The sequence below is a fragment of the Periplaneta americana genome, chromosome 16 (assembly GCF_040183065.1).
Source record: "Periplaneta americana isolate PAMFEO1 chromosome 16, P.americana_PAMFEO1_priV1, whole genome shotgun sequence".
In the NCBI taxonomy this organism is placed as follows: domain Eukaryota; kingdom Metazoa; phylum Arthropoda; class Insecta; order Blattodea; family Blattidae; genus Periplaneta; species Periplaneta americana.
The window spans coordinates 186,010,071-186,140,047 of NC_091132.1; the positions used below are offsets into that span (position 1 = coordinate 186,010,071).

A 129,977-nucleotide genomic window follows, 5' to 3' on the forward strand; every position below is an offset into this window, starting at 1 on the left:
AATATTTTAAATACAATTTAAATTGAGTAACATATTAAACGATTTATCCTTCTATCAAACACGAATGTTCCCTGGATCAAATGTCCTATTTTAATTATGTAATTACTTTATATTTATTTCTAACGGGTGCAGCGGAGCGCACGGGTACGGCTAGTAAATAATAATATGGTGAGGAGTGCTTATGCAGTTCTCTCAAATTATGTGCATTTTTCTAGCGATAAATATCACATCTCGAGGCTCGACTTCATCCAGTCCCTTATTCGCATTGTGGAAACCTGATAACCTCACTTATACAATATCAACTTTCATGAATAATTGACTTTTGCTTTATGTATTCTGTTGTAATTTTATTACTGCACACTAAAAAACCAGCGTACTGAAAGGTCTGGGTTCCATTCCAAGGTCAGTGTTGATAATAATCACTCGTTAAGTGCTTTGTACACGTGCGCATGCGCGCTCTGCGATCGATATTGCTGTCAACACAGGAAGCTATCAATGCAGTATGCCTACGGCGGGTGTGTAGACATTTTCCGTCGATGTTAAGTTACGTATTGCACGGCTAATATCATCTCTTCAACACAGAGAACGAGGTAAGATTTTCTACGGATAGCTTAGGTTTTGATTGTGATTATTTTTTTTTATCATTGTGGTATGACGTAGTTGTAGTGTAACATTCAAGCAATGACAGATTATTGGGATTCCCCGAAAATCTCGCCTCCCATCTTATGGGTTCTTTGTCTCGCTGCGTCCAGTGTTGCCAACGGTAGCATTTCTATCGTATTAAGTTGAGAAGGTGACGGGAAAACATTTATATACCGTACTTTTAAGGAAATTAAAAAGTGAAGCATTTCTAAAATCCGAGGTGCATGATCATGAATTGGGTTAATGCCCAAGCTGCTAACAGTTTCTCGTCAAGGGGATTGGATTTTTACTGTAGAACCTGGCTTAGGGGGTGACCCGGAGTGAATTCCCCACGTCCCAGGATTCCAGGATGTCCCCTCGGGAGGTTTTATACTTTTTAAACTAAAAAACACAACACTCAATATTATAATATTTAAATTTGATATGGCTTTTCAGTAACTAAACTAAATTCTGTTACGGATATATTCAGGCAGTTGTTTTTTTATGTAAGGAATTGATTGGTTGAAATTTAAGGAAAGACGTAGTCTCAAATACACTGTTATATCTAATTAATCACTGATGCCACAATTTATGAGCTATCCATCTGAAATTTGGTACAGATATTTACAATGACTGACTCTATTATGACATTTAATTGCAATACCTTACCACGTCAGGAAGCCTAATTACGAACCCACCTAACCTAACCTGATATCACGAAATATAACGAACATTTTTTTCATTATCTATTAAAGACATGGTTCTGAAATTTTGTACACATTTGCTCTACACCAGCGTTTCTCAAACTATGGTCCGCGGATCACCTGTGGTCCTTCTTCATTCTGAAGTTCACTGGCTGTCACGAGAAAGGTACGACAAGAAAGTACTGTCATTTGTAAAAGAAATTAACGACGATTTTACATCATTTTTTGCTGATGAGATGTGGCTAAGTACATTGGCAAATCTTTCAGATGTATTCTCAAAACTAACCAAACTAAATCTCTCTCTACAAGGTCCCTTGACTGTTCTCAATGCGCATGAGAAAATAAATTGGTTGGAGAGGAAATTTGGTTTGTAGGTCAAGTGTGTAAAACAGAGAATTTTTTCACCATTTCCAACCCTAGAGTTTTTTTTGGTTGAAAATGATCTCCTTTTTGGAAAAGAATTATGCAATGACATATATTCGCATCTCGAAACTCTGAGGTCACAATTTGAAACTTATTTTCCAAGTAAGTATGACGAATTTTCATGGGTTCGTGATCCCTTTCATTGCGATATTGAAACTAACAAACTTTCATTGAGTGAAAGAGAACAGTTAATTGAACTCTCGAATGACACCGGACTTAAAAATTCCAAGCGGAAGATATGGCTGAATTCTGGACCTCATCACAAGTAAAAAGTTAATATAGTGTACTGTACAATGGTGCTTTAGAGATTATAATTCAGTTTGGTTCTGGTATCTGTGTGGGAAAGGGCTTTCATCACTAACTCTAATAAAAAAAGTACCGAAATCGACTCGATGTATGTGACGATCTCCGACTTAAGCTTACGAGCATACATTCAAATATAGAACAACTGTGCAAGAATCGGCAGGCTCATCCATCTCATTAATGTGAGTACTACAACATTTATTTATTTTTTTTAGTTAACAAGTTAAAAATGATCCAAACTCTAATAAGTTGAATTATAAGATTAATTAATTAATTAATTTTCTTCTATTAACATTAACTCAGTTAATACTCATATAAAATTAATTAAATTAAATTTAATGAATTAATTCTATTTTAAAATATAAATATACTGGTATTACTATATGCTACAAAAATGATAAATTTGCTTTCGAATGTAACAAGAGTAAGGTGGTCCGCGGAACTGTTTTGACTTTAAAAAGTGGTCCTCACTTCAAAAATGTTTGAGAAACGCTGCTCTACACTATATGTAACAAATTCCTGCATACAGAATTGTAAAAATTCAATTGTTTTTTTTTTCAAAATAAATAAAAAAATGCAGTAGTATTTTTTTTTTAATATCATTGCTTTGCCAGAATAAAGTTTTTTAAATATTCACCTAAAACAAATTTTTGGAAGGAAATCTGCATTATGCAAAAATAAAGGAGTGTGCAAAATGTTATTACTTTATGTCAAATAGTTTCTGAGAAATGTTCTTTCTTTATTGAAAATTGGGTACATCGGATAACAAATCGTAAAGTTTGAATATGCATGCCTTATAATGATTATTTTTTTTTTACCTCTTGTGACTCACAAGAACAACAAGAGACGCTGTTTATAGCACACGAAAGAATTGATAAATCTATTATTCTAAATCCTGAAGAAGAAACATTTTTACAATTATTTTCTAGTCCAAGTCCCTCTCCAATCTTTTTTATAGAACTGCTTTGTGGTTCTTCTTGATTGAAACCAATTTAGACTAACATTTTGACCGTAAAATTTGATTGAGAGATTCATAACACTGTGTAATATTTTTTTAGACTAGATTTTAAAAAATGTGATTTTTGGTCAGTTTGGACCTATGATTGGTGCATAAGTTCATAGTGTTTTTCTGTACTTTCTTTCATTTAATAATACCACAGTCTAGTATATACAGTCACGAAGCTCAATATGTAGGGAATATGCAACCATAGATAGTTGCTAACCACTAGGATCGCTACTATCGCCTCGTAACAGATAATGCGAAATAGTACCGGCACAGTCTATTGTTCCTAGTACCCTCACAACTCAAGCTTTGTGACTGTATATACTAGACTGACACAGCTACCATAATAACGAAAAACGCCACGAACTTATGCACCACCCAATACATTTCTCCTTAAATCGTCTGAAATTTCAGTCTTGATTATTATTATTACTAACTGAAGAAGTCAGGAATGCTGTTTTTTTATTAACGTAGTTTTCAGTGCAAGTTTTGTTTAGCAAATATAATAATTTTGTTTACTAAAATAGTTACAGCATATTCATAAATGTATAAATATTTCACGGTATGATGCCAAAACATCAGATATTGTTTACTTTTCTTAAAAAGAAAATACGTATTGAGTAGTCAATGAAAAGTGCTTAACGATAGGAAATTATGATTGGTTGTATTTAGATCGCACTCCGGGTGATTCATTTTGTAAACTGTGTGAAATGCATTTCGAAGTTTTCAAAAAACTAGGTGAGTGTTCATATTGGTGCCTTTAAAAATTTCATAAAATCTACTGCAAGAAGTCTTCGTCTAATTTAATAAGTGAGTAATTACTTCTTAATGGTCTGCTAAATTTAGGCGGTTTGTGTAAAAAAGAGTGGGTCTATTTAACACCGGGTTTATGGCAGTGGCGTAGCATGAAATTTTGAGCAGGGGAAGCTAACTGAAGTTGTCTTTCATGCAATACGAGAAAACGTATTACAAAAATACAGTCTTAAAATAAATAGTAGTCAATTTCAAGTCAGCAGTCGAAGATTGGTTGGAACATCGTAAGTAACACCAATAAGGCATGACCTCAAATGGTACGTAGTAAAATATGATTTCACGGTTTACACATATCTCTTAACAAATAGACACGTATACGTATAACATTAGCTCACTCCCTGTCATACTTAGAGAAATCACAATATTAGTATCATTACGTAAGTATGCGTCTGTCTTTTGGTTGTGTCCTTCATTGACAGCAAGGGAGTCGGTCATTTGTTTTTTAAATCACACTTTTGTTCGTAAGTCTGTCTTGATAATACAATTATCCTAAAACAATTCAAGTAAATTAGTGTCAGGAACTGTTATTTCGCTCATTATTTATTATATCAGCCAAGTGCACACTAACACTTTAACTGAACACAACTGACGAAAAGGGATAACTCGGAAACTACTTATTTTAAATGTTAAAGCTAGCTTCTTGCGAGCCTTGCGACTAGGGTAGTTTGGTTAGAAAGGGATGGAAAATCTGCGGGGTGTGTTACACAGAAGAAACCGGCCTGCTTGGAAGCTGGTGTGTGCAGGCTTCTTGTTTACTGCTGCATCACAAATCATCCTGAGCTGCCGCATCGCAATGTTTAACGCGTAAATATAAATTCTATTAAAATTAATAAATAATTTTGTCCATAAACTGCAGGTTTATTATGAAATTATTATTAACTGGGGAAGCTAAGCTTTTTAGCTTACATTGACGCTACGCCACTGGTTTATGGGACAGTTCATATTCACCATGTTTTACGCAATAATATTAACATTTTTAAGTTAATGTAGCCGATCAACAATGAACGTTTTCAAAAATGAATTTGAAAACAATGAGGATTTTATATTCCGTAGTTATGATTCTGAAAAATAGAATATTAGAACATTAAATCGGCTTCGCTAGGATGTAACCTTATATGGTTAACGCTTAGAAGACTGAAAAATGTGATAACATTCACCCCATGTTATGGTATTGTACTAACTATAGCTAGAAGTTTATCAAAATATTATTTTGGCAGAATATTGTACTAACTCTAACTCTAAATTTATCAAACTGTATTCTTTTCTTACGCAAAGCTATTCGCATGTTTGATATGCTATCTCTTACATCTAAGATAGCAAAACAATGTCTATGCACTCAATTTTGTTTGATTACAGATAACAGTAATTTATCTTTTGATAACATTATCGCGGTTTCCAAACTGTGTTCCGTGACTCTCAAATAATCCTTGAGTTGTTTACATACAAAATATCAATATTATAATTTACAACTTATACCTTACAGTATGATCCAATTTAGAAGGGGGGAATGTGAAAGAGATTTTTTCCAATACAAGGAACGTCTCTTCCCTCCGGAAACTTCAATCACCCTCACCGTTCAACCTTCAAAGTAGCCTATATGTTAACGCAGCAACCATTAGGCAATTTTTGCGTTGAAGAGTATTTTTCCTGGACCAAAAATGGTAGGCCTACTATATATAAATTTGTGAATAACAAACGAGTATTTCCCTTAGACCAAAAATACGATACAAATGGAGTAAAAATAAAATCAAGTACTAAGATATAGTGTGCCACTGTAATACTGTGAATAAAATACTTAAAGACGAGTATTTTCCCTGCACCAAAAAATAGTAGTCTTCTGTAAATCTGTTAATAAAAGGCGAGTATTTCCCGTGGACCAAAAATAGGATACAGTGGAGTAAAAATAAAATCAGTGGCTAAGCTATATTGTGCGACCGTAGTACTGTGAATAAAATATTAAAAGACGAGTATTCCCCTGCACCAAAAAATAGTAGGCCTACTGTAAATGTATGAATAAAAGACGAGTATTTCCCATGGACCAAAAGTACGATACAAATGGAGTAAAAATAAAATCAATGGCTAAGCTATAGTGTACTACCGTAGTACTATGAATCAAGTACTAAAAGACGAGTATTCCCCTGCAACAAAAAATAGTAGGCCTACTGTAAATGTATGAATAAAAGACGAGTATTTCCCGTGGACCAAAAATACGATACAAATGGTGTAAAAATAAAATCAGTGGCTAAGCTATAGTGTGCCATCGTTGTACTGTGAAACAAATACTAAAATACGAGAATTTCCCTGCACCAAAAATAGTAGGCCTACTGTAAATTTGTGAATAAAAAACAAGTATTTCCCGTGGACCAAAAATAGGATACAAATGGTGTAAAAATAAAATCAGTGGCTAAGCTATAGTGTGCCACCGTTGTACTGTGAAACAAATACTAAAATACGAGAATTCCCCTGTACCAAAAAATAGTAGGCCTACTGTAAATTTATGAATAAAAAACGAGTATTTCCCGTGGACCAAAAATAGGATACAAATGGAGTAAAAATAAAATCAGTGACTAAGCTATAGTTTACTACCGTAGTACTATGAATCAAGTACTAAAAGACGAGTATTCCCCTGCACCAAAAAATAGTAGGCCTACTGTAAATGTATGAATAAAAGACGAGTATTTCCCGTGGACCAAAAATACGATACAAATGGTGTAAAAATAAAATCAGTGGCTAAGGTATAGTGTGCCATAGTTGTACTGTGAAACAAATACTAAAATACGAGAATTTCCCTGCACCAAAAATAGTAGGCCTACTGTAAATTTGTGAATAAAAAACAAGTATTTCCCGTGGACCAAAAATAGGATACAAATGGTGTAAAAATAAAATCAGTGGCTAAGCTATAGTGTGCCATCGTTGTACTGTGAAACAAATACTAAAATACGAGAATTTCCCTGCACCAAAAATAGTAGGCCTATTGTAAATTTGTGAATAAAAACCGAGTATTTCCCGTGGACCAAAAATAGGATACAAATGGTGTAAAAATAAAATCAGTGGCTAAGCTATAGTGTGCCATCGTTGTACTGTGAAACAAATACTAAAATACGAGAATTTCCCTGCACCAAAAATAGTAGGCCTACTGTAAATTTGTGAATAAAAAACAAGTATTTCCCGTGGACCAAAAATAGGATACAAATGGTGTAAAAATAAAATCAGTGGCTAAGCTATAGTGTGCCACCGTTGTACTGTGAAACAAATACTAAAATACGAGAATTTCCCTGTACCAAAAAATAGTAGGCCTACTTTAAATTTGTGAATAAAAAACGAGTATTTCCCGTGGACCAAAAATAGGATACAAATGGTGTAAAAATAAAATCAGTGGCTAAGCTATAGTGTGTCACCATAGTACTATGAATCAAATACTAAAAGACGAATTTTTTCCCCGGACCAAAACATTGTAGGTCTTCTGTAAATCTGTTAATAAAAGACGAGTATTTCCCGTGGACTAAAAATACAATACAAATGGAGTAAAAATAAAATTGGTGGCTAAGCTACAGTGTGACTAAAAGACCAGTGTTTTCGTAAAGAACGATATTTCTCCTGGACCAAAAAACAATACAAATGGAGTAGAAATTAGATTGAATCTTCCACCTCGCCACGCACCAGATAAGCTATATTTGATTTTCGTTGCGCTTTTTAACTGATCAAATTAAACTAGAGATGGAATGGCTTCATAAATGCACACAAGACACAAGTAAATATGCAATTTTTAATACACCACATTTTTTATACAATTCCACTCAATAAACAACTCTCACATACATGATTATGTGTCTTCATATATTGGCCAATAGCACTAAAGATCCCTTAATAGTTCAGACTTATAAAAAGTGTAACAAAGAATATAAGTATGCCATTAGGAATGCTAAGTTGAATGCTAATGTCAGACTTATTGAAGCTTCTGATAATAAATGCAGAACGGCATGGTCCTTAATCAAATTGAAAGCCACTCAACGTAAAAATAATAAGGTTGTTGTTACGTGTAATGAAGTTAGTGAGTATCTGTCCAATCATCCTGAAATTATAAATGCTCAGTTGGAACTATCTGATTCTTCAGTGAGTGAATTATTATCTAAATTTAATAAGCCCAAGTTGGTTTTCAAATGGAAATTTATTTCTACAGATGATGTTTTAAAAATTGTTTCTTCCATGAAAAACACAAACAGTAAAGATTATTATGATATTTATAATAAGTTTATGAAACACATCATTCAATGTATTGTAGATCCATTGACTGTTTGTATTAATGATTGTCTTAGCACTGGTGTATTTGCTGATGTTTTAAAGATTTCAAAGATGATGCCCATTTTTAAAAAGGGCAACGAAACGGAACCCAGTAACCATAGGTCAATTTCGCTCATTCCTGTTTTTGCTAAAATATTTGAAACTGCAATAAAAAATCAAATTTGTGAGTACTTTGAATCTAATAACATGTTTTCTAATTCTCAATATGGATTCAGCTCTAATTCTAATACAACCAAAGCTGTTATAAGTTTTATTAGTTACATTTTAGAAGTTCTTGAGGACCACAAATTTGGCTCTGATACATTTTGTGATTTAAGTAAGGCTTTCGACTGTGTTTCGCATGACGTTATATAGGGACATCATTTCATTTTTACTAACATTTTTAATATTAACCTGTCTATACCTTTAGAGAACCGGAAACACCGCTTGCTCCCCCCTCCAAGACTGGAGTTCGATGATATTGGCGTAAAACACAAATCACTCTACTAGGTATAGGATGGAAGAAAAGTAGTTCATCCATTTACGTAAACTAGGAAATATCGCGATTTTGAGTTTGATAATTTTCATTAGGTTTTTCTTTAATCAAAGTACAGTACTGTATTAAGAATAAGTGTTTTTACTCACGAAGTGAGTTATCCATGCGAACGTATTCATTATGCAGTGTATATTATACTGTCTACAGCACATTAGCGTACAATATAGAGAAAGAAGTTAAATTGAAAAATAATCATAATATGAATATTTAAACACAATTTTGAAAATGGTGGCCGTTCATTTCGATACAGGCTTCAGTTCTTTTGTGCATATTATCGCACTATACACTATTGCATCTAATTCCAATTGCCAGTTTCGTCCTTCGTACTAGTAACTCATGTTGAAATAATTCTGTACCTACTCTACGTACTGTGAATTCAATCTTCACTACTGCCCGACCCGCACAGATAAAATTACTGAGACATGCTATCTACTGTCCGTCCAAGTGGTTATGCCGCATGATTGTAGAAAGGGAGGAAATCACGTGACAGTTAATTACTTAACGAGGCCCTTTTATTTAAGTTAAATCAAACAGCTGTATAATATTACGTAAACGTCCAATTCTTAAGAGAAATTAATGTTTTCAGAAAAGAGCTAAGACAGCCCAGCTTTTACAGAGGGGCGAGCAGAAGCAGGTGGGGGAAATCGGGATGCGACGTAGGCAAACGGACAGTACCTGTGCGAAAATATGATTCAATATTGAAAGCTCTTTCGTCACTGGAAAACGCGAACATATTTCTGGAACGTACTATACCCAGTAACTCAGTACTGCTTGCTATCTGCGGTCTTGGTTCTGTGTGGAGTTGGAACTTCCTTAGTAGAAGGGGTGGGAGTGAAGTACATTAAAAAACTCAGGTACAATAAAAATTGAAGTAAAAATAAAATGATGTCCCTGTATTAGAAAAATTACAATATTATGGTATTAGAGGTAATGAATTGAAATTATTTGTATCTTACTTCAGTAACCGTCAGCAGTGTGTCTTCATTGATGGCAATAAATCTAAGCTCATGAAAGTAAAATATGGTGTGCCTCAAGGATCAATGTTGGATCCTATTCTGTTTTTAATAATGTTTAAATATTTGAAGTGCAATATCTCTGCTTATTCTGTGGTATTCGCTGATGATGCCACTTTTTTGACAAGCTGTGGTGATATTGATTAATTGGAAACTCTTACTAATTCAGTTTTTGATGACTGCAAAAAATGGTTTAGTTTCAATAATTTTTTTAAATGAAAGTAAAACTGCACCTCTGTTATTTAGTAGTACAGTCATGGAAAATAATAACTTTAAACTTCTTGGTATTGCTGTGAAGGCACACTTACCTGGACAGACCATATTGATTTTGTTTGTAAAAAATTGTCAAGAGTAATATTTCTTCTGCGAAATTTGAAAATGTATGCAACATAGCACTGTAGTTCCAAACTCGGCCACTTAACTGTCATGTCCCATCTTTAAAAAAAAAAAACAAGTATAGTGCAATAGGAAGACATCACTGTCCGTTACTTACAGACTTACAGACTTGACAACTGACCTTTCGAACAAGCTGCAGTGTGTGCACAATATGTGTGTCAGATTCATCAGCAATGCTCACAAATTTGACCACATTACACTCTCGTTCAAATCTTTATCCTGGCTGCAACTTAGTAACCGTAGAACACTTCGTTCGCTGTCTCTTCTGTTTCGAGTTCTCCACACTTCTACTCCAAATTATTTTCGTTCCCGGTTTAACTACTTATCCTCCAATCACAATCTAAACACCAGGTCACAGGAGAGCCAAATCCTAGCAATTCCTGTCCATAGAACATCCCACTATTCATCCTCTTTTACTGTCTCAGTCCCCCGTGAATGGAATTCTCTACCTCAGAAGATTAGGGGCTGCCAGACAATAACCACTTTCAAGAAAAGGCTAAACGATTTCTTACGGGCGCAGTCAAATTGAAGTTATAATAAGTGATCGAGTTTAATAATTTAATTTAATTTAGGTATGACTATCATTATTATTATTATTATTATTATTATTATTATTACATAATTATTTTATTGGTGTTGTGAAGATGAAAAGAATTGTCATTGTATTATATTAATTGTGTATTATATTGTCTTGTATTGTAGTATAGTATTGCTTTGAATTGTATTGTATTGTATTAATTGTGTTATATTCATAGCAATGTAGTAATTTTCTATCATACTGGTTGAGTGGAAGAGAAGGCCGAATGGCCTTAACTCTGCCAGTTAAAATAAACCATTATTATTATAAACCATTATTACATACTGTCAGTTTTAATTGAGAGTATATCCAGCAGAGGGCTTCTGAGATGAGTGCTGCCAATATGTGGAAAGGAAAATAAGCGATCAATGACAGGTTAGGTTTGGTTTGTTCAGGATTTTAGATAGACAGGCAGACAGACAGACAGTTAGAGCAGGGCGGGTAGACAGACAGACAGATCCCTAATAATAACTGATCGGAACTACTTAATAATTCACGCGGAAGAACTTTTTCTTCGAAATCTTGTCAATGTGTGACCACGGCTCAGCCATCTTACTTCTGCGTGCTAAATTACATCACCATATTCACTAATATGAATTAATCATCCAGTGCAAAATCAGTCCAGGTTTCACTGAAAGACCTGTGGTCAAGAAATAAAGCTCTAAAATCGCTATTGATTTAAGATACAAATTTTTAATTTTTACAAGAACAAAGATGGGCGAATGTGGCCTGCGGGTCGTAGTTTGGGCGGCCATGATATAGAGTAAATATGACACAGCTACGTTAGTTCGCTTCCTTGCTTGCGGTGAAAATCACCGAAGTGTAACCATTCTACTGCTCATAACAGCTTATTCGTCACGGATGATAATGGCTCCTACAATACAATTTTTTTTAATATAGGGAAACATGACGGTTTATACTTTTACACAATGTATTATTTTGTCGCTTATTTCACGATGTTATATGCGAATACCCGAAGATTATGGAATTCATGAGAGCAAGGAGGTTGTATTGTTGAGATGAGTCAGGGATCCGCCACCGTTCGCCTTGTAATAGGGGAAAACCCTGGGAAAATACCGACCAGGTAACTTCCGAGCGGGAATTTGGATCCATGCCTAAAGGCTAAAGGCAGCCTCAGAACACGGCCCAGCAGTGATCCCAACATCGAGTGTCACGGACTCTTATTTCATTTTGGCGGACCTCCAACCGTCAACTGTTTTGTATAATTTAGGCTAGTAATCATGTTCCACTCGTTAAAGATTAATTTACGTAATGTAGTGAATGAAACATCCTCGATAAATTGACAATAAATATTTCAGTTTTAGCTTTTGCTTATATTAAAAATTGTCAGTGGGAAGAAAAAACACATTCATTCATTCTATGGCAGTGGTACATAGGAGATCGCGAATTCTTACATTTTCGAAAGAAAGAAATATAATTACATATAAGAGATTTTATTATTTGCTGTATCACTATTTAAGTTATTTAATAGGGCAAAAATCTGAAAATCGATAAATATATCACACTAGCTGAAAGCACCGGGCGTTGCCCGTGTTGTCTTTTTTTTTTTTTTTTTTTTAATTAAACTGGTTGTTAGACTTTTCGGAAATCTCAGAAACTCAACAACAGACAACCAAAACGAATTGTCTTTAAAAAGCTTTCCTCGTCCATCAACATGAATCTTTACTTTAGCGTCACTTACATGAATAATGAACTTCTTAGCCAAAATGCCTGAAAGGATTAACTCAATTTAAAACAACTGTAGATCAGGAAACGAAAGAAAACATTCATCACGTGCCTTACTTTAAAATGTTTTTTTTTTTTTTTTAATTTGTGTATAATAATAAGAAAGACACTCTTTCAGCTTTCCCAGTAACGGGACTGCCTCATTGGACTTACTTACTTACTTACTTACTTACTGGCTTTTAAGGAACCCGGAGGTTCATTGCCGTCCTCACATAAGCCCGCCATCGGTGCCTATCCTGAGCAACATTAATCCAGTCTCAAAAGTGTGATTTAGAAAACAAATGACCGACTCCCTTGCTGTCAATGATGGACACAACCAAAAGACAGACGCATACTTACGTAATTATACTAATACAGTATCTATTGACCGTTAATATTGTGATTTCTCTAAATATGCCAGGAAGTGAGTTAATGCAGTGTTCTGTAACCTTTTTATACTCACGGCATACTCTAGATGGGCCTAGACTCAACACGGCACAACAAAATATTAATCCCCTCAGAAACATATTATGTGACTGTGTTAATATAATTACGTAATGTAATTAAATGTATTATTATTATTATTACCATTTTAATATTATCCTCCCATCTACGTCTCGGCCTCCCCAAAGGTCTTTTTCCCTCCGGTCTCCCAACTAACACTCTATATGCATTTCTGGATTCGCCCATACGTGCTACATGCCCTGCCCATCACAAACGTCTGGATTTAATGTTCCTAATTATGTCAGGTGAAGAATACAATGCGTGCAGTTCTGCGTTGTGTAACTTTCTCCATTCTCCTGTAACTTCATCCCACTTAGCCCCAAATATTTTCCTAAGCACTTTATTCTCAAACACCCTTAACCTATGTTCCTCTCTCAGAGTGAGAGTCCAAGTTTCACAACCATACAAAAGAACCGGTAATATAACTGTTTTATAAATTCTAACTTTCAGATTTTTGGACAGCAGACTGGATGATAAGAGCTTCTCAACCGAATAATAACACGCATTTCCCATATTTATTCTGCGTTTAATTTCCTCCCGAGTGTCATTTATATTTGTTACTGTTGCTCCAAGATATTTGAATTTTTCCACCTCTTCGAAGGATAAATCTCCAATTTTTATATTCCCATTTCGTACAATATTCTGGTCACGAGACATAATCATATACTTTGTCTTTTCGGGATTTACTTCCAAACCGATCGCTTTACTTGCTTCAAGTAAAATTTCCGTGTTTTCCCTAATCGTTTGTGGATTTTCTCCTAACATATTCACGTCATCCGCATAGACAAGAAGCTGATGTAACCCGTTCAATTCCAAACCCTGCCTGTTATCCTGAACTTTCCTAATGGCATATTCTAAAGCGAAGTTAAAAAGTAAAGGTGATAGTGCATCTCCCTGCTTTAGCCCGCAGTGAATTGGAAAAGCATCAGATAGAAACTGACCTATACGGACTCTACTGTATGTTTCACTGAGACACATTTTAATTAATCGAACTAGTTTCTTGGGAATATCAAATTCAATAAGAATATCATATAATACTTCCCTCTTAACCGAGTCATATGCCTTTTTGAAATCTATGAATAACTGATGTACTGTACCCTTATACTCCCATTTTTTCTCCATTATCTGTCGAATACAAAAAATCTGATCAATAGTCGATCTATTACGCCGAAAACCGCACTGATGATCCCCAATAATTTCATCTACGTACGGAGTTAATCTTCTCAAAAGAATATTGGACAAAATTTTGTACGACGTCAACAAAAGTGATATTCCTCGAAAGTTACCACAGTTGTTTTTGTCCCCCTTTTTAAAAATAGGTACAATTATGGACTCCTTCCATTGTTCTGGTACAATTTCCTTTTCCCAAATAGCAAGTACAAGTTTATAAATTTCGCTATATAATGCACTTCCACCCTCTTGTATTAATTCTGCTGGAATTTGATCGATACCTGGGGACTTGTACTTTTTCAGATTTTCTATCACAATTTCGACTTCTGAAAGCGTGGGTTCGGATATAAATGGCTCAGCAGTTTGTATTTCAATTTCGTCCGATCATTTCTGTTTGGCCTATGTACATTTAGTAGTCGCGCAAAATAGTTTTTCCATCTGTTTAGGATTGATGGAGAGTCTGCAAGCAAGATTAAATGTATTATTATTATTATTATTATTATTATTATTATTATTATTATTATTATTATTATTATTGTCATAAAACAGAAATCGACTCTTGCATTTATTAAGAATTTATTAACTTTAAATTCACTGTATAAAATGCACATTTATATTACTAATATTAAAGTAAATAACTCTACTCACACCTTCAATGTGATACTTGGGCCTGCTTAGCTGCACACAGGAGGCTGATCTGTGGCGGAATCGTTAACAGTGCAAGCCTCATTTCTTCATCGATGGATTTGAGTCTCTCCCTCTTTGATGTTTTAATTTTCAGTTAACGTCGAGAAGCCTAGTTCACACATATATTATGTAGTTGAAAATGGTAATAACATATTAACTGCCAACTCGGAGATAGCCGGGTATTCACTCCTTATTGACAACCAAAATGTTTCCAAAGGCACTTCGAGAAGTTTTAATTTCAATATTCTGTCTGCTTTTAAATCTGCTAGTTCCTCTTGTACGAGTATATTATTCGGAAGATGTTTTGACTTCACAATGAATGAATCACGAACCCAGTAAAAATCTTGAACACCCTCTCCGAAATAATTCTTGAACTTCTGCTTGCAAGATTTCTAAATGTTCTTTAATTAAGTCCATCAACACTTTATTACCTCAGCAAGGGGCCATATAGTTGGGAACATCTCAAACGACCGATTTTCAGGCATTAACAACGTTTCAGCTATTATGTTTTTTTTTTTTACGATAAGTTCGGCTACCATATAGCTAGCTTCCTGTACTTTTTGTGAAACCTGTACCGACATCGTCATGAGAGTCACTTGTTTTTTTTTTATTTTGTTCCAACAACTGACGATAATAATATACATCTTCGTTTGACAGAAAGGAATGTTTTGTTACCAAATGTCGTTTCAATTTACTGAGAACCATAGCACTACTGAGATTTTCACCACACACAACACACTCGGGGATTGGGCATGTTTTGTCAACACACCATTTTAATTTAAATTAATTTTCGAGTCACACCTTTCACCTTGTGAAGGCACACCGGCTGCGGAACACTGAGCTAATGTTATACGTATATGTTAGAGATATGTGTAAACAATGAAATCATACTATACTATACTGTTTGGTAATGTAAACATAAGCACGTTGGTGTCATGCCCGTGATTGGCTCCCAGTCGAAACAATCACATGATGCAAGAAAATACTGTAAAGTTCGTATTTGGAAACCATAATCTTGTATTATTTGAAAATAAGAAATTGAATTCTAGTTGTTACATACGATGAAATATATAACTTCACTTTTATGTAAAACGCCATGTAAAAGAAAAGTTATTTTTATATTATGTTACGTACTATGAACGCGGAAGAATACCAACAGTAATACCGAGGTAGTCTGTTCTTGTAACAAGCTGGCGTCACTTGAGCTCGTAGTTGTTCACGTTAGCACGTGGTACTGAAGTATGGCTTCTGCATCCTCGGTGTGTGTGGTTATTAATCATAAGAGTGGAAACCCTCTCAAAAGCGGTGAAAAACAAATAGTCTTAAATGTATATAATAAGTTAAGTGAGGTTTAATTACAGTAATTATAAAGTAAATGTTTCCTAAGCAAACGAATGCATAGTAGTGAGGTTAGGCCTACTTGACGAGTAACGGGAAATGTTTAACATGAAACAGAATGTACAACATTAGGCGGGAACACGTACTGAGAATCTATGGCGCCAAACAGCGGCCAATGAAGCCTCACTTCAATCACGTGCTATTGTTTACATTAGGATTTTTCTTACAGCGAAAAGATTATACGTACCATTTGAGGTGATGCCTTATTGCTGTTACTTATGAGGTTCCAAGCAATCTTCGGACTGCTGACTTGACATTGAATACCACTCATTTTAAGACTATACTTTTGAAATATGTTTCCTCATATGTAATGGAAGACAACTTGAGTTAGCTTCCCCTGCTCAAAATTTTATGCTACACTACTGCCATTAGCTTTAATTTTGTTATGATCGCCTTCCTTTGGATTTAACACAGTTCCGAACATGTTTCCCATATCGATGTTGTGATTCAAATGCATAAGTTATATTTATTACGCATGTTGACTCGCACACATTTATTTATTCACTAATTCGTTGACGTACTGAATATTAACAGAATGACTAATTCATCCTCTTATCCAGCCCTGTCTATAAGTTTCTAAGTCAAGAAGTGTGTTGAATTATGGAAATTACAAAATGAAAATGAATTATTTCTTCAGATCAAAATTTCAAATTAAAACTTATGCAAAATGCTGACAAAACCATGTGACAAAATCATAGTTTCTCTTTAAAAAAAAACTAGAAATTACTTTGTTTTAGGTCTGATAGTTGATCTAGATTAACGTAAATGAGGTTTGAAAATATAGTGTTAATTAGATTATGAGAAATTGTTAAAGTGAAATTCTAAGAAATAATAAGATTCTAATACATAACATTCATCGTTTAGTGATATTCCATATGAAGAGTCCACTGCAAGAATGATGGATGTCACTTTCTTGTCGAAAATAAACCAAGACTGCCAATGCATAGCTTAAGACATACAGAATGTACATAGAGAGTTATATGGCATTAACACTGATAATCATTGTCCAGTAATGATCGGAAAATCACAGTTAAGCTTTGAGCGCTAAGCATTTCAAACTTTCAATTGCTTCTCCTGCAAAATGTATTGCAAATGACATCCATCATTCTTGCAGTGGACTCTTCACATAAAATGGGCAATGCAATTGGTCTAAGCATACACAAATAAATTTATGGATAATTTCTGCAAGATTGACATTTATTTATAATTCATTACACATCTCTAACAATAAAATGTCATTCTCGTTGTGATATGATGTGACATAGTAGTTCTCGAGATGTCACCCAGGAACACGGTGTTGAGTGATGTAGTAGTTCTCGAGATGTCACCCAGGAACTCGGTGTTGTCTGATGTAGTAGTTCTCGAGATGTCACCCAGGAACTCGGTGTTGTCTGATGTAGTAGTTCTCGAGATGTCACCCAGGAATTCGGTGTTGTCTGATGTAGTAGTTCTCGAGATGTCGCCCAGGAACTCGGTGTTGTCTGACGTAGTAGTTCTCGAGATGTCGCCCAGGAACTCGGTGTTGTCTGACGTAGTAGTTCTCGAGATGTCACCCAGGAACTCGGTGTTGTCTGATGTAGTAGTTCTCGAGATGTCGCCCAGGAACTCGGTGTTGTCTGATGTAGTAGTTCTCGAGATGTCGCCCAGGAACTCGGTGTTGTCTGATGTAATAGTTCTCGAGATGTCACCCAGGAACTCGGTGTTGTCTGATGTAGTAGTTCTCGAGATGTCACCCAGGAACTCGGTGTTGTCTGATGTAGTAGTTCTCGAGATGTCACCCAGGAACTCGGTGTTGTCTGACGTAGTAGTTCTCGAGATGTCGCCCAGGAACTCGGTGTTGTCTGATGTAATAGTTCTCGAGATGTCACCCAGGAACTCGGTGTTGTCTGATGTAGTAGTTCTTGAGATGTCGCCCAGGAACTCGGTGTTGTCTGATGTAGTAGTTCTCGAGATGTCACCCAGGGACTCGGTGTTGTCTGATGTAGTAGTTCTCGAGATGTCACCCAGGAACTCGGTGTTGTCTGATGTAGTAGTTCTCGAGATGTCACCCAGGGACTCGGTGTTGTCTGATGTAGTAGATCTCGAGATGTCAACCAGAAAATCGGTGTCGTCTGATGTAGTAGTTCTCGAGGTGTCACCCAGCAATTCGGTGTGAGGTCACCCAGAAACTCGCTGCGATGTGATGTAGTAGTTCTCGAGATGTCACCCAGCTTGTCGCTTTGGTCTGACATATTAGTTCTCGAGATGTCACCCAACTTGTCGCTTTGGTGTGACATAGTAGTTCTCGAGATGTCACCCAGCTTCTCACTATGATGTGATGTAGTTTTCGAAGTGTCACCCAGCAACTCGGTGTGAGGTCACCCAGCAACTCGCTGCGATGTGACGTAGTAGTTCTCGAGATGCCACCCAGCAACTCGGTGTGTTGTAATGTAGTACAGCTCCATATAATCTTCATTTCAGACGACATTACTGATGGTATTTTGTATTCATATTCTTCTAGGTTGTAATTGTAACAGTTTATAGTTTTTCACTGAAATTATGTTTAACATTTTGTGTCTATTTTTGTGTGTTAATTTGATGTAATTTTCTTATTAGAATGAAGATTTGTCAATCTTGGAAGACTCTTTGCAGAAGTTTTGACATTTTATGAATAACCTCTTTCTTCATTTGATGCTATCTTCACATAATATTCTTCTATGATGAATAGATGATTATTACAAGCTGATTTGTTGTTGATTGATGGAGGAGGATTGATTGAAGTAGGAGTAGTTAGTGATAAAGTGGGTTCGTTTCTCATGAGGGAAGAAGATGTGATTTATTTCCTTGGTTTTAGCGATTAGTGATTGTAGAAGGTATGGTCATCTTTTATAGGGTTTGGATTTCTTTTTCATTGAAGAAAGTGTGGCGATTTGAGAAGTTCGTTGTTATTTTGTCGATGAATAAAGTTTTCTTATGTAAAAATTTTACTTCAAATGAAGTATTGAAGTTGAGAGCAGGATATTTTTATTCAAGAGAAATTTTAAGATATTTCTATAATTCAGAGATGTGTTTTTTTTTCTCGTGTTAGTGATGTGATTTTTTATGAAGATGATTTTTTTGTGGATATGATTTTTTTTTTCACATGGTGGCGATGTGATTTTTTTTAAGCTGGATTTTATTTTCACGTGTTGGTTGAAATTTCTTTTAAAATTTGTGAATCATTTCTATATATTTGTTTTAAAATACATCGCATGCATTACAATTTGTAATACAGCGATTCGGTTTCCTTACTTCTGATGCTTATGTCTCACCAAAAGCAGTGTTTACAGAAAGCACAGAGGTAGGGCTCCATGCTTTCTGTATTGTTCCAAGAGAGACTGAACCACGCTTTATCATCTCGTTGCGCATGTTCAGTCCTCGGGTAGAGACACCCGGTGGCCATTCAGACTAGGCGGAGGCATAGAGAATGCCTGCATTTTGTAGCAGGGTTAATTTCTCTCCACTTCCAGTCAGTTGCCCTACCAACTGGTATCAGTCAGGTGTGATCTGTTAATATTAGTTTGGTTGTGCGCAGTTTACACTGCATTACATTTTACATGCTGGTTTTTGTTCATATAAGTAAAATAAATGTTCTCGATGAAATTATTGACAAAGATGTAATATGTGATTGTCTTTGCCTTTGCAATCACTGTTATTTTGGAATTTTGACACCGATCTATTCTTAGTTACTTTGGTGCGTATGTACCACCAAAAATTATGTTTACACAAAGCATAGATGTAGGGATCTATGCTTTCTGTACTCTTTGGAGCGAGATTCAGCCATAATTTATTATCTCGTTCCATTTATCCACTTCTGGGGTAGAAACACCCGGTAACCATTGAAACATGGCTGAACAACCCACAGCCGTTCATCTTTTTGTGGCAAAGTTAATTCCTCTCCTCATCTCGGAGGGAACTGATCTCAAGCCACCTTCCAGTCAGTTGCCCTACCAACTGATATTAGTCAGGTTTGAGCTGTTCTTAATAGTTCCATTGACTTCAGTTTCCATCACGGATTATATTGACGATAGTAGGCCTAACTTAATATAATTGCGTTGACTTTAGAAATAAACGGATGTGATGTGATTGTCACATTTCCGTTATGAAGTTTATTGCTTGATTTAATTTTCTGTAGATTGAATTACAAATTATAACACATTTGAGTGTATCTCGTTACGATTTAATTTCGTAACCTATTCCTCTATCGTGGGATGCAAGATTTTTAGTTAAATGTCTTCCGATAACTAAAACAGAAATCCTGTTTCATTCTGGTTGTTGCCGGGGCTCTATGCTTCCGCCTAATAATCATGAATTGCCTTCGATCAATTCGAACTTTTATTAACTGTACATAGGCTAAACCATATCTTTATATTTCATTTCATTTAATTTACGAAGTTATAAGAAGCAATTAAAACGAACCCCAGCAACGCGAAGAGAATTAAAATTTGGATTTTCATCCTCGCTGCTAAACAAATTCCTACCCCAGCCACCAACTTCCCAAACCCCAGCCACACCCCTACCCAGCCCCAGTCTCCACACCACCCGCAGTAGCCACTGGCGTAGCTCAGGCGGTAGCTTGTTTTCCTGCCGATCCGGAGGTGCAATCGAGCCTGGGTTCGACTCCGACTTGGGCTGATTACTTGGTTGAGTTTTTTGCGAGGTTTCCCCAACCGTATGGCGAATTTCAGGTAATTTCTTGACGAATCCTCGGTCTTGTCGCCAAAAACCATCGCACTGTCATAAGTTTAATGTTGGTAGTTGATACAGAGTCATTAAAAAAACCCCACCAAACACCCCAGTCCCCACCCTAAACCCGGTTCCCTACTCAATTCACCTCCAAACCCTTACCCACCCCCAGTTCCCACACTCCTACCCACCCACGCCAAGATCCCAACCCCTATCGACCCACCTCCACTTCCCATCCCTGCTCACCCACCCGCCAGTTCCCATCCTATCCACCCACCCCCAGTTCCCAAACCCCTACCTACCCCAATTCCCACACCCCTACCCACCCACCCCCAGTTCCCATCCCTACTTACCCACCCCCAGTTCCCATCCCTACTCACCCACCCCTAGTTCCAACCCTATCCACCCACCCACTCCCAGTTCAGTTCCCAAATCCCTATCCTCCGCAATTTCCCACAGCTCTACCCACCCACTCAATTCCCACACCCTACCCACCCAACCCACAGACCCCACATCCCATCCAACTAACCAGGCCCCTTCCCCAGTCCCCGTAATATCTACAAGGAGTTGTACCACCATCATCTACGGCGAATGCGATCCAGTAGTTCGGGAAGTGCGCCAGATGTTGTTCCACCACCATGAAAAGAAAGAAACGGTATGGTTAGTACACTATCTACCAAAAAGTAATTGGGCACCTAGGATTTTACGTGTTAGATGCCATGTTTCGGCGGCTACTATGCAGTGGTATGCAGACAATAATGTTCACCGGTTGGACTGGCCTGCACAGAGTCCTGATCTCAATCCCATTGAACACCTTTGAGACGAATTGGACCGGCGATTGAGGTTTCGGGAAATTCGGCCAACTTCCATTGTCCAACTGAGTGCCATGTTGCAAGAGGAATGGCGACGCATTCCAGTGGATATCCTACACAAACTAGTGGAGAGCATGCCTGACAGGGTGGCTGCTGTTACAGCAACAAGAGGTGGTACCACGAGGTTCCAAAGGGGCAAAAATCAGTGCCCAATTACTTTTTGGTAGATAGTATATATTGCCTGTAACCAACTAATTAACTAACTGTACCTACTTCATAAGAAATAAGTTCCATAAAACGAGTCGCCAAATAACGCCAACTATGACCATAAGTTAACTTGAGGGAGCCTTTGACATGTGCGGGCTGTATGGTGTTGTACCAGCGCCTTCTAAGGCGAGGACGTAGGGTTGCCTGTGTCTAACACAAACCACAGTGTTGGCATTCATGCAACTATGCCCTTTCTTGTACACTGACGATATCTGAGCCTACTAATTGATAGTGATCCATAATTGTTTTAGTAAGTGTGTCTTCTTTAGTTATTACGTATCTTAATAGATGGCGAAGACAATAGTCAGTGTTAGTCGTACATAAATATAGACCTACCCGTATTATAGAGTTAAATTTTTCATACCACTCTGTTGATTGAAAAAAACAACGCTGGGTTTAGCTCGAAACCGCTGATATTGTCAGTAATGAGATTAATTTATGGTTAATCCACATAATAATTTTCCCTGACACTTTTTGACCACACCAATAATGGTGCTACCTATTGAGAACTAGTGACTCTTTCAAAGTTTGTCCATTTTTTTTATATCTTTGGCTCTGACTTATCCCGTGGTTGGAAATTTCGCTTACATGATAGTAACTATTAATACACAAATTCATAATCTTAATAAAATTAAATCAAAAGGAATTAAATCACTACCAAATAAGTAACACAAATTACCTCAATAAAATGAACCAGATATAGAAAATATAAATAAAAAGCATAAAAAAATATTAATCGTAGATCAGATATCTTTGAACGCCAGTGTACATTCGCTGTAGCTGAAGCTCTTTTGGTTCTGTGTTCAAGTAGAGTACAGGAGTCGTGCTAGATCTCCTTCAGCTTGGTCGCACCAAGTGTAACCGACAGAACATATCGTAGATGAATAATGGGCACTTATGGCTCCATTTTTAAAGTAGGCGATAGAAGTCTTACTAGACATTCTTTATATTGGCCCAACTCGTACAACTAAGTACATTATACACATCATGTTCGCCGTTAAGTGGAGCTACTTGTGGCTAGAAGTGTTTACCAAGTGACAGGAATCTGACAAGATCTCCTTCACCATGGGCATTTCACTTGCGACCAAGTATTGCTCGTCCATAAACACATATACACACCCGCACATTGTCCCTGTTTTGTTATTTAGGAATTGAGCCACAATGTTAATCACGTAGAGTACAAAAGTCATGGTAGACCTCCTTCAGCCTTGTTGTAACCGTCTGAGCATATCCTAGACAATACTGAACCACTTATGGCACCTTATTGAACGTAGCTAATAGAAGTCTTACCAGACAACCTTTTTATAGCCAATACATGCATTATATACAGCATGTTCGACACGAATGTGGAGGTCTTTTGCCTCTGTGTTCACGTAGAGTACAGGAGTCGTGCTAGACCTCCTTCACCCTGGTCACTACAAGTGCAACCGACAGAACATATTGTAAATGAATAATGGGCACTTATGGTTCCATATTAAACGTAGGTGATAGCAGTCTGTTATGTGTCATGTTAAGTGGAGCTATTTGTGACTCCAAGTGTTTACTAAGTGACAGGAGCCCGACAAGATCTCCGTCAACATGGCCATTTCACGTGCAACTAATTACTTCTCATTCAAACACACACACACACACACACACACACACACACACACACACACATTGTCACTGAATTAAGCCATGTTAGTCGCAATTTTAGATATATTTTTTATTTTTCACTTTGTTTCAATTTAATATATTTTAATTTAATTTTTGTTGCTTGCTTTTCCTTTTATTAACTTCACATTAAAAGTTTAAAATTCATTATCTTCGTTTGTAGGCTTGCAAAACAGGAAGGTCTCCACTCAAGCATTTTATTTATAACGGTCATTGACTAGACACGCAAATAGAGCTGCGGTTCTTAATATCGCCCTCTGTATTAATTATTTACATGGTCTTGTGAAATGGCGTTGAAAATATAACACTTAAGATATATTTATTTGGTCGTGTTTCGGGAATAAGAAGAAATCTAGAAACAACTATTAATTGACGTCTTCCTTATCATTTCCTTCCTAATCATATTATGAACCATAACATTCGTAGTAGAAATCTTCCACTCGATGTTCCTCCGCCGTAAAGCCTAAGTCAGAGATGAAGGTGATAATGAGCGAGAGGTAACTGGAGATTTTGCATGACGGAGAAAGACGTCACTTAAAATTTAGTTATTACAAAGAATTTAATTATGGACATCTAATACTAAAATAAGAATAATAATATATGTAATGTATAAAAATATAAATAATAATAATATATACAGTATATACAATAAAACAACAACAGCAACAATAATAATAATAATAATAATAATAATAATAATAATAGTAATGAAACAGATTTGAGTCTTACCTTCTTTATTTTGGCGACAAGCCCTATGAGGACCGAAGCCGCGGAAAGTGTTCGCCTATTTCCGTCCGCCCCTTTTTTCCAGACTTCGCCCTCAGTTTTCTTTGAAGTACAAATATCTTTTCAGATTTTCCCAAACCGGGTCAGAGGCCCAAATTTCGTACAAAACTTCCAGTCGCTGTTCCTCCGCCGTCAGGCCTAAGTCAGAGTCGTCTCTGTCCGTACTGGACGGTCCAGCAGGCTGCGAGGCGCCCTCCGAGGGAGCCCTCCCCGCACCCGCACCCTGCTGGCTGTCGAGTCTGTCCGTACTGGACTCATCCTGCCGACTCGACTGGGGAGGACTATCGTCTGTACTCTGTGGGGGGGGGCAGTGTATGTGCCTTGGCCGCCCGCTGTAGAAGGTGACGCCTTCGCTTCCCCCTGAGGGTCCTCAGAAGGAAGGTCAAACGTCACTCTCGGGCGCGGACGGTCGGCCCCCTGTTCTTTCTGAGTACCCTTTTTGAGAATACCACGGGGGGAGGCGGGGGTGGTGGCGGATTGGATGAAGATGCAAACGCACGTCCTCCCTTCCTTCCGAGGTCCCCCAGTAAACGCTGGTCCTCGGTTCGCAACTCCTGGCGCAAACGCACGTCCTCCCTTCCTTCCGAGGTCCCCCAGTAAACGCTGGTCCTCGGTTCCCAACTCCTGGCGCAAACGCACGTCCTCCCTTCCGAGGTCCCCCAGTAAACGCTGGTCCTCGGTTCCCAACTCCTGGCGCAAACGCACGTCCTCCCTCCCTTCCGAGGTCCCCCAGTAAACGCTGGTCCTCGGTTCACAACTCCTGGCGCAAACGCACGTCCTCCCTTCCGAGGTCCCCCAGTAAACGCTGGTCCTCGGTTCCCAACTTCTGCCGCAAACCCACGTCCTCCCTTCGGCGGTCCCTCAGTAAACGCTGGTCCTTCGTTCCCTACTCCTGCCGCAAACCCACGTCCTCCTTTCGGCGGTCCCTCAGTAAACGCTGGTCCTTCGTTCCCTACTCCTGCCGCAAACCCACGTCCTCCCTTCGGCGGTCCCTCAGTAAACGCTGGTCCTTCGTTCCCTACTCCTGCCGCAAACCCACGTCCTCCCTTCGGCGGTCCCTCAGTAGACGCTGGTCCTTCGTTCCCTACTCCTGCCGCAAACCCACGTCCTCCCTTCGGCGGTCCCTCAGTAAACGCTGGTCCTCCGTTCCCTACTCCTGCCGCAAACCCACGTCCTCCCTTCGGCGGTCCCTCAGTAGACGCTGGTCCTTCGTTCCCTACTCCTGCCGCAAACCCACGTCCTCCCTTCGGCGGTCCCTCAGTAGACGCTGGTCCTCCGTTCCCTACTCCTGCCGCAAACCCACGTCCTCCCTTCGGCGGTCCCTCAGTAGACGCTGGTCCTCCGTTCCCTACTCCTGCCGCAAACCCACGTCCTCCGTTCCGAAGTCCTCCAATAACCGCTGGTTCTCGGTGGTGGGATGTTGATGACTGAGTAGGCGATGAAGGCGGAGGAACAGGCTCAGGGGGCGTGGAAGCATCACTCTTCTCCATGGACTACCGTTACTCCACAGGTAGTAGCCCCCAACCCCACCGTCCCAACAACCCCAACAATTTTTACCAAATCTGGCCTCCCAAACGAACAACGCGATCCGCCTTTCGCAAACGCAGGTCCTCCCTTCTTCGGTCCCCCGAGGTCCTACAGTAAACGCTTGTCCTCGGTTCCCAACTCCTGCCGCAAACTCACGTCCTCCGTTCCGAGGTCCTAAGGCAAACGCAGGGCCACAATTTCGAGCCCCTGCCACAAAGGCAGAGCCTCCAAGAATTAATTTACGCGCAGTTTGATATTTTCCGTAGATTCTCGTATAGAAATACAAACCATAGTATTTCCAAGGCAAGGATCCCTCTTGCCGTGTCTGTCGGTCATTGTTCATGACGTCGATACGACAATACCCAAGTGCGCGAGTAGGCCTGCGTTGAATTACCGATGCAATAATCAGCGCACACTGCTCATGGTCCAATGAATTGTCTGCGAAACTTGTTTCCTGGCCAGCAAGATCTCCTGACCTTACTGCAGATCATTACTTCATATAGGATTATCGCAACAAGCCTCGCACCAACATCCAGCTGAAACAAAACATAAGGAACGAAATTAGTGCCATCGAACCTGTTTTGTTCGGGCGAGTTATGCAGAACTCCATAGCAGATTACAGGAATGTATTCGTTGCCGTGGAGGCTACTTACGAAATGCAGTTTTTAAAAAGTAATCAGACATGAATAAATTGCACTATACTAGATTACTTCCAGCATATGTTTTTTTCTTTTAATTCGTCCTAAGTGTCCCACAACAGGGCTATAAATACGGTCATATATCACTACAGCACTCTATATATCTGATCTAGGCTGATAACGATCTACAGAGAGAGAGAGAGAGCCATAATGAATTGTTTAAAGCCCTGAAATGATATAAAAATTCCTTTGTTGCTAAGTTAGCGACTGAATATAAATTTAATGAAACTAGCACTGGCGTGTGCAACAAATGCTGCAAACTAAGTTCGTTAGACTTTCAAATAAAAAATTTTCAGATTTATTTTAAACTAGCCGTACTCGTGCGCTCCGCTGCACCCGTTAGAAATAAATATAAAGTAATTACATAATTAAAATAGGACGTTTGATCCAGGGAACAACTTTTACAACAGCGCAAGATAATCTGCTTCGCTCATTACCCAAATGTTTTTTTGCATTGCATTTATTGAATATATATTTTATGTATTTTAACACGCTTCAATTGAGCATAGTTGAAATTTGAATTATAGAATAATGGATTCCTAAGCTAACGTACTATTACTGCATACTAAATCAATACACTCTCGTTGTTCGTTAATTCTCAGAGATTAAAATGAGTGTACATAAATATTATTTTAAGAAATACAGAAAACGAATGTACAAAATAGCCTATCAAATTTTCTGTGCATAAGAAGCTATTTTAATCTTACCTGTCCTCAATTTACTCAGACGTTACTGTAATAACATTATAGCATTATGTCCATTTAAAGAAACTACACTTTCCAATGGTGAAGTAATAATTAACTATACAAATCGGTTAATTTAGCTTCTGATATTACTTCATACAAACACAGAAACATTCTCTGTAGGCTATGTTTAATAGCTTTCGATTGTTGATGTCCAAGGCCCCTTATAGACGAAGTCATTTGTTCTTAATTCATTGCACCGTCTTAGATGGCGTTATTTTAATTTTAAAACTGATTTATCTCATTAAATATCAGTCCTATCAAAATTTTGTAAAGAATAAAACGTATCGGAAATCAGTTTTAAATAAACTTTTGTTATGTAACATTTTTCATAAAAATCAATAATAAGCGAGATATTTCGATTTATTTAATTCAGGCCCCCTTATAACCCCCCTTTTAAATAATGTATTTTGAATGCCATATAGCCTAAAATCTAAGTTACAGCGAACTTAATTTATATTCCAATTTTCATCGAAATCCGTTCAGCCATTTATCGCGTGAAAAGGTAACAAACATACAGACGGACAGACAGACAGACATACAAACAAACATTTCAAAAAGGCGATTTTCGGTTTCAGGGTGGTTAATTATATGTGTTAGGACCAATTATTTTTGGAAAATCGAAAATTACCAGAAAAATTTCGGCTACAGATTTATTATTAGTATAGATGAAAAATACCATAGATTGTGAAAGTTATTTGAATAGATAATAATGAAACATACTCCCTCTGAATGGCTTTTTCATGTCAAATACTTTTTCTTGAACCTATCCACCTTCAGTTTTTGAATTTCAACGCGAAAACGCAAGTAACAATGTCAGGACGATCAGTGGGTTTTTTTATGTGGGAGTAAAGCAATAGATATTTCAGGTCATTGTTGATTGTAGGCGAAAGTTAAAAAAGTCAGGTTTGCTATGCTTTCGAACAATAGCCATAGCGTCTTGGTATAGCTGCTGCATGTAGAGCTTGATATGCAGAGGGTAAAATCATTTTATTCTGCTAAGAGATCTTACTGAAATGATCGGGACACTACAAAATTTTCTAGACCTCTTATTTTATCAGTAAGTAATATCGTCTTTCCTTAGGAACTGTAATTTTTGCGCTCTCTCGAGCCAATACTGAATCTACACTACACCGCCATTAAATATATATAAAAGACCCAACCCAACGTGATTAATAACTATACAAACATTTGAGTTTTAATAACAATATTATTATCTTACGCAAGTTTTGTAGTTTATATATTAACATAATGGCATTAACTATAATAATAATTAATTCTAATAGTAATAATGTCATCAAACTACCTCAAGTTTTGTAGATTTTAATATCCAACACACAGCTGTACTCAGAATATTACACACAGCAGAATCAGGTGATCAGACCTGTAAATTATTTTTGATAAGTCTTGAAGCTTTAATAGTCAACTGAATTTGAACTCTAAATATGTCAGAAATCCTGCAAGTCATAGCCTTCGTGTAATAGCCTATTTTTTTATTGTAGTGTGTTTTTGTTTTATTTTGGAATGCAAGTAGTTCTCAAAACTGACGAAAGATGGATTTTTGAAAATAGGAAAATTATGTAGGAAAACTGAAATTTCACTGAAAACTACTATTTTTCTGAAAAACTTTGGGTTCCAAGCTTCAAAATGAGGGGTCATTTATTAAAATCCGTTGAGCCGTTGTCCCGTAATTTCCATTACCAGTTCAAATTATATATATATATATATATATATATATATATATATATATATATATATATATATATATATACTAGTGGCTTGTGCAGCAAATGCTGCTGCAAACTAATTTCGTTAGACGTTCAAATAAAAATTTTTCAGATTTATTTTCAATGAAGAATACTTGTCTTTTTGATAGTTATTTGCTTCCATAATAATGAAACATACTCCCTCTGAATGGATTTTTTTTAGACCAAATACTTTTTCTTGAACCTATCCAACTTCAGTTTTTGAGTTTGAACGCGAAAACGTAAATATCAATGTCAGGACGATAGCAGTAGTTATTTCAGGTCATTGTAGATTCTAGGCAAAAGTTAAAAAAATGTCAGGTTTGCTAAGCTTTCGAACAATAGCATTTTCGTATAGGTGCTGCATGTAGAACTTGAAATGTAGAGCGTAAAATCATTTTATCCTACTAAGAGATCTTGCTGAAATGATCTGGGGACTACAAAATTTTCTAGACCTCAAGGCAATGACACATATCAATATCTACACTACACCCCCATTACTTACTCACTGGCTTTCAAGGAACCAGGAGGTTCATTGCCGCCCTCACATAAGTCCACCATTGGTCCCTATCCTGAGCTACACCGCCATATAAAAAAGACCCAACCCCACTGGTTTAATAAGTATAAAAATATTTGATTTTTAATAACAATATTATTATCTTAAGTTTTTAGTTATATATATAGCAGTAAGTCAGTAAATTATAGAAATGAAGATCTAAATTAAGATATTCTATACATTTACTTACATAACCTCAAAACGTTTCACTTTCATGTCATCAATATAGCATCAATATTATGTACAATTAATGAAGAATAGACGCATCATGATATTAACTATAATAATATTTAATTTCTAATGGTAATAATGTCATCAAACCACCTCAAGTTTCGTAGATTTGAATATCCAATACACAGCTGTACTCAGAAAATTATACACTGCAGAATCAGTTTTTAATAACAAATTGAATTGAGCTCTAAATATGTCGGCAATCCTGCAGGTCATGGCCTTCGTGTAATAGCCTATTGTTTATTGTAGTGTGTGTTTTGTTCTGAAATTCAATCAAGTCGGCCGTGATTCAATAAGTTCTCAAAACTGACAATAGATGGATTTTGGAAAATAGGAAAATTATGTAGGAAAATTGACATTTCACTGAAAACTACTACTTTTCCGAAAAAACTTTGGATGCCAGGCATGAAAATGAGGGGACACTCATTAAAATCCGTTCAGCCGTTTTCCCGTAATTTCCATTACCAGTTCAAATTATATATATATATATATATATATATATATATATATATATAAAATTTCACAACAATGATTTGGTTATGTCAGGTCTCTATTTAGGATATCATATCCATAATTTGTTTAACAATTTTAACAACCAAATACATATAATTTTGTAGGTATGTGTATTTACAGATAAAGTTCATAATGATAAACATTTATTTCAAGATCAGGATGTGAGGAAAAGAAACAATTTCTGCAATTCATATCCGATTCACTTTTACAGCGGAAATAATATCAACATTCTTCAAAGCTTCTTTAATTTAATTTTAAATAAAATCTAGACTTCGCCAAGCCTTCTTCCTGAATGTTTCTTCATCTGTCAACATAATTCAGTATCATATCCTCAAATAAATCGTCTCCGAATTCTTCAAATACGGCGATCTGAAGTAAATTCTTCCACTTCTGTTTTCACCGTATCCAGTCACTTGTAACTGGGCAAAAACTGCCTCGTGTTAAAGATCGTCACTGTGATTAGCGTATCCTGTCACGTGACATTAGAGTATGACAACCTACGAGCACTTTTTTGTGTGGATTTTCTTTCAAAATACTGCCTATATACCGGTACTCAATATTTCACATCTTAGATCTTCCAAGACGTACGTAAATCTTTAATTTCTCCTTCTCCATTACTGAAACGCTCGAACCATTGTTGTGCTACAAGCTCACTAATGATACCTTCACCCTCGATTTCGCATAATCTTCTACCTGCAGCAGCAGCTTTAGTACTTTATAATATTGATTCTAGTAGCGCTTTGGAAGGCTTAGTCTTAAACTTTATCACCTGCATTTTATATTCTTTGTATTAAAAATTAACTGTCACATCACAAAATATGCGATATATGCGGGACTAAAATTACTGAAATTCTGTTTTCAAATCTTTCGTGAACGATTTACATTCCGTAATTAATAACTCCATATGTAGATTATTATTGGGGACCATCAGTGTGGTTTTAGGCGTAATAGATCGACTATTGATCAGATTTTTTGTATTCTACAGATAATGGAGGAAAAATGGGAGTATAAGGGTACAGTGCATCAGTTATTCATAGATTTCAAAAAAGCGTATGACTCGGTTAAGAGAGAAGTTTTATATAATATTCTTATTGAATTTGGTATTCCCAAGAAACTAGTTCGATTAATTAAAATGTGTCTAGTGAAACTTACAGCAGAGTCCGTATAGGCCAGTTTCTATCTGATGCTTTTCCAATTCACTGCGGGCTAAAGCAGGGAGATGCACTATCACCTTTACTTTTTAACTTCGCTCTAGAATATGCCATTAGGAAAGTTCAGGATAACACCGAGGGTTTGGAATTGAACGGGTTACATCAGCTTCTTGTCTATGCAGATGACGTGAATATGTTAGGAGAAAATCCACAAACAATTAGGGAAAACGCGGAAATTCTTGTTGAAGCAAGTAGAGCGATAGGGTTGGAAGTAAATCCCGAAAAGACTAAGTATATGATTATGTCTCGTGACCAGAATATTGTATGAAATGGAACTATAAAAATTGGAGATTTATCCTTCGAAGAGGTGGAAAAATTCAAATATCTTGGAGCGACAGTAACAAATCTAAATGACACTCGGGAGGAAATTAAACGCAGAATAAATATGGGAAATGCCTGTTATTATTCGGTTGAGAAGCTTTTGTCATCTAGTCTTCTGTCAAAAAGTCTGAAAGTTAGAATTTATAAAACAGTTATATTACCGGTTGTTCTGTATGGTTGTGAAACTTGGACTCTCACTTTGAGAGAGGAACAGAGATTAAGGGTGTTTGAGAATAAGGTTCTTAGGAAAATATTTGGGGCTAAGAGGGATGAAGTTACAGGAGAATGGAGAAAGTGCACAGAACTGCACGCATTGTATACTTCACCTGACATAATTAGGAACATAAAATCCAGACGTTTGAGATGAGCAGGACATGTAGCACGTATGGGCGAATCCAGAAATGCATATAGAATGTTAGTTGGGAGGCCGGAGGGAAAAAGACCTTTGAGGAGGCCGAGACGTAGATGGGACGATAATATTAAAATGGATTTGAGGGAGGTAGGATATGATGGTAGAGACTGGATTAATCTTGCTCAGGACAGGGACCAATGGCGGGCTTATGTGAGGGCGGCAATGAACCTACGGGTTCCTTAAAAGCCAGTAAGTAAGTAATTAATAAAACTACACATTTATTTTTAAATCTGAGCACTGGTGAAGAACATAAACATTTTCATTTGAGACATTTCTCTTTTCGTTTAATTTCTTTATTTTTTGAAAGTAAAAAATTCGTTACACGTAAAGTATTTAGTCAAGAGCCAATTCCACGCACAGTTTTGTGCATTGATATAATTATACAGAGTTGTTGTTTAGTGAACTGAGCGAAGACACCTTACAAGTGATACCAAGAAGGCACCCCTTATGAGGCAACTAGGCCAGGAGATAATGGGGTAGGGTGGCCAGTTTCTTTCCCCCTCCATTGCATACATCGCCGAGTAGCTCTATTACACTAGTCAGACTTCAGATGCATACAAACATAGTTCTTCCTCTGACTCATATCGTCAAGTGAGATATAGGCCACTATAGGTTTCGCAAGCACGGAATACCGACGGAAGGAATGCGAATCAAACACTGCGATAAGGAAGAGCGGGCGACAGGAAAGGTCACGAGATAACTTGAATGATATCCAAGAGTACAGTCGGAAGAGAAATGACATCGACTGAATCAGTGTTGCGTTGTGATACGTAGTTACATTACGACTTTAGTTTGTTCCATTGCATGTGAATGCGTGTCTTGTATCGTACGGTATTATTATTTCATTCATAACTTATGTTGCGCGTTTAATTAGCTTCGAATTTTTCTCTTCCTACGTTCTTTATTTCCACAGCGATGTCCTCATTTGTTCATCTTCCTGGAAGAGACAGTACTTCCATCGGCTCGCACCTCTCCCCCCTCGGCGTGCCTACATACACACGTCAAAACAGACAGCAACGCCACCATTGCTTTTCGGTAATCATTTCTTGCGCGAGCTATACCTGATAATACCTAGTGCATATCAGACAGAACCTCAGTCAGAGGATACATAGAGAGTATTCGTGCAAAATTTATGCAAATTGGAGCAAATGGAAACCGCGAGGGGTCTTGGAAGATCCTCTTGTATGACAATGGTCTTGCTGTGTTGCATGACACTGCATCCCATATTGTACAGTATTATTGCTATGTCCAGCCTAAAGCTATTAAGGGGACACGCTACTGAGATTTCTAATCTCCACAATTTTGATTGTAAGTTTTTGAAATTTTAAAATCGAATAGATGTTGATGAGTTACATGTGCACAATTATTTTCAAAATTGTATGATACAAAATGTACTCGGAAAAAAATAAAATATAAAAAAGTGTTTATAATTTTAGTAAACAAATATCTGGGTCTAATATAAAGATAATTTGTTTCTTTAACTTTTAAAATGATGCTAAGGCTACCTACAATGAAATGGTGCATGGGTTTGTTCCTAGTCAATACAGTTCATCAGTAAAAAAAAATTAACTGTTAATATTGACCAAAATTGACGAAAACTCAGTAGCGTGTCCCCTCAAACGATTTGAAGTGCACTAAAAGAACTCCTTGTATAGATCAAGCGTCATAGGGTGTTCCGTTGTTGAAAAGGCGTTAGGCTAATGATGCTGCTTCTATATTCAGTAGTAAAATGTAGGTGCATCTACACGGTTCAATTTTCCATGCGTTGACGCATGCAATCTGAGGAGAACATTGAAAGACTCACGTTGAAAACGAACGTTCAATAAATTAAGATGCGTGCTGATTTTGTGTCTACACTGTTCGCCATGTTGAACGTCATCTTCACTACGTATATATATTTTAAGTTGGTTATTTAACGACGCTCTATCAACTACGAGGTTATTTAGCGTCGATAAGATTGGCGATAGCGAGATGAGGCCGAGGATTCGCCATAGATTACCTGGCATCATCTTACGGTTGGGGAAAACCTCGGAAAAAAACACAATCAGGTAATCAGCCCAAGCGGGGATCGAACTCGCGCCCGAACGCAACTTCAGACTTGCAGGCAAGCGCCTTAACCGACTGAGCCACGCCGGTGGCCTAATATTAAATATCAATCCAATATTTAGACCTATCCGATTCGAAAAATTGTGGTTGAACACTCCATAGACACTGTCCGATAATCTTCAATAAAGCTAATCGTACTTGACTTAAAAGTCCAGTATCATCAAACAAAACAATTTTCAATTCATTCACGGCCACCTAAAACAATCACTGCTCACTACATGCTACTGTTGAACGAAATACGCACAAGATACCCACCGGCGATGGGTAGCTTTCAATTGCAGCATACGGTCTCCTTTTTAAGGGGTTAGGTATAGCTTACAGCAGTAAAATTTTGGAAATATTCAACATTATTTTCCTCCATTACTGTATTTTGTACAATAATGAAAATTAGTATGTGTAAAACGCTGTCCTTCTGCTATATGAAAAAAATATTTTTACGATTAAAAAAATTATTTACATTTTTTTTTAATTCAGTTCAGTGTGCAATGATGAAGCGTTTCCCACATAACTCAAAAAGTATCCAACATTCTGTGATGAAATTTTTTGTGTGCATTTATGTATGTTATATCTAAAATATGATGCAATATCATTTCTCTATCTTTGATAGCTTGTCTGATAAAAAATAAATTCATTTTAAAAATGGTCAAATAACAGTATTTTCTTCTAAGACAAAATAAAAATATATATATTATTTATTAAGGAATGTAGTTGAAAGAGCATGATATTGTAAACATGAGTTTCAGCAATAAAATAAAAGAGAGAGAACATGAAAAAGTTAACAAGTTTATGAGTTATGAGGGAAACGCCTCATCACTGCACAGTGAACTACCACCATTTTGAATTAAAAAAATATATACAGTGTGTTTCCGAGGTGGTGTTACAAACTTTCAGGGATGATGGCGAAGGGCACATGTATCAATTTGAGATAAGGAACCATGGTCCGGAAATGACCGAGTCGAAAGTTATGAGCAAAAATAGTTGTGTGGAAATGGAATTATAGCCTAATTTGGCACCACGTGCCCTCCTTCCCTTAACTTTGGAACAGTCGTGGAAAAATTATATGGACCGGATGTCTCCTACGTGGGTACTTGCCCCGATCAATCTGTGAGCTTGTCTACTGTTCCCATTGGCTCACCCGTATTCGAAAATCAGGTCTGCTTATTCCGCTCTCGTGTACTCCTCCATTTCACTAGGACTGATCGACTGCACACTGCAACTTGTACACATACACTGCTGTCTACAGACGTGCATATCAGGACCGACCATATCCGTTACACATTACGCTATCTGCATTGCTTTAGTGTAGTTTCCTGTCCCCACCCCTCAAACAGCGCACTGAATGGAATACTGTAAGTAGACAACGTAAACAACGTCAGATGAATACAGTATGTGTAAGATGTACAGATAAATACACATAAATAAGGTGTATAGAGGAATAAAATTATTTCATTTACACAGAACTATTTTTGCTTGTGACTTTCGACTCGGTCATTTCCGGACCAGGGTTCCTTATCTCAAATTGATAAATGTGCTCTTCGCCATCATCCCTGAAAGTTTGTAACACCACCTACCTCGGAAACACCCTATATAAATGATTTTTCTTATCGTAAAAATATTTTTTCATATAGCAGAAGGACTGTTTTACACATTAATTTTCATTATTGTACAAGATACAGTTATGGAGGGAAAAAAATGTTGAATTTTTCCAAAATATTTACTGCTATAAGCTGTACCTAATCCCCAATGGAAAAAAGATGCACAATTCATTCTTGCATACATTGCTTGAATGCTTAAAGTTGAAAGAAAAGTTGTACCGTGTAGACGCATCTTAAAGGCAATGCAGGCGGCAAGTTTTTACTATTACATATATCGATTTATATCAGTGCCAGAGTGTGAGCACCCATTGGAACAATATCAGCGCATGTGAAAGCACTCTATACATGGTTAAATTCGCTTGTTAGTTTATGCTTGCGACAACAGATGGGGCTCATGGTCACTCTTGTTGAACAGGAAAGAAACTGCCTCGTCAGCGCCACCTCTAGGGAAGTAATGGAACCCGCTCTGTTAACACGTAATGCTTTTGCGAGTGACACGTTCTGTCGGCACTGGTGGAGAGAGGGGGAAGAACCTGCTACACTGTAGAATACTGCGTCATAGCGGGATTAGCCTGCATCTGTATAGCATACTGAGTCATAGCGCAGTTGGGGAATCACGTGATAATATGCGATTCACTCTCTGCCTGTCTGTTCATATTAAACAGCCATTGTTCATTTGCTCACGCCAGTAGTGCTTTCAGCAGTGCCAGTTGGTTGTTGGAATAATGTCGAACGTCAAATCGTGTATAAGTTTACGTCTGTAGCAATTTGTCGTGGAACTTAAAAACACCTTTACCATCATCGAAAAAGTAGGCCTATTATTTCGCCAGGTATGTAAAAAATCAGTTAAATTAAATGTACCTATTTCAGTTTTTATGTACAAAATTCAATAAGACATTGTTATGTTCCATTGTTAATGGAATGTTAACTTTGACCACCATTTCTTGGTAGCTCTTCAGATGTCGGAAGCTTACCATTATAAATGTGTTTTTTGCTGTTACGTGTTCTTTTATTACTCTCCTAAAACACTTCTTATCTCTATTTTACACAATTCATTGAAAATAATTCTCTGTAGCGTAGTGGTAAGGTGAATGACTTTAGTGTAGGGGGACCAAGGTTCGAACCTGCGATTAACTCTTTTAGCGCACTCCAGAAGGAATGCTGTCAATAACGGAACAAGCAACACGGGCGCTAGAAAAAAGGCGAGTGGGGATAAAAAGAGAAACCAATATTCAGGAAATGATAGGGAAGAAAGTAGTGAAAAGAATAAGGGTGCGAGTGTAAGTGTAAATCTAGTATGTGAAAGTGAAAGCGTGGGGGAAATAAAAGAGGAATAGAAGAAGAAATAAATAGAAAGAAAGACAAAGACAGAAACAAGGCAGAGACGAACAGTAAAAAAAGGTCAAAACCTGCGACAGCTCAGGATATAGCAGAGGTATTAGATATGGTTAAAAATGTGGGGATGTGATCAAAAAGTGCAAGTAAAGTGAAACTGGAAAAGATCGAGAAGTAAAATGGAGAGAGGAAGTGTATAGCCAGATGTGTAGAATAATATAGGAAGTGAGAACAGTGACAAAGGATTAGATGTAAGCGAAATAGTGAGAAAGTGAAAGTAAGCGCAAATAGGAATGAGTGAAAATAGTGAAAAGGGTTTAAGAGAAGTGAACAAGTGACAGCATAAAATTAGTACTAACATTTGAACGTTGGAACGGTAAATGAATATAAGAGAAAGATAGGAGAAAAGGTCAAAGAACAAATAGGACAAATAATTCAATATGATAATTTATAGAGAAAAGTGAAATTGAGATTTTAGTGAATAGTAGTTAGAGGAAAAAGGGGGTTTGAAAGGAGTATGTAATATTAGATATATTAGGATTAATGAACAAATAGAGAATAGCAAATGAAATGTAGGAGAAATACTGAAGGGGAGATTGACCAAGTAACAAAAAAGGTACATAGTGTAATTGGGAGTAGACGTGTACTGCAAATAATGTGTATTGTAATAATATGTTAATGGTGGCACCGGATACAGAAATGTGAGGTACACCATTACATGCAAAGAAGTGCTGTGACGAAATATATCATATATCATATCAAATCATATCATATCAAATCATATATCATATCATATCAAACCATATATCATATCATATATCACATCATATCATATCATATCATACCATATCATAGCATATATCATATATATATCACATATCATATCATATCATACCATATATCATATCATAAATCATATCATATCATTATCATATATCATACCATATCATATCATATATCATATGATATTATATCATATATCATATCATACCATATCATATCATATATCATATCATACCATACCATATTATATTATATATCATATATCACATCATATCATATCATACCATATCATATCTATATATATATCACATCATATCATATCATATATATATATATATATATATCACATCACATCATATCATATCATACCATACCACATCATATATCATATCATATCATATCATTAGCATATATCATATCATATCATATCATACCATACCATATCATATCATATATCATATAATATTATATCATATATTATCATATATGATACCATATCATAATCATATATCATACCATATCATATATATATATATATATATATATATATATATCACATCATATCATATCATACCATACCACATCATATATCATATCATATCATATCATATCATTATCATATATCATACCATATCATATCATATATATATCACATCATATCATACCATACCACATCATATATCATATCATATCATTATCATATATCATACCATATCATATCATATATCATATCATACCATACCATATTATATTATATATCATATATCACATCATATCATACCATACCACATCATATATCATATCATATCATTATCATATATCATACCATATCATATCATATATCATATCATACCATACCATATCATATCATACCATATCATATCATATATCATATCATACCATACCATATTATATTATATATCATATATCACATCATATCATATCATACCATATCATATCATATATATATATATATATCACATCATATCATATCATATATATATCACATCACATCATATCATATCATACCATACCACATCATATATCATATCATATCATATCATTATCATATCATATCATACCATACCATATCATATCATATATCATATCATATCATACCATATCATATTATACATCATATAATACCATATCATATCATACCATATCATATATATATATATATATCACATCATATCATATCATACCATACCACATCATATATCATATCATTATCATATATCATACCATATCATATATATATCACATCATATCATATCATACCATACCACATCATATATCATATCATATCATTATCATATATCATACCATATCATATATCATATCATATCATATCATATCATTATCATACCATATCATATCATATATATATATCACATCATATCATATCATACCATACCACATCATATATCATATCATATCATTATCATATATCATACCATATCATATCATATATCATATCATATCATACCATATCATATCATACATCATATAATACCATATCATATCATATATCATATCATATCATACCATATCATATTATACATCATATAATATCATATATCATATCATATCATAATTCATTGAAAATTGACATCTTTTGCGGAAAAATATTGACTACCAAATTTCTCTACTCCTTTCTCAGTAAGTGTGAATGTTCCTATCGTCTTGTAATCGTTTCCATTAGCGTCAGCAATAAGACTGCTCACAACAGAAAACGATATGACACGTTACTATCGAACTTTATGTAGGAAGCACGAACCCAACTCCGTCTGCTTGTGTCCTTGTGCAGTGACGTCATGCTAGGCCTATGCAGCTGTCACCAGTAACTTGGTGTAATTTTTCATAGCACTAACAACTTACTGATATCTCCTGTTGTTCGCGCAACTGCCACCGTCTTGATGTACCTAGCTTATATTGTATTCTACCAAATGCTACTAGAAAAATCACCATATTATACACAGCAGTGGCCGCCGGAGTACAGTGGCGGCGCCAGGATTTCATAGTTGGGGGGTGCGGTTGGGGTGCTATAAGGTAATGGCTCCAAATCTCATTTTATAAAATCTAAATATTTTTGAAAATAAAATGTATAAAATACTCGTAGAAACAGAAATTAGTTTCAATAGGTTGCGTATACAAACTCAAATGCAACACCTGCAACAATTTCTACATAGGACAGACAGGGAGATCATTTCAAACACGTTACAAAGAACACATCACAGCCATAACAAAACACTTTCACATGTGCAGAACACATCACAAATGCTAAACACACATACAGAGACATCAACACAGACATGAAAATTCTACACATCCAACCAAAAAGCCAGAAACTAAACACACTAGAACAATACAAAATATACAGACACAAAAAACACATCCAAATTAGGGCTTTGGAGAGGTTATTAGCAGGGGCGGCTCGTCCATAAGAGCTGCGGAGCTGCAGCACTCCCTGCTTTGACAGGAAAATAAAAATAATATCTGTTTTAATTTGTAGAAGAATTGTTACAGACTTTATTGGTAAATTGCTTTATATTTCATCTGGCCGGGGATATGTACTATTATCTTATGCATTATCTTTTTGCGCGTCGACTGTATTGGAATTGACACAGCATTCAAAGTCGTCCTGGGATCTGCAGGGTAGAGAGTGTGTCTTGCTTGGTCAGGAGGTAGAGAGGTGAAGGGAGGCAGAGGAAAACTGCCGCTGTTAAAACCCATATTTCGCTGCAGTGGCTTGCAGAGCCAGGCCGTAAGGGAAGATCTTTCCTCCCCTCCCACGTCACTATTGTAATGCTACGTCAAATGGATTCTCTATTCCCTTGAAACTTAATGACAACATTTTTATTTTCTCTTCACATACTTATTGTTGTAAAATCTTATCGAGTTAATATTACGAAATTAATATTCTTGCACTAGTAGAATCCTTTTGATATAGCACGTAAAATACGAAAGAGACTTCTTTTCCAGTTTTAGAAAATTGTTGACCATCAGTATATCTCTGAGTGTTGCTTTGGTGTGACGTCTTAGTACCGTAACTTAACCAGTGCAATTTTGAAGCATGAGAGTGTGTGAATTACAGAATATTAATTTTTATTTTTCTCAACTTTCCCTCGCGGAGAAGATTGATGTAATGAAGTGAAATTACAGGTTCGTCCGTTACCCGACTTTAATCTTACTCAAGCTTAATCCAGCCGAAATAGTGCATTTATGTAAGGAAGTATAACAATGAAATTTACGCTAAGCATTTGTGGTTACGTGGATGTGAACAAAAAAAAATTCTGTATTTTGTTTTCCTTGCCTCCTCTTCGGTGGTGATACTGCATAGACTAGGAGTGGTGTGACAGATTTAGGACATTTGCCCCTAAAAATTTAAAAGCACGAAACTTCGCAGTCTCACCTGAAAAATGTTGTTTCATTGGCTATGTTGGGAAAAATTAATATTGCTGCGCAATTAAGTGAAATGAACAGAACAAACATTCTCAAACATAATCAAGAAATGAGAAAAAAAATTGTGAAATTATTTAAAAAAAAATTATGATTGTATCAAATTTTGTGGCCAATATGAACTTCCCCTTAGGGGACATGATGAAAAAACGATTCGAAGAACTCTGGTGTATTTCGTGAGTAATCTAAACGAGTCTCTGAAAAATCATTTGGAACATGCCACTGTTTAAAGGTAATTCTAAAACAATTCAGGATGAACTGGTAGATTGCATGTCGAGTGTCTGCCGATTTGAAATTCAGACTGAAATCGATGGTATCAGTTTTTTTTTTTAGCGATTATGGCAAATGATGCCACAGACATCTCCCAACTAAGTCAGGAAGTTTTGATTTTTCGATATGTAGTGCATTTATTTTTGTCCTATACTTATTAGTAATGATATCAAGAAGTGAAATTTGTATGTACCAAAATCTACTGCAGCTCCACCAATCCACAAGTTCACGAGCCGCCACTGGTTATTAGCGAAGAAGAAGAATGCTAAAAAGTGAGTGCAAGAAAGTTAGGTTTGACAAAAATGGTAGAATAGGAGCAGAGAAGAAAGTGTTAAGTGTAAGAAGATAGACTATCAAACAATGAATACAAGAGAATTAAAGTGGGGGGGGGGGAAGAAAAAGAAAAAAAAAACATCTCGACAAATGTGAAGTGGAAGAGAGAGAAATTGGAAATGTAATTAAGTGAATTAGATATTTCATGTTTTTCAGTGTTATGGGTTGGGAGTAGTATCAGGGGTACTATAACTGTAGGAGTATTATAGAAATAAATATATGGGACGAGGTAATAAAATAGGAAATTTAGGAGTGAAGCAAAGAGAAAGAAATCAATACGTAAATAAACAGAAGATAGAAACAAAAGTGATGTAAGTGTTGTAAAATAGAGAAAACGGAAAAGTCAACAAGTAATGTAGGAGAAAATAGCTGGAAAATAATGATTAAGAGTAGGTAAGTTTGAGAGTAGAGAAGAAAATAAATAAATAATGCAAATTATTAAGGAAGGAATATCCAATATTTAATAGGTGAGCGAGAAATGGAAGGGAGACAGTGTAGATAGGAGGGAGAGAACAGAAGAGGATAGAGACGGAAGGACATACCGTATAGCAATTCAGTTATAACAGAACATTAGAAAGTAATCAAGAAATACTCGGCAATGAATATATTAATAGAAAAGAGTGGATCGAAAAACAGCAATGTGAGTTATAAAGTTGACTGACAAATATCATAAATATCATCCAAATGAAATTCTTAAAACACAACTCAATTTCAGAACACACACACTCTTTGACTCCACATTACACTACACAAACACACCCCCATAGGAAACACAAACAAAAGGCACCAAGATCACCAACAACAATTCTGAATATGGCCGATACCAGGCTGAAACATGTTAACGAGACAATATAAAATGTAACACAAGAAAGACAAATAATACGTTTTCCGACATGAAGTTTGCTTTGCAATGGTTTCCTGAATTTAGGCATTCCAGCTAACCGATCTTATACCTTCTGTCACCTGACAATAACTGACTGTTCCTCAATCAAATTTCTTTCTCCTACAATAATAAACACGTGCAGCACAAATTGTAACAGTAAGATTTGAGAATATGAAAGCAAACAATTGAAAATGCTACGTGACAACTTCTATGAGAACGTGCTTAATATTTAAAATTATAAAGCTGACTGTTGGTATCGTGAAGACATGACAATATTATATTTGTAACTGTGAATTGTCGATCATTATTCATATTCCACCAATAGTATTAAAGCACGATTATTAGCAGATTAAGCACCGAAATAAATTACTTTTAAATAATTGATTAAATGGCAATCTTACTCGTGTTAATTCTGTAAGGATGTGTGGCTTACAGCTGTTTCGGTGCTACTTGACACTACCCTCAGAGCCGACTAGATCTCGGTGTTATCTCAACTTCGCTGCCTGTTGTGTGGGTGCGTTCGTGTGATGAAGAGTTATGTCAAATAGTATGTGTGTGTTCTGAAATTGATCTGTGTGTTGAGAATTTGATTAGGGTATGTTTTAGTGTGTCTGTATATTTCATATTGTTCTAATGTGTTGAGTTTTTGGGTTGTATGTGTAGGATTTCCATGTCTGTATTTATAGTATTGTATGTGTGGTTAGCATTAGTTATGTGTTCAGCATATGTAGATGTATTGTGTCCTCTGGTTATTGCTTTAATGTGTTCCTTGTATCGAGTTTGGAATGATCTGCCTGTCTGTCCAATGTAGAAACTGTCGCAACTATTGCATGTGAGTTTGTATACGCCTGTGTGGTTGTATTTATTTGTTTGTGTTGCTCGTGTGTTGAGATGTCTTTGCAGTGTGTTTTCTGTTCTGTATGCTATGTTGTATTTCTGTTTTCTGAATGAGGATGCGATCTTGTGTGTGTGTTTTTTTTTTTTCGTATGTTAGTGTGATGTATTTCTTGTGTTCTTGTGTTTATGTTGTGTTTTGTGTGTTTTTGTGTTTGTTGAGTTTTTGTTTTGTCTTCCTTATGATGTTGTCTATTATGTTAAGAACACATTAATGCAATAACCAGAGGACACAATACATCTACACATACAATACCATAAATACAGACATTGAAATCCTACACATACAACCCAAAAACCAAAAACTCAACACACTAGAACAATATGAAATATACACACTAAAACACATCCTAATCAAATTCTCAACACACTGATCAATTTCAGAACACACATACTATTTGACATAACTCTTCATCACACGAACGCACCCACACAACAGGCAGCGAAGCTGAGATAGCGCCGAGATCTAGTAGGCTCTGAGGATGGTGTCAAATAGCACCGAAACAGCTGTAAGCCACACATGCTTACACAATTAACACGAGTAAGATTGCCATTTAATCAATTATTTATATTCAAGTGTTAAAAGTAGTCTACGAAAGATTCAACATAAATTATTTTCATTTACTACTAGCCGTATCCGCACGCTTCCCTGCACTTGTTGTAAATAAATATCATTGACTTAAATCTGTTACATTTACAAATACAGCTTTGTTATTGTTAGTGAATAATTAATTTATTACTTACTTACTTACTTACTGGCTTTTAAGGAACCCGGAGGTTCATCGCCGCCCTCACATAAGCCCGCCATCGGTCCCTATCCTGAGCAAAATTAATCCATTCTCTATCATCATACCCCACCTCCCTCAAATCCATTTTAATATTATCTTCCCATCTACGTCTCGGCCTCCCTAAAGGTCTTTTTCCCTCCGGCCTCCCAACTAACACTCTATATGCATTTCTGGATTTGCCCATACGTGCTACATGCCCTGCCCATCTCAAACGTCTGGATTTAATGTTCCTAATTATGTCAGGTGAAGAATACAATGCGTGCAGTTCTGTGTTGTGTAACTTTCTCCATTCTCCTGTAACTTCATCCCTCTTAGCACCAAATATTTTCCTAAGCACCTTATTCTCAAACACCCTTAATCTCTGTTCCTCTCTCAAAGTGAGAGTCCAAGTTTCACAACCATAAAGAACAAGCGGTAATATAACTGTTTTATAGATTCTAACTTTCAGATTTATTATCAATTATAAATCGTTTGCTCCTGAATGACTTTCAAAGTTGTATTTAGAACTATGAATGTAACTGTTATTACCATGAAACAGTTTCTGGAGTTGTTCGATTAATTATACTTTTAAGCTTGATATTATGTTAGATCAACAGCGTCTGAAATAAAATACATTTGTAAGATTTGAAGGTTGTTACTCTCAGCTGGAGGAAGGTTTTGTCACCAAACGATACCATTTGAAATAAGGTGTTGTATCGCCCTATAATTTATTTAAAACGTGTGTTGATAACGGATGTACTACTATAAGCACCTACCTAAGTTTGTAATTGGTTGTGGGGCATCTTGAAACTCAGGAAGAAAACTTTTCCAGCAGCGTAACGTATTCAAGACTAATTTACAAACATGTTAAACGAATTATTCTTGCAACGAAAACGAATGCTCCCTGGACCAAATAGTCGTATTTCAATTATGTAATTACTTCATAGTTTCATCTGGTATTCTATGACGTTATGACTGAAATACCTATGTTGTTAATTTTTTATTGGTAACATTCGGCCATAACTGACCGAGTATATAAGATCTCGCGCTCAGAGGGGTGGAATTCGGGGTTTGAGATGGCCTACAAACCACAAGTCATGCTAAAGCTGTTGATTTGTTAATTATTCAATATGGAGTAATTGTACACTACATAGAACTGCTACCTATTACATATACATTACCATAACTCAACCAAATACGTAATTAAGCAATAAAAATATGTACTGTTATATTACTGAATAATTAATACTTAATATGTGCCGTGTATATTTGTAAAATTATTCCATCTCTGGCTTTCATTCTTTCATAAAAAAACGCAATGCAATCCGACATAAAATTTCGGTACGGTACCTTCAAATAGCATTAAATTTAACTGCAGTACATATAGCTAATTATTAGTTTCGACAGTATATAAAGTTTTCTGTAGTAAGGTTTCTGTTTAGTCCTACCTTATATGCATTTGTGCCCAATCCTCGATTCATAAGCTTCTGTACAAGCCTCATACAAACACACAAACAGTCTCTCTTTATAATATAATAATATTTAGTATCACGTATCACGTCATCATCCGTATATTAATCCGATTGTTGTCCAAGGATTCCAAGACCGCCTTAAATAAATGCAGAGTCATTTCATTTATCTTTATTACTCGTATATTCGTGGCTAACGTATATTAATTTCACGTGGCCAGGATATAAAAAGCATTGTTATTTTAAAACAAAATATCTCACCGTTGTGGTAATGCAGAATTCCTGCATGGAAGTATTATGTACTTCGGTACATCATAGTAATATCAATGCTATAAAAATTTTGCATAGAATAAAACTTATCGGAAATCGTTTTTAAAGAAACTTTTGTTATGTAATATTTCTCATAAAAATCAATAATAAGCGAGATATTTCGATTTATTTAATTCAGGCCCCCTTATAACTCCCACTTCTATTACTGTGATATTCTGCTTACTGACCTAAGCGTTACTTCGGCGCAGAGACTACAACGTGTTCATAATATGTGCGTCCGTTTCGTCTGCAATATTCGCCGGGCTGATCACGTAACACCATCCCTCGAAATGTTGTCCTGGCTCCGTCTAGAAGATCGTAGAAAAATCCACTGTCTTTCCCTTCTCTTTCACATATTGCATTTCTCCACTCCTGTCTATCTTGCGTCTCGTTTTCAAAATTTATCCACCCATCATAACCTAGACACACGATCACAACACTCCTCAATATTATCCATTCCCTCCCACCGAACATCCTCATATTCATCTTCTTTCAGTGTGGCTGTTCCTCGACTTTGGAATTCCCTACCGAGTAATGTCAGGGACTGTCAGACATCAAATCAATTTAAGAATAGGCTAACGAAATATTTTTCTAACAATTATTGTCAACAATAATAGCTGTTTCAGGTTTCTCAATGTTTAATGGTTATATATATCACAGATAAATATCTAAATTATCTCATTATTATTATTATTATTATTATTATTATTATTATTATTATTATTACTATTACTATTATTATTACCCTATTATTATTATTATTATTATTATTATTATCATCATCATTATTATTATAACTATTTCTTACCAGTGTTTATTATTGTCACACTAACATTAGTTATCCAATTTTCATTATTTACTTTCATGTTGTTTTATGATCTAGATATTAATGTAATAACTATGTAAGCAAATGTAATTAGAATTAGAGTCTGGCTGGGCGGAAGAGAAGGCCTACTGGCCTTAGCTCTGCCAGATTAAATAAATAAATTATTATTATTATTATTATTATTATTATTATTATTATTATTTTAAATATAATATTTTGAATGAAATATAGCCTATAATCTAAGTTACAACGAACTTAATTTATATTCCAATGTTCATATAAATCGGTTCAGCCATTATAGCGTGAAAAGGTAACAAACATCCAGACAGACAGACAGACATACAAAAATTTCAAAAAAACCGATTTTCGGTTTCAGGATGGTTAATAATTGGCTACATGTTAACATCAATTACTTTTGGAAAATCGAAAATTACCAGAAGCATTTTGGCTACAGATTTATTATTAGTATAGATAATAATAATAATAATAATAATAATAATAATAATAATAATAATAATAATAATAATAATAATTTTTGTATGATATTCTTATTGAATTTGGTATTCCCAAGAAACTAGTTCGATTAATTAAAATGTGTCTCAGTGAAACGTACAGCAGAGTTCGTATACGGAAGGTCAGTTTCTGTCAGGTGCATTTCCAATTCACTGTGGGCTAAAGCAAGGAGATGCACTATCAACTTTACTTTTTAACTTTGCTCTAGTGTATGCCATTAGGAAAGTCCAGGATAACAGAGAGGGTTTGGAATTGAACGAGTTACATCAGCTGCTTGTATATGCGGATGACGTGAATATGTTAGGAGAAAATCCACAAACGAATAGGGAAAACACGGGGATTTTACTGGAAGCAAGTAAAGAGATAGGTTTGGAAGTAAATCCTGAAAAGACAAAGTATATGATTATGTCTCGTGACGAGAATATTGTACGAAATGGAAATATAAAAATTGGAAATTTATCTTTCGAAGAGGTGGAGAAGTTCAAATATCTTGGAGCAACAGTAACAAATATAAATGATACTGGGGAGGAAATTAAACACAGAATAAATATGGGAAATACCTGTTATTATTCGGTTGAGAAGCTTTTATCATCCAGTCTGCTGTCAAAAAATCTGAAAGTTATAATTTATAAAACAGTTATATTACCGGTTGTTCTTTATGGTTGTGAAACTTGGACTCTCACTTTGAGAGAGGAACATAGGTTAAGGGTGTTTGAGAATAAGGTTCTCAGGAAAATATTTGGGGCTAAGAGGGATGAAGTTACAGGAGAACACAACACAGACTGCACGCATTTTATTCTTCACCTGACATAATTAGGAACATTAAATCCAGACGTTTGAGATGGACAGGGCATGTAGCACGTATGGGCGAATCCAGAAATGCATATAGAGTGTTAGTTGGGAGGCCGGAGGGAAAAAGACCTTTGGGAAGGCCGAGACGTAGATGGGAAGATAATATTAAAATGGATTTGAAGGAGATGGGATATGATGATAGAGAATGGATTAATCTTGCTCACGATAGGGACCGACAGCGGGCTTATGTGAGGGCGGCAATGAACCTCCGGGTTCCTTAAACGCCAGTAAGTAATAATAATAATAATAATAATAATAATAATAATAATAATAATAATAATAATAATAATATAGTAATGTCAGTCATAATAAAGAATCGTAAATTCATCAATAATAAACATTTTGTATGGCAGATAGCCTACTTAAACTAGTTACATCCAGGCCTCACCGGGAATTTCGGTCACCAGCCACTACTGCGAATAGAGTCTAAAGGCAATAACTTGTTACGTAACGATCATTCCCCATATATTCCTATAAACGTATTTGCTTATTATAACCCAGAAACTGCTTGGTAAAAAAGTGGCCTGTAATAATCTGGCACTATATATAGTAAATGAAGAAAAATTGATCATACCATGCTGCATATCTTTTCATAAAAGTTGGTGGAAGTACGTGTGTGTATGAACGCCTACGACTGATGCTCACGATTAAGATAAGCCACTTGAAACGCAATGGCCAGTCACCGGAAGAGATATAATGCAACATCTGTATCATCTCTTCTGCTAACATCAGCAAATAGTGCTGATGTCATGGTGTACATTTTTTATTTTATTTTATGATCATGTTTACCACACATATGCCTAGTTTTAACTTCTTTTTCTACTTACGCTATACGTAATTTACATGCGCTTGTTGTTAATATGACGTAGGTGCAAACAAATGAACAAGCAATTTTACTGATAAAAAAAAAATATTGATTTCTTTTAACAAAATGTAGCCCACTTTTATTTTACAATACATTCATTTCACCAAAGTCATACCATCTTGTCGTTTATTTCTTGAGTGTTTAAGTTATACAGGTAGAATATTTTACTATTAAAAATACAGTTCTCAAATTTTTGCTCTTAGAAGTACTACTCACTAGCTTTATTTTAAATCTCAAACAATAAACTTATTGCGCGGAATAATGCAGAAAAAATAGTTCTCTCATTTTCTTTGCATTATACTGCTTATATCGTCAGTGAAATTACGAAAACAATTACATCAATAAGAATATCTAGCAAAGAGTTAATATTACTTCAAATAAATATTTGTGTGTTCTATTACGTTTTCGTGAAATTAAATAATAATAATACATGTTTAAATTTGTTAATATTCTGGCGTGAGAGACGTGGCAACATGTTTAGCAGGATTCATCTGCTGATAGTTCGTAGTCAGCACAGACGTACAGATCAGCTGAGTTCAAGCTCCCTGTCCATAGGTCTCCTGCCGAGAGGATGGCAGTTCAGTACAGGGTATTCGATAAACAACTTACAATGTCATTCACTGTTCAGGAATATCATGGTGTGTTATTAATTTATGGAGAAAATCGTCGTATTTCAAGTGCGGCAAGAAGGCTGTACCGTCAACGTTTTCCGCAAAGAAGGTTACCTAATCGGCGTTTTAGCTTTTTTCCTTTATTCAATTCAGTTTCCATATTTCCTTAATATTCCCAAGTAATCGTGATTATTCGCAAAAAGCAGTTCTCAGCGATTATTAGAAACTGGGAGTCTCTTACCCCGTTTCGAAAATCACACAACCAGAAATTTCTTTAAAAATGATACTCCTTTGTGGAAGTGGGAGAGATTAAAATTTTGCATTAGTAAAAAGTTCGTGTGATGTTGTGCAGTAAACTATTATTGTTTATGTTTTAGACGTACAATAAAAAGTGGAGCAATATTGTTAAATAAAATGTAAATTTAACATAATGTTCTATTAATGAGATTGAAAGTTTGTATTTGCTGCTCGTTTTATGTAAACGACGGTCCGCTCCTGCACTAGAACAGAGCATCTGTTTTGTACCGCTATGTCTGAATCCGCTTGAGCTGTACTGTGTAGTTGTAAACCACCTCCTCCTCCCCATTCTGCAACGTTGCAAAACGTCTAATATGTATGTATGTATGAGGCGCATCCAGAAAGTAAGTTTCCCTATTTACAAAAAAAAAAAGAACACACTTTCAGGAAAACATTTATTGGCAACAGGTACAGCAATGTTTCAGCTATTTTTCAACATAGCCACCATCAGAATTGAGACACTTGTCGTATCGTGGGATCAACTTTTGTATCCCTCTGTCGTAGAACTCTGCCGCCTGTGAATGGAACCAGCGTGTGACAGACGTCTTCAGCTCTTCGTCGTTGCCAAAACGCTCTTCGTCGTTGACAGGAATTTCTTGAAGTGCAAGAAAACGTGAAAATCGCTGGGAGGAAGATCAGAACTGTAGGGTAGATGATCAAACAACTCCCAGCCAAATTTCGTCAAAACAGCTGCTGTGCACCGAGCCGTATGTGGACGAGCATTGTCATGGAGGAGCACAACACCTGCAGTAAGCATTCCACGCCTCTTGTTTTGAATGGCACGTCGCAATTTTCGCAGTGTTTCACAGTAACGGTCAGCGTTCACTGTTTTACCTCTTGGAAGGAAGTCAATGAGCAGAATGCCCTTCCTGTCCCAGAACACCGTGCACATCACTTTCCGTACCGACAGCGTCTGTTTGAATTTCGTCCTGACCGGAGATCCACTATGCCGCCAATGTATTGACTGCTGCTTGGTTTCCGGGGTGAAGTGCGAAATCCAAGTCTCATCGCCCGTGACGATCCTGTCGAGGAACTCGTCGCCGTCATCGTGATACCGTTGCAGAAATGTCAGTGCTGCTCCTAAACGTTGCATTTTGTGTTCGGGTGTCAGGTTTTTCGGCACCCACCTGGCACACACTTTTTTTAACAGCAGGTGCTTAGTAACAATCTCATGCAACAAGGATCGCGATATCTGTGGAAAATGGCTGCTCAGCTCCGTAATCGTGAAGCGACGGTTCTCCATGATGCACTGCCGCACCAGCTCAACACGATCATCATTGATGAGGGACGGTCGCCCACTGCGCTCTTCATCATGGACACTTTGACGACCTTCGGAAAACTGCCTACACCAGCGACGCACCATCTGCTTACTCATGATGTTCGGCCCATAGACCTGACAGAGCTGCCGATGAATTTCAATTGGCGCAATGCTTTGTGCATTAAAGAACTTTATCACCGACCGAACCTCGCAGGCGGCGGGAGAAGGAATAAGAGCTTCCATTTCGGACCACTGCTGCCACGCTACTGGCACCAGGCGGGACCTGTCCGGCTGGCATATGATTGATACGTCATAGATCTGTTACGCATGCGCAATTGACACGGCTAATTACGTTTACTTTCAAGGGGGAAAAATCGGGAAACTTACTTTCTGGATGCGCCTCGTATGTATGTATTTGTCTTTAAGCAATATACCTTTTGGTGAAGCGGCACTTCACATTATTAGTATACAGTGCCGTCTCCCCGTTTTACAACGCCGCTCGTATAAGTCATTTAGGACATTACTTATTTTTAATTTACTATTGCAATTCTTCCACTAGTCTTTTCTTGTCTGTCATCAATTTTATTGTTCCACTACTTTACTCCTAACCCATCATTATACCAAAAATACTGTATGACACATTTCCCCACTCCTGTGCCTCGTGTTTGAAGTTAAAAGTATTCATTAGGCCACAAACATCATTGTAGAATGCCATCATGTTGTCATTTGCAAAATAGGGGAAAAAAATGCGTTCCCTATGTCTAAACTCAGTAATTTTCGTATCTGGTTGCAATAAATTACATTCTTGCAATCTCGACCCCGACAGTTCTGCTTTTTGTATACTTAGAGGCCTAAATCACTAACTAGGTCGTTCAGATATGCTTGTGTCAAGAAACGTGAAGTTGAAGTGCTTGTGGACTGATAAGATGGGTCTTATGCAGAACAAAATTAACTGTTGCTAACTGTTGCAAAGCAAAGTTCACCATCTTTATCACAAACTTAAAATGTCAGTTAAATGAGACGTTTATTCTCGTATAACTAAAAAACTGTGCCTGATAGCGAATTTCTGTTTTCAGATTTCAATTTTCCATATGAAAATCCTTTGGAAACACACATTTTCATATAAGAAAAATAACACTTGTATGTAGCGTCTGAATGAGATGAAGGTGATAATGATTCGAGTCCAGCACCGATAGTTACTCAGCATTTTCTCATATTGGGTTGAGGGAAAACCCCGGAAAAAACCTCAACCAGGTAACTTACCCCGACCGGGATTCGAACCCTGGTCACCTGGTTTCGCGGCCACACGCGCAACCGTTACTCCACAGATGTGGATTACAATACCTACGCATGTGCAGTAAACAACAGTCCCTGTATATAGGCTATTTATGGCCAGTCATGCGAAATTGTTGCCTACTCACAGATGGTCTCCCATCAAGACTTGCTCCAAATTTTAATTCCGTATCTATACTGAATTCTTTGACAAAAAAAAAAAAAAAAAAAAACCTTTTACGATTACGATGAAAGAGTAATGGAACGGAGAAAAATTCTCTCCGGCGCCGGGATTTGAACCCGGGTTTTCAGCTCTACGTACTGATGCTTTATCCACTAAGCCACACTGGATACAACTCCGACGCCGGTTAGAATCGTCTCAGATTAAGCTCCAACTCTTGGGTTCCCTCTAGTGGCCGCCCTCTGCACTACGTCATAGATGTCTATGAACGCAGGACCGAAGTCCACACATGTGCTGAGGTGCACATCAGGTGTTTTCATCATATGTGAACTCTTACAATGAATAATCACATTTTCAAGACGATTTAAATGTGATTTTACACTGAATGACATACAATCAGAATAAGAGTTTTCCGTTTAGCACTTATACTGTAATCTGAATCATAGTCACGATTCAATGCACCAAAGAAAATAAACTCACCACAAAAATTTCCAGAATTACGGATAGGATAGGATAGGATAGGATAGGACAGGACAGGGTGGCATGGGATGGGATGGGATGGGATAGGATAGGGTGACTGTATGTAGTTTTAGTGCGCAAGTAAATACTGTATTATTATTATTATTATTATTATTATTATTATTATTATTATTATTATTATCATTATTATTATCATCATCATCATCATCATTAGGTTTGGAATTGAACGGGTTACATCAGCTTCTTGTCTATGCAATGACGTGAATATGTTAGGAGAAAATCCACAAACGATTAGGGAAAACACGGGAATTTTACTGGAAGCAAGTAAAGAGATAAGGGTTGGAAGTAAATCCCGAAAAGACAAAGTATATGATTATGTTTCGTGACCAGAATATTGTACGAAATGGAAACATAAAAATTGGAGATTTATTCTTCGAAGAGGTAGAAAAATTCAAATATCTTGGGGCAACAATAACAAATATAAATGACACTCGGGAGGAAATTAAACGCAGAATAAATATGGGAAATGCGTGTTATTATTCGGTTGAGAAGCTTTTATCATCCAGTCTGCCGTCAAAAAATCTGAAAATTAGAATTTATAAAACAGTTATATTACCGGTTGTTCTTTATGGTTGTGAAACTTGGACTCTCACCTTGAGAGAGGAACAGAGATTAAGGATGTTTGAGAATAAGATTCTTAGGAAAATATTTGGGGCTAAGAGGGATGAAGTTACAGGAGAATGGAGAAAGTTACACAACGCAGAACTGCACGCATTGTATTCTTCACCTGACATAATTAGGAACATTAAATCCAGACGTTTGAGATGGGCAGGGAATGTAGCACGTATGGGCGAATCCAGAAATGCATATAGAGTGTTAGTTGGGAGGCCGGAGGGAAAAAGACCTTTGGGAAGGCCGAGACGTAGATGGGAGGATAATATTAAAGTGGATTTGAGGGAGGTGGGATATGATGATAGAGACTGGATTAATCTTGCTCAGGATAGGGACCAATGGCAGGCTTATGGGAGGGCGGCAATGAACCTCCGGGTTCCTTAAAAGCCAGTAAGTAAGTAAGTAAGTAAGTACATATAGCTACATCACATTATGTTGTTACTATACCAATTACCGAAGGAAAATAGCTATAATTTGATTCTTCACATAATATTAAAATAAATCATACTTGCTCAGTAACAATATTTGTGTGACTATACGGATGATGGAAGTATTACAGTTCGGTTCAAGTTAGTCGAGTAAGACGAAGTTCTCTCTGCAGAAGAAGGCCTTCATGTTTGTTCCACTTTGTTATAAAAATATTCGCTGTCCTCCACTCCCACCCCTTCATGTTTTAGCACAGACCTTGTGATATAAAATAAGACGAAGTTTGTAATGTCTTGGTTGCCTCTCTCATGTTTGAACATTGCAGGACAGTATTTTAAACCGCTTAAGGATTTGAGCACATATCTTGCGATTAGTTTTCTCATATGGTATAAGGCGAAGTTTGCAATGTTTTGGTTTCCTCTCTCATGTTTGAACTTTGCACATACTAGTCGGTGCTTTGAACATATGTGTTTTTTTTTATTTATACGTATATTTGTGTGAATGTTTAGACAGTAACGAAAATAATGTTGGTTTCAAAATGTAATAATATACTATGGTATGGTTTTGGTGTTGTAAAATACGTGTAAATTTTTTCTTTCCAAAATGGGCTTATATTTTATTTATTTTATACAATCAATATAGCACTTTTTCAATTCAGATTCCTTTCACTTATCGCACCCCCACTAGAAGAGTGTTACATTTCAAAATATCTTAGTTTCGGGAAATGGAGATTGAAATTTAGTCAGTTTTGGAATCGTGCTGGCGACTGCTGTGAACAATGATTTGCAACTTTCTCACGACATGGGAGTTCAATCATAACAGTAATTGACTTTTTTTAAGGAACTGTGATTTTAAACATTTTTTAAAATATAATTTCACATGATGTAACCATATGCGAGAAAGGCTTTCTTCGCATTTTCATGAGATGTAACGCTAATACCAATAATGTATTTCAAAATAATTATTTTCAATTTATGTTAGGGCCTATTGAAAATATTTATTTGTTTACAATAATTAAAGGAATTACTGAAGGAAATAATAATAATGGAAAACAAACTTTTTGTATGAACTTTGAGTTATTTTCTTAGAAAAATGAAGTGTGTGTTGTTATATTGGTAATCTATTATACTTATTTATCATCCGAAATGGAATTTATCTCAGTTATACATTACAATTGGGGACAAAACCAACTGTGGTAACTTTCGAGGAATATCACTTTTGTTGACGTCGTACAAAATTTTGTCCAATATTCTTTTGAGAAGATTAACTCCGTACGTAGATGAAATTATTGGGGATCATCAGTGTGGTTTTCGGGGTAATAGATCGACTATTGATCAGATTTTTTGTATTCGACAGATAATGGAGAAAAAATGGGAGTATAAGGGTACAGTACATCAGTTATTCATAGATTTCAAAAAAGCATATGACTCGGTTAAGAGGGAAGTATTATATGATATTCTTATTGAATTTGGTATTCCCAAGAAACTAGTTCGATTAATTAAAATGTGTCTCAGTGAAACATACAGCAGAGTCCGTATAGGTCAGTTTCTATCTGATGCTTTTCCAATTCACTGCGGGCTAAAGCAGGGAGATGCACTATCACTTTTACTTTTTAACTTCGCGCTTGAATATGCCATTAGGAAAGTTCAGGATAACAGGCAGGGTTTGGAATTGAACGGGTTACATCAGCTTCTTGTCTATGCAGATGACGTGAATATGTTAGGAGAAAATACACAAACGATTAGGGAAAACACGGAAATTTTACTTGAAGCAAGTAGAGCGATCGGTTTGGAAGTAAATCCCGAAAAGACAAAGTAGGCTATATGATTATGTCTCGTGACCAGAATATTGTACGAAATGGAAATATAAAAATTGGAGATTTATCCTTCGAAGAGGTGGAAAAATTCAAATATCTTGGAGCAACAGTAACAAATATAAATGACACTCGGGACGAAATTAAACGCAGAATAAATATGGGAAATGCGTGTTATTATTCGGTTGAGAAGCTCATATCATCCAGTCTTATGTCCAAAAATCTGAAAGTTAGAATTTATAAAACAGTTATATTACCGGTTCTTCTGTATGGTTGTGAAACTTGGACTCTCACTTTGAGAGAGGAACATAGGTTAAGGGTGTTTGAGAATAAGGTGTTTAGGAAAATATTTGGGGCTAAGCGGGATGAAGTTACAGGAGAATGGAGAAAGTTACACAATGCAGAACTGCACGCATTGTATTCTTCACCTGACATAATTAGGAACATTAAATCCAGACGTTTGAGATGGGCAGGGCATGTAGCACGTATGGGCGAATCCAGAAATGCATATAGAGTGTTAGTTGGGAGATCGGAGGGAAAAAGACCTTTAGGGAGGCCGAGACGTAGATGGGAGGATAATATTAAAATGGATTTGAGGGAGGTGGGGTATGATGATAGAGACTGGATTAATCTTGCACAGGATAGGGACCGCTGGCGGGCTTATGTGAGGGCGGCAATGAACCTTCGGGTTCCTTAAAAGCCATTTGTAAGTAAGTAAGTATACATTACAATTATTTATAATAAAAGTAATTCATTACACTATTATTACATTAGATTATTTATCATCATCTTAATGCCATTCTTCATGTTTATAGTCTCTGAGGTGCCATGGTAAATTTATTATTTTCTCTTTTTTCTTATACAGTTCGATACAAATTATATAAATAGGCCTACTGATGTTTACTCATATTGACTATATTAACATAAGTTAAGAAAATAAAACAAACATTGGAACAAATATAATTTCAGTCTAAGTGATACTGCATTACAAAGAGGCGTAAAAACTGTAATAAACCTGTGGAATGCTTTCACAGCTCAATAGAGACTTAAACCTTGCTTCTTTCGAACAGAAATGAAATCGAACTATTCGAAAAAAAATCGAAAATCGAAAAATCGAAGGAGAATTGGGAGGAAAATTTAAAAAGGTACGCAAACGCGTCCTTGCAAGGGGTTGGGGGCTGTACAAAACTAAATATGTGAGCTCCAAGCCTGTTGGCCACTAGTCTCACTCCGGGTTACGCTGCTCCTCTGAAGGAGCTCTAGAAAATTTTGAAGGGGAAGCCGAAATTGGACGTAACCTCTTAGGTACCACATACGCGAGGGGGGGCTGAGATTGATCAAGTGATCACGGAACGGGGCGAGGAGGAGTTGGCTGGTGTTTGCCGTTAGAATGGCAAGACGCCGTCATCTGTTGTTCGATGACAAAGCACGTGAAGGCCGTCGGAAGAAGCGCCGTGAAATCTAATCTGCAATTTGAGAGTTCCCTGTCCTTTCAATTTGCAACTTATTGAGTGACCTCGTATATTTAATAGACTATATTATGTGAACTAGGGCATACATCGTTTATAATAAGGGTGGAATATATATGGGGAAGGGCATATAGGTCCGTGGCCCATTTCTTATAGGGCTCATCCCAACATTTGTCTTACGCCTGAGGAAAACCACGGAATACCTTAGGCAGGATGAGTTGTCTCATATAAGAGACTAGCCAATTTGGCTATTATGTAGGAGGTGATTGTTGTCATGAGCCTTGTTGAATTGTCTCAATTTTGAGACAAGCCATTTGGCTATATGATAAATCGAACTATTGATTTTGAGTAGCTTTTAAAAAGATTCTACAGGGGTGATATTCCTTGCTGGAAAGCGACTCCGAATAGCTCCTTTCATCTAGGAACTCTAAAGAAGAAAAATTATTCAATATGTCTTTCAAAATACAGTTATCAACAAATGGGAGATAAGAGTCATACTCGAAAGGCAGTGGTTTCCAATATTTTTCTGCGACAAACTTTAGGCTCCTCATTTTTGTTTCCATCATTCATTTTGCATATAAGCTTATGGCCCTAAGTTTTGCTATTCTGATTGTTGGTGGTTCCATTGATGATCATTTGAGCCGTTCAGAGCAAGAGTGGTGTAAGTCAAAATTGGGTAATGAGGTTTAAAGTAAAAATTCTGTAAAATACAGCGCAAAGTAGCAATTAATATGTCCTTCTTGCTATCCACTGACTACTAATAGTTTAAATAAATTGAATATTAATTGCTACTTTGCGCTGTAATTTACAGAATATTTACTTTAACCCTCATTACCCATTCTTGACTTACACCACTTCTGCTCTGAACGGCTCATTTTACTGACAGTTTACCTCTTTCCCAGGGGCGTATTTTGCGGGCTACCGGGGCTACCGGCGGTAGCTCAAGGAAATTACAAAAGAAAAAGTTTATAATATAACATAATGTAATAATTTTGTATTATTAGTTTTACCATAGTAATTAAAATTAAAGTAATTGTTAGATATATTTTGTGTAATAATAGGGTCAGCAGTAGCCCGAACCCTTTAACCAGTATACGCCACTGCTCTTTCCACTATAAGAAAATGTGAGTTTAGAGTAATTAATTAATATGAAATACGACTTTAGAGTAGGTATTTAATTAACATAAAAGTTAAACAAAAATATAATTATAGCATTCCAAAATTATAAAATTGAATTTTCAGAAGCTTCTATCACCAGTATTGTACATGGGATTAAGCCTAAAAAATTGTTATCTTTAGAAAGTAAAATGAAGAGGCAAACGGCTATGATATTGCTTATGTGTAATTAAAAATGTGACATCATAAGCTGTTACAACTAAAAAAATGTACATACTATATAAGTGATGACAGTTCTTCCTTTTTTTTTTTTTTTTTTTTTTTTTTGATCGCTAGATGAATTTATTATCATACCCTTTTTATTGTTGATTCTATTTAAATTTCGTATTTTTTCAAATTATTTTATTACATTCCATTTGTTATATCCTTCCTTACGTTTTTCCCTATTAACTATCTGTACAAACTGAATTGATTTTATTATATTCCAATCTTTAGATCTGTATTTTACTTTATTTTTTTCTATTACGGTATTATTTTCATGTTGTTTAGTGTTGATTTTGTTATGCTATTATTTTTTGTAATATGTCAGTACCCTGTTCTTTAACTTTTTTGAATTTCATGTTGAAGATATACCGATAAGCTGTCACAATTTGACTATAATTATGTGTGTATATTCCGCCTTTGCTTATCATACAATATGAATGAATTAATTAGTCATATTTTCTCATTAACGTTTTCGGTACGTAAATTGTACAATTTACGTACCGAAAACGTTAATGAGAAAATATGACTAATTAATTCATTCATATTGTATGATAAGCAAAGGCGGAATATACACACATAATTATAGTCAAATTTTAACTTTTTTGTTAAATTTTCACTCCTTGTATACTTTGTCACCTGTTAGAGTGTAAGAGAAGGCCCTATGGCCTTTACTCTGCCAGTATAAATGAATAAATAAATAAATTTAAATTAAATTAAATTAAAATAACAGCCAGAAACAAAATTCAAAACCAACATAATCATTGATAAGATGTTTAAAACAGCTGTCACAAATACCAAATTTATATGAACTGCAGTTTTTTTTTTTTTTAGAAAATTTTGGTGGAAATGAAAGTAAATTTTTACATTAGATACTCTGGTAAAAAAAAATGAAATTTTCTTCCTTAAAATCATGAAAAAATTAAGGAAAATAAAATAAGTCCTTTTTAGTAAATATACCCAGTTTGGAGCACCTACCTCTAAAACTTTGTTATAATTTAGTTATAAGACTTTGAATACAGATCTATAGTTTTGCAACTGCACTCTTATTATAATACCCCATATATTTTTACACAGTATAGCAGGGAATACGTTCTCGCACTACATATCGACAATCAGGCCACACAGTGGAGGTTTATACAGACATCTGACAAAGAACTTGTCCCTGAGGAACTGACTGGGTAGAAACTTATAACACAATGCTTATGGTAGACACAATATGCACTAAGAGATTTGGACCGGTGTCAGATCGGAACAAGAATCCAACATTTCTGATATTGTTGCAGGATGTCTGCTGACTTGGTGAGGTGTGGCGTGTGTTTGGAGCGCTTCAATGAGGATGAACGGAAGCCCAAGTTCCTGCAGTGCTACCATACTTTCTGCGTGCATTGTCTGCGCAGACTCCAGCAGAAGGTTATTATTATTATTATTATTATTATTATTATTATTATTATTATCACCACATATTTCAAAAAGACATATGACTCGGTTAAGAGAGAAGTTTTATGTAATATTCTTATTGAATTTGGTATTCCCAAGAAACTAGTTCGATTAATTGAAATATGTCTCAGTGAAACTTACAGCAGAGTCCGTATAGGCCAGTTTCTATCTGATGCTTTTCCAATTTACTGCGGACTAAAGCAGGGAGATGCACTATCACCTTTACTTCTTAACTTCGCTCTGGAATATGCCATCAGGAAAGTTCAGGATAACACAGAGGGCTTGGAATTGAACGGGTTACATCAGTTTCTTGTCTATGCAGATGACGTGAATATGTAAGGAGAAAATCCACAAACGATTAGGAAATTCTACTTGAAGCAAGTAAAGCGATAGGGTTGGAAGTAAATCCCGAAAAGACTAAGTATATGGTTATGTCTCGTGACCAGAATATTGCACGAATGGAACTATAAAAGTTGGAGATTTATCCTTCGAAGAGGTGGAAAAATTAAAGTAGGCTTATCTTGGAGCAACAGTAACAAATATAAATGACACTCGGGAGGAAATTAAACGCATAATAAATACGGGAAATGCCTGTTATTATTCGGTTGAGAAGCTTTTGTCATCTAGTCTGCTGTCAGAAAATCTGAAAGTTAGAATTTATAAAACAGTTATATTACCGGTTGTTCTGTATGGCTGTGAAACTTGGACTCTCACTTTGAGAGAGGAACAGAGATTAATGGTGTTTGAGAATAAGATTCATAGGAAAATATTTGGGCCTAAGAGGGATGAAGTTACAGGAAAATGGAGAAAGTTACACAACGCAGAGCTGCACGCATTGTATTCTTCACCTGACATAATTAGGAACATTAAATCCAGACGTTTGAGATGGGCAGGGCATGTAGCACGTATGGGCGAATCCAGAAATGCATATAGAGTGTTAGTTGGGAGGCCGGAGGGAAAAAGACCTTTGGGGAGCCTGAGACGTAGATGGGAAGGTATTATTAAAATGGATTTGAGGGCGGTGAGATATGATGGTAGAGACTGGATTAATCTTGCTCAGGATAGGGACCAATGGCAGGGCGGCAATGAACCTCCGGGTTCCTTAAAAGCCAGTAAGTAAGTAGTAATAATAATAATAATAATAATTATTATTATTATTATTATTATTATTATTATTATTTTATTATTATTATTATTTTAATAATCTTAATTTATAATCAGAATTGAAAAGTACCAAAAGAAATTTATGTACACTGCTCATCTTACAGATAAACTGACCAGATTTTTCGTTGGTCAAAAGACATCCTTTACTGCATACCGGTACATGAAATAAAATGCGTGGACATAATAATTATTACATTTTTTTTTCTTTTGCACGTAGGAGAGACCCAAAAGCTTGCAATGCAGCCTGAGGCTTATTGTGCTTACCACTCCTATTCTGTGAATGATCGCGCTCTTGTACAAGTACAGCACGTCGCACTGTGAACTTAACCTGGGCTGTTGTATGGATGATGATGATGATGATGATGATAATATGTGAATTAATGATAGCAAAATGAGTCCAAGGTCCAACGCCGAAAGTTACCCAGCAATTCTGCTTCAATTGGTTGAGGGGAAAACCCTGGAAAATACCTCAACTAGGTAACTTGTTCCAATCAGAATACGAACCCGGGCCCGCTCGTTTCACGGTCAGACGCGCTACCCGTTAATCAACGGTGGTGGACATTTATTCATTTCATTCAGTGTTCTGCCCAAGTGTATGTCTTTCATTGCAAACCCAGCTTTCTTCAGTCTTTCCTATTTTCTGCCTTCCTCTTCGTCTCCTCATATGATCCATATATCTTAATGTCGTCTATCATCTGGTATCTTCTTCTGCCCTGAACGCTTCTCCCGTTCACCATTCCTTCCAGTGCATCCTTCAGTAGGCAGTTTCTTCTCAGCCAGTGACCCAACCAATTCCTTTTCCTCTTCTTGATCAGTTTCAGCATTATTCTTCCCTCACCCACTCTTTCTAAAACAGCTTTGTTTCTTATTGTCTGTCCATTTGGCACATTCCATTCTTCTCCGTATCCACATTTCAAATGCTTCTATTCGTTTCTCTTCACTTCGTCGTAATGTTCATGTTTCTGCTCCATAGAATGCCACACTCTATACAAAGCACTTCACTAGTATCTTTCTTAGTTCTTTTTCCAGAGGTCTACAGAAGATGCTCGTTTTTCTCGGTGGACATTATTAAGGTAGGTGTCCCTGATATGGCCATGATAAGATTTGAGAATTTTTCTAGCAGCCATTTTGAAAAAAAATGTAAATCACTTTTTTCTTACTCGTTCTCAGTCTAATGGACTTTCTTAAAACAATTTCCTTTCCCCATAAAAATAGCTTTGATTGTCCAAAAAGTCCCAAATTCCAAAAGTCTACCTAGTGGCCATATCAGGAACATGTGCACATGATATGGCCACCCTCATTCCATGTTCTACAAATCGTGATTGTTTTCTGCTTGATAGCGCAGTTGTGTTAAAATTAAATCATTTTGGTGTAAAATGAATAAACATGACATTTAATAATCTTTTTTATAATTCAAAAGTGTAGTCAAAACAGATTTTTCCATAAAAAAAGTACGTTGTTTTTCTTAAAATACAAAATTTTGGCGTAATCCCAGCTATAAGGCATGTAAATTTGTCAGGTAAAAAATAAAAGTGAAATGAAATTGATATGGCCATGGTGCATTTGATATGGCCATATCAGGTGCAGGTAAGCTTTCACGAAAATCGTTTGATTATGAACAACTGGTAAAAGATACGCCATCAACTACAACACCAATCAACAGAACATTAAAAACTGAATGGAGTACGATGGTTTTCATGAAACAAGGCTTTGAAAAACATGCATAAAACAAAGGAGACTTACCAGAGAAAAATAAGAAGAGGTCACACGAAAACCGCAAAACAGGCAACTGACGCCATATTGCTCAACCTGACTGGATGGAAAACGATCAAGTGACATAACCAGGATGCCCTTTCACTGGATGCTGCTGCAATTTAGCGGATTTTTTGGTTAACTAACTCACAATAGGCCATATCAGGAACATGGCCATAACAGGAGCACCCACCTTACATTAAAAATGCAATGATTATTATACCAATGCAAATAATATTTTTATTAATGACTGATCACAGATATGAGCCTGTCTTTAGCAGAAGACAAAATGGTGTTATTGCTTAGCCTTTATTTTTATATTTATATTCATGGGATGACAAAATTTTCTTCAGTAATTTTGGGAAACACTTAAAAAAAATTAAGAATGATTGCAAGATAGTTGGAAATTTTAGTCTGTCGTCATAATGACTATTACTGCTTTTACTTGTAATTAATATTTTTTGGAATGTCCAAGTTTTGTATATTTTGCACTATAAGACCTACTGTTTTTACAGATGTATTTTTACTCAGAAGGAAAATGAATTAAGTGATCGATGAAAGGTGATGAAGTCTGACATTCTGGTCCCTGAAATGAACAAATATTTCTCTCCAGCGTTTGTCTACAGAATTTTCTGACCTATTCCACAAATTTACTTGTTCTGAAAGTTACATTCTTCATCAAGCAGAAAAGCTGGTCAAACATATTCTGTGTGCCTATCAGTATTTTTAAAAAGTCCTTGCTTAGCTATCAACTCAGTGCCCTTTTCCACCTCAAACCACAAAGGAACATGCTTCAACGAAGCCCACTAGAAAATATCTTGACAAGAAAACATTCTCATGGGGGACAAATAAAAAAGCAATTTTTTTTTCTTCCACTATGTTAATAATATCAAAACAAGTGCTTATACAGATTTTGGCCACTCGGACGCAATTACGAGGGACGCCAAGAAAGTAAGTTTCCCTGAGGCCGTTTACAGAAAGAAAACAATTTCATGGAAAGATTTATTGCAATAGATATATCAATTTGTTAAGCTATTTTTCAATATATTCTCCACTGGAATATCCCACCTCCCTCAAATCTGTTTTAATATTATCCTCCCATCTACGTCTCGGCCTCCCCATAGGTTTTCACCCCTCACTCTATATGCATTTCTGGATTCGCCCATACGTGCTACATGCCTGCCCATCTCAAACGTCTGGATTTAATGTTCCTAACTATATCTGGTGAAGAATAAAATGCATGCAGTTCTGCGTTGTGTAACTTTCTCCATTCTCCTGTAACTTCATCCCTCTTAGCCCCAAATATTTTGCAAACACCCTTAACCTCTGTTCCTCTCTCAAAGTGAGAGTCTTAGTTTCACAACCATACAGAAGCACTGGTAATATAATTGTTTTATAAATTCTAAATTTCAATTTCTCTGACCATTATTATTTTTAATTCTAATGTTAGAATAATTCCAATAGATTTTATAAATTTTGGTGGTATTTTATTTTGTTTCAGACAAATTATTTTATTTCTAATTACAGAATCAAAAGCATATGTATAATCAATAAATATAATATATTATATAATTTCATAGGCTTTGTAACTCTTTACAAATATCTGTCTTATAATAAAAATATTATCTATATAGTACAAGTATATCTTCCTTACTTACTGGTTTCTAAGGAACCCGGTGGTTCATTGCCGCCCTCACATAAGCCCGCCATTGGTCCCTATCCTGAGCAAGATTAATCCAGTCTCTACCATCATATCCCACCTCCCTCAAATCCATTTTAATATTATCCTCCCATATACATCTCGGCTTCCCCAAAGGTCTTTTCCCCTCTGGCCTCCCAACTAACACTCTATATGCAATTCTGGATTCGCCCATATGTGCTACATGCCCTGCCCATCTCAAACGTCTGGATTTAATGTTCCTAATTATGTCAGGTGAAGGATGCAATGCGTGCAGCTCTGCATTGTGTAACTTTCTCCATTCTCCTGTAACTTCATCCCTCTTAGCCCCAAATATTTTCCTAAGAACCTTATTCTCAAAAACCCTCAATCTCTGTTCCTCTCTCAAAGTGAGAGTCCAAGTTTCACAGCCATACAGAACAACTGGTAATATAACTGTTTTATAAATTCTGACTTTCAGATTTTTTGACAGCAGACTAGATGACAAAAGCTTCTCAACTGAATAATAACAGGCATTTCCCATATTTATTCTGCGTTTAATTTCCTCCCGAGTGTCATTTATATTTGTTACTGTTGCTCCAAGATATTTGAATTTTTCCACCTCTTCGAAGGATAAATCTCCAAATTTTATAGTTCCATTTCGTACAATATTCTGATCACGCGACATAATAATATACTTAGTCTTTTCGGGATTTCCTTCCAACCCTATCTCTTTACTTGCTTCAAGTAGAATTTCCGCGTTTTCCCTAATCGTTTGTGGATTTTCTCCTAACATATTCACGTCATCTGCATATACAAGAAGCTGATGTAACTCGTTCAATTCCAAACCCTCTGTGTTATCCTGAACTTTCCTAATGGCATATTCTAGAGCGAAGTTAAAAAGTAAAGGTGATAATGCATCTCCTGCTTTAGCCCGCAGTGAATTGGAAAAGCATCAGATAGAAACTGGCCTATACGGACTCTGCTGTAAGTTTCACTAAGACACATTTTAATTAATCGAACTAGTTTCTTGGGAATACCAAATTCAATAAGAATATTATATAAAACTTCTCTCTTAACCAAGTCATACGCCTTTTTTGAAATCTATAAATAACTGATGTACTGTACCCTTATACTCCCATTTTTTCTCCAATATCTGTCGAATACCAGTATATCTATTTGTACGAAATTCTATTTGAAGATCCTCTAATTTATTTTCAATTATGTTTGTTAATTCGTTACTTAGCAAAACAGTAAACAGTTTATATGCGAAGTTTAACAACATTATAGGTTTGCAATTATCACTGTTTAGTGTATCTCATGTACAGATTTTTCCTCCATTCCAATAGTTAACTGTTTTCGTTCTCTCAAATACCAGTAGGCCTACTTAGATTGGTTTTAGCATTCCTCCACCATATTTAATCCAGGAGGGATTTTATTTGATCCAACTGTTTTGTTGCACTTGAATTTGATTGATTATATTGTATAGCTTTAAAAGATGGTGGACTGATATTTAACAAGTTTCATTCATCAATTCTATAGTGATATAGTAAAAAATTGTTCTAAGTTGTCACATGACATGTGCTGTGCTTGCAGAGGAAGCCTGAAGATGGCGGTGGGTTGGAGTTCCTGTGTCCCAGCTGTCGCAAAGTGACGCGGGTTGGGAAGAAGGGCGTGGCAGCCCTTCAGGATAATTTCTACTTGTTGCCGCTGAGTGCGGGTGATGAGGTGTACCTGTCTGACGACGAAGTCATCGACATTCCTGCCAGCAGGTGAACATAAAATAATTTATGTAAAGATTATTAATTTTCTGGACCTACAGAATTATCTGTTACGGTTATTATTGGTTAATAATGAAGAAAAATTTGCTCCGGTACCGGGGATCGAACCCATGACCCCCAGTTCTACGCAGTGGGTGCTCTATCACTGAGCTACGCCGAGGCTCGATCCACAGCACCGGATTGAATCTTTCTCCTTTGGTTTTCCCCTTCATGGCCTTACTCCATGTTAGACATATATTATGTCATCATACATCCCATCTCACTCTCTCACTTTACTCTTCAGTATTCTTCAAACCTCTAACCCTAGCTACTTAGCTTCTTGTTTTCAACATTTGTCCTCATATCACGAAATAGATACTCGCCATTCCTAAACACAGAACATCCTTCTACTCTTCATCTTTCACCATCTCTGCAGCTCATCTCTGGAACACTCTACCACAACATGTCAGAGACTGTTAGACATTGTCTAGTTTCAAAAATAAATTCAAATTGTACTTTCTCAATTCAGATTCCTCTCAGTTATAGGCCCTTTTCTCTGTGATAGTTTTGTAAAAATATAGGCTATATATTTCTTTTTCCTTTCTTTCCCCTTTTTGTTCTCTTTATCATTCGATGAATTTATTATCATAGCCTTTTTGTTGTGAATTTTATTTAATTTTCATATTTCTTTTCTCTTTTATTATTATTTTATTACATTCCATTTTGTTATATTCTTCCTTACGTTTTCCATATTAACCATTTGTACTAAATGAGTTGATTTTACTATATTCCAATTTACTTTACTTTCTTTTTTTCTATTATGGTATTATTTTCATGCTGTTTAGTGTCGATTTTATCATCCTATTATTATTATTATTATTATTATTATTATTATTATTATTATTATTATTATTATTATTATTATTATTTTGTAATATGTTAGTATTCTGTTCTTTAACTGTTTATTAAATTTTAACTGCTTGTATACTTTGTCACTTGGTGGAGTGTAAGAGAAGGCCCTATGGCCTTAACTCTGCCAGTATAAATAAAGAATTATTATTAAAGAGCTCACTCATGTGAGTAACTTGTGCGGTCGGGACTCCACAGTTTGTTTGCACTGTTAGATGAATAATCTATGTAAGCATTATTAATTTTCTGGTCCTACGGAATCATCTGTTATGGTTAGGGTTACCATACGTCCGGATTTTGCCGGACATGTCCTGCTTTTTAGGTATGTGTCCTGCATCCGGCCAGGCATTGTATACAATCGGAAATTGTCTCGCTTTTCTTTCTCGCCAATTCTCAGTGGACCAAAGAGAGAAACACTCTTCATCTGAGGAATTATGTTTGTGAAATTTGATTCAAGATAACACTATGGTGTATGAATTTTCACAAGTATTTACTGGATAAAAAAACAACAAAAAAAAGCATTCCTTGCTCAAACAAGTTGGGTCATCACAGAAGTATTAACAATGAGAAAATTAAACAAGGTAAAAGCTTATCCACGTCCAAGGTCAGTGTAACAGAGGTTTACTCCTCCGAAATGGCCAGACACCATCATGTTCGATCCTTAATTGCAGCCGCTTTGAAAAAAAAAAGTCTTGGACAGTAGAAGAGGAAGTTTTTTGCCTTGCTACTAATGGCTCCTCTAGACATATTGACATCATAGCGTATTCCCAGACTACCAAGAAAGGTTATATAATTGATCCTACCATAAGGATTGAAATGGGGAGTAGCCAGCCGGAGGATGTCAATCAAGAAAAGATCAACATTTATCTGCCAACAGTTGATTACTTCAAAGCAAAATACCAGCTTGAAAACATTGAGGTGATTGGTCTTCTTATTGGACCTCGTGGTGTGATTCCAAGTTCTTTGAAAGCTTCAGGAAGACTTTTGAACTATCACAGACACTTACTGCTGACATCATAACTTCAGTTTTGAAATGCTCTTGCCAAATTCTGAGTCATCATATTCACTTTGTTTAATTTCTTTTTCTTCACTTTATAATTCATATATGTTTATTTTAATTTTCTGTCAACAAATTTATGTAAACATTTAATATTGTAAAATTCATGTAGGAGAGTATACTGAGTCCTTCTGGGCTACCTCCAATGGGAGGCAGTTAACAATTTAAAATTGTAATTATTAATTCATATAATTCAGTCGTTCAGAGCGAAAGTGGTGTAAGTCAAAATTGGGTAATGAGGTTTAAAGTAAAAATTCTGTAAAATACAGCGCAAAGTAGCAATTAATATGTCTTTCTTGCTATTCACTGACTACTGACAGTTTAAATAAATTGAATATTGATTATTACTTTGCGCTGTATTTTACAGAATGTTTACTTTAACCCTCATTATTCATTTTTGACTTACACCACTTCTGCTCTGAACGGCTCAATTCATGATAATCTAGCTATCTATCTTCGTAGTGTATCCAGCTATTTGCTGACAACACGTGTTCCACTATGTTTCACTATGAATTTCCTCTCCTTACAAATGATGGGTAAAAGCACGATGCTGGTTGTATATTTCAACAGCCACATTCCAAAGATGGGGTGTATTCAATATGTATTGGAGAGAATTGTCCAAGGTTACAGGGATCGCAGATTTTAGATTAGTTCTATGGATGTTTGTGACAGGGCAGTTTAAGAGGATATGTTCCAAATCTTCTTCTTTATTGTTGCACCAGCAACAACTACTAGAGTCAACAAGATTAAAGCAGTGAAGATACTTCTGAGTGATAATATGGCCTGTCCTGGCTCTTGCTAAGAAAGTTTATATGTGTCTCGGAATGTTGCGGAACATTTGTAAATCATTAGGTTTCTTTTGAATGTTTTGAAGTACTTGGCCTTTATCAGAAGAAAGCCATAATTCGACCCATAAATTTGTTAGATGAGAATTAACTGCAGAATATGCGCTGGTTAAAGAAGTTATGTGCAAAGGTTTCATCATCATCATCATCATCATTGGCGCTACAGCCCCTGGTGGGCCTGGGTCTCCCTTAGTAATTGTCGCCATCCGTCTCTATCTTGTGTAGCAGCCTTCCAATTCTTGCACCCCAACTTCCTGGCATCCTCTTCCACTCCATCAATCCATCGCAAGTGCGGTCGAACTCGTCTTCTCTCACCTCCCGGATTTGTTATTACAATTTTTTTTACAAGGTTCACTTAGGTCCATGCGTATTACATGTCCTGCCCACCTCAATCTGCCAGTTTTAACTGTATTGATTACATTTGGCTCTCTAGAAGTCTATATAATTCATAGTTGCATCTCCTCCTCCAGAGACCTTCCTCAAATGTTGGACCATAGATCCTTCGCAGAATCTTTCTTTCGAAAATCTCCAATATTTTTTCATCGTTTTTGGAGATTGACCAAGTTTCTGCCACATATGTCAAAACTGGTCTCACTAATGTTTTGTAAAGAATAATTTTTACTTTCCTGGATAGAGCATGCGAACTAAAGTGATATTTCAAGCCGAAATATGCTCTGTTTGCTTTCATTAATCGATTAGAGATTTCTTTGGAGATGTTATTATCACTAGTGACCACTGATCCTAAATATGTAAAGTTGTCAACTTTCTCAAAATTATAATCTGATATCTGCAGGCTGTCTATCTTGTCAACTATCTTTCCATTATCTGCCAACATATATTTTGTTTTCCTCTCGTTGATGATGAGGCCTATTTCTTTTCCAGCCTGCTCCAAGGAAAGGAACACTTCCTTTACATATTTCATGGATCTCCCAATAATGACAATGTCATTTGCAAAGGTTTGGACCCCAAAGATGTTGCCTGTTTAACAATATTATCTACGATCTCATTTCCAGTAATGCCGCAATGACTGGGTATCCATTGGAATACTATTTTTTTTTTTAAGATTTAGTTGATTCAATATTTTTTGTATAGAGATTGTAATTTGTGCATAGAAAGTTGGAGTATATTTCATGATATTTAGAATAGCTCCCATCGAGTCACTGAAAATGCATACAATTATATCAGATAAGGTAGAGACATTTAAAAGAGCTGCCTCTATGGCCAGTAGTTCTGTTTCCAGACTAGAGGGAGATGAACATGATATATAATATTTAAGGTGATTTTTAAGAATTTTCTCACGTATATATAACCAAACAGGTTGGACATTACATTTAATTTCTATTGCACATGTTGAGGTAGTTTTAGGCACTCCCAACCTCCCTTGGCTAACTCTTGTTCTTTTCGACTCTGATGGTATTACAGCATTCGAGGCATAGGAGATCATTTCCTCTATCCTTTTCTTCTATATCTATCAATACTTAATAAACCCTCATAGGTACTCCCCTAGTGATGGTGAGGTAGCTTCAATCCTTTAGATTGAGTTAATAAATAATCAAGAGGTCCCTACATAAGCTGTAAAAACATCTACTACAGCCCCATTTTTTTTCACTAACAATGATGGCTGAATTCATTATAATAATTTTGTAAATAATTGATTAAATAGCGATCTTACTCGTGTTAATTATGTAGGCATGTGCGGCTTACAGCTGTTTCGGTGCTATTCGACACCATCCTCAGAGCCTACTAGATCTCGGGGCTATCTCAACTTCGCTGCCTGTTGTGTGGGTGCATTAGTGTGATGAAGAGTTGTGTCAAATAGTGTGTGTGTTCTGAAATTGATCTGTGTGTTGAGAATTTGGCTGGGGTGTGTTTTAGTGTGTCTGTATATTTCATATTCTAGTGTGTTGAGTTTTTGGTTTTTGGGTTGTATGTGTAGGATTTCGAATATGGAACAATATGAAATATACGGACACACTAAAACACACCCCAGTCAAATTCTCAACACACAGATCAATTTCAGAACACACACACTATTGTATTCTTCATCACACGAACGCACCCACACAACAGGCAGCGAAGTTGAGATAGCGCCGAGATCTAGTAGGCTCTGAGGATGGTGTCGAATAGCACCGAAACAGCTGTAAGCTGCACATGCTTACATAATTAACACGAGTAAGATCGCCATTTAATCAATTATTTACATTCAAGTGTTAAAAGTAGTGTACGAAAGATTCAACATGGAATAATTTTGTACCAACTTTATTTTACAAAGACTAACAAATTACCTTATTATATAAAATACTGAAAAAAGCGTCACGTCGTCGTCAAGTATCAAGTTAGTCTATTATGTCCTGCTTTTATGTGGAAAATCCTGTTTTTCCAGATAAAATGTCCTGCTTTTAAATTTTTTCATCTGGTAACCCTTGTTATGGTTGTTATTGGTTAATAATGGAAAACATAACATCGCGTCACAATGACCGATTAACTCACGTCGAAATTGAAGAAACGAGCTCAAACTGATACAGAGGATCAAGACACCCAGAAAAAGTTCGGATTGAGCAGGGGCGACAGTGGCAAAAATATCGAGTGTGCTACAGCTTGATCATACACATACATAAAATGTAACATGCAACTAATGTATTAACATCGAAAATGAAGTTCTTAATACTCTCCTTCCTACTGCAGAATTTCTATTGGTTTACGGCATTACTTGTAATTTTGTAACTTACGTTGTTCAAGCCGACGCTTCAATTAACCAAAATGGCAACCCCCACCCCCATAGTGGGTGTCCATGTATACAGCGCATTTGAGACTAGTTACACCAGGCCCACCTGGAACACCCATAAGACTTATGGGAACATAATGTAAATTGTAACTTTTGGAGTTTGGACAGACATGTCGAAATGTGATGCAGCAGGTCTCGCTTGCAGAAACAATGTTGGTGAAGTAAATATTCTCTTCTCTTCTGTTACACAGGCCAGTGCAGGTGTGGTGCAGCACTTGTAAGACTGCAGCGGGTCTAGGCTGCTCAGCGCACGACACCTGCAGTATCGAGGATCTCAGGGAGCAGATGGCAACAGCCATGGCGCATGCGCACGACGAGCTGGAGTCTGAGCTGGACATGCGGAGGCCAATGCTGGAAGAACTGCAGGCAGTGCAGCGTGGCTGGGAGTCGTGCAGCGTCCGCGAACGACTGGCGCAGCAGGTGCAGGCCCAGAGCCTGGCGCTGGCACTGGCCAGTTCTGAACTCGAAGCACTGCAGCAGAACTGCGAGCACGAAGACATGTCTGGAGTAGCCGAGGCCCTACAGATTGCTCGCACGGTGAAGGCTCGTGCACAGGAGCGCCACGAGGCAGACGGGAAACGGGCAGACCTGCTGGCGGCGCTACAGAGTTGCCGCCTGCAGGTGCAGACACTGCAGGCCGAGGCCAAGCCGCAGGAGCTGGTGCTGGACCTCTCTGGCGAGACTGCCGAGGAGCGTGCTCTGGCGGGGTTGCTGTATGTGCTCCTGGAGGCGGGAAACGCAGCTGCGTGGGAGAAAGCAACCAAACCGCGTAGGAAACCGCGAAGTTCTTCCGTCCAGACCCGCAGCAACCTACTGTCTACAGTTGCTCTGTCCACCGAGTCACTCCCCGTAGTCCGCAACCCCAAGTCACACCATGGGAAAGGACCTCGCTGCTTTATGGACATCACAGTTTCGGGGCAACCCCGTGGGCGCATCGTCATCGAGCTGCGTCCCGACATAGCCCCCAAGATGTGTGCCAACTTCGTGGCCCTGTGCACCGGTGAGCTGGGGTATGGGTACCGTGGCAGCCGCATCTTCAAGGCCCTCGCCAACGACCACATCATAGGCGGTGACTTCGAGCACAATGATGGTTCAGGCGGGCACTCCATCTTTAACAACAAAGGCTCCTTTTTGGCCGACAGTTCGTCATTGCCAGACGAGAAGGGCGCTGTGCGCATGCGCGGTTTGGGTACAGATACCAAGTCTGGAGGAGGCATGGTGGGCTCTCAGTTCCACATCTGGGTGGGGGATCGCAACTTCCGCAACTTTTCGCGTACTCTGGTGATCGGGAAAGTGACAGAAGGCTTGGAGTTGTGCCAATTCATAAGCAGAATTAAGACGCGCAAAAATAAGAGTGGTACATACATCATTGTGAGCGATGTCGTCATTCAGAACTGCGGCAAACTATAATACAACACGAGCACGCACAAATGTAAGGCTTCTTACAAACACAATATAACTACAGAACGTTTTGAAGTTCCTATTAGTGGTGAGGTGTGATTTGAAAATCTGTGATTTTGTCGCCATGATAGGTTTGTCGTTGGTTCCGACTGTGACTATAGTTTTTAAATCACAGCTACGAGAAATCGCTATCTTCGTCTGATACGTGACTAACAGTGATGGCGACTGATGTACATATATGTGGCAGCTCCAGAGTCCAGACAATTGCAAGTCAAAAGATTAATTGAAGCTTCGGTGGAACAAGGTTGTAAGTTACAAAATTTTCATTCGGCGTGTTTCCGTGTAATAATTTTGTATGTCATGTTACCTTGCTATACTCCTTGGCCTGCAACTGTCCATCAATGCAGTACGTGAAATTTGTCCACTCAAAAGTTTGCTACCCTATAAGAACAACGTTGTACGTGTACATATTTTTGCAGCTCCTGTAAATTTTACCAAATATAACTTACAACATTGTTCCAGCCGACGCTTCAATTGTTGAAGGTCAACATAACTGGGATCTATTTAATTTTCGTCCCACTCAAAAGGTTAATATCGGCAACTCTTTGATACTTAAGGTACAATGCACTAGCTATATTCTTTCACGAATGATTTATCCAATCATTCGTAAACGTTTCTGGGGGAATATACACGCCAACGCGATAACGCAAGTCAAGAGCGTGTATGTTCATACTCGCCACGTTAATTAGTATTCTTGATAATAAGACGTGTCACCCATATATCAATTCGCAGAAAAGTGATAAGCATAAATATTTGTCGGTTCATGATGAGCAGGCTTCGACACTTAGGACCCGACAGAGCAGTTAAGTGGGAAATCCGCATAACGGCATACTGAGTATAGTGGTAAAGCATACAGTGGGTGGGGGTACTATAGAATGAATGCCAACAAATACGCAAAGGAAAACGCTCTGGATTTGAAGGTTCTGATGAATAATTTGGTTTTCATACAAACCTATTTTCAAACTGTGTCTGAAACTATTACACGGTTAGAAAAGTCAGAGCAAGAGATGCCGGAAGCCCTCAAATTAGTTGAGAAAATGACACAGAGAATTAATGAGACATCAAGTACACCGGTTACTGAACGTGTAAAACAGAATTGGAAATCAATTTTATGTAAAAATAACGGATATGGAACATTGTGAAACATAAACAGCAAATTAGTGGACATAGAGTCACCCGAGAATACAGGACTGTCTCTTAGAGACTGCAATGATGTTAGGTTTTTTTTTCGTTTTGCTCCTATAAAGTCATGCGACGTAGAGCGCAGCTGTTCACAGTACAAACTGTGTTTGGCAGATAACTGAAAAGATTTACGTTTGAGACACTGAAAATGTATCTTGTAGTACATTGCAATTCGGTACTGTAACTGCACTTCCTAAAGACGACCAATAGGATAAATGAAGAAATTAAAATTGCTACATATTTATTTCCACCATTAACACTGTGTATAATTAAGCACAAATGCTTATAAAAGACAGGAGAATAAATGCTTTTCACATTCTTTTGACAATGCCATTGTGTAATGTATATTTACTTTCAGAATGTCCACTAGTACTACCGTACTCTATTCTAAATAGCAACGTTGTTACCTCAACACATCTCTACCTTTCAGTACCTGCAGTGAGTCAACAACCTATAGTACAAGCACAGTAATCTTATTGTATCGGGTCCAAAGTCTCGAAGCCTGGTGATGAGAAACATTCACAATCGTCAAGAATCATCTGAACACAAAAGCACCCTGTAACAAAATCACTATTATCCTGTCACCGCTCTCTTTTCGGAGCTGTCACAGTTTGGAACTGTGAGGGAAGAATGCTGTCACGCCCCACCTGTAGTTCCTATTACAAACTTGTAGAGGGGACCGAGTAGTTGAAGCTTTGAATACGAATAAGAACCCATGTCCGGAAACCCACCATGCCACAAGCCAAACAAACACAAATGTTGATCTCATTCTATCATTACATACTGGTACTTTAAGAATGTTTACTTTTATTTTTTTTTATATATACACTTGATTTGATTTTCTTACTTGTAGCACAGTGTGTGTTTCCAGACATGGAATCCCATTCAAAACTTTATCTACACTGTCTCCTCTACAGATCCTGAAAGTTTGTAATAGGAATTTCCAAACATCTCTGTATAACCTAAATACCTAGCAGATACAAGTGTGATTATTTTTACAAGCATATACAATATAAATCATATGCACACACAACTGCGAGTCTTGTATATGCAAATATAATTGAGACCAATACAGAACACAACTGTGAAGATTTTTACATTTACATACAACATGAATCAGTGGCGGTTCCTCAGGGGAGGGAGGGAAGGAACGTCTTCCTCATATTTTTCTTCTTTTGAAAGTAAATTTCAAATGAAATATATGCCTTGAAATTCGAGGAAGATTCGATAACTTTTAAGTTCACAGCTATAAGAAAACCTCGGCTGATCGAGTTTTAAACGACGCGCACTCATGTGCTGTAGAAAACTGTGAGAAGGATGCGAGATTGTCTGTGTGGAGGAAAGTCAATCCATTCCTCCTTTGCGGCAGTTAACACACATAGACAACAGCGCACTAGCGGTCAGAGAAAGAACCAGAGTTTTAAAGCGAGTAAATGAACGGAGAGGGAGAAGATCCTCCTCTGAATCAGCGCATGGGCGGGAAAAAGAAACTGACTGGTAGTGCAGCAAGCTCGCTACCGCTGCCATCTAACGATGCTGCATTCAACCAGACTATAACACATCTAGGAGGAGGCACAATAAAAACAGTTTTAACGCAAAGCTATGAAAGACATCATATAAACTTTTTTTTTTAAATTATAAATCAAAATATATTATTCATTGCACTTTATATAGGCTACTATTCATGGTTTGAAACTTTCGAGGATATCTGAAAGTTGAAGTTGTATTTATATAAAACAAAGAGGAAGTATATATTTTATATATATTTTGATGTACCGAAGTACATATGAGAATTTTTCTCCGTTCCATCACTCTTTCATCAAAGAGGAAGTAATTCTAAGTTAGTATCGGTATCGCAAATCTTTTTGGCCCCTGAAATTCACTTCCATTCATTGTCTACTAGACTAGACGGCATTTCGGAAGGCGGTTAGCTTCTATATGCGCCGTAGCATTTCTGGTATGTGACGTCACAAGCTTGTACAGTACAACCAATCAGAATCAGTCTATAACAAGCACTTCCCGAGTTCGTTTCTTCACGTGTGAGTGTTTCAATAGATTGAATAATTAAAACTAACTTTACTGTGTGTATGTAAGGTAAATAAATGGAAGAAGAGACTATAAAAACACAAGTATTACACAAGCAGGCGCGGAAAATAGTGTTTAAGATGTATAATTATTATAAAAACGTTAACGAGCAGAACGCTGCCAGCCACCTTGATGATGGCAGCAACGTTGCCAACATGCAAGAAACGACTGCAGAGGCATGTGGTGTGGGATTGAGAACCGTGCAAAGAATATTGTTAGTGAAGAAAAGAGGGTTTGTTTGGTGTCATGCTTACAGTAATCAACGGCTAAGGTCATTATTGTCTTTTGATAATTGAAATTCTCTCCTGCGCTATTTGTATTGCACGTGCGTGAAGTACGATGTGGCAATGTTGTACGCTGCATTGCTCTCTCTATCTGCCTCTCTCGACGCAAATGCTAGCAGACAACCCGCCTTCCGAATTGCCGTCGACTCTAGACAGGACAACAGCCAAGTTGTCAGTTTTTTTACAAATATATTTGAAATTGAAAGTACTGCAAACTACATTATTTTTAACATAAAAAAATTAATCGGCCACCAGTAGCTTTGAACAATAACGGTAGTATGACTTTACAAGAACTGACATTCTTCAAAAGCATGTGATACTGAAGTTGTAAAATGTACATGTGGCAGCACAGACCACGTGGGTGAGTGCAGTGTTCTCGCTTTCCTAACAGATTATATCTCATTCCCACTTCCGTATAATGGTTTCGGTTACGTGTTAGTAGCTGGTTTCTTCCAACACGAGTGATGCTGTAGGCCTAGTGTGCGTGAAAAATGCTGCGAGGTTGTGAATTTCCTTGTAATTGTTAATTTGTGCAATTATTCAACAATGAATGGAAGTGAATACATATTATATTTTGGACAATTTAGGAAACTCAGTTTACAAAAACAGATTATTGCTATACAAAAGGGAAGGCCAACCCTGACACTAACTGGTCTTACATGTATGCATGTAGGCTAATTTGTAGCATGTTTTTCTCAAGGTGTCATTTTGCGCTGTTAACTTCTTTCCTCCTCTTAAGAAATATGCAGGAGCCGCCACTGACATGAATCACTGTGAGACACACTTGTGAGGCTTTTTAATGTATAGTATTGTATATAAAACCTGACTCACTATCAGTTTTTAGTTTTACTGCAGTTATTGCGTCAAATATGACTTGTCCATTATTGTTGGTAGGTCTGTGTTTAATTGCTTCAAGCCGAGGGATTCAACTTTATTAACTATAAATGACAATAAACAACTACCTATCTAATAAGCTTTCGCTTATAATCTACATTCTACCCCCACCCCCTCAAAAATAAGACTAATTTAAGAGTAGAATTTTATAAAAGCAACACTATTCTCATTATGCATTGATTTTAAAGTAATTGAGGCCTAACATACTTTTGATTGAGGTTCTGTCTGATATGTATATCTATTATCAGACAGTACATCTCACTTGACGATATGTGTCAGAGGAAGAACAACTGTTTGTATGCATGTGAAGTCTGACTAGTGTAATATGTAGTTAATCGGCGATGTTTGCAATGGAGAGAGAAAGGAACTGGCGTAGTTGTCTCATAGTAGTAGTATTTAATATTAGTAGTATTTATTTATTTAACCTGGTAGAGATAAAGCCATCAGGCCTTCTCTGCCCCTCTACCAGGAGATTCCAACTATAATATGAAGAATAAAATTATAATTGGTAATAAATTTACAATTACAATTACAAATAAAATTACAATATTAAATTTACAGTTACAATGACAATAAAAATCAAAGTACGAAAAGATTACCTGACTAATGAAAGCTAGATAATTTTATCACAGAAAAACAAAGAATATTTTATATTTACTGAAATACAAATTAAACCTAGAATAACAAAATTGTATAGTGATGAAATTACTGAATATTGAAATATTTTGTGATAGATTAAGGAAACTATTTACAAGAAATCAATTACTGACCAAGCGCCTAGTAAGTTTGCGTTTGAATTCAATTTTATTTCGACAGTCCCTGATGCTAGCAGGTAGCGAATTAGTCTTGGCAGGGCTATTGTGAAAGAGGATGAGTATGAAGATGTGTGATGGAATGGTATTGTTAGTATTGTTTCATGACGAGAGCGTATGTTCAGATTATGGTGGGAAGAAAGGTAAGTGAAGCAAGACGACAGGTACGAAGGAATAGAAGAGTTCAAGATTTCGAAGAAAAAGAGAAGTGAATGTAAATTTCTTTTCTTATCTAGTTTAAGCCAACCTATTGTTTCCAGGGATGGGGTGATATGATCATATTTACAAACATTGCTTACAAAACGTACACACAAATTATGAGCGCATTGAAGTTTCGTTTTGTTGTCGCTGGAGAGGTCAGTCAGAGAGGTCATAGGTGGTGCCTTATTAATATCATTTGTGAGATTCAGACCTGTCTTACGGAGAGTTGACTAAACAACAACAAGGCCTAAGAGTGGCTTAACATAACTTTTCTGTTGTTATAATCATGTTAGTTGCTATCGTATACATTTGTCAGTGAAAAAAAAAGGAAATAGGTCTACATGAGAAATATTAATCACAGCTTTTAGCCTACATATTTATACTTTTGATAACTTTTGTAATCACATATCCAACATAACTGTTTAGTCAACTGTCTGAAGCTCACAAGTGATACCAACATGGCAGTACTTATGAGGCAACTAGGCCAGGAGGTAATGGGGTAGGGTGGCCAGTTCCTTTCCTCCTCCATTGCACACATCGCAGATTAGCTACATATTACACTAACCAGACTTCAGATGCATACAAAGAATTGTTTTTCCTCTGACACATAACATCAAGTGAGCTGTACTGCCTATAATAGATGTAGTCTACATATCAGCCAGAACCTCAATCAGAGGTATCATATGAATGATTATGAATCTGTAAGATATTTTTTTATAATATAGAAAATTTAGTATTATGTAGGTCTATTTTAGGCTTTTTAAGTTAGTCTATTAATATTTTTTGTACTCGTAAAACTTAACGTAAGCCTACTGATAGTTCGGTAATTATGTATTAAGCATCGGCCAGGTCATCTTCCCATAATAAAGGTCCAGGGGTACCATAGTGGCTCTGCTCTAAGAAAGACAATGTACTGGTATTTTATCTGCATAGCTTATTTCGTGAAGAAAACGAAAATATATTTCTCCGATTAAAAGCTGACTTTTATTAATTTCCTCAAAATCTGGATTTTGAAAGAATTTTTTTTTTTTTTATTATTTCGTATCAAGTGGGGCACTTTTAAAGCACAAAATTGGGAAAATGCAAATGTACAATAACTCTAATTACAACGTATTTATGTATTATTATCATCATTACTGTATCATTACTGTAAACCAGAGTTACTTTGACCAACTGAAATACATTTTTAAATGTTCTTTTGCTGGTTTCTTGTGAAATTATAGGAGATAAAGCTCCAAATTTCATATGCGAGTACGGGAACATTTCCTAAAAGCATTTCAACAATCATAATAGTCACTGATAATAGCACTTGTGATAAAACTTAGTTCAAAAGTTGTGGGTCAACATTACTTGACACATGGGGTTACTTTGACCCACCTATGTGCTCTACAGGCACAACCCACTGTAGGCACTGCAGTGAGTATGAAACTTTACCACATGTGCTTGAGAGTTGCCCACAGGGATAAGTACTTAGAATAAAACGTCACAACATCATACGTTCTATGATCGCAGATGCACTTCGATCCAAAAATCTAAACGTTCACGAGGAAGTTCATTGTATTGCTGATGGTGGAAGCAATCGGATCGATATCATAGCTATAAATAGGAATAAACAGACAGCAGAAATAATTGATCCTACGATCAGAATTGAAATCTCAGCCACTCAACCATCTGAAGTGAACGAAGAGAAAAAGAAAATCTACGAGCTCACGATTCAGTACCTATCAGCGAAATACAACATTGAAAAAATCATAGTTACCGGTCTCTTCTTCGGAGCGAGAGGCCATTCTGAAAGCCTTTGTAAAGTGGAGGGAAAAATACAAGCTGACGAGAGATCTTCAAGATGCCATCGTCACCACCATAATAAAATTTTCTGTAGCGATATTTTGTCAGCATCTTTATGGTGTACATTCAATTTAAATTATATTTGGTTCTATTTTTTTTCTTATGTCTTAATCAATTTTGTCTGAAACCTGTTTATATAATTTTTCATTTTAAATTTTATTGTGGGCTATTCTGTGTCGCAGGGCAAACCCAAAATATTGGATCAGACCAATAAATTAAACCATAGTAAAATTAAACTCCAAACTGGCAACAATTTTCTTAAAAATAAATGTGTCTGAAACATGAAAGATATTGATTTTGAAACAAATATTTAAACCTTTCTAATGTTTTTGCTACAAATTCTTGTTTACAAGTAATGTTTACAATACAATGTCTAAAACGATATGGCATGCAAAGATAAATTACATTGATAAAGCTGCAAAACAAAATTACAGATCTTTCATTTTGGAAAACATACTATGTGTCTTTCACGTGTTAAATTTTATGTTACCTTGTTAACATGTTTCGGCCTGCTATTGGCCATCATCAGATCTTTTATATTCAGTTGATGCCTTGAACAATGACAAAACCCCTCTTTAATTCTTTTGCGGGAGGGGGGGGGGGTATTTTCTTGATAACATCTTTCCACTAAAAATGAAATGTAAAATAAAATGTTCTTGGGGCCATACCAATACCAACCAGTAGAATTCGCATGCATACAGTTAGCTTAAATTCCATTCATTTCCAATGTAATGATAACACCTGGATATAACTCCCTTTTCAAAGTTATACAAAGTTTCCAACAGCCAATGATTGGGTATTGTAATTTCAATGGTCTGACATGGCATGCAAATAGTTACAATGAAAGAAAACTTTGTCCATGTTGAATCTTTCGTACACTACTTTTAACACTTGAATATAAATAATTATTTAAATGGCGATCTTACTCGTGTTAATTGTGTAACCATGTGCGGCTTACAGCTGTTTCGGTGCTTCTTCACACCATCCTCAGAGCCTACTAGATCTCGGCGTCATCTCGAACTTTACTGCCTGTTGTGTGAATGCGTTCGATTGTTGAAAAATGTTGGAATGTGGTGTCAAATAGTGTGTGTGTTCTGAAATTGATCTGTGTGTTGAGAATTTGATCAGGGTGTGTTTTAGTGTGTCTGTATATTTCATATTGTTCTAGTGTGTTGAGTTTTTTGTTTTTGGGTTGTATGTGTAGGATTTCCATGTCTGTATTTATGTTACTGTATGTGTGGTTAGCATTAGTTATGTGTTCGGCATATATGATCAATTTCAGAACACACACACTATTTGACACCACATTCCAACACTTTTCAACAATCGAACGCACCCACACAACAGGCTGCGAAGTTCGAGATGACGCCGAGATCTAGTAGGCTCTGAGGATGGTGTGAAGAAGCACCGAAACAGCTGTAAGCCGCACATGCTTACACAATTAACACGAGTAAGATCGCCATTTAAACAATTATTTGAAAATTTAGTGTTAGGGATTACTTTGGCCTGGGCCAATGTAGCTCCTATCCACGTCAATAGATGCTATACTTTCAGATAGAAAATATTGTCAAGGGATTTTACAATAATTAAGTATTGTTTACATATCTTGTATGCCAATACTTTTAGCTTACAAGAAATACACTTACTTGATTTTTTCAATCACCAGTATCAGCTGGGAAGGAGGAAGTTTACACAATATTAATCTACTACTTCAACAACAAACATCATGAACAGCACAGGTGTCCAACAAAGCGAGAGTTATTCTTAAAATATCTGACTATTGTACAGCGTGTAGAAATGGATATGGATGAAACTCTCTGTGCGAAAAATTTTTTATTGTGTGTGGGCCAAAGTAACCTGCACTGGGCCAATCTAACCCTGATTTACGATATTATTATTATTATTATTATTATTATTATTATTATTATTACCGGTATTACTGCTCTCAGAAATGTCTAAATCCGCGCCTGCCTCCAAATGCAAAGAAAAACTTATTATTTGTGTTTTTAGATTAGATTTTTATTAGCCGATAGAATTACAAGCATTCATGGCATCGTCAGTACATAATTTCCAATTAATGTGATGCCATTTTCACATTTTGTTTGGCATCTTTGTGATATGCATGTACGATTACTGATAAGTTGGTTATTTCTGATGACTTACATGACTTCAGTATTATCTTTATGTATGTACCTGTACTGTAAACCACTGTTGGTATACTTATAAATTTTATATTCTGTGTGCTTACAAGTTAAGAGATGAAGGGAATGCATTTTATCAGCATTATTTGATTTACAACACAAACATACTTATCTTTTTGGTGTAATGTTACCATTTTATAAATAAACAAGTATGAGAGTTTGTATTTCATTATTAGGCCTACCACCAGTACACTACACACCAATTTTTAATATAAAATCTGATTATTAAGGTTGGCGACAATTTCAGTTACTGGTACTTGTTTCGTAGAATGCTGACCATGCTCAGTTATGAACATTTTCTTGATTTAACATTATCCATTACCGGGTACCATGCAGAACATTGGTCTCGTTTCCCACACAGTGTTGAGGTTAGGTTTTTATTATTGCTAACACAACTTTTGTATAACTGTACAATAATTATACTAGAATTAACATAGGTGAATTTTTATTACTGTATTGCCAATATAGGAAATTAAAAACAAACACTGAAAATACCTTAGTTTTGTAGTGTGGAGTAGCAGAAACTCGATGTGATCACTGGGAGAGCACAGCAAAGTACAATTAGACCAAATCTGAAAAAGATGTACCGTACTTGTATCAGTTTTACTTCGGATGTCCACCAGGGGATCAAGACAAGTGCGTCACCCGACATTATATGTACAACAACGTCAAATTGGTTACCTATGTGACTAAATGGACAGAAAAAAGTATGCAGTGCCATCTGCTATACCCAGGGTTGCCAGATGTCCTGATTTCCTACGATTGTTCTGGATTTTAATGGTGCATCCTGTGTTCTGGAGATATATATATATATATATATATATATATATATATATAATATATTCTAAATTATAGACATCAGCTCAAAGAATTTGAGTGACCACAGAGGTTCTGAATACAACAAACATGTACAATATAATGTGATGTGATACATTAAAGAAAAAAGAAAGTTAATTGGTTAATTGTTGAAGGCAAATATAAGTGGATTAATTGAAATAAAGATGATGTAATAAAAAAGATTGGAAAAATACATAAAATTGTTTAGTCGACACGTTAAAAAGGTTTTTAATAAATTTTAACACTTTTTAACGTGTCGACTAAACAATTTTAAGTTTTTAAACAAAGTATTAACGTGAACTAGAATCAATGGAAAAATACAATTCCTTGCTCATTTCTTCAACACTGTCTGGCATCTCCTATTGTGTTGTCTTGAAATAAAAACGGCAATACTGTAGTATATATTAGGTATTATACGTATCTTTATTCTTCACTCCCTTTGGAAGTTGATTTATTATTGATAAGATTTAAACACTAGATCATGCATTTTTTTCTGTATAGATCAAGCTATAATATGACATTATTTTTTGTTCTAGACTTTATCAATAAGAAAATTTTATAATCTAGCAAAAATGTAACAAAATTCAAAGTTTAGACCCTATAGAATTGGTTGAAAAACATAAAACGAATAAAATCAGTTGTATTACAAATTAATTCAAATGTGTAGTCACGTTAAGATATGAAGTATTATCACTTGTCCTGAATTCCTGACGAGAGAATCTGGCAACCCTGCTATATCAATGACATGACATGAGTCAACAAATTATGTTCATGACTCTTACTTTTGCTGTAACAATATTGCAAGTGTCTCATCACAGAACAAACATAAAATATTGTGTCCCAGATAAGAATTCTAAAAGAAGACCATCCCCAAAACGAGTTTTTACTCATCCCAGAGTCTCAAGAACAGCGTTTCTCAAACTTTTCTATCCACGGAACCCTTTTAAACCCAAAATAAAACTGTGGAACCCAATGAACCCAGCGGAATATTCGTGGAGGGATGTGGGTTGTTTCAATGATCCTGTTTTAAGCCACCGGTCCATGATTCAGTGTCACTCTGTATTAAAAAAGTAGAGTTAAGATCGGTATCACTCTGTATTAAAAATAGGATGATGTAGCTCGCAATGATTGGTCTCGCCGTCTATTTATACAATTTTGAAGAAGGGATGATAAAAATCGCACAATTTTTCTTTAAAACATTTGACCTTTTTCTGATATTATTAAATAAACTTTGAGACACAAAATTAATACATAACTCACCTTTAACTTCAAAACAATGGTCTTTCCTCGCCAGAAGAAGTTTCCTGTGCTTTCTTGAAGGAACATCAAAACAACTCTACGAAATATCCTTCACAGAATTTTCAATTAATTTTATACACAATTCACACCTGTGCATTATTGTTGGAAAATGTGTTAGCTGCAGACACTTAAGTTACTTTAAGTGCATCTATTATTATTTCAACAATGTGCAATTGTGATCGGATTGCCGTAAACGGTATCTATTGTTGTTCTGAAAATTGCCAATAGAATAAACAATTCTGTGGCCGGGAAGAAAAAGGTCTTAAGTAAAAATTTTATACTTTTCAGGAGAGCAGTAGAAAGATTGAAATTGGTGTCAATTATAGAGTTCTTTTAATTAAGAGGTTTTTCCTGGATATTATTTGTTTATATTTCTTCCAAAATAGGTAATGTTGCTCATTTAACAATTTTCTTGATTATTTCCAAAAAATAGCCGCACTTAAGCCCTTTTAAGACTACAATCCAAACTGAGAAGAAGGGACTATTTAAACATAAGACCTTTTTCATGTCAAAATAAATGGGAAATGTAAATTATTAGGAATGCAAAATGGGTCTTAAACAATATAGGACTGTTTACCTCGTGCTTAAAGTTTTAAAAGGAAAGGGCATCAGTACCGGTATGTGATAAAATAGCTAAAATACAAGTTATACCTTTTAATAGAGAAGCATGGAAAGTAAACATGTGATGGTTTGTAAGGAATAAAGTATTAAATATTCTTAAGTCCTTTATTCTTTGTGTACTCAATTCAAAAAGTACTTAGGACATTTGGTAATGCTCTATAAATCCAGTCAGGAGTCTTATTTGACTTTAACCGTTTACCAGATTGTAGAGAATTGTTTCCGCTTTCAGAATATATAAAAATCTCATTTTCACAAAAAATTGACTTAAGACCTTTTTCCTCCCGGCCACAGAATTATTGTTCTGTTCTTATTATTTTTCATGTTTTTATAACATTATATTTTAAAGATTAAAAAGTAAATAATTTCACGTCAGGAATTGGCGGAACCCCTAAGAGTTGCTTACGGAACCTCAAGCTTCCGGGGAACACACTTTGAGAATCGCTGCTCTAGAGGAAGGACAAAAATGTAATGTGCAGATGTTTCCACTACTGATTTAATTAGCAGGAGTTAAAGAGAATAATACAAATAGTGAAACAAGTCCCTGTATGCACACTAAGCAAAGAAAATTTCCAAGAGTTAGGTAAATATTTTGTCACTCCCCTGCATTTACATTGTATTGTACTGTATTTATTTAAAGTCCATGGTATTTGTATATTGCTTCACAAATAGAATTGGAATATGTCAAAAAAATCTTAATAGTACTACAAAGTCTTAATTATAGTCACAGTCTAGTTGAAATATAATATACACAAGAGTTTTACAAGGGGTTAGTATCGAACTTAATACAAGACAGAAATATTCATGCAGCATTGTTGAATGTCATAAATTCACCTACAGAATACAAGGCATGAGAAATTAGGTACTTCTTTAATTTGGCCCTAAATAATCTTATATTTTTTATATCCATATGGAGGCTATTAAAAATTTGTACTGCCATATAACGCACTCCTTTTTGAGAGCACGATAAACTTACAAATGGACTATGGAAGTCATTTTTTAACGAGTATTTATGCTATGAACTGTTGAATTAGTTATAAAATTTTCACGATTACATGCGAGGAAGTTTATTAATGAAAAAATATACAGACAAGCCATGGACATTATTTGTAGTTTTTGAAAATGGTCCTACAAGATTCCCTAGATTTGGCATTGTATTATAATTACCTACTCTTTTCGTAGTAGGAATACTGGTATACTGTTACTATCTGTGGAATTTTCCCCAGAATATTATTTCAAAACTGATTACCGAGTGGAAGTATGCAAAGTATACTGTTTTAAAGGTACCGGTATTGCTATTTACTGTCTCTTGCATAGATCTAATAGCAAAACATGATAAATTTAGTTTGGGGTTAATTTCTGTAATATGACTTTTCCTTTCGGAATATGTATGATAAGAACTTTCTTGTGTTAAATTTTAACGATACCTTATTAAAATGTTTCAACCTATTTTGGGTCATCTTCAGAACTGGTCGTTGTTGGTCTTGGCGCCTCTTGTTTCCTGTGAGGGTGCGTTCGTAGTGTAGAGTCAAAGAGTGTATGTGTTTCGAAATTGAGTTGTGTGTTGCGAATACCGTTGGGGTGTGTTTTTGTGTGTCTGTATATTTCATATTGTTCTAGAGTGTTGAGTTTCTGGCACGTTACAAAGAACACATCACAGCCATAACAAAATTACAAAACACCTCCACATATGCAGAACACATCACAAATGCCAACCACACCTACAGAGACATCAACACAGACATGGAAATATTGCACATCCAACCAAAAAGCCAGAAACTCGACACACTAGAACAATGACATATACAGACACACGAAAACACACCCCAATGATATTCTCAACACACAACTCAATTTCAAAACACATACACTCTTTGACTCTACATGGCAGTAAAAATTTTTAATAGCCTCCCTTGCTGGGTAATTTTCGGACCCCGGACTCATTTCACCGGCATTATCACCTTCATCTCATTCAGATGCTAAATAACCAAAGATGTTGATAAAGCGTCGTAAAATAACCTAGTAAAAAAATAGCCTCCCTATCGATAAAAAAAATTAAACTCAAAACATAAGATTATTTAGGGCCAAATTAAAGAAGTACCTAATTTCTCACGCCTTCTATTCTGTAGGTGAATTCATGACATTCAATAACGCTTCATGAAATTGATACTAAAACTTTGTGTTGTACTAGTAGACTATATTGTAAATCTCTTCTTTATACATTTCATCTAGACTGTGACTATAAATTAAGACTTTATAATAGTATTAAGTTTTTTGACTTGTTCCATATTCTAGCTCTAAAGCAATGTATGAATACCATGGAATGTTAATAAATACAATACAATACCGATTTGTTATATTGAAACCATAAAATTGAATCCTATCTCAATTACCTGTTGCACATGAATCTTTATTCTCACAATATAAATAACAGATATCGTGATAAGGTACAGAATAACTAAGATAAAGTCTCTTGACTCTTACAGGATCAATCACTCTTGTAAGAAATCATCTCAAATGTTAACTTTGATTCATGTAACCTCATAACATATCCTTGTTCTTTACTTTTTCTTTGAAACACTCAACTTTCAATTCTATTGATTTATTAATTGTGCATTAAAATTGTCTAGTATAGTACTTTGTCTTTCACACAGTCTGTGTTTAGAGGAAGCATGTTAAAAGTAAAATTAAAAATTAAATTCATATTAGAAATTTTGTGGTTTTTTGTTTTTGTTTTTTTTTTTTTTTGTAATACATTGTACAGATAATAAATCAAAACAATACAACAAATGTCATCTCATTAGAGATCTTTCACTGCCAAAAGATAAAACAGAACTTTTTGCTTCAAGACTGAAAGAAAAAAAATTCTTAACAGGTGATGCTAGGGTTACTACCTTTTTACAATCTCGAAGAGGAACATATAGTCATATATTCAAGAAAGTACCAAAGATTAATTTAAAATAGATAACAGTAGGCATAACTTAGGCATAACTAAAATTACACTACTGTAGTCAACAAATTTTAACCTTTTTTCTATAACCTCGATAAAAAATACCTGATTAAGGGGTAATTTTAGCTCCTAAATTAGCAAAAAGCATCCAAATTGCTTTATCGAATCGCATTTATGAGTTAACAGTATGTCCCTCTAATATTATTTGTGTATATTTAGGAACATCCATGCCGATACAAAGTTATTATCTCTAAAAATTGGCTTTTATAGCATATATTAATAAAAAATTACAAACTAAATATGATTTTAACCTAAAAGGCATGTGAAGATTTTCAAATAAATTATAAGAGATCATAGTTTCAGAAATAAGATGTTTTCGTTGACTTTAGTTTGTAGGTCGAATTGGGTGTTTCCCTGTAGAGAAACCAGCAGTGGTTCCACTGGTTCCTCATCATGGTTGGGTTCCAAGTCTTTGGTAGCATTTTAACGTAAATCCGTGTTTAAAATCAGACCGATAACCGACAAAGAGGATACCAGAATGGAAACAGCAATGTAATGTTTGGAGGTTGATCTATTCCAATACTGGAACTTCATGACTAATAAAACAATTGAAATAAACGGGGTCCCGTTCGATCGGACATACGATTACGATGCCAGCATGATCTTGAATTAGCGAGGCGCGGGTGGGGGTCCGTGCGACTGACGACAATTTTGAATATGGGCGAAAATTTTCAGGCAGTATATCTCGTGACTCCAATGTGCTAGCATGCTGATTTTGATGCCAAATGAAAGATCTCGTGGGGGTTAAATAGACACTGATGCCACTTTGGGATAAACAATTAAATGTTTTGTTTTTGCAGTAGGCTAAATCTTGAAATTTTTGTCAAGCCAAATTAGCAATCGATCACAAGATTTTTAGGTTCTCACCAAATCATCGGAACTGCAAAAGGTATAGCTGTCTTCATTCCTTCCTGCCATTGGAATAAAATGACAAAGCAAGAACACCAACATCATAACATGGGGCCCAAAGCCTATCCTATCACCTAGTGGAGTGGTCGTCAGCATTCGCTGAAATGGGTTATGGGTAAGCATTGCATCGCAATATGCACTGTCATGCGGGAGGAAGCATACCCACCAGCAGCTACAGATGTGCGCTGGTGCTGGAAGAGACCTGCAGGTAAGAGACGCTAGCCCTTTGCTGATGGCCGCTGACTTAGAGGACAGCCAAAGGACAGTTTGTGAGCTTTTGTAATAGTGTAATATTCTTTTACTCTTAAATCTAAAGAATAATAGTATTTTACAAACAATTTCAAATTAATCTAACTTTGAGATTAGGACATATGTTTATATGACGTTTTTTGCTCAGAATGTCTTCGGACATAAGCTCCATAAGTGGCAGTAAATCCTCGTGAATCACTCTGTATATATACACACAGTGGACTGTATTTCCATAGTAAATAAGCTCTAATGTCATAACCCACACTTCCCTGGACTGTCTGTAGCCATCTTATTAAAGCCTGTGTGATGAATCTTGTCTCACTGTGAAAAGAGAGAGAAAGAAGATATGTCTTACTTCGTCTGTGTTGTTATGGCGATGGGGGAGTGGAGCGATGCCGTCCATCCATCCAGTGGTGGAAGAGACTAGTTGATACATTCTGTAGCACAAACTAAAATAACAAAATATCTCTCTTCGTACTGTGTAGTTCCGTCAACTGAGCTTGTCTTTCAAGAAACTGAGTTCCGGTAGCCTGTACAATAACAAAGTTTTGAAAGGAATTCTGAAAATTTGCAACCCTCTTATAATCTCCACCCTCATTTGAAGGGCCTTGGTTTTATTGCTACTGAGACAAGATAAACCAAAGCAGGTATAAAGCGTCTCTTTTTAAAATGACGCCAAGCCAAGTTAGCGTCACTTCCTGTAAAATGTTCTAGAACAATCTGGAATGTCTATAGCACTGCTATGTTCGATGAAGTGTACAAACTGTACAATACTTAACTGGTTGTCACATGCAGCTAAATCATAAACTAACCATACATTACACCCAACAATTGTTTTCGGAAATAATAAATTTAAGAAAGTCAAGGATTCTCGGAAGTCTGGCAATAGAACAGATGGCAATTTTACACTCCAAGTTTATAGTGCTACTGGTCGCTATTCATTCACTCATGCCAGTAGTTCTTTCATCAGATGTTAGCGAGTGGGTGTTATGTTGAGGCCGGAAGTGAGCAGGGTCTCCACCCCTAGTATTTTAGTACTAGATCTAGTCCTTTTTAATTTTTTGTACGCTAGTACTTAATTAGAAAATCTAGTACCTTTTTTTTTTAAGTATCTACTTATTCTTACAATCCCGCTAAATATTCTGTCTTCAGATGCTTTTTTACACTCTGGGAGAATGTTTCATGTTGAATCTTTCGTACCGGTACACTACTTTTAACACTTGAATATAAATAATTGATTACATGGCGATCTTACTCGTGTTAATTATGTAAGCTTGTGCGGCTTACAGCTGTTTCGGTGATACTTGACATCATCCTCAGAGCCTTCTGTCATCTTGGGGCACGTTCTTCACACAAAATCGAGAAAAAAAAAATTCATATAAACATATGTCTCTGAGGATGGTGTCAAGTAGCATCGAAACAGCTGTAAAGGCTGGTTCACAATAAATCTGGAACGGAAACGAGAACGAGAACGGAAATGTTAAAATAAATGTATTTAAATGTGAGCATTCACAATCGACTATTGTAAATGCTCATATTTAAATACATTTATTTGAACATTATTTCCGTTCTCATTCTTGTTATCGTTTCCGTTCCCGGTTTATTGTGAATCAGTCTTAAGCCGCACAAGCTTACATAAATAACGCGAGTAAGATCGCCATTTAATCAATTGTTTCATGTAATGTACGCTGTCTCGGGAATCCCAAAAATGACACGACCGGTTTCCCACGGACAGTGATACAGTTATTGCGTCTTGTAACTAACTGACTCAGACGGGTGGGTTCATTGTTTTTCTGTCTTTTATCACTATCACTTGTGAAAATTGTGAATAGTGAATTGAATTACCGTACACAGAATGAACTATTAAAATATTCGGTAAAAATATAAATTCAAGATTCAGTATTAAATAAGTATTTGACACGTTTTATTATATTTTATTTGTAGTTGTGTCGGTATTTAAATAATGCAGACTGGACGGCTAAAACAGTCAATTGGAAGTCTAAATTCTGATTACTGAATTGAATTTACGGGAGGGGGGTACTAAGGCCCACCACTGCGACCTGTTAAGATCTATTGCGCCAACCCTCAAGCTAGGCGCATTCCCAAACCCACACCGGCTGACTATACTAAGGTTCGCTGCGTACCCAGGTGTCGAGCAGGCAACCCCCCCCTCGTCCCTAGGCCAGCCCCCTCCGTGCGTCGCCAGCCGCTGATCGGGGAATGCTATGGAATGGTGACGGAATGATGTAAATGCCCAATATGGGGAAAAACGGGAGAACCCCGAGAAAAACCCCAACTGCGACCTTGTCTGCTACAAGTGCCACTATGGATTTTTCTAATGAAAAATCCCACACCTGATCGGGACTCGAACCCGAGTCGCCTGTGTGACAGGTCACAGATCTGACCACTCAATCACCCCTAGTTATATATAGTTCCTATTTTTAGTGTTTTATATTTTATGTAACAAAGAGAAGGAACAGATAAACGCAAACAAACCGCATAGGACCCCACAAAGCTCTCTAGGACTCGCTCACCTAAGGAGTGAAAGTTGAGCTAGTCCCTCCGTAGGCAGGAGGCCATGGCCCTTAGGGGTTGAAACAGGCTTTATTTATTTATTTACTCATTTATTTTATATTACGCGCTGGTATCTGTAAAACAATTATGGATTATTAGATTTATTTATTTACTTACTTATCTACTTACTTGCTTATTTATTTCATTATTTCATTATTTATTTATTTAATATAACGTGCTGGTATCCGTAAAGCAATTATGAATAAGTGGAAAGAGAAGCTCGGTAAATTCAAACACGCCTCATATTATGTAATACTACACCCTTTTGGAACTTACTTTAAGAACACGCCTCGTAGACTAAATGAGGGGGGAAAAGTATTGGCAAAATAGGGAGAAAAATGAATCTAGTACTTTTCTCTCAGATCTAGTACTTTTCTTCGGCCAAGTTTGGTACCTTTAGTTTTTAACTGGTGGAGACCCTGAAGTGAAGTCCGGTTTTGCATCAGTGTCTGTAACAATTTGTTCTGCAAATTAAAACAGGTCGAAAAAGTACAATTTTGCCAGGTATGTAGATCTATAAATGAGCGTTAACTATCCTAGAAAACACGTTGGTCAAGCAATAAGCACATCGCAATGTTTCACGTCTTTTATTGAGGAACGTCCTGTTGAGGAGAGCCAACTCCACCTTCATCTTGCTATAGGACAAGAGGGCCTACTAGAAATTCAATATAACATTACTGGTACCGGTACTTAAATTTATATGACATTCATTTCAGCTCACATTTATCTTCATAAAGTTTATAATCTAGTGTACGTTTTCAACTAAGCTTACTAAAATTAGTAAACTTATAGGCCTAAATCACTGTGAATGATGCCGATGTACGTACATTAGGACACATGAGCGTGAAAGTGCAGAGTCCAGTGACTAAAGTGACAATAGTAGATGCATTTAAAAACCACGAAAAAAGTCCAGACTCTATTATTTTATTGCTAAGGTAGCCTGCAAAGAAATGTCACCAGAAAAATGATTCGACTGTCGACACTTGGCAAAAAATCTGTGCGACTTGTGGCTGAGTAGTGAAACATGATTACGTAGACCGGTGAAACTAGCGCTGAGGTAGTTTCGGTGATTTCGGAAGTGAAAATCGTTGAATTTAAAGGAATTTTGGTCAAGGTAGAGTATCCACCAGCCAATTTAACGACATCCGTCCGTCAATATAACTAATATTGCACACTTTTATCATTGCCAATTCGGCGCTATAATGCAATTTTCAATACTTTTGTTACAGCCACAACACATTTCAATTTTTATTGCATCATATATCGATCGTCTAGTTCAAAGTGCGACAACTCAAAAAAACAAGTTTTGAGATATCTTCAGTTGAAAGTTTAAAATAAATAGCTTATAAAGGAACAGAGCAGTTTATTTAGTTTTTTTTTTTCTTTTTGGTTGTAAATATGACTTATCTCAATACTGAATCAGAAAGAGCTCAGTAGTATAAATAACTAAAAAATGACAATTTTTTAATTGTCGCACTTTTGAACTGGACGATCGATATGAAACTATCACTACATTAACACAATCATTACTTCACAACACACACACTGCACGAACTAAATGTAATTATGAAAGTTGTCATATCTTCTCCTCGCTATCATGATCCACTTCCACTAAGTGTCACCCACATGGCGTATAGCAAAGTTGGCAATATATGCAAACGAAATGATAGGCCTACTAAACGTGAGAAATGTTACTATAGGAGTTTAGTATTATGTGACAGGTTAGGTTAGGTTATATTAAGTGTGTTCTTCATTCACGCACGACGATTTTGGTATACAGAGTGTTCCAGAAATACCTTGAAAAACCTTGGGGGCATGTTCCTCACACCAAAACAAGAAAAAAAGTTCATATAAACATATGTCCGAAAATCCTTAGTTTTTTAGTTATTAATGAAAGAACATAATGAAACATCTGATGGATGTCAGTTTGGTAGCAATTGTTGCAACTTTAAACAATTCAGAAACTCATGACAAATGTTCAAATGGCAAATGACTGTAGTAAATAAGTCTCCTTTGCAACACATAGCCATCTAGGATACAGTAGGTGCATCAGCAAACTTGTATTGATAACATCATTCAATTATCTAACAAAATGAATTATTAATTACCGGTTACAAACTTAACTTGTTGGATTGTACTTGGAAATGCGCTAAACGTAAACTTTCATTGTTATGAATAAACTGTATAATATGTGCACTTCAAGGAACATAATGATTATTACTAAATTGATACACACATCAAGGGATGGCTGTGAGACATTTTAACAAATGCAATCACAACGAATGCTCGAAGTGTCTCCCATTAGCATCCAGACACTTCTGGGTTTGATTGATTATTCCATGAGCAATATTAGTAAATGTGTCTATTATAATGTTAGCACTCGGCACTTCAATTTCTTCATGTAGCTCCAGTAGATTTACAAATCTATATCCATACAACCCCTGACTCACTCAATGACGCAATACAAAATCTTAACGAGGACCTTGAATTTATATCTGCATGGGCCAGAAAGTTTGGTTTGACTCTCAATGCAAGAAAATCACAAGCAATCCTAGTGGGACATCAACGTCTATTATGCAATATTACTCCTGCTCTTCCGGTCAAGTTAAACGACATAATAATCCCTTTTGCTTCCTGTGTTAAAAACCTTGGAGTTTACTTTGATACGCATTTAAAATGGAACAACCAAGTAACCCATATTACCAAAAAAAGTGCTTTCCATACTACATTCCTTAAACAGCATTTGAAAATTCCTTGTGCTATCACTCAAGAAAATACTAGTGGAAACACTAGTAATGCCCCACTTCGATTATTGTGATTCTCTACTGACTGACCTCAATGTCAACTAGTCGCAAAAATTACAACGTGTTCATAATTCTTGTGTTCGCTTCGTCTGCGATGTCCATCGAGCTGACCACATTACCCCATCCTTCCAAACTCTAAACTGGCTACGGCTTAACGAATGTAGAAATTTTCATTCTCTTGTTCTCCTTTTCCAAGTCCTTCACACTTCTACACCTACCTACCTTGCCTCCCGTTTCAGTTACCTGTCATCATATCATAATCTCTTCACACGCACGCAAAATAGCCGCATACTAGCCATTCCTACACATAAGGCATCATCGTATTCATCATCATACACATACACAATCTCTCTCTCGCTCTTGTGGAATACCCTACCCAGTGACATCAGAGACTGTCAGAATTTAGTAGCGTTCAAAAACAAGCTTATTAAGCATTTTCTTATTGCGTAGAGTAGGTTTAATTTGTATTTATCAATAAAAGAAATGCTTTTCTCTTCTTAACTTTCACAATAAACTGTCTAGCTTTTATTAATCAGTTAATCTTTTAGTACTTTGGTTTTTATTGAATCTGTAAATTTAATATTAATTGTAATTATAATTGTAGTTGTATTCTTAATATTGTATTTGTAATCCCCTGGTAGTGGGGAAGAGAAGGCCTGATGGCATTATCTCTACTAGGTTAAATAAATAAATAAATACATAAATAAATAAATAAATAATACGCCTATAGCTGGTTTTCTGTGATACATCACATTTATTGGGTTCCTCATAAGCGGAAGTTGAGTGAAGTTAAATCGGATAGCTTGGAAGGTACTCAACAGAACTTCTTCATCCTATTCATTGATCTGTTATGGTCTTGGTGATAATGTGATGGTGCGCCATCTTGTTGAAAATAAAACCTCTCATTCCCATTGAGAGCATGAATGATCAGGGCTGGACAGTATTTGAAATACATCTATTTGAAGTACATTTGTATTTTGTAATTTGTAAGGATTTTCGAAAGTATTTTGTATTTAAATACATAAAATTGATGTATTTTGTATTTCAAATACTTAAAATACTTTTTTTTCGTCTTGTCCTTCAAGTTTTGGATTTGGATTTGAAGAATGAACTTTTGTCTTATTTACCTATCCATTTCAGATCTGCTAGTTTTCTTGCCACAACTGTTTCCCTTAATGCCATAAAGAAATCTCCAGCAGCATCAAGGATCCATCACCCAACACTTGCTAAATGGTCAGCATTATGGAATGCGTCTAGGAGATCCAAATCCTCAAAAATTATATCAGAAGTCTTGAAATATTCATCAAACTTTCCTTGCCCAACTCGATGGAATTCTCTTCATGACTCAGTCTCTCAAATAATGCAATTCAAACATGGTATAAACAGGTGTAACAGAGAACTGCTCATCTGATTTCACACACATATTCTGTGTCCTCTTATCATTTGGTGAGGCAGTGTCAGAGAGCCATCTCATCTTCAATAGCAAAGGGACAACCCTGTGCACTCTAAAGAATTACCCAACAGTGAAACAAGCTTTGTGTACCTTTGCACCTGTAGAAAGACTGTTCTGTTTTGCAGGATTTATTCATTCACAAGCAAGGGGATCGTTATCTGATAAACTTCTTGAGAAATTGTTTTTTTTTTTTTTTTAAGGGAGCAGTAATTATTCATTTGTATCTTAATTTCATTGCTGACTGGGAAAAGGAAGAATGTTCAGTTACAGTGTTTGTATAAAATTTCGAGGTAAAAATACTTTTAATGTTAATATAATATTTTAGATTTTCAGTAATATTCTTATTTCTTTAGGCCTATATATTGTATCGAGTATTTGAAATACAAATGTATTTTGAGTATTTGAAATACAAATGTATTTTGGTTAATTTTTTAAAAAGTATTTTGTATTTGTATTTCATATACTTGGATGTCAGTATTTTGCCCAGCCCTGCGAATGGTAGGTAAAATGGATGTACGAAGCATTACACAAAGCCAGTACCGGTATCTGTTTTTTCAAAAAGAATGACCCAGTTACTCCTCTGGATGACAGTCCACACCAGAGACTGAGTCCAAGTAAATTGACTCCTTGTCTACATGAATGTGTGGATTTTCTGGAGCTCAGTATACACAATAATGGTGATTCACTCTACCATTCAGCTTAAATTATCCTTTGTTAGGCCTATATTACACTATCAAATTTCTGTGTCACAGAAGTTTGATCCTCCAGAAACTCTGGGGGTTGTATGTGAATGAAGTAGCCACCAAAACGTTAAAATATTATGTTCAGTTAAATCGGCTACAACTTGCCATTTTCACTCCAATATGAAATGAGTACCATTAAGGTGAAATAGACCCCCAATCGGATCTCCGGATGGGGACTACTTTAATGGTACAGATATCAGTCCCCTAACTGCCCATTGTGCAACTCAAACCAAGAAACAGTTTGATTCGGAACATCTCAACATGTGTGCTTCAATGGCTGACCATGATAATATCTTTGAAAAATATTGGAGTGCAAGAGGTCAAATGACTTTGTAAAATGCCTGGCATTAGAAAACAACAACAACATAAAATATTTATGATAAAAAAACTTTAACAGTGTAATATAGTATCTTTGATCACATCTAGCTGTGACAAAGTTCTGTGATAAAAGTTTTGATCATTATCATACCTTTCATAAAATCTATGACTGAGAAGAAAGAAAATTCCCTCGAAATTATTCAAATCAACTTTACAGGGAGTTATACCTGAAAGCTCGATTTGCATAATACACGTTACTGTTCGTTAACAGAAAACCCAATTCCAGTCACACAGAGTTGTGTGCACTCAGTGTTGGTTGCTGGATGGTTGTGAGCCTACTTTGAGGTCTGTGGATTTAGAGGGAAAAATTGAATCAGTGTCTGGTAGAGTACCTGGGTAGCTCAGTTGGTAGAGCGTTGGTACGTTTAACCAAAGGTCCCGGGTTCGATACCTGGCTCCAGAACAGTTTTTCCCTTGAAATTATTTACAATGTATTTGGTAATTCAAGTGTCTGACTGCTGCTGCCATCTACCTGTTTCTTTGAGGTTCCTCCTGAATCAGCCAGCAAGCGACGGAAAGTGGAATCCCAGAAAATTGAAGCTGTATAATTCAGGAAGCTACTCACCGTTTCCAGTCTTTAAGCTACCTAGACGCAACAAAATTGTTAAACAGCAAATTGTTTGACAATTTTTCGGATAATTTTCCTGAACGCGAACTTTAAGTTGCTGTCAACAGCTATACTGTACTGAACAAAAGAGTGTTAAAGACACAACTTGGAGTTCTACATGAAGACCCGACTTCCGAAATATAGATGGCTGTTCAGTTGTTACAATACATAGTCTCCAACAATTTACAGGATTCATTCTGTGAAGTAACGAAATTGTTAAATATTTTGCTTACAACACCAATGACCACTGCTGAGCCAGAAAGATGTTTTTCTTGCTTGAAACACATAAAAACGTTTTTAAAGAACACTGTGTCCCAGGATCGTCTCACTGTTCTTGCAATACTGTTAATAGAAAAGTGTTTGATGTCCAAGATGGAAGGTTTAACTTCTTCTTCTTCTTCTTCTTCTTTTGTTCTACAGCCCGCGTTCCAGCCTTGACTGCCCCAAAGATGCTTTTCCATGTCCTTCGATCTAACACCTTTGTTTTCCATCCTCTTAACACCTGCTGCTATTACATCCTTCTCCACTTCATCCAGTCATCTTAGCTGAGATCTCCCTACTTTTCTGGTGCCAAAAGGTATAGTGAGAGTCAATTTCTTGCAAGGATCATTTTCATTCTTCCTACAGATATGGCCCAGCCACCTGACTCTCCTAGCTTTAATTTCTCTGCAAACATCTGGTTCTTTAAAAAGTTGGTATAATTCATAATTATATATTTTCCTCCAACTGCACTCATCATTTACTGGTCCGTATATCGTCCTCAGAACCTTTCTCCCAAATATACTCAGCCTACAATTGTCGGCACTGCCAACTGCCCAGGTTTCAGATCCATAAAGCAAGACTGGTCTTATTAATGTTTTATATGGAAGGTTTAACACCAGGATATTTATTTTTTATTTTTTTTAATTGGTTATTTAACGACGCTGTATCAACTACGAGGTTATTTAGCGTCTATAAGATTGGTGATAGTGAGATGATATTTGGCGAGATGAGGCCGAGGATTCGCCATAGATTACCTGGCATTCACCTTACGGTTGGGGAAAACCTCGGAAAAAACCCAACCAGGTAATCAGCCCAAACGGGGATCGAACCCGCGCCCGAGCGCAACTTCAGACCGGCAGACAAGCGCCTTAAGGGGAGAAGATGGTATTTTTTGATGAAAAATGAGTAAATTTTCAAAAAAATAAAAAATTCTTTAAAATACTCTGTGATACGTGTGGAATGCACAGCATAACATTTTGTGGGTATTTGTGCCCTTATCGGATGTTGAGTCGCCATTTTTAAACTTCCTGCTTTATGGATTTTTAAATCACTCGCCCACTTTTATTGTTGTTTCCAGTAAGTTAAATTTTCAAAAATATTTTTTTTTCTTTAAAATACCCTTTGATATGTGTGGAATGCATTTCATAACATTTTGTGGGTATTTGTGCCCTTATCGGATGTTGAGACGTCATTTTTAAACTTCCTGCGCTATGGATTTTTAAATCACACGCCTGCTTATAATGCAATATAAATATCGAATAGATACTCTAATATAATGTACCTGAGAAACATTTTCTTTAAGTTGTATTAATTTATGGTCATATCATATCATATCATATCATATCATATCATATCATATCATATCATATCATATCATATCATATCATATCATATCATATCATATCATATCATATCATATCATATCATATCATATCATATCATATCATATATTATATTATATATTAACAGGATGACAATAATGCACTTAACAAATCGGCTGTGAGAATTAGCTACAAAATTTTCCACGAAATTGCAAAGGAATTGAAAACATTCAACGAAGGTGAATTCATCAAGCGATGTTTAATTATACTGGCAGATGAACTCTGTCCACAGCAAGTAGGGGAAGTGGAAGCCATACGCCTGTCTCGTAGAACCGTGGTGAGGAGATTGCAGTATGTGCGTTTGGGTTATGTAAATAAGCCTAATGTTTTGTGTGTGTGCATAGAGCGAAGTTTATTTCATTAAATTAATAAGAGTGTTATAAATTCTGTAATGTACAATGGATTGATGTAATATCCAGTGGCGTAGCGTCAATGTAAGCTAAAAAGCTCAGCTTCCCCAGTTAATAATAATTTCATAATAAACCTGCCGTTTATGAACAAAATTATTTATTAATTTTAATAGAGTTTATATTTATGCGTTAAATATTGTGATGCGGCAGCTCAGGATGATTTGTGATGCAGCATTAAACAAGAAGCCTGCACACGCCAGCTTCCAAGCAGACTGGTTTCTTTCACTCATTCTTCTGTGTAACCCATCGCGCAGATTCTCCATCCCTTTGTAACTAAACTACCCTTGTCGCAAGGCACGGAAGAAGCTAGCTTTTACATTGAAAGTTTCTGAGTTATCCCTTTCGTGAGGGTTTGTTCAGTTGAAGTGTTAGTGTGCATTGCGGCTGATATAATAAATAATGAGTGAAATAACAGTTCCTGACACCAATTTACTTGAATTTTTAGGACAATTGTATTATCAAGACTGACTTACGAACAAAAGTGTGATTTAAAAAACAAATGACTGTGTCTATTTGTTAGAGATATGTGTAAACCATGAAATCATATTTTACTACGTACCATTTGAGGTCATGCCTTATTGGTGTTACGAGGTTCCAACCAATCTTCGGACTGCTGGCTTGACATTGACTACTATTTATTTTAAGACTATATTTTTGTAATACGTTTTCTCATATGTACATGAAAGAGAACTTGAGTTAGCTTCCCCTGCTCAAAATTTCATGCTACGCCACTGGTAATATCCTTATAAACTATTATATACTGACAGACTGAACGACTAGAACAACCGTGGCTCTTGTTACATTAATGCAGGGAAGGTAGCTGTAATGCGAGTCCGCCACTGCGTGAGCGTTCTGCTCTGGCTTGGAATTGAAGTGCCTTGCGGAGCGAGAGCAGCTCTGGCCGACTAGACTGAGCTGCTCTCATGCCCGGCCCTGGCTTAGCACAACGCAAGGCTGCTGTCAGATCAGAAATTCTTGAGAACAAGAATCCGACATGTTTGATGGTACTGTTGCAGGATGTCTACCGACTTGACGAGGTGTGGTGTGTGTGTGGAGTTCTTCTATCCGGATGTGGACGAGGGCAAGCCCAAGCTCCTGCAGAGCTACCACACTTTCTGCATGCATTGTCTGCAGGGATTCCAGCTGAAGGTTAGTCACGTGATTGTCTGCAGATGGTGGATCTATTTGTATGAAATTCCATTGTCTTTATATTGTAATAGCAGGAAGCAAGAGTAAAAGTGGTGGAACCCAATTAAATCTCATTACCATTGTTGGACAACAGTAACAATAACAACTGTTCTTCATTCATGCATATTTGAAGGGTACAAGGGAAAAACGATCAAGGTCCATCAAAAATCGAAATTGAGTTAATAATGCTATCTTACAGTGGAAAGGCTACGAGATAGAATGACAAACGAAACACTACAAAGACTGACGAACACTACTGACGCAGCAGAACGAGCCACGGCAACGAAGTGGACCTGGGGGGACATGTGGCGAGACTACACCAGGCAAGATGGACCATGTGGGACCCCTACGTCGGAAAGAGAGGACAGGGAAGACCACGGCTCAGATGATCTGACATGTTTACCAAAGAAGCGGGGAAACAATGGTCAAGGACAGCAAAGAACAGAGTTTTGTGGAAAGAACTAGGGAAGCTCATTGTAAATAGATAACGTAATCAGTGTTAAGATATTGTAAATAGTAAAGTCAGTATTAGTGAAAGTGCAAGATAAGTTTTGTAAATAGTAAAGTCAGTGTTGAGAAAGTGCCAGGTAAATAGTGTAAATAGCAATCAGTGTTTGTCAAAGTGCCAGTGCCAGTATAATGTGTGTAATACAAGAAAAAATGAACAAACAACAGAGCACTGAGACTAGTTAAAGTCTAATAGGATTATTAACCATGTCACAAAAGTAGTATACACGACAAGCTCGCCTGGATTGGCTCACCAAGTGAGTACACTTGAGCCATCCCTGTCGAAGGGGTTCTAACCCCATCACAGGAGGCCTGTGCCCAACATGGGACATCATGGCTAACATTCATCCATTCATTCATAGTGGAAAAAAAGTACTATCATGTGGTCTAGCTAGTAATAGGAAATCGTCATTCTTGACATTCCACTACGTCAATTTCTATTAAATACATACATAACTAAGTATCAGGGGCGGCTTTCGAAGAGAGGCTGCGGAGCTGCAGGACCCCCAGACATTTGTGGCTCTTGTCTCGTTTTATGTTGTGAAAAACATTTAATTTACAGTCTCTATTTAGCGGCTCGAATTTTTTTAAAAAATTTCGCTCTCAATGACATGCACGCAATCATTAGTGAAGTCACTTCCTCCCCTGGTGCTGCCACAGTGAAACCAGAGACAAGGACTATAGGGTGAAGCCACTTCCTCCCCTGGAGCTGCCAGAGCGAAACCAGAGACAAGGACTATAGGGTGAAGCCACTTCCTCCCCTGGAGCTGCCACAGTGAAACCAGAGACAAGGACTATAGGGTGAAGCCACTTCCTCCCCTGGAGCTGCCAGAGCGAAACCAGAGACAAGGACTATAGGGTGAAGCCACTTCCTCCCCTGGAGCTGCCACAGTGAAACCAGAGACAAGGACTGTAGGGTGAAGCCACTTCCTCCCCTGGAGCTGCCACAGTGAAACCAGAGACAAGGACTATAGGGTGAAGCCACTTCCTCCCCTGGTGCTGCCACAGTGAAACCAGAGACAAGGACTATAGGGTGAAGCCACTTCCTCCCCTGGTGCTGCCACAGTGAAACCAGAGACAAGGACTATAGGATGAAGCCACTTCCTCCCCTGGTGCTGCCACAGTGAAACCAGAGACAAGGACTATAGGGTGAAGCCACTTCCTCCCCTGGAGCTGCCACAGTGAAACCAGAGACAAGGACTATAGGGTGAAGCCACTTCCTCCCCTGGTGCTGCCACAGTGAAACCAGAGACAAGGACTATAGGGTGAAGCCACTTCCTCCTCTGGAGCTGCCAGTCTCGTCTCGGATGCTTTGCGCGTTAGTTTTACCCCTCCTCCCTGCTGCCCCTTGCCATGAATCCAGAGTTTCCAGGCGCTGCAGAATTTGCAGCAGTTTGTCAGTAGCACGCAGTTTTAAATACATTTTCTTTAATGTTGTGAGTATAACAAGTGCAAAAATGTTTAATTCTGTACAATATTTACAGTTTATTCAGTTCAGTACCTTAACAATTCAGGAGAAATGTGAAATTAAGTGCCCATCAGTTGAATCTCATAATGGAAAGAGCCGCCAAACAAAATACAAAGGCTCGCATATTTTTTGATAATTTATCCAGTATCCCTGCTTTCTTCTCTCGATCTCCACACAGTCTGTATTAGATTAATGTATTTCAAAGACAATTCATCAGCTGGGGCAACAAGATGGATTTAAAATAAGAACAGTAAATGTTGTTCATGAGAAGAAGGAGCCATTGCTAGAATGTTTTCAAACCATAATGGAATCTGAAACATCTAACAACATCACAATAAATGAGGCAAGCGCCCTGGTGCGTACTCTTGAATATCCTGAATTCAATTTCTGGATCAGTTATTTTTTCATTTATTGTTGTATCATGTAGATATATTATACAACCAAATACAACATCGCCAGTTAGATATTTCTAAGGTTCAAATCTGCATATAAAAATTAAATTATGGTTTATTTAACGACACTCAGAACTGCAGGGGTTATATCAGCGTCGCCGGTGTGCTGGAATTTTGTCCGCAGGATTCTTTTAAATGCCAGTAAATCTTCTAACATGAGCCTGTCTCATTCAAACACAACTTACAAGATAAGGCGCATGGAAATAATCTTTAAATAAAGTAAGTTGCTTGGTTTATTTTTGTATGCAGCCCCCCTTAATTCAATGCCCACGAGCCGCCACTGCTAAGTATTAAGTGCTTCAACTTTAATATTCGTTTTTCTCGAAACTTTCGAAAATGGACCTTGATCGTTATTCCCATGTACCCATCATTTGTGATCAAGAAAAATTTTATGTTATTTTACTATAAACGGAGGCTGATGGTTTTTGTTTCTTAATTTTAGGTTATTTTTGATAAAATATTTTATATAGTGTAATATACTCCAAGACTATTGAAACTTATGTAGGGCCTGTACATAATTATGTAGGTTGTATTGTAAAATTAGGTATTTTATTTATGTTTTATTATTAATTGTAATTATTATGTTAAATTGTATTGTGTATTCTTATTGTGTATTGTATAATCGTATTGTGTATTGTTTATATTGTCTATACCACTACCACCTGGTGCTTGCCCACTTGCAATGTAAATAAATACATACATACATACAAACCCTACTCATCATCAGCATCATCATCAGCCACATGGTTTAAGCCTTGTTTGGCTCATTCCGGTTTCATGAAGTATATCAATTTTAAAATTGTTGAAGCAATCTTTCCCTGGGTCTACCTATGTTTCGTTTACCAGTTGGTCTGTAGTCGAATATTAATTTAGGAATATGGTCTTGAGTCATTCTTTCAACGTGTTGCTTCCATTTATTCCTATATTCTGTGAGTTTTTCAATTAAATTGAATATATTCAGTTCTAGTGTAATGTCTACATTGCGTTTCTTGTCTAAGAGAGTATAGCCTGCTATACTCCTCAAAAATCTCATTTCTATCACTTCGATTCTTTTTTCCTTCGGATTTAATAATAATAATAATAATAATAATAATAATAATAATAATAATAATTTATTTATTTATTTTATTTATTTATTTAGAATATTAATGTGCAAAACAACAGCACAAGGCCAATTACAGTTTAGCACAGGTACAAAACGAAACAAAACAACAAATGATGATGAGAATGAGTGATAGAAAATGGCAATGAGATGAAATACAATCAATATACAAATGAATTAATGAAATCATATAAATGAAGACAGGAATCATATAATTAAAATTGTAAAGTTATGCAAATGACGAGAATAGTATGATACATATCTAACAATGGCATAAATAATACAACTGACATAAAACTCGAAAAGTATTACTACACATTAAATGGATCCAAGTTCAATCCAATAATAATAATAATAATAATAATAATAATAATAATAATAATAATAATAATAATAATAATAATTTATTTAATCTGGCAGAGCTAAGGCCAGTAGGCCTTCTCTTCCGCCCAGCCAGACTCTAATTCTAATTGAATACAATTGCTTACATAGTTATTACATTAATATCTAGATCATAAAACAACATGAAAGTAAATAATGAAAGTTGGTTAAGTAATGTTAGTGTGACAATAATAAACATTGGTAAGAAATAATAATAATAATAACAATAATAATAATAATAATAATAATAATAATAATGAGATAATTTAGATATTTATCTGTGATATATATAACCATTAAACATTGAGAAACCTGAAACACCTATTATTGTTAACAATAATTGTTAGAAAAATATTTCGCTAGTCTATTCTTAAATTGGTTTGATGTCTGACATCAAGAGTCCAGAATTCAGAGCCATACAGCAACATCGGGACTGCCATAACTTTATAAAATTTTAATCTTGTTTCTTTGCTAGTGTATTTTAAAGTTCTTTCTATTACCCCACACAAATAATTAAATTTGTTTATTTTATTTGTAAAATCTTCTTTTCTTGCATATGAGATATTGCAGCCCAGATAATTAAAAGTATTAATTTGTTCTATCATTCTTCCATTCAACACGATTTTGGCTTTAATTGTTTCTAATCCTCTAAAGGGTAACACTTTTGTTTTAGTAGCCGATATAGTTAAGCTATTTTCTTTGCTAATTTTGTTTAATTTAAACATTGGCATTTGTAGGTCATCTTCGGAAGCACAAATTAAAACCTGATCATCGGCAAAAAGTATCGTTTTTTTATTTTAAAATGTAATTTCAAATCCATCTGCCACTTCAGCACGATGTCGTCCATATACACATTAAAAAATGACGGTGACAATGGGCAGCCTTGTCTTACTCTATTTATATTGGCTACTAGCCGTACCCGTGCGCTCCGCTGCACCCGTTAGAAATAAATATAAAGTAATTACATAATTAAAATAGGACGTTTGATCCAGGGAACATTCGTGTTTGATAGAAGGATAAATCGTTTAATATGTTACTTAATTTAAATTGCATCCAAATAATTAAAATGCGATCATTTTGGTCCAGAGACACTCATTTGGTGCAATGACAATTCCTTTAACCTGTTTCTTAATTTTTATTACATGCAACTATAGCTTAATGAAGATTGACATCATTTAGATTTAATGTGTATACTTTATTTTACTTGTTATAGGTTTCCATTGAATTATGGTAATAACTTAATTTTAACCATTGTTTTCTACGTATTCAGTAAATGGCGCTTGGCCCACTATGGTTCTGAACCCTTCAAATAACTTAAATTATATTATATAATATTACATATTATATTATATTATATTACATTACATTATAGTATATTATATTATATTATATTATATCAGTGGCGGTTCCTCGGGGGAGGGAAGGGAGGAACGTCCTCCTCACATTTTTCTTCTTTTGAAAGTAAATACCAAATAAAATATGTGCCTTGAAATTCGAGGAAGACTCGATAATTTTTAAGTTTACAGCTATAAGAAGAACTCGGATGATCGAGTTTTAAACGACGCGCCCTCATGTGCTGTAGAAAACTGTGAGAAAAATGCGAGATTGTCTGTGTAGAGGAAAGGCACTCCATTCTTCCTCTACTGCAGTTAATACGCATAGATAACAGCGCACTAGTGGCCAGAGAAAGAACCAGAGTTTTAAAGAGAGTACATGAACGGAGAGGGAGGAGATCCTCCTTTGAATCAGTCATGGGCGGGAAATAGAAACCGACCGGTCGTGCAGCAAGCTCGTTACTGCTGCCATCTAACGATCTTGCATTCAACTAGACTAGAACACATCTAGGAGGAGGCACAACAAAAACAGTTTTAACGCAACGCTTTGAAAGACACCATATAAACTTTTTTTTTTAATTATAAATCAAAAATATTATTCATTGCACTTTATATAGGCTGCTATTCATGTTTGAAACTTTCGTGGATATTTGAAAGTTAAAGTCGGGTTAATGTAAAACAAAGAGGGAGTAGTTCTACGTAGTTGGCCCCTGAAATTCACTTCTATTCATTGTTTACTAGACAGGGCAACAGCCAAGTTGTCAGTTTTGTACAAATATATTTGAAACTGAAAGTAGGTACTCCAAACTACATCATTTTTAACATAAAAAATTAATCGGCCACCGGCAGCTTTGAACAATAATGATAGTATGACTTTACAAGAACTGACATTCTTCAAAAGCATGTGATACTGAACTTGTAAAATGTACATGTGGCAACAGGGACCACGTGGGTGGGTGCAGTGTTCTCGCTTTCCTCAGATTATTTCCCATTCCCATTTCCATTTCCGTAAAACGGTTCCAGTTACGAGTTAGTAGCTAGTCTCTTCCAACACGTGTGATGCTGCAGTGTGCTCGAAAAATGCTACGAGGTTGTGAACTTCCTTGTAATTGTTAATTTGCGCAATTAATCAACAATGAAAGGAAGTGAAAACATAATATATTTTGGACAATTTAGGAAACTCAGTTTACAAGAACAGATTATTGCTATACAGAAGGGAAGGCCAACCCCAACATTACCTGGTCTTACAGGTATGCATGTATGCTAATTCGTAGAATATTTCATTCAAGAAGGTGTCATTTCATGTTGTTAACCTCTTTCCTCCTCTTAAGAAATATGCAGGAGCCGCCACTGTATTATATTATATTATATTATATTATATTATATTATATTATATTATATTATATTATATTATATTATATTACCGGTATATCATATTATATCAGAAGTTACTGTAATAACATTATAGCATTATGTCCATCTAGAGAAACTACACTTTCCAATGGTGAAATAATAATTAATTATACAAATCGGTTAATTTAGCTTCCGATATTACTTCATACAAACACAGAAACATTCTCTGTAGGCTATCTTTCATAGCTTTCGATTGTTGCTGTCCAAGGCCCCTTATAGACGAAGTCATTTGTTTTTTAATTCATTACACGGCCTTAGATGGCAGTTATTTTAATTTTAAAACTCATTTATCTCATTAAATATCAGTCCTATCAAAATTTTTCAAGGAATAAAACTTACCGTAAAGTGGGGTGACTTTGAACGCTGAGGTGACTTCGAACAGTAATTTAGCGCCCTTCTAAATTAAATGCTGTACCCCATTTCGAAAAAACTGAACTAATTTATTGACAACTTAAACAGTTTTTTTCGCAATTGGGTACAGAATTTAATTTAGAAAGGAGCTAAATTACTGTTCAAAGTCACCTCAGCGTTCAAAGTCACCCCACTTTACGGTATCGCAAATTATTTTAAGGAAACTTTTGTTATGTAACATTTTTCACAAAAATCAATAATAAGCGAGATATTTTGATTTATTTAATTCAGGCCCCCTTATAACCCCCCGTTTAAATAATGTATTTTGAATGCCATATAGCCTAAAATTTAAGTTACAACGAACTTAATTTATATTCCAATTTTCATCGAAATCCGTTCAGGCATTATTGCATGAAAAGGTAACAAACATACAGACATACAGACATACAAACAAAAATTTCAAAAAAGCCATTTTCGGTTTCAGGGTGGTTAATTATATATGTTAGGACCAATTATTTTTGGAAAATCGAAAATTACCAGAAAAATTTCGGCTACAGATTTATTATTAGTATAGATTTGTTGTCCTTCTTTACAATCAATTACAATTTGGTTATTAGTGTACAAATTTCTTATTATTGTTATTAAGTGTTGTGGTATGCCTTTTTACCCATCATATTTCATTAATTCAGGTGGGATGATATCTGATTCTGATGCTTTGTTACACTTCAATTTATTGATTATGTAACATAGTTCATCAAAAGAAGGTGGACTGATATTTAACAAGGTTCATTTAGCAATTCTGAAATGACAGAATAAAGAAAAGTTCATCAAAAGAAGGTGGACTGATATTTAACAAGGTTCATTTAGCAATTCTGAAATGACAGAATAAAGAAAAGAATCATATTGAGACTAGTTTTGAAAAAAAAATTCCAAGTTGTCCCATAACGTATGCTGTATTTGCAGGAGAAGCCTGAAGATGGCGTTGAGATGAAGTTTCAGTGCCCCACCTGCCACAAAGTGACACGGGTTCGAAAGATGGGCGTGGAAGGCCTTCAGGATAATTTCTACTTGAGTCTGAATTCGACTGATGAGGTGTACCAGTCTGACGAAGGCGAAGAAGTCGACATTCCTGCCAGCAGGTGAAAATAATTTTCCATGTTGAATCTTTCGTACACTACTTTAAACACTTGAATATAAATAATTGGTTAAATGGCAATCTTACTCGTGTTAATTGTGTAAGCATGTGTGACTTACAGCTGTTTCGGTGTTCCTTCACACCATCCTCAGAGCCTACTAGATCTCGGGGCTATCTCAACTTCGCTGCCTGTTGTGTGGGTGTGTTCGTGTGATGAAGAGTTGTGTCAAATAGTGTGTGTGTGTGTTCTGAAATTGATCTGTGTGTTGAGAATTTGATTAGGGTGTGTTTTATTTCATATTATTCTAGTGTGTTGAGTTTTTGGTTTTTGGGTTGTATGTGTAGGATTTCCATGTCTGTATTTATGTTATTGTATGTGTGGTTAGCATTAGTTATGTGTTCGGCATATGTAGAAAGAACACATTAAGGCAATAACCAGAGGACACAATACATCTACATATGCCGAACACATAACCAATGCTAACCACACATACAATAACAGAGATACAGACATGGAAATCCTACACATACAACCCAAAAACCAAAAACTCAACACACTAGAACAATACGAAATATACAGACACACTAAAACACACCCTGATAAAATTCTCAACATATAAATCAATTTCAGAACACACACACTATTTGACACCACATTTCAACACTTTTCAACAATTGAACACACCCACACAACAGGCAGCGAAGTTCGAGATGACGCCGAGATCTAGCATGCTCTGAGGATGGTGTGAAGAAACACCGAAACAGCTATAAGCCGCACATGCTTACACAATAAACACGAGTAAGATCACCATTTAATCAATTATTCAAAATAATTTTATTCTTAATCATAAACCTTACTGCATAGCTTGCTCTGACTTCAGAAATGTTGAATTGCCAGTAACATAACTGATCTCTCCAGCATTTCGCTAGTCTGTCAAGGTTATGTTTGCCCATTGATCGTTAAGTGTACATCTGAGAGCTATTGCTTTCCTGATACCTGACTAATTATAAACGATAATCTGATATTTAACACACTTTAGACGTACAGATATCTGATAAAAAACAGCTAGATTAATCCAATCTCTACAATCATATCCACCTTCCTCAAATCTATTTTAATACTATCCTCCCATCTACATTTCGGCCTACCCAAAGATCTTTTTCCCTCCACCTTCCCAACTAACACTCTATTACTCCCTCTTACTCATCTGTCCGATTTCACAGTCTTTCTCGGTATCATAACTTAAATACTCGGTCACAATATGATAATATGCTAGAAATACCACTGCACACATCATCTCTTTATTAGTCATCATTCACTGTTGCTACTTCTCATCACTGGAATTCTCTGCCGCCTGAAGTCAAGGGCTGCCGAACTTTAATTTCTTTTAAATGTAAATTAGAAAAATATCTTATGATGAGTTGCCAGACCTAACGCTTTGCAAATATTTAATGGAATGTGTTCCACTGTATTTATTTATTTTTTTTTTGTTTCTTATTTTTATTGTGTAATCATGTAAATCGTGTTTATTTATCACTTAACACCAATATGTATCCCACTGTGTTGCTTTTTTTTATTATTATTATTAATCTATTTTTTTATTGTGTACATTTTATTCAATTGTCGGTTTTCTGGTTTAATTATGTGAATCCTACTTAATTGTAATCTAATACTAATATGTATACTAATGTGTTTATTTTTATTTTTACTGTGTACATTTTTTATTGAATTATCGGCTTCTGTTTTTATGTGATTCGTATTTGATTCTAACAACATTAATATGTATTCCACTATGTTTATTTTTATTTTATGAGGTAAATTTTTATGTAACTACCTCTTTTGATCTCATTATGTACCTAAATTGTATCAGTATGTAATTACTTAATTCCGATCCAGTTGTATGTTCAACTATGTAAGCAAGTTTTAATCCTGGTTGAGTGTAAGAGAAGGCCTTACGGCCTTAACTCTGCCGGGTTAAATAACGCCATTATTATTATTATTATTATTATTATTATTATTATTATTATTATTATTATTGTTATATGCATTTCTGGATTCACCCACACGTGCTACATGCCCTGCCCATCTAAAACGTCTGGATTTAATGTTCCTAATTATGTTAGGTGAAGAACACAATGCGTGCTGTTCTGCATTGTGTAACTTCCTCCATTCTCCTGTAACTTCATCCCTCTTAGCCCCAGATATTTCGCTAAGCACCTTATTCTCAAACATCCTTAATCTACAGGGTGTCTCTAAATTAGACCGACAAAATTAGGGAGCAGATAGATAACCTTCGTGCAAGCATATTTTGTTAAGGAACCTATGGGCTGCGACGTTTTGTTTCAGTGCAAGAAGGAATTACAGGTCGGGATAAAGTAAGTAGGTATGTGCAAGTAAGAAGCGATTCTATGTGTTAATCCAAACAAAGAAAAAATACGTACAGAAAAACGAAACCAACGGCGCATTAAACTGTACTGAACATTACAACAGAATGAGCGCAGTACAAGTACTAAACTACATAGACGAATAACACGGATAACAAGAGGTCGTACCAATGGAAGTAAACAAACTTGCTGTAATCGATACCAAATAATACTGGTCTCCGGACGTAAACAAACCGAGTAATAGTAGTAATGTGCTAAAAAATTTAAATATATTTATTTTTTTTTTGTGCAAAAAGTACGAAAATATTTGCTAAAAACAAAAAAAAAAATATTTGTTTTAAATATGACAAAAATACCTTACTTAGCTTGGAAAAGAAAATGTTACTAGGCACTCACCAACCACACTTGAGTGCTAGTAGTTGGCCGAGAATTGCAGTGAACAACAAAGGTCATCTCCAAATTCTCCATCACAAATGCATGCCGATTATCTCTGAACAACGACTTATACTGTGAAAAACGATCTTCCCACATCACAGGACGTCAGACGTGCATATTTAAAGAGAGAAATGTCACAAACATATACACCGTCAATTTAACCTACACCCTCCAATACTTGAGCAACTTTACACATTTTTTTTATATCCACTGTTTTCCCGAAACACATTCTGGAATTTGTCCCTTAGTAATTGTGCTTCTGAACCTGGTAGCGAGTCTAGTTTAATTTCCACTGCACGCACCTCCCTGTTTCAGACAACAGGTTTTTGGATGTTTCGAGTTTTTTTATGGTGTCACACAAAAAGCTTAGATTTGCTAATAGGAAAGCCAAATCGTTTTTTAAACAACCATCTTTCAGTATATCTTGAAGGATATCGATTGACCAAGCCCGATAACAGGGAATCACAACAAGACGTATTGCCTTACTTGATGGACATGAGCGAGAGGCGAGAGATTTGTTTAAATTAAATAATGTTCATACCCGAGCTCTTATCTGTTGTGATTCACAGACAAAGCGTGGAATGAAATCATCTTCAGCAACAATAAACATTCATAATTACGTGTTGCAAGATCTCTCCTCCTTGTCCACGTTAATTTATTCTCTAATAATAACACTGATATGCTGCCTAGCAGTTCTCAGAACTTAAGGCGATACTATTACAAAAATGGATCACGGATACACCACACAGCGCTTAGAAACTCGAAGCAACCAAGAATTCTTAAAAAGATAACTTACTTCTGAGTGACATAATTGATTTAGTTTTAAAATGTTTCAAAGTTCTTGTAAAAAATTATTTAAGTAAAAAAACTCCAAGATTTATGTGTTTATAATAGATTTCCTGAAAATATGTATTTACATAATTTTTTTGTGAAAATATGTGTTTTTATGTGAAATAAAATTCGGGTTTTAAACTTGAAACTTCATGTTCGGAATTTTTAACTTTGTTAATTGTGTTTTATCACACGCAAAAATAATATTTAATTACATAGGAATCCGCTCCTTAGTGATGACACACCCCTCTTGGACTGAAAATAGTGATTATCCGTTCCCACCTTCTTGCAATGAAATGAAACGTCGCAGCCCATGGGTTCCTTAACAAAATATACTTCCACGAAGGTTATCTATCTGCTCCCTAATTTTGTCGGTCTAATTTAGAGACACTCTGTATATAGGCCTAGAGTGTATGTAGAATTATTTCGTATGCCAAACATTTACTGAAAGAATTGTTTACAGTAGTATACAATTTTATTTATTGTGTCAGTACCTAGCATTCCTTTCTGTAGCCTTGACATATAGTCACTGCATACCTAACTTGTGTTTACTGTAATGTGACCATACACTGGGTTTTATTAATGAGCATTGGCTCAATACAGTAGAGATCTCACTCCCTAAGCCTGTTGAATTTCAGTTAGGCTGTGCATATTGTCACACAAGATTAAAAAGACGATAGTGTAAGCATTTCATAAAAAGAAATCGGAAATTTAAAGTAGTAAATATACAGGTTTACTGAATTGATAAGATATGTGAGAGCTGTACAATCACATTATGTGACCACGAGGAAGGCAGAAAATAGGAAAGATTGGAAAATGCTGGGTTTGTAGTGAAAGAGCTGCACTTGGGCAGAAAATTGTGAATGAATAAATATTACTCCATTATCACTTCACTGCTCTCCAAGTGGAGATATTCAATTATTTTTCAAAACTTTGAGATAATCTAGTAGTAGTAGTAGTAGTAGTAGTAGTAGTAGTAGTAGTAGTAGTAGTAGGTTTATTTGGCCTGGCAGAGTTAAGGCCATGAGACCTTCTCTTCCACTCAACCAGGTTTCAATAATATACATGAAATACAAAATTAGATTACAAAACAATACAAAAGAAAATACCTTAGAAATTACATAAAATACAGTAGAAAATTACAATAGTCAAGATCAGTTACATAATATAAAATCACAAATAATCAATATATACTATTTTAATGTACCGAAGTATATATGATATTTCCATGCAGATATTCTGCGTCATCATACAATGAAAGAGTAATGGAACGGAGAAAAATTCTCTCTGGCGCCAGGATTTGAACCCGGATTTTCAGCTCTACGTGCTGATGCTTTATCCACTAAGCTGCACCGGATACCACCCCGGCGTCGGACAGAATCGTCTCAGATTAAGCTCCAAGTCTTGGAGTCCCTCTAGTGGCCGCCCTCTGCACTACGTCATAGATGTCTATGAACCTAGGACCGAAGTCCACACATGTGCTGAGGTGCAGTCGTTATGACTAGTTGGCTGGGATCCGACGGAATAAGCGCCGTCTTAAATCACGAAGTGATTTGCACATATCGTATATATTATTTTAATGTACCGAAGTACATATGATATTTCCATGCAGATATTCTGCGTCATCATGCGATGAAAGAGTAATGGAACGGAGAAAAATTCTCTCCAGCGCCGGGATTTGAACCTGGGTTTTCAGCTCTATGTGCTGATGTGTAGACGTGGACTTCGGTCCTACGTTCATAGACATCTATGACGTAGTGCAGAGGGCGGCCACTAGAGGGAACCCAAGAGTTGGAGCTTAATCTGAGACGATTCTGTCCGACGCTGGGGTGGTATTCGGTGTGGCTTAGTGGATAAAGCATCAGCACATAGAGCTGAAAACCCGGGTTCAAATCCTGGTGCCAGAGAGAATTTTTCTCCGTTCCATTACTCTTTTATCGTATGATGACGCAGAATACCTGCATAGAAATATCATATGTACTTCGGTACATTAAAATAATATATATGATATGCGTAAATCACTTCGTGATTTAAGACAGCGCTTATTCCGTCGGATCCCGGCCAACTAGTCACTCATAACGAGTGCACCTCAGCACATGTGTGGACTTCGGTCCTAGGTTCATAGACATCTATGACGTAGTACAGAGGGCGGCCACTAGAGGGAACCCAAGAAGTGGAGCTTAATCTGAGATGATTCTGTCCGATGCCGGGGTGGTATCCAGTGTGGCTTAGTGGATAAAGCATCAGCACGTAGAGCTGAAAACCCGGGTTCAAATCCCGGCGCCGGAGAGAATTTTTCTCCGTTCTATTACTCTTTCATCGTACAAATAATCAAGATCGGTTACATAATATATAAAATAAAGTAGAAAATTACACATAATCAAAATCAGTTACATAACATAAGGGGAATATACACACTCACACACACACAAACACACAATTTATAAGACCTAAAATGCTCGAGATAAATTCGACAATTTCACTTCAGATATATTATACAGTTAATATACTAATAGGAGAATACATGTGGGTTACAAGACATAAAATGTTGATTAGCAAAGTCGTACTAAATGGCATACAAATACAAATGATTAAGTAATATATCAAGATAATAAAAAAAAGAAGAAAAGAGAGAGAGAGAGAGGAGAAAAAAATAACAACTTTGTCATTTAAGACTATTTAGAAACTTCCGCAAGAGTCTAGTCTAATCTAAGCTGCTTTTAGTAAATGTAATACTACCACAATTATTGGTACAGGTACAAAATTGATAGTCCTATAACTGAATCAAGTAATGAGGTAGGGTATTTCTCAATCTGGCTAAATTCCAATAATTTGTATCCCACTAGCCTTAGGCCAACCAAATATGAAGCAAGTATTGATTCAAATATTCAAGTATACATTAGCCATCAATAGACTTGTATACAAATCTCTGTTATTGTCAAAATCTTAAAGTTACATGAAATCTTAAAATTATAAATTAGTAGATGAAAACTGCCTATTATTAAAAATATTCCTCGTTCCTTATATAAGCAAAGAAATTGAATAATATCAGCAACAGTGGAAGAACTACAGTCAACTCCAGATATAGTGAACTTCTATGGACTTGCATATTTCGTTCACTATATCCGAAATGTCTTTCCCCTAACCTTAAATGACAGGAATGATAAAACTGTGAACAAAGAAAATAAAATACTATACAGTAATTAAAATATTGTGACGGCCATGTGAGGTTCGAACTCACGACCAGCAGAAGGAAGTGCTAAGTCGGCCGTGTTTTGGGCGGGTTGCGCGCGCATCTGCTCCCTGTGGCATGTTCTGCAGAGAGAAGACATGGGAAAGAGCGACCGCGGAAGAGAGGAGAGGGGTCTGGATTGTTCGAGTGACGCTTGGAGATATCCAGATAATTCGAGAGAGCTATCTCTGGACAACTGTAGAAATTTCTCGTAACTATGGTTTAGTTATAAAAGAAGAGACGCGAGTGAACTTGAGCAGTTTTTAGTCAATCAGTAAGGCAGTATTGTTAAAGTCAGTCAGTCAGTAAGCCAGTCTTGTGTAGCAGTGAAGCCAGCTTCGAGACCAGAGCGCGACTTGAGTTGTGTCCGTAACTGTGGAGCCTGAAGCCCGGAGTTCGAGTGCAGTGGACCGCAGTTGGGAGACCTGAGTTCGAAGTGCAGCGGATCGCAATAATGAACGCTGTGTTGCTGTGCGGAGAGCAAATCCCATTGTTGACGGGAGTGCAGTTAAATTGTAGAGAGTGAAGAGTTATTGTTGAGATAATAAAATTACATTGTTGTTCAGTATAACAAAAATTTACAATATTTTATTTTTGTGGAATGGATTACACTGTATACTGTTACAGTTTACTTACTTAAACTATGCTGTCGACCCACGTCTGCTTGCGAAAGACCACGTTCAATACTACTTATATTCGCCTTATCTTCCAAAAAAAACAAAAAACACTTTACGCCTCAACATTTTTATACAGTACAGTCAAGTACCCATACTTGGGACAGTAGCCTTACTTGGGACGTTTTGGAATTTCTCATTCTACAAAGTTTCCTATCTTGATAATTGTTTATAGTGAGCTGGAAGCATGTTTAATTACAAGGACGATGTTTTAGTTGAGTTATGAAATGAAATCAAGTTCATTTTAACTGATTTTGTGTTGGAGTGTAGAGTTTTGAAGTTCTTACCAAAAAAAGGTGAATTATTTCGTAAGATTAACTTTAATTACCACTACTCTCTGAGCAGCTTCTAGAATTTGCTGACCCCTGATATGTAATGTCTGTAATGTTTCCTTCAATTCCTAACCACTGTTTTTTAAATGTCTTATTTCATTTCCTTCTTTTTAATATGTTTTTAAAAACGTGTATAGGTGTTCCTTACTTGGGACAGTGTCCCAAGTTATGTCAGCATTTATAGTAATGTCATTTTTAGGTTAGGCCTACACTTCGAATGATCCTTTTTCAGACTGAGGTCGATTTTAATAAAAAATGAGTCAGACCAAGAGGAGTTATAATAACTTTGATGATGAAAATCTAAATCGTGCGGCTGAGGCTGTTCGCCAGAGCCAGAATATCAAGAAAGCTAGGGCAGCTGTGTCTCCAGAAATTATAGATTCATATTTTGAAGAACTATCAGAGACTCTGAAGGATGTTCCGCCAGAAGCTATCATTAATTACGATGAGACAAGCATGCAGGATAATCCAGGAAAGAGTAAGGTTAACGTCCACAGAAGTTGCAAATACCCAGAATGAATAATCGACTTCTCAAAATCAAACTTCTCAGTGATGTGTGCCAGTACAACAAGTGGTGTTGCCTTGTCACCATATGTAGTTTACAAGGCTGATAACTTATATAGCACATGGACAGAAGGCGGACCAGCTGGAACGAGATATAACCGATCAAAATCTGGTTGGTTGGAGGGGAAACATTTTTGAGGAATGGTTCGAAACGATAGCTTTGCCATATATGAAAAAACTTGGTGATTGCCCCAAAGCTATTATTGGTGACAACCTTGCCAGCCACATTTCTGTTAGGATTTTACAACAGTGTATTGACAAGAATATTCAATTCATATTATTTCCACCTAACAGCACACATTTGTGCCAACCCTTGGACTTAGTCTTCTTCAGTCCACTTAAAGTAGTATGGCGGAGACAGCTGACGGACTGGAAGATGAAGTACAAGGGGGCTATAAGAAAAGATCAGTTTCCTAGGCTGTTGAAGAAGATCCTGGATGAACTTGGGACTGTGCAGCTGAAAATTTGAAAGCAGGTTTTCAAAAGAGTGGAATCTATCCGCTCAATAAATATAGTGTTGCAGCGCCTACCTCAAGTTTCTCAAGCTGAAGATGACTCTGCTTCAGCAGCAAGGTGGACTTCATCATTTGAAGAATTCCTGAAAAACACCCGTGAAAAAGAAACTAAAGTGAACCCAAGGAGGAAAAAGATAACAGTCACACCTGGCAAAAGTCTGACGGAGCGAAATGTGATTGAAGAACTAAGAAAGAATGAAACTGAAACTGCCCAAAAACGAAGAGAAAAAGAAAATCACAAGAAGGTGACACATCAAGCTAGAAGGAATAAGAGGAAGGCTTCTGACAATGGAAATTGCAGTGGTGACCATGCTGACGATCCAGAACCAGTGCCTGAAAAACGAAGAGGAAAGAAAAACAATGAAGATGAGAATACAGACGAAAGCGACGTGATATCACTCCATCATTATCAGATGAGGAGGAACATTTTGCAGTATTGTCTGATAATGGTGAACAAGAAATAAATATTGCAACAATTACTAACCAGCAGCAAGTGCATGCAGACATTGACAACATGGAATAATAGCAGTGACCAACCACCAACTCATGTTGAAATAAATGACTTTGTTATCGTTGAATTTCTTTATGATAAAACCAAGGAAAAGCAATTCAAAAAAACCTTTACTGGAAGAGTAACAAGTAAGAACAATGACAATTCCTTCTACAAAATTAGTTTCATGTGAAACTACATGGGGTCGCGAGATGTTTTCATTTTTCCTAATGTCCAGGATGTTGATGATTGTATTCCATTAGAAAGAATTAAAAGGGTTCTGAAACCAGTGTCTGAATTCAGGGGTAGATACACTTTCGTTTTGTAAACTAAATAATTAAGGTGATTCTTAATGGTTTTAGCTCTTTAAAATTTGTTTGTAAGCTTAAACTGTTATAAAGTATCCTAAACAAACAATTTTTGTACATGAATAAAGGTTATTTTGTTGTGTAATATTGCTCATGTTCACAACATTGTATTGCCTAATGTCCCATGTTAGGTAATACCCACCCAAACATGGTACAGAAGCTAAAACAAATAGTGTCCCAAGTAAGGGAGCATGTACCCTAACTTGGGACAAGGAAGATTTTTTAAATAAAAAAAATATATTGAGAGAGAGAGAATTTTTATTTCATGTCACAAATAGTGCTGATAGAGTTCAGTATTTCTACATATTTATTATTATCCAATTCTAATTTTTCAAAACTGGTATTTAGCTATGAATTTGTAAACTGTCCCAAGTATGGGTACTTGACTGTACATTCATTGTGCGAACACTAGAAACAGACTGATCAGGTAGAAATGACAAAGCTGTTATGGCGTGACTGCATACTCAGCCTTGGAATTTCCCAGGTCATTTAATGGAAACTGAGAGGGGGTTGTTGGAGTTTGAAAGCCATCGGAATCTTACCTTCATTTATGCTCTGGACATAATGTCCATCCACTTTTAATAAAAGAACGCAATTTCATTTTCTGTTGTATTGATGCTATCCGTCATAATGGAAATGTTTCTGAGAACAAAAGGCAACCCTTTGACGGTGGAGGATTAGAAATAACAGTAGAGTAGTGTGCCTGAGAACAGAATGGTAACCCTTCAATGGTGGAGTGAGGCAAGGTTGTCACACGTTTCCTGGATTTACAGTACAGCTCATTGTCTAGGAATCACTTATCCTACCTTTGTCCTTTGACTAAAGGAGTAAGAAACTGAGAATGTTGTTCTCAACACATTCTTTCAATTTTATACAAGAAGATCTGATTTCAAATAAGAATTTGCCAGGATAAAACTCTTGTAACTTCAATTTTTAAGGTTCACTATAACTGAAGTGAGGGTTCACTATAAACAGAAATATTAATGTGCTTTTTAAAGTATGCTGTTGGGACCAATGATGTAGGTTCACTATAGCTAGAGATGGCCGATATTTCACAAACCGATATTTTGTCACAGATAAACCTGTGACTGATGACGCGAAATATCTGTGACAAAATATCGCTATCGAAATCTGCTCTGTATTCAGTACTCTGTGACTGATATTTTCTCCTCTGCATCGTGAGTTTGCGCATGCGCATGGTACAATAACAGCAATCGGGTGGTACGATTTAAATAATAATAATAATAATAATAATAATAATACCATTGGTTACCAGTACTTACTTTATCTTATGTAAAATCCTGTCTGATCAACTGTTTTGTTTTGTAATTATTTTCCAATATTTTTCCGAATACTTACAAAATGTTTCGTTAATTTTTATTCTATGACTCAATATTATAATGTTAATGCAAGACTTAAAATAATTTATCCATTATATTATATACAATAAAAAGGATCAATTTTTAAAACAATTAGAATAATCACATAACCTCAATTTCGCCATACCCAACTACATTTAAAAATTATCAAATAATAATAATAATAATAATAATAATAATAATAATAATAATAATAATAATAATATTTATTTGTCAGAAACCAGTGTACAAGGCCTGGATATGACATCGTCAGGTTCGATAATACACACACACGCACACATGCACAAACAAACTTAGCACAAATAAATATAGACAAGTAAACATTGTAGAGAGTGAAGAGTCAAATAAACAAACACTGAGAAATAAACAAAACAAACACTGTGAGATAAACAGAGTATGCTGTAGGTTAACACATTTATATAAGGACAAAAGGTATAATTAAAATACAAAGAGACAAATTAAAATATAAAGAAAGGGTTACATTTCTAAAATACAATATTTACATCACACTCCATGAATTCATTCACTGAATAAAAAGGTCTGTTCAGCAACCATCTATGTATGCAGGACTTAAACCTATTTATTGGTAACTTTCTCGCCTCGAATGGTAACTTATTAAATATATTTATGCCATTAAAAAAACAGGTATTTGAGCTCACACTCAATCTGCACCTTGTGTAATCTAATTTATCTTTATTTCTAGTGTTGAAGGAATGTATATCTGATCTAGTCTGATAAAGATCTATGTTGGATCTAAGGAATATCAAGGTTCTGTAAATGAATAGATTGTATACTGTCATTACCTTTAACTCTGGAAATAGTGGTCTACATGATTCCTTGGTATTTTTATTGAATATTACCCTCAGTGCTCGTTTTTGTAGTAATAAGATGCTATTGACTCCTGTTGCACTTCCCCATATATGAATTCCATAGTTAATGTGAGATTCAAACAGTGCAAAATATACCTGTCTGGGAGTTTCTGTTGAAACCAATGACCTTAACTTCCTAAAAACAAAAATTACCCTCGACAATTTAGTACATATACTTTCTATGTGTTTGTGCCATCCTAATTTTGGATCCAAATAAAAACCTAACAGTTTAACATAAGATATTTCATTATCTAGTGTGTTGGGTAGGCCTAAGATTAGTTTCTGGGTTTTTTCTTCATTAAGCATTAACTTGTTTGAGTGAAACCATTGCTTAGCTATGTTAAGATTATTCATCTGTGACAACTTTAACTGGTTAAGATCTGAGTGAGATGTTATTAAAGTGGTATCACTATCTACAATATAACCTCTTGGTACATGAGGATAACTTTCGAAATGTTACTCTTTAGTTAGGTAGATATTTATTTGTTAATGGTACATGTACATAATTTATTTGTTGGATTTTCCCATAAAAATCACTAATGTGTGGTGTGTATAGAGAAATCCTATTCACATTTCACTGCTCCTTAATATTTCCTGTTAATTTTTATCGGTGACAAAATATCGGTGTAATTCATGCATATTGTGCTTACTTATCGATATAAAATATCGGTGTGACAAAATCACCGATAAAAGTCACAGATATTTAATTGTCACAGTCACAGTTGTCACAGATACTTGAAAATATCGTTTAAGCTAACTATAGCCGAATGTTCACTATATCCAGAGTTGACTGTATGTACAAAGAATAGAAAGGGAGAGATTCCCAAGATTAGCTTCGGTTTCTATATAGACCAAGAGGAGACAGAGATCAAGGAAGACCAAGACCTCGATGAGGATCAAGGTCATCTTTGTTACGTTATCGTTACAGATCACATGGAATAAACGAAGATGATGATGATGATGATGATGATGATGATGAAGTGAAAATAATAAGTTTTGATGTAGAAACACATTCGATATTGCAGTGGGGAACGTCAAGAAGGTGATGCTGTGTCTAACTCATCAATTTTTTTTAGTTTTGGATAAGACAAGTCTTGCATCCAATAGCATTTAATATACATCTTGATTACACAACTTGATTACAGAACTTTTAACACTGTATCACTTCGGAATACGTATGGTAAGACTTTCCTGTGTTAAATTTCAACGTACTCGTTTACATGTTTCGACCTATTTATGGGCCATCTTCAGAACTGGTCGTTGTTGGTCTTGGCGCCACTTGTTCTGTTTCCTGTGAGGGTGTGTTCCTGTGGTATAGTGTAGAGTAATGCATGCGTTCGATTTATTTGCAACGTCCGTAGATCTGACCGTATCACACCTTCACTAGATATGCTGTCCTGGGTCCGTCTCAAGGAGTGAAGAACTATTCACTCTCTCACTTTACTCTTCATTATTCTACAAACCTCTAACCCTAGCTACCTAGCTTCTCGTTTTCAACATTTGTCCTCATATCACGAAATAGATACTCGCTCACAACACCATATCACACTCTCCATTCCTAAATGCAGAACATCCTTCTACTCTTCATCTTTCACCGTCTCTGCAGCTCATCTCTGGAACTCTCTACCACAACATGTCAGAGACTGACGGACATTGTCTAGTTTCAAAAATAAATTAAAATTGCACTTTTTGAATTAGATTCCTTTCAGTTATAAGCCCTTTTCTTTGCGATAGTTTTGTAAAAATATAGGCTATATATTTCTTTTTCCTTCCTTTCCCCTTTTTGTTCTCTCTATCAGCCGATGAATTTATTATCATAGCCTTTTTATCGTAAATTTTATTTAATTTTCGTATTTCTTTTCTTTTTTTTTATTATTTTATTACATTCCATTTTGATATATTCTTCCTTACGTTTTTCCATATTAACCATTTGTACTAAATGAGTTGCTTTCACTATATTCCAATGTATTTTACTTTCTTTTTTTATTATGGTATTATTTTCATGTTGTTTAGTGTCGATTTATTATGCTATTATTATTTCTCTTTGTAATATGGTAGTATTCTGTTCTTTAACTTTTTGTTAAATTTTAACTGCTTGTATACTTTGTGACCTGGTAGAGTGTAAGAGAAGGCCCTATGGCCTTAACTCTGCCAGTATAGATAAAGAATTATTATTATTATTTTTGAAGTTGAGTTGTGTGTTGAGAATTTCGTTGGGGTGTGTTTTCGTGTGTCTGTATATTTCATATTGTTCTAGTGTGTTTAGTTTCTGGCTTTTTGGTTGGATGTGCAGTATTTCCATGTCTGTGTTGATGTCTCTGTGGATGTGGTTAGCATTTGTGATGTGTTCTGCATATGTGGAGGTGTTTTGTAATTTTGTTATGGCTGTGATGTGTTCTTTGTAACGTGTTTGAAACGATCTGCCTGTCTGTCCTATGTAGAAGTTGTTGCAGGTGTTACATTTGAGTTTGTATACGCGTGTGGTTGTATTTGTTTGTTTGTGTTGTTTATATGTTGAGATGTTTTTGTAGAGTGTTATTTGTTCTGTATGCGATGTTGTAATTCAATTTCTCGAATGAGGTTGCAATTTTGTGTGTGTTTTTGTTTTCGTATGTTAGTGTGATGTATTTTTGTGTTGTATTCTTATGTTTTTTGTGATTATATTTTGTCTTACGTATTACATATTCTGAAGCATTTAATGTTCTATTGTATTACACAGGCCAGTGCAGGTGTGGTGCAGCACTTGTCAGGCCCCAACGGGTGCAGGGTGCTCAGCACACGACGCCTGCAGTATCGAAGATCTCAGGGAGAAGTTGACAACAGCTATGACGGATGCGCACAATGAGCTGGAGAGTGAGGTGGTCATGCGCAGAATGATGTTGGAACAATTGCAGGCGGCACAGCGTGGCTGGGGGTCGTACACCGTCCACGAGCGACTGACTCAGCATATTCAGGCCCAGACCGATGCGCTGGCACTGGCCAGTTCTGAACTCGAAGCCCTACAGCAGAACTGTGAGCACGAAGACATGTCTGGAGTAGCCGAGGCCCTACAGATTGCTCGCACTGCAAAGGATCGTGCACAGGAGCGCCGCGAGGTGGACGGTGCACAGGTGGACCTGCTGGCCACGCTGCGGAGTTGCCGCCTGCAGGTGCAGACACTGCAGGCCCAGGCCAAGCTGCGGGAGCTGGTGCTGGACCTTTCTGGCGAGACTGCCGAGGAGCACGCTCTGGTGGGGTTGCTGTATGTGCTGCTGGAGGCAGGAAACGCAGGTGCGTGGGAGAAAACAACCAAACCGCGTAGGAAACCGCGAAGTTCTTCCGTCCAGACCCGCAGCAACCTGGTGACTACTGCTGCTGTGTCCACCGAGTCACTCCCCATAGTCCGCAACCCCAAGTCAGACCACGGGAAAGGACCTCACTGCTTTATGGACATCACAGTTTCTGGTAAAGCTTGGGGTCGCATCGTCATCGAGCTGCGTCCCGACGTAGCCCCCAAGATGTGCGCCAACTTCATAGCTCTGTGCACCGGCGAGCTGGGGTATGGGTACCGTGGCAGCCGCATCTTCAAGGCCGTCCCCAACGACCACATCGTTGGCGGTGACTTCGAGCACAATGACGGCTCAGGCGGGCACTCCATCTTTAACGACAAAGGCTCCTTTATGGCCGACAATTCGTCATTGCAAGACGAGAAGGGTGCTGTGCGCATGCGTGGCTTGGGTGGCAACATGGTGGCCTCCCAGTTCCAAATTTGGGTCGGAAATCTCAATTTCCGCCGCTTTCCGCGTACTCTGGTAATCGGGAAAGTGATTGAAGGCTTGGAGTTATGCCAATGCATATCTAGAATTGGGGCACGCAGAAATACAAAGGGCACCCGTAGAGTTCTTAACAATGTCGTCATTCAGAACTGTGGCAAATTGTAAATGGGTAAATTTCTCAAAAGTGTCAAATTCATAGTATTAAAATATATGTACACTGGTTCATCTAATTATGGTCTGACCAGAGCTGTGGAGAGACTGTGCCAGCCGATAAGCTATCACATCCCACTGGGTGGGTAATGCACGAGTCCATGATTCAGAGGTTAAGGGTCGAATTCATAGTCGTCACTTATAAAATAAGGAAATACTTAAGTAATGAGCATTTCCTTAGCACTTATTTCAGATTATATTGCAGAGACGCTACTCATTCATATGCCCTGAGCATTTCCTTGACATCGAAAGAAATATGGCAACATGGCCAAAAGTGAGCGCTTTCCTACATTGAATTGTTTTCCAGCACCTTCAAATTGTTAAATCGGCATTATTATCATACACAAATACAGAAGTAAATATTATAGAGCTAAAAATTATACAAGATGTCCAGAAAGCATTTTACAGAAAAGAAAGAAGCGAACTAAGAGAACTAGTTATGAAATATGGAGATATCGTCTAAAGTAAAAAAAAAAAAAAATGATAATTGTTCTCTCCAAAAGAAGAAATTGACATGGAACAAAATTGCAGTTGAGTTTAATGCAAACTCCGGAAATATTCCTGTAAGTAAATCATTTTAATTTATTTTTCAGTTATTTTTATGCTAAACTAAGTAGAAATGATATAATTACGCAAATTTTAACAGCTTATTCCTTGGGTAGAATACAAACAAAAATGCAAATAACACTTTGTTGGGACGTGAATACTTTTCGGAAAAAAATGCCACTTAAATCTACCTGAAATGCTGCTGTATCATAAAATCTCAAAGCAACCAGTACTTTCAGCAGTGGCGAAATCGGTAAGCCTCGTGGTTGTATTGTGAATTTAAATGAGAAACACCAGAATATTCACAACAGTTTTCTTGTCGAAACGGTATCTCCTCTTAAATTGTTGATCATTATACATCTCTAAAGGGCTTTCCATATCTCTGATATATCTTTTGCTTGCCGAAACTCATTTTCATTTTAATTACAGAACTCAATAAATTAAATTAAATCATAATCGTCATCCATTGTATACCGAATCAGCTGATTACAATGCATATGAGGAAACACTTGAGTAAGCTGATAAGCTACCTTATTTGAATAAGTGTTCACTTCAGTGGGATTTATGAATTGGAAATTATTATAAGCAACTGCTTAAGTGTTTCCTTACGGTAAGTGTTGACTATGAATTCGGCCCTAATTGTTATGCTAAAGTGACTTCCAATAAATTCTAACGCACTTCAAAAGTTACGTACTCATTCATGTCACGCAAGGAGTTGCTGGAACTGCCTGTCTCCATTTTCCACACATTTCTGGCATCTGCTTAGGAGATTTCTTAGGGAAATTTTCCAGATGTTACCCAAAGTCATCAACAAGCTGCGGATTTTTAGGCACTAAAAACACTTGAAATAGGCAGGCAAAATAGGCATTTAAAAAGGCACTAACCAATTTCTAATTCTCAATGGCTAACACGACCATAGCATAGCATTATACACTACTTTCTATACGAATGTCATTATGGCAATGAATAATTAAATTTTCGTCCAAATGTAATGAGAACTGATGTCTGTTGTCTGTAAGAATGTTCTTAAACTGGGAGAAACTCCCTTCCACTTCAGGGATCCAATCTCAGCTGAGGACCAAACCAGTAGGAACGCAGTAATGTCAATGTATTTTCCAATCAGTGCTTCTGATGACTTTTGCTTTGGCATATCTCCACGGTATACTTCACGTATTATAGCAGAAAACTCAACTCCATACTCAATTCACAAACTCACAAAACGGATACCCAATTTAAAACAACTACCCTAGTCAACTACCACAATGATTCATGCGGCTTTCGAAATACATTTTTTCTTATTGGTTGATTTTAAATTATTCTATTTCTCCGCACTCTGGTGGCATTAAAACGTAACACACAGAATTATGGATAGTTCTACATCACTTCCCACTGCTAGATAAAAAATAATCAAATTACAGATTCAAAAAATATCGATAGAATGGTCAGTAAATTCAATTGTAATATATAATACGGATATTTAGGCAACTTTTAGGCATTTACTAGTGAAATAGGCAATTATAGGCACTATAGAATTTGCATATAATACTCACAATGTCTTAAAATGGATATGTAACCTAAAATCTTCCGCGTTAGGTTAAGGATTAAAATAGGTACTTAGGCATAAATCCGCAGCTTAATCAACATTTCTTCTTTGTGAGTACTGTATGTCGCCTTCTTCGAATCTTATCTTGAACACTTCCCGTTTCCCAAAATTTATTAACTAATTTATGAATCGTATCACAATTTGAAACTCGATCACCTGGGAATTTCTCTTGAAATAATCTCCTGACAGTACGAGCGGATTGTGTTCGGACATACAAATCATACAAGAACATACAATGTGGAATAGAATAATTGGACTGCGTTTCGCAATAATAGACCAACCAACAATTTGAAAAAAAAATTAGATATTTGCACAGATCTGTTGATGGCAGGCGAATTTAACTCTAAAAAAAAAAATCAAGAATGCGATATCTGAATTTTGCTGCTATTTATAAGCAAAAATTCGTTTTTTTTTTTTTTCATGAAATTCATTTATTTATCTTTCTTTCTTTCTCTCAGTTTAACCTCTCCCTTCTAGGTTCATTTACACGACCCATGCCACCCGGGCCTTACAGGGCCGCGACCTGTCGGGAGAGGAATTAATCTATGGATCACATACATACTTTTTTGACCACACAAGGACATGGAGGGTCTCCCCGGATGAGGAATCAGCTCTATGCCAGGGCCACCTCCGATACAACACAAACATTTAAGACATTACACAGCATTCACTCACACATATGAAAGGATTAAGGGAAGGATCGCCGTCCATGGCCGGACTTTCAAGAGGTACAATCCCGGCATTTGCCTGGGAATAACTGAGGAAACCATGAAAAACCTCAGTTAGGATTGCCTCCCCTGGGATCGAACACCAGACCTCCCGAATGCGAGGCGAGCCCTCTACCACTCCGCTAGCCCGCTCGGTCATTTATTTATTTTGCTTTGAAATAATAATTCAACTGCTGGTCTCTTATTAAAAATCGGTTAGCCTTTTTTTGGTATCATTTGTGCTATTTTTTGTAGTAGTATTAATGTTATAATACTTCTTGAATAAAATGTTTTATAAAAAACAGATTTATTTCAATGGCTAATATCTCGAAACGGGTTTTTGGCACTTGGTCTATTATTGCGTAACTCCGTCCAATTAGGCCTATTATTTGCCATTTATTCTTAGCAGACT

The 129,977-nt window shown here is 36.4% G+C and overlaps 2 protein-coding genes across 3 annotated transcripts; both read left to right on the forward strand.

The window, feature by feature from the left end:
* Positions 1-444: 444 nt before the first annotated feature.
* LOC138692235 (uncharacterized) lies at positions 445-75,811 on the forward strand. 2 transcript variants are annotated; one of them, XM_069815368.1, is made up of 4 exons: positions 445-590; positions 60,758-60,884; positions 67,081-67,256; positions 73,032-75,811. In XM_069815368.1, the coding sequence occupies exons 2-4, from the start codon at positions 60,759-60,761 to the stop codon at positions 74,248-74,250; spliced, it is 1,521 nt and encodes a 506-aa protein (XP_069671469.1). In that variant the 5' UTR covers positions 445-590; position 60,758; the 3' UTR covers positions 74,251-75,811. The 2 variants fall into 2 exon arrangements, with proteins under 2 accessions (XP_069671469.1, XP_069671468.1); XM_069815367.1 differs by lacking the exon at positions 445-590 and adding an exon at positions 36,650-36,884.
* Positions 75,812-93,708: 17,897 nt separating this feature from the next.
* LOC138692236 (uncharacterized) lies at positions 93,709-126,797 on the forward strand. Its single transcript, XM_069815369.1, has 4 exons — positions 93,709-93,805; positions 102,356-102,488; positions 110,499-110,674; positions 125,464-126,797. Exons 2-4 carry the CDS (start codon positions 102,357-102,359, stop codon positions 126,662-126,664), a joined length of 1,509 nt encoding a protein of 502 aa, XP_069671470.1. The 5' UTR covers positions 93,709-93,805; position 102,356; the 3' UTR covers positions 126,665-126,797.
* The last annotated feature ends 3,180 nt before the right edge of the window (positions 126,798-129,977 follow it).

Excerpts from the sequence above, each read along its gene's own strand:
- LOC138692235 (XM_069815368.1), top strand. The coding sequence starts at position 60,759 with ATGTCTGCTGACTTGGTGAGGTGTGGCGTGTGTTTGGAGCGCTTCAAT. Across the intron at positions 60,885-67,080 it reads TGCGCAGACTCCAGCAGAAG|AGGAAGCCTGAAGATGGCGG; the intron begins GTTATTATTATT and ends CTGTGCTTGCAG. Across the intron at positions 67,257-73,031 it reads ATCGACATTCCTGCCAGCAG|GCCAGTGCAGGTGTGGTGCA; the intron begins GTGAACATAAAA and ends TCTGTTACACAG.
- LOC138692236 (XM_069815369.1), top strand. The coding sequence starts at position 102,357 with ATGTCTACCGACTTGACGAGGTGTGGTGTGTGTGTGGAGTTCTTCTAT. Across the intron at positions 102,489-110,498 it reads TGCAGGGATTCCAGCTGAAG|GAGAAGCCTGAAGATGGCGT; the intron begins GTTAGTCACGTG and ends CTGTATTTGCAG. Across the intron at positions 110,675-125,463 it reads GTCGACATTCCTGCCAGCAG|GCCAGTGCAGGTGTGGTGCA; the intron begins GTGAAAATAATT and ends TGTATTACACAG.